Below are 144,179 nucleotides of genomic sequence, written 5' to 3' on the forward strand. Positions count from 1 at the left end.
TACAAAATTTGGATTCAAGATCATCCAAACAAAGTATGAACATGAATTAATCTATTTTAAGACAACAAACATGACGGATTAAACGATTAAAACAATATATTCCTTTAATACAACTAAATTCTTTAAACAAATAACAAGATCGACGAAGAAACAATTATGAACTTAAACTTGAACTTAACAATATTAACAATTTCTAACAATACATAAACACATGAAACAAATTGAAGAAACAATTAATTAAATTTCAATTTGAATCTAACAAACAACAAACTAACAAATATTCACTTAAACAATAATACAAACATGAAATAAACATGAAAACAACTAATTAATCGTTTATTTGAAATCTGAAAAATTAATTTAACAAAACATATGAACAAACTAAAAAAAATAATTCAAACGATAGACATGAACAAAACAAACATTTGCCGTTTTTAGATTCGAGAAATATCAAAACAAAATACGGATAAAATAAAACTCAAAATCTACCAACCGGATTGAAACGAAGGTGTACGGACTGTTTTGACAGACCTCGATCAAAGCTTGACCAAACGACGACGAACATGAACAAATGAAGCCGCGCCGAAGCAGCAACAGTAGTTGACGCGGCAGAAACAGATGAAGTAACATTGCTTCACAGTAGAGCTGTTCGACGCACCTGTGCGTGCTCGTCCATGGCGGAGAAGCAGCAGCTCGGAGGAGAAGAAACAGCAGCAAAACGAGCTGAAGAAGCATGGACGCCGCTGGTCGTTTGGACGTGACGACGACGAAGATAACAACGAAGCTATACGCGGCCAGCAGTTCACGTAGCTCGCGACTAGCTATATCGCGTGACAGCAACAGCTCGTGCCTGGGCGGTAACCTGGCGACTGGGTTCGTCTGGGATTCTGTCCGGCGATGAGGTCATCCAACAGATGGTCGTTCATGGGACGCAAGGGGGAGGAAGAAGAAGAAAAAAAAAACAGCAGCGATGGAGTTTTCTTGAAGTCGTTTATGGAGTTTGAGGTCGTTCATCAGTTCATGGGAGGTCAGCTTGGAGGTGTTTGGTGAGTGTGTGTGTGAGTGTGATGTGGGGATAAAGGGAATGGGAGAGGGGCAGCCATGGTTGGAATGGAGTTTTGAGGAAGAAGAAGGAGAAATGGGGGGGGGGGCGGATGCTTAGGCATTTTTAGGGTTTTTTTTTATTTTTTTATTTTTTTATTTTGTTTGTAAAATAATAGGGGTGTTGGGTTATGGACTGGGTCGACCCAGTTCGAAATGGACTGGGTCGTAGGGAAGATTGGGCCATTTTTTGGGCCTGTGGCTTGAAGTTGAAGAAGAGGCCTAATTCCGACTTTCTTTATATTTTCGCTCTCTTTTCTTCTTTTATTTTTCTAAAACTAAATTATAAAAATACTTAAACTATTATTAAGAACTAAATTAAGTTATAAAAGTGCAAATTAACTCCCAATAACAATTAACGCACAATTAAGTATTAATTAAGCATAAAATTGTATATTTGGACATTAAATGCTAAAAATGCAAACGATGCCTATTTTTGTAATTTTTAATTTTTGTAAAACAAATTTAATTATTATCAATTATAGAATTAAATCCTACATGCAAAATGCGATATATTTTTGTATTTTTTATTAATTTAGCAAATAAACATGCACAAACAAATACAAATAATTATTCAAAATGTCACAAAATATCACAAAAATGGCACACCAAGAAAAATTATTTTATTTTTGAATTTTTTGGGAGTAATTCTCATATAGGGCAAAAATCACGTGCTTACAGCTGCCCCTCTTTGCCCGAAGACACGAAGGGTTTTCGTGCAAAGATAAAGCGAGCGATTTTTGCCCATCCGAGTACTCCGTTGAAGCATTTTTTTGAAAAAGATTTGACCGAACCTTTGCTTCAAAGGTTTCCTACATATCCTGGGCTAAACAGGAATCAGGTCAATGTAGTTCGAGAAATTTTGGTAGCTGGGACTACCGTTGGACTGCAATGTTACTGTTGTTGCATGCTATTATTATTGCTTACCGATCTCCTTGTTACACCGTGCTTAAAAAAACAAGAAGCTAGGCTAGAGTACAATTTGTTTTTGTTGCCTTGCTTCCTTGTCTGCTTGCATTTCTTTCAGTGCTTTTCTTCCGATGCTTTTCTTCCTTTTGACACATGGACTTGAGTTTATGCTGGGACCTCTTGTTGCAACCTTCTGCTTCCCGGTGCTGGGGATTTTATTGTTTACTGCTGGGGATTCCTGTTGTAACCTTCCGCCTTCTGGTGGGGTTACTGATTCCAAACTCTGTAATACAAGACTAAAAAGTTGCTTCAATGCAAAATTATGAAATGTATGCCCGCATTATACTGGTGGACGACCTAGAACTGAAATGTATTCCCGCATTTTACTGGTGGGCGACCTAGAACAGAAAAGTATTCCCGCATTATACTGGTGGGTGACCTAGAACTTAAAAGTATTCCCGCATTATACTGGTGGGCGACCTAGAACCTAAATGTATTCCCACATTATACTGGTGGGCAGCCTAGAACTGAAATGTATTCCCGCATTATACTGGTGGGCGACCTAGAACATGAAATGAAAAGATAAATGCATACCCGCATTATACTGGTGGGCGACCTAGAACATGAAATGAAAACATAAATGTATACCCGCATTATACTGGTGGGTGACCTAGAACATGAAATGAAAACATAAATGTATACCCGCATTATACTGGTGGGTGACCTAGAGCATGAAATGAAAACATAAATGCATACCCGCATTATACTGGTGGGTGACCTAGAACATGAAATGAAAAGACAGAAATGTATTCCCGCATTATACTGGTGGGCGCCTAATTGGTAAAGAATAATTTGAATTTGTTTCCTCGATTCTCCGAGAAAATTTCCACTTGTGGCAGAAAATTTTATGCCCCAATTCTGGCGATCTTTCTTATGGCGTATCTTTAGGCCATCATCAACACTTTATTTTCCTGTTCAAATCAAAGAAAATTTAGTTAGTTTTTTTTTTTTTTTTTTTTTTTGAAATATGGCGAATGGTCATGTCACTCCTGATGGGGATGATTGTTCCCTTTCCCTTATTCTTGTTCGGCGTTCTCAAAACTTGTTGGGGATGATGTTATTTGCTGGGGATAACATTCTGCTGGGGATGGTTTTTCCATTTATCCCTTCACCATTTTGTATCTCAAAAATTTCTGGAGGTTATTTTGCCGAAGATGAATTTTCCTTTCTTCCCTTCCCCTTCTGTGTTGTCCGACCACCTCGTAGCTTGGTCGATATTCGGTCGGAGTACTCTGGGGATCGTCTTGGAACTTGGCTTACAATTTCCTCAACATGTTTTTTTTTTCCGGTTTCCGGCTCTTCCCCGTACTTTCCTTGCCATTTTAGGACAGTATTATTCGGCCTAGCAACCAACGTCTTTTGCCTTATTGCCTTGTCTCTTGCCTGCCCTTTTCACTTTTTATGTTGTACCATTTTGGCAACTGGTAGTAAGCTCTGAAAGACCTTCCTTAAAACATAAATTTCTAGAAAAATTCTTTTAAACAACAAAATGAAAAGATAGAAAAATGAGAAAATCTTTCTGAACAAAAAAAATGAACTTATCTGGGTGATACAACCGATTCCAATGATCATGTTGTGCATTCCGGATTAATCAACCCAGTCTATTTGTGTCGATCAAACTTTCTGATGTCTTCACTTGCTGGGGATAAATAGGTGCCCAATTCTTCGCAAAATACGGATCTTTTCCGTCAATCTATCTTGTCGCCTTATAGTGCCCTTCGCGGGGTTTTCACTAACAAGGCTCTCTCATTTCTCACAACTCCCGTCGCCTTATGGTGCCTGTGAAGGTTTTCACCGATAAGACTCTCTCATTTTGTATTTCTCAGCTTACGTCGCCTTATGGCGCCTGTGAAGGTTTTCGCCGATAAGACTCTCTCATCTTATTTTCTCAGCTTGGGATTGGAGTGTTGCCGATAAGATTTATCTCTGCCGGGAATTCTTTTGGCTATAAATTCTTTCAATTCATGATCCTCATTCAGTCAGGGACCGATGTTTTATTCTTGGTTTTCATTTGCCTATCTTAACACCTCTCGGATACTGATCGGGAGGTCTTTTTTGGATATCAATATAGGTTTTAGAAGAAAAGGATATAAAATTCAAAATAACTTTGATGGGTAAAGTATTACAACTCTTGGAATCAAACTCTCTTTTTTTTCTTTCTTTTTTTTTTCAAAATTTAGAAACATAATTTCTGCCCCAGTTTTCTTACTTGGGGATTTTTCTTTTGATTTTTTTTTTTATTTTATTACCTTATGACCGAGCCGTGAGGCGCCTACGTATCCTCTTTGAGGAATCAGGTCGAACGTAGTTCACTGACTCCTTTGTTTTCTTGCGACCTTCAAAAAGTTTTTTTTTCATACATTTTTTCATTAATGATTCCAAGAGAGGGGTATAAAAAGATAAGTATGGCTCAAAGGGGTAAAGCAAAGGTTAAAAGTGTTTGGATAGAAGAAAGAATTGCCTCCGTCATTTCATTATCCGATAAGCACTAAGTACAAACAAACAAATAAACAACAAAAGAAATTACACATAATATCTTTTGACTGCATCAGAATTGATAGCCATGTCGACGCATCTTCCTTCAACATCCGTCAGACGTAAAGCGCCATTGGATAATACTCTGGTCACAATATACGGCCCTTGCCAATTCGGGGCGAACTTGCCTTTTGCCTCAATCTGATGTGGGAGGATCCGTTTCAATACTTGTTGCCCTACTTCAAATTTTCTGGGGCGCACCTTCTTATTGTATGCTCTTGCCATTCTCTTTTGATACAACTGGCCATGACATACTGCTGCCAATCTTTTTTCATCCATTAAACTCAGCTGCTCTAGTCGGGTTTTGACCCATTCATCATCGTCAATCCCGGCCTCAGCGATAATTCGAAGGGAAGGAATTTCAACTTCTGCTGGTATTACTGCTTCGGTTCCGTATACCAACAAATAAGGAGTCGCACCTATTGAAGTACGAACAGTAGTGCGGTATCCTAACAACGCAAATGGTAGCTTTTCATGCCATTGTCTGGATCCTTCAATCATTTTCCTCAATATCTTCTTTATATTTTTGTTGGCTGCCTCAACTGCTCCATTCGCCTTGGGCCGATACGGGGTGGAATTACGGTGTGTAATCTTAAACTGTTCACATACTTCTCTCATCAAGTTGCTGTTAAGATTAGCACCATTGTCCGTGATTATTATATTTGGGATCCCAAATCTACAAATGATATGGGAATGGACGAAATCCACCACTGCCTTCTTGGTTACAGACTTAAAAGTTTTGGCTTCAACCCACTTAGTGAAATAATCGATGGCTACCAGAATGAACCTGTGACCGTTCGAAGCTGCCGGCTCGATAGGCCCAATGACATCCATGCCCCATGCTACAAATGGCCATGGTGCGGACATTGTGTGCAATTCCATTGGTGGAGAATGAATCAGATCTCCGTGTATCTGACACTGATGGCATTTTCGTACGAAACTGATACAATCATGCTCCATAGTGAGCCAATAATATCCCGCTCGCAGAATCTTCTTTGCCAACACATATCCGCTCATATGGGCCCCACAGACTCCAGCATGTACCTCTGTCATCACTATCGTGGCTTGACCTGCATCAATACATCTCAGCAATCCCAGATCTGGGGTTCTTTTGTACAACATTCCTCCACTGAGGAAAAATCCATTTGCCAGTCGTCGAATGGCTCTCTTTTGATCTCCGGTTGCCTGCTCCGGGTATATCCCCATCCTGAGGTATTCCTTGATATCATAAAACCATGGCTCGCCATCCATTTCTTCTTCTATTATGTTGCAGTAGGCATGCTGATCACGAACCTGAATATACAATGGGTCAACATGGATTTTGTCTGGATGGTGCAACATCGATGCTAAAGTGGCCAAAGCATCGGCAACCTCATTGTGAACTCTCGGGATGTGTCTGAACTCCACTGATCGAAATCGCTTGCTCAGATCGTGCAAACATTGTCGATATGGTATAAGCTTCAAATCCCGTGTTTCCCATTCACCCTGGATCTGATGTACTAGGAGGTCCGAGTCTCCCAAGACCAAGACGTCCTGAACATCCATGTCTGCAGCCAATCGTAGGCCCAAAATACATGCCTCATATTCAGCCATGTTGTTAGTACAATAGAAACGTAGCTGAGCTGTAACAGGATAGTGATGTCCTGTTTCTGAAATAAGTACTGCTCCTACTCCAACTCCTTTTGCATTAGCAGCCCCGTCAAAGAAAAGCTTCCACCCTGGCTCCTCATTCAGTTCTAACTCCTCTATATGTATCACTTCTTCATCAGGAAAATACGTCCTCAAAGGCTCGTATTCTTCATCAATAGGATTCTCAGCCAAGTGATCGGCCAATGCTTGAGCTTTCATGGCCGTCCTCGTCACATAGACAATGTCGAACTCTGTGAGTAATATCTGCCATTTTGCCAATCTTCCTGTGGGCATAGGCTTCTGGAAAATATACTTTAATGGATCCAGACGTGAAATAAGGTAAGTAGTATGTGACGACAGATAATGCTTAAACTTCTGTGCTACCCAAGTTAGAGCACAACATGTCTTCTCAAGTTGAGTGTACTTATTCTCATAGACTGTAAACTTCTTGCTGAGATAATAGATGGCTTGCTCTTTTCTTCCTGTGATGTCGTGTTGACCCAACACGCAACCAAACGAATGATCCAGGACCGTTAGATAAAGGATTAATGGCCTCCCCGACTCAGGTGGAACCAATACAGGTGGATTGGATAAATAACCTTTGATCTGGTCAAATGCCTCCTGACATTCTGCCGTCCATTCTATCGCGGCATCTTTCCTCAGCAATCGAAAGATGGGTTCACAAGTTGTTGTGAGCTGAGCGATGAATCTGCTGATATAGTTCAATCTTCCCAACAGACTCATTACTTCTGTTTTATTCCTTGGTGGCGGCAATTCCTGGATGGATTTGATCTTTGACGGATCCAACTCAATGCCTCGCCGACTGACGATAAATCCTAACAGCTTTCCAGATGGAACACCAAATGCACATTTGGCTGGGTTGAGCTTAATGTCGTACCTTCGAAGTCTTTGGAAAAACTTCCTAAGGTCTGCTACGTGGTCTTCCTGACGCTTGGATTTGATGATCACATCATCTACGTACACTTCGATCTCTTTGTGTATCATATCATGGAACACAGTAGTCATTGCTCTCATGTATGTTGCCCCAGCGTTCTTCAAACCGAATGGCATTACCCGATAACAATAAGTCCCCCATGGCGTAATGAAAGCTGTTTTCTCTGCATCTTCTTCATCCATCAAAATCTGATGATACCCAGCGTAGCAATCCACAAAGGAGCCGATTTCTCGCCCGGCGCAATTGTCGATCAAGATATGGATATTGGGCAATGGAAAGTTATCCTTTGGGCTTGCCCTGTTCAGATTACGGTAGTCGACGCATACCCTGATCTTCCCATCTTTCTTTGGTACTGGCACTACATTAGCCAACCAATCAGGATATCGAGAGACCCGAATAACCTTTGCTTGCAGTTGCTTGGTTACTTCTTCTTTAATCTTCACACTCATATCTGTCTTGAACTTCCTCAGTTTCTGCTTGACGGGGAGGCATGTCGGGTCAATGGGTAATTTGTGAACCACTAGCTTGGTGCTTAAACCCGGCATGTCGTCATACGACCATGCAAAAACATCTTTAAACTCAATGAGTGCTTTGATTAATTCTTCCCTGATGCTAGGCTCAATGTGGATGCTGATTTTGGTTTCTCGGACATTATCCGCATCCCCTAGATTTACAGCCTCGGTGTCATTCATATTAGGCTTGGGTTTCTCTTCAAATTGGCATAGTTCTCGGTTTATTTCTTCGAAGGCTTTATCCTCATCATATTCAGACTCATCGTCATAATCGATCTCTTGTATCATTAAATCAGAGTCAGATTGATTTATTAGACTAGGTCGAAGATCCGTCGTGCATGCCATGTCATTAGAACCAGTAAAAAGAGAACTGTTCAGAAAGAGAAAAGAATAAAACAAAATTAAAATGAGACAAGAAAAGAATTTTATTAAAATGCGGGATAACAGGGTTCACACTTTTACAAGATAAAATAAGATTTGGATTACACCCTGAATAATCCGAAAAATAAGAAAGCAAAAATCAAAGCCTACTACCAGGACTCTCCCCGAGTAGGAAGAGGAGTAACCGTCCAATTGTTGGTTTTGGCCTCAGGCCCCATAAACTGTATGTCTGTTCCGCTGGAACCCTCTCCGACTTCTACCATATTGACATCAGTGAACAATCTTTCGAAGCTCTGATTCAGATCCCCGTCAATCCCAATCAATGGCCCGAGAACTTTCGGGACTGGTGACCCCTTGGCGCTTGCTCTAACAAAAGATCTTGAGAGACGTGGCACAGGTTTGGGAAGAAACCAAACTTTCTTCTTCATTTTCCGCGCTCGTTTTACATCTGCCGCAGTCGGTTTGAACCCCAACCCAAAGGTCTCCAAATTCTTGGGCAAGGAAACAGGTTGAACAATTCCCTGAAGTTCAGCTCCCAAGCCTTTTCCTGGCATAAACCCATTACCCAGCATTTCTGAAACCATCATAACCGTTGCGGAAGCTATCCTAGGATGCTGAATGATTTCACCCTCGGGGATCTTGTTTGCCGACACTGCATCAAAAATCTGGTAGACCCAGGGACCTTTGTCATCATTGGTCTCTATGAAGGGTACAATGGCGCCTCCTACGGTGCACGCAGTGTCCTCGCCGTGCAACACGACCTCTTGTCTATCCCACTCGAACTTGACCATCTGATGCAAGGTGGATGGCACTGCTTTGGCTGCATGGATCCACGGTCGTCCCAACAGAAAGTTATAAGATACCGTAGCATCTAATACCTGGAATTCCATGGTAAACTGGACTGGACCGATGGTCAACTCAAGTATAATATCCCCCACGGTGGCTGTTCCATTTCCGTCAAATCCTCGGACGCAAATGCTATTCTTTTGGATTCTTCCGTGGTCGATCTTCAATTGGTTCAGGGTGGATAATGGACAAATATTGGCACTTGAGCCGTTATCCACTAATGCCCGAGTAACTGCCGAATCTTCACATTTGACAGTTAGGTAGAGAGCTTTATTATGCTCCGTGCCCTCCACTGGCAGATCATCATCTGAAAATGTTACCCTGTTCACCTCGAAAATTTTGTTGGCAATCGTTTCCAGGTGATTTACAGAAATCTCATTGGGCACATGAGCTTCATTCAGTATCTTCATCAGGGCCCGACGATGTTCATCCGAATGGATTAATAATGATAGCAGTGAGATCTGGGCCGGTGTTTTCTTCAATTGTTCGACCACGGAGTAATCCTGCACTTTCATCTTCTTTAAGAAATCCTCAGCTTCTTCTTCTGACACAGGTTTCTTTATTGCAGCTGGATTGGGTCTTCTCAACTCCGCCGGAGCAAAACACCGTCCTGATCGAGTCAGTCCCTGCGCCTCACAACTATTCTCCTCCACTTGTTGTCCCTTGTACATCACCACTGCCTTCTCATACTTCCAAGGCACAGCCTTGCTATCAATCATTGGTGTTTGGACTACTGGTTTTATGATGACCGGTTCCCTACAGACCCCTTTCACAACAACCACGGGTGCAGATGATGCTCCCGTTATTACCAACTTGGCTGGTTCTGGTTTCCTTGTAGCGGCAGATGGATTCTTCCCCAATATCACCACTGGCTTGACATCTTCCCCCTTCAACTGTACCCCTGCTTCCTCATTGATCGATTTTTCTTTTGGAGTGGCACGGATCATCATCACTGTCTGTGGGGGTTTCTTCGGCTCCCCTACTTCGTGCACAAGCTCGATCATGTGGGCTTCAGGGTGCTTTGGCAATGGGTTCTGGTTAATGTTAGGTGCCTCCGGTGCCTGTACCTCGATCTTGTTGGTATCAATAAGATCTTGTATTGCATGTTTCAGCCTCCAACATTTCTCGGTATCATGTCCGGGAGCTCCCGAACAATATTCACATCTTACCGAGTGATCCATATTTTGGGGTAAGGGATTTGGTAATCTAGGCTCAACAGGATTTAATAAACCCAACTGCCTCAATTTGTGGAACAAGGCAATATAAGTTTCCCCCAACTCAGTAAAAGTTCTTTGCCTCTGCAATCTTTCATTTCTGGCGGCCGGATTTCCCCTGAAACCCATCCCTGGAGGGTTCCTGTAGGCTCTTGGTGGTGGATAGGTGTTTTGTGGTGGTGGGTATGTGTTATGTGGAGGTGGGTATGTATTGTGGGGAACCGGCGCGCGCCATTGTGGGCGAACCGGAGGTTGGGTGTATGTCTGGGCTTGATGGACGGTGAAATGTTGTTCTTGTGGTTGGTAGTAGGGTTGTGGAGGGTAATTTGGAATGTGTGGGTAGTTTAGACGATGGGGTCTGGGTTGGTAATGAGGGGAAGGACCTCTAGATCTGGACCAATTGTCGGCCTCTAATGTCGTGACCTCCTCTCTCCTTTTCTTCCCTAGCGCACCTCCCGTGCCGCTCTGAATGGCCTGAGTTGTTGCCTTAATTGCCGAATAACTCAGGATCTTATTGGACTTAAGTCCCTCTTCTATCATACCTCCCATTTTCACAACTTCATTAAATGATTTGCCAACTGACGTCACCAAGTGACCAAAGTAAGTTGGCTCGAGAGTTTGTAAGAAGTAATCCACCATTTCTCCTTCTCTCATTGGGGGATCAACTCTGGCTGCCTGTTCTCTCCATCGGAACCCAAATTCCCGGAAGCTCTCTCCGGGTTTCTTCTCGAGCTTTAGCAATGTGAGACGGTCTGGGACTATCTCAAGGTTGTATTGGAAATGTCCTGCGAAAGCCTGTGCCAAGTCATCCCAGGTGTACCACCTGCTCGGATCTTGTCTTGTATACCACTCTAACGCCGACCCGCTCAAACTCTGGCCAAAGTAAGCTATTAATAGCTCATCTTTGCCCCCTGCTCCCCTCATTTTGCTACAAAAACCTCGTAGATGTGCCATAGGATCACCATGCCCTTCGTATAAATCGAACTTGGGCATTTTGAACCCTGCTGGTAATTGAACGTCAGGGAAAGGGCATAGATCCTTGTAAGCCACGCTGACTTGGTTACCTAACCCGTGTATGTTCCTGAAGGATTGCTCCAGGCTTTTAAATTTCCGCATCACCTCGTCCTGCTCTGGGCTCTTAGCCGGCTTTTCAATCTCCGCCGGGACCTCAAAGTGGGGATTATAGGTATGTGGCTCGGGTGCTTTGAATGTGAGTTCAGGGGGGTAGTATTGTGTATCGTGAGCCTGAAACAGTGGCTCACTAGATGATCTGTGCAATGGGGCTGGGGGAGGTGCCACAAAGACGGGAACATTTGGTGGAGGAGGGTTTTGAGTGGGTGGTGGAGCTTGGGAATCATAAGCCTCTCTTCCCTGATAATAGTGATGGCTTGGGAAACTTGTTGAAGGACCGGGAGAGGGGTATTCCGGCGTGTGTGTTGGTTGGAGGGTAGGAGTAACGGGTAGTTCTTGCCCCTTCTGGGCTCTAGCTAAGGCTATCTGCATTTCATTCATTTCTAGCCTCATTTTTTCCATTTTCTCCAGGGCTTCCTTCAGCATCTGATTGGCCGTTTTTTCTGACTCAACGCTGTTGTCTGACCCAGTCATGCTTTCTGGTATAGGACCTTTTGATCTTGTCTGATAATGGTACGGTGCCAGTACGCTCTAACAACTAACTGATATTGATTGGAAAAAACAACAAACTTGTCAGTGTTAGAGTCTTAACAGATATTGTAATTGCACGTTAGGGGGATGCAATGCTCCTAGGCAGTTAATCATTTCTAACATGCTTTTGCTCTGACCGCATGCATCATCCCGGCCTATTTTTGCTCTGACAAATATATATATATATATATATATATATTTTTTTTTTACGGTCGAATCTTATAGAGATTGCCTACGTATCGTGACCCCGCACGAATCAGACCAAGCGTAGTTCGTGCGATAAGACCAATTTTTTTTTTTTTTATTACTCAAAATAATGCTATTACAAGCCATCACAAAAAAAAACAAAATACAGCCATCACAAAAAAAATACAGAATATATATTTATTTATTTATTTATTTTGAGAATGTTTGAAGAAAAAAAACATATGGGTAGACAACAGACTCGAAAAACAAACAAGTGCAAGATTGAATTAGGGATACATTAAAGCTTTGAATTTTGGTGCCCGCGAGGCATCATTCGGCCTTTCCGCGGGCTTGGGGGGCCAGGCTTCTTTGCAAGCTTTTTAGTTCCTCCATGATCTGATGGACATAACCCATGACTGAGGCAAATAGGACATCACGAGGCATTTCTTCACATGTTAGGCACTTTGTGGTGATATAGCGCCCTATATCATTGATCCTACCCCTGATTCTATCCCTCTCTATGCACAGCTGTTCTATCCGTTGATTCTTTAGTCCCAGTATTCGAGTATTGTCAATGAGCTGCTCTTGGAACCTCTCCATTTGTTCTTCCATCCGGGCTATCGACTCATGGCAGTGTTCTCTATATGTTCTAGCATCCTGGGCTTGTTTGAGGACCCGATTATTGAGAATGGAGTTTATCTCTCTCAATGTCGCAACACTCATTTCGTAGTCCCTTTTTACTTGCCATAGGTGCTCTCTCCGTGATGTTGTAACTGTAGCCCACCTGACCCGCATTCTTGTTATACAAGCCTGGGATCTCTCCAAGTCTTCTCGGCTTTGGCTGACTTGATTTCTCAATTCCGCTATCAACCTTTCATCAGATCGACGTTTCTGTCGGTCACTATCACTCTTACTGACTTGGCAAATTCGGGCTTTTAGTGCCTGGTTTTCTTTGGCTAATTTGTTCTTCTCACCATGCTCTGAGGCTACTTGAACGTTGTTTTCAAACATAAGCCTTTCAATTTGTCGCTTCAGCTTACCGATTTCAACCCGGTAGCCTTCCTCTCTCACTAACCAGCCCCACTGTTCCTGCGAATCATCCGTAAATTGTTGGACGTGAGCTCTTTTGGCAGGCCTATAACGAATCTGGAACCTTTTCCCGAACCAAACATCATATTTTGGGTCTACCTCACCCTTAGCCAGCTCTCGAACCATAGTCTTGGGTTCAAGGAATCTACATTCGTGCCACATCTTTCTAATTTTTCCTTCGGGGAACACGACTCCTGGACTCAACTCAATGGCGTGCTTGCTTAGATCCTCATCAGTGGGAATTACCTGAAATCTTCCTAGTTGGCGCAGTACCCGATGAGGAGCATATGGTTGGATGCTACGAAGTCCCATCAAAAGAACATGACATTCCTCGGCCGCCATGTATATTACCTCAGTATCATTCAACCACCCAAATGCCCATTCAACTTGGTCGGCTGTTGTTGACCTCAATTGTGCAAGCCATGCTTCGACGCCTTCGGGAAATATGACGCCTGTCATTCGTTTCTCAAAGCCGCTAATGCAGTTTCTCTCAGTCAACCCGTGGTTCATGTATCCCACTCGGTGATGGAGGTGTTCTTGCATCCACAGCTGGAGTAACAGATTGCATCCCTGAAAGAACTTGCCTCCTTCTCGGCATATAGTTAAAGCTCGGTAGATTTCGGACAAAATCAAAGGAACCACAGTACTGTCGGTTCTTTTGATTGCAACATCGGCCATCCCTACAAGGCCTATCTCTATTTTTTTATCTTTGCGGGGACAGACCACAACTCCCAGAAATGCTGTGATAAATGCCAAAGTACGTCTTGCTTCCCACTTGATTCTGTTCCCAGTGTGAATTAATCCGAGGTTTGGTTCTTCCAAACCCTGAGGAATTCCGTACCGTTGATACAAGAATTGGAGAGTACAACATCCCTTCGACAAATCATCATTCTGTACCTTCCGACTAATGCTTAGCAAATCCAAGAACGCGTGCGGAGATACTGGTCTTGGTGAAAGTAAATACTGCCCTCTTAGTTTCCCATTCAACCCCGCATATCCGGCGACTTCCTCTAGTGTAGGTGAAAGTTCAAAGTCAGCAAAACGAAACACGTTGCGGGTTGGGTCCCAGAACGGTATTAGAGCCTCGATGATATCTGTCCTTGGCTTGATATTCAACAGATCGACAAAACCTCCCAAAACTCTTTCCACTATCTTTATACTATCCTTTCCCATATCATTCCACCACATGTGGAGTTGCGAAGGGACCTCGCTACACACTGAGAATGATTCATTTTGACTTGTGCTCATCCTGCACATTTATTATAGTGATTAAAGAAGGAAAAACTTTTATTTGACTTAAAAACTATCTATATTCTAAAGAAATATTTTTTGGACTTTAAATTTTTTTTTTTTTTTTTTGAAAAAACTTTTAAGGAGAAAGGAAATATTTTTGAACTAATATTCTGAATTTATGAAAGAAATACTACAGAAAAAAATATTTTTGAATTTTATTTTGAATATCTTTTAAACAAATAAATGGGATTTTGAAATTAAAAGGAAATATATATTTTTTTAAAAAAAAAATAATTTGAGGTCTAAAAAAAACTTTCTAAAGAAGTGAGTAATGTTAAATATTTTTGGATTTTTTTTTTTTGAATACAGTGAGCCGAAACCAAAGAGATTTGCCTCTGATCTCACATCCGGTGAGAATCAGACCCGCGTAGTTCAAGCTATAAACTAACTAATTTTTGAAAACAAACAAATTTTTCCTTTTTCTTTTATAGCAAAAAAAACTATTTTCCTTTTTTTTTTATCTTTTTTTTTTTTTTGAAAATAAAGCAAATTAAAATAAAAGACTTATTCCTACACACTTTCTGCTTTCTAAGCAAACAAACAAAAAAAATATATATGTTTTTTTTAAAAAAAAATTCGGCAGCATTTCGACAGTACTTGGACACTGATTTTTCTAAATTAATCATCTAACTTTCCACTTGCTATTTTTATTTTATTTTATTCTTTACACTCCCGAGACTCAGAAGCCGGTCAACATGCAAGACCGAGCAAATAAATGCACATAAAACAAATAAGATGCATCAGGATGGTCATTTTCATTTTTGGTGCACCTGTCCTAGACAGACCCAACCCCTGTGTTGAGCCTCCAAAGTCAGATGCACGTGATGCAAACAAACGTTCCTACTAGGGATCCGGCATGTGGCTTTGTTATACTAGGTTCAGAACCTGGGTGTTTGTTCTAGACCTGGCTTACCCGAGCAGACAACTCGAGCCGAGGGGGGGTAGCGTACCGGGAATACAGAAGCTTCACCGGCTTAGCAACTTGTCCGAACCTCGTTCTAAATTGGGTTTTTACACTATACAGAAAAGAAGTCGTACGAAGTACACCCTTCTTCATGATTTAGAAGACTCAGAGAGGAGATGGGTTTCGGCACAGTTTATACACAGTTCATGTAATATCAAAGCGGTAAAAGCAACATTTAGCATATTAGGCTCAAACATGTAAAAATGAGATAAAACCAAATATAACAATTTATATGAGCTCGAATTTCTAACCCTGAACCACTGGTTCTGGGTTAATTCCCCAGCGGAGTCGCCAGAGCTGTCACACCTCCTTTTTCCGGCACCGCGAGGTGCGTAGGGAGTTTTTCCAATTAAAGGACAGTCGAAACGGGATTGGTTTAATTATTTCAGAGTCGCCACTTGGGAGATTTAGGGTGTCCCAAGTCACCAATTTTAATCCCGAATCGAGGAAAAGAATGACTCTATATTACAGTCTGCGTACCAGAAATCCGGATAAGGAATTCTGTTAACCCGGGAGAAGGTGTTAGGCATTCCCGAGTTCCGTGGTTCTAGCACGGTCGCTCAACTGTTATATTCGGCTTATTTATCTGATTTTTAATACAATTATGAACCATGTGCAAATTTTATCTTTTACCGCTTTATTATTATAATTATTATTTTTTAGGAATGTGAACATCGCTTAAAACATATCTTTGGATTGTGTCACATGAAATGCACCCACAATACGAAACATATTTTATTTGATGTTTTAGGATTTAGATTTGGGTCGCATGAAATGCGCATCCGAGTTTAAGAAGGTAAAATTAATTAAATCGCGCCTAAAGAGTCTAACGCGTCATTATCTTTTGGGAAGGAAGTGAAATTCACTAAACAATCCATCCCAAATTCTAAGTAATTTTTTTTAAAATAATTAAATAAATAAATGAGATTGGAGAATCCTATACATTTGTATTATTTACATCTATTTATTTTTAGCGAAATCCTTTAAGAATATCCTTTAATGACAACCTTTTTATTATTACTAAGTTTTTTATAAATATAAAATCAATATCTACATTCTTGAAAATGAGATATTAAATAGAAGAGAAAAACAAATATTAACAGAAAGTAATAAAATTATAATCATAAATACAACATGGAATTATCGAAAAGTTAAAAAAAAAAACTAATTATCCCATAGTTGGATTAAAATTCAAATTATTAGTAAGACTTAAGCTTATTGAAACTAATTATTTACAAATACTGAAAATTGAAAGAAATAAAAATAAAAACTTGAGTACTAAATCATATTTCTAAAAATTTAAACAATTTAACATTAACTAACTTTGTTTTAATTCATCATGTCCTAATACTTGTTTGCAAACTAATTCATGTTATAACTGAAATTGACTACATGATTCGGATTAACTTATCGTTGACGAAAAACCTTATGAATAAGGAACTTAGTTAATTTTTGCCAAACTGATTCAATAACGCCATTTTTACGTTATTTCTTCTATTTTTTTTATTTAAACAATTTTAATTAATAATCAGGTTTAAATATATTTCCTAATAATCTGGTAAAGACGTTATTTAATATGTCGCTATAATATGCCTAGTTATGCCGATGACAGTGATTTACGGAATAATAATACATGAATAACCTAAATACAATACAAAAAATTAAATTAAACTAAATTAAAAATTTAACACTCCATTCTTCATTTCAGCTTACAAAATGCCAAAATTACAGTTGTGTACCTGATATTGTCAATATAAGAAGAAGAAAGTCAGCAACGTAATACGTAACACAGCAACAGCAACAATAACCAGCAATAACCAGTCAACGAAAATCCCAGTGACAGCTTTGAAAAATTCAAAATAAAATCCAGGAATGCCGAAAATAACGGACAGAAACCAAGGGAAATTTTCAGATTTTTGAAAGGCTAGTTAATCTTCAACCCTTAATTTCTACACCTGTATACCAGAATATTTATCAGGTGTGTACTACTTTCTCTTCTAATTTTCAATTTTTTTTTCTTTGTATGTTTTTCTTTTCTTGAGAGTTTCAATTTTTTTTTCGGAATAAATGTTCAGCTTTTTTTTTCAATCTTTTTTTTTTCTGTCTCTCTCCCTCTTCCTTTTGTGTTCAAGACTTCACATATATATATCCCATCCCATAAATCAATTAAAATCAATCCCTTTCTCTACCCAACCCATTATCTTTCCACTCATCCCCATTACATTAAATAAACATATCACACCACCCCATTATATTTTGTCCCCCATGCTTTATTTAAAATAATGCAAGATTCCCCTTTAATTTAAATCTTGTCCCCCCTTTATATTAAATAATCATATCACAACCCACCCCATTTCATTTTGTCCCCCATGCTTCAAATAAACAATTTCAAAATGTACAATTCCTAAACTACCCCTTCCGACCTTACTGAAATTACCAAACTACCCCTGAACGTATTACAAATTTACCAAACTACCCATCAGCTATAACACATCAATTAATCAAACTTAACCAAAATATAGACAATATGATCAATTTCTAACAATGTTCAAACAACAATATGAACACGGATGAACATCATAACAACAATATCACATGAACATGATTTTAACAACATTTCAACAACAAATCACATGAACACAAATTGAACAACCAAGAACAACTAAAATTTGATTGAACAATATTTTAGCAACAAACAATCCTATTTTCGGATTCAACACCAACAATAAACAAAGTATGAAGATTTCTAAACTCAGTCATATTGAACTTAAAATCAACTCTAACAACATTACAACAAACAATTCTTATATTAAACTTTAAACAAGATTATGAGAACAATTCAAGAAATAATCATAAATGGTAAACAAGAAATCAAACTATACAAAATTTGGATTCAAGATCATCCAAACAAAGTATGAACATGAATTAATCTATTTTAAGACAACAAACATGACGGATTAAACGATTAAAACAATATATTCCTTTAATACAACTAAATTCTTTAAACAAATAACAAGATCGACGAAGAAACAATTATGAACTTAAACTTGAACTTAACAATATTAACAATTTCTAACAATACATAAACACATGAAACAAATTGAAGAAACAATTAATTAAATTTCAATTTGAATCTAACAAACAACAAACTAACAAATATTCACTTAAACAATAATACAAACATGAAATAAACATGAAAACAACTAATTAATCGTTTATTTGAAATCTGAAAAATTAATTTAACAAAACATATGAACAAACTAAAAAAAATAATTCAAACGATAGACATGAACAAAACAAACATTTGCCGTTTTTAGATTCGAGAAATATCAAAACAAAATACGGATAAAATAAAACTCAAAATCTACCAACCGGATTGAAACGAAGGTGTACGGACTGTTTTGACAGACCTCGATCAAAGCTTGACCAAACGACGACGAACATGAACAAATGAAGCCGCGCCGAAGCAGCAACAGTAGTTGACGCGGCAGAAACAGATGAAGTAACATTGCTTCACAGTAGAGCTGTTCGACGCACCTGTGCGTGCTCGTCCATGGCGGAGAAGCAGCAGCTCGGAGGAGAAGAAACAGCAGCAAAACGAGCTGAAGAAGCATGGACGCCGCTGGTCGTTTGGACGTGACGACGACGAAGATAACAACGAAGCTATACGCGGCCAGCAGTTCACGTAGCTCGCGACTAGCTATATCGCGTGACAGCAACAGCTCATGCCTGGGAGGTAACCTGGCGACTGGGTTCGTCTGGCATTCTGTCCGGCGATGAGGTCATCCAACAGATGGTCGTTCATGGGACGCAAGGGGGAGGAAGAAGAAGAAAAAAAAACAGCAGCGATGGAGTTTTCTTGAGGTCGTTTATGGAGTTTGAGGTCGTTCATCAGTTCATGGGAGGTCAGCTTGGAGGTGTTTGGTGAGTGTGTGTGTGAGTGTGATGTGGGGATAAAGGGAATGGGAGAGGGGCAGCCATGGTTGGAATGGAGTTTTGAGGAAGAAGAAGGAGAAATGGGGGGGGGGGCGGATGCTTAGGCATTTTTAGGGTTTTTTTTTTTTTTTTTTATTTTGTTTGTAAAATAATAGGGGTGTTGGGTTATGGACTGGGTCGACCCAGTTCGAAATGGACTAGGTCGTAGGGAAGCTTGGGCCATTTTTTGGGCCTGTGGCTTGAAGTTGAAGAAGAGGCCTAATTCCGACTTTCTTTATATTTTCGCTCTCTTTTCTTCTTTTATTTTTCTAAAACTAAATTATAAAAATACTTAAACTATTATTAAGAACTAAATTAAGTTATAAAAGTGCAAATTAACTCCCAATAACAATTAACGCACAATTAAGTATTAATTAAGCATAAAATTGTATATTTGGACATTAAATGCTAAAAATGCAAACGATGCCTATTTTTGTAATTTTTAATTTTTGTAAAACAAATTTAATTATTATCAATTATAGAATTAAATCCTACATGCAAAATGCGATATATTTTTGTATTTTTTATTAATTTAGCAAATAAACATGCACAAACAAATACAAATAATTATTCAAAATGTCACAAAATATCACAAAAATGGCACACCAAGAAAAATTATTTTATTTTTGAATTTTTTGGGAGTAATTCTCATATAGGGCAAAAATCACGTGCTTACAACTTGATTTCTCTTGTACTTATTCCGCATATCGAAGCGTCTGTAAGGTATACAATCAAAGAGTGCATTACATCGGTCCACCAGGAATATGGCCATACCATTACGAAAAGAAAGGCATTTCTCGGGTGCAAACGAGCGTTTGAAATTGTCTACGGTAATTGGGATAAGTCATTTGCATCTCTGCCAAAGTACATGGCCGCTTTGCAGCACTTTAACCCCAGGACAGTTGTTGAATGGAAGCTTGAGCAGAGTCCGGGAACACCAGAATACATATTCAATTACGTGTTCTGGGCGTTTAAGCCAGCAATTGATGGTTTTTCGCATTGCCGACCAGTAATATCCATAGACGGAACTCATGTCTATGGAAAGTACGATATCAAGCTATTGATAGTTGTGGCAGTAGATGCTAATGGATAGATATTTCCTCTAGCTTTTGTTGTTTGTGCCAATGAAAGCACAGAGACGTGGACGCTGTTTTTGAACCACATGAAAGAGCACGTTGTCAAACAACGTTCAGGTATTTGTCTAATATCTGATCGGTACGGTGGTATATTAAGTTCTGCGGAGAACTTGCCTGCATGGCAAGAACCTTATGCATACCACCCTTACTGTGTGAGGCACTTTAAGGCCAATTTCCAGAAGGCGCATCCCAACAAGGATCTACATGATTTGATGTGGATGGCAGCAACAGACCACCAACAACATAAATTTCGGAGGCATATGGATTCTATCAGGCAAGAAGATGAGGCAGCCTATCGTTGGTTAATGCGACATGACCCTAAAAAGTGGACGTTGCATGCGGATGGTGGTAGACGATGGGGAATTCTTACTACAAACGTGTCAGAGTCCTTCAACAGGTTATTGAAGTCGGCAAGAGGATTGCCCGTCACAACCATGGTGCGGATGTCATTCAAGCAGATGGCGGAGAGGTTTGTTCAATGGTCTGCAGCTGCAACGAAATTGATGGAGAGGGATGTTGAATTTATGCCAGTGCCTATGAAGATATTTGAGAAATACAGACGGCGAGCACATTGACATTCATTTTTGCAGTATGATAACGAAAGAGGTGTTTTTGAAGTTCGCACCGCTATCCATAATAATCGGGGTAATAATGTACATACTGTAAATGAATCTGTAAGGTTATGCTCCTGTGGGAAATGGTCCATCTACCACATGCCTTGCTCACATGCCATCAAGTGTTTTCAACGTGTTGGTTATGCGGAGACCAACTATGTTGATCAACAATATAGTGTTTCCAAGTACCTAAACACATATAGTGGTCAGTTGCAGCCAGTGGGTGCTGAGCATTATTGGCCTCCGGAACCCTTTAAAATGGTATGTAACAAGTCATATTTGCGTAATAGACATGTGCAGAAGAGAACACGTATACGGAACCAAATGGATGTTAGAGACACCGTTTATACGTGCAAATGTGGTATATGCTCGCAAACAGGATACGACCGTCGTAAATGTCCTTCAGCTGGTTTTGGTGGCAAAACTAATCAAGCTCTGGTAGGTATTCTTCTAGTGTACCTAACTACCCATGAGTTGATGTTGTAATAATTAGTTGTTATATCTATGTTGCAAGATTTATGAAATAAAATTATGCTTGTTAACTATTATTTGTACTTTCCCATTTTACCTATTTAAATAATAATTTAATAAAATTATCTGTATATTTATTATGTGTGTGTTGTCTTGTCGAACTGAAAAAACTGATCAGCTGACATAAAGTTGTTTTGTCAACATCATGATATTTAACACGTAAAGTATAGCGCCATTAGATTGTCCGTTATGTGTGTGTTGTCTTGTCGAACTGAAAAAGCCGACCAGCTGACATAAAGTTGTCTTGTCAACATCATGATATTTAACATGCAAAGTATAGCGCCATTCGATAGAATTATTGCAGACTTGAGGGCGAACCTGAAGGAGATGGGAGAAGAAAAATGGAAAACACAATGGAATTGTGAAGCACAAAAGGATCGAAAAAAAAATATAAACTGGAACTTGTGGAGGTGAAGGCTAAACTGAAAGAGGTAGAAGAAGAAAAATAACAACTGGAAGAACGATTTAAGTGGTTGGAGCGGAGAATAAATAGCAATCGGGGCTAAACATTGGCATGTATGTGTTTAGTGTATTTTTCATATTTCATATATTTTTATTATGCTGGCCTGCGATATTTGTGTTTGTGATTGTGTTTGTACTGTAGTAATGTTTTCCTTGTGTGTTGTACTAAATTTTATTTTAATTGAAGTAGAAGTTAAGTTTAAGTGTTTGTGTTGTACTAAATTTTATTTTATGAAACTATCAAACGAATGGAGAACTAAAAAAAGTAATGTGCATATTCGATTAAATAATATTGTTAATGTATACAAAAATATTATTTACACCATGTCAATGTGTCCCGCATCCGGTGTGTCTCAATGCAGCCGCTGGCCTGAGACGCATCCCCTCCCGCCTGGGTACGCTATCAGGATCATCATCATCAAGTCGTCTCTATATAGCTGGATGCGGCGCAGGATGACATGTATCGGTGGTGCTGTCAGCTCCAGTAGAAGGCTGCATAATAATATGAAACTTAGTATAGAAAACTACATAACAATTCACAACAATTTATATTGTCTTACCATCATCGTCTCTAGATCCTGAATGCAGTCATCTGTCGCTGCATCGTATGAAGCCTTAAAAAGGAAATCAATAAAGTTAAAGAAAATAAATAAGTTATAGTTAACACAAATTCAAAGGCTGTAAGACGGCATGTCCGTCTCATGCATGCCACCTGCCATATCAGCAGCAACATCATCAGCAGGAGCCTCAACGCCCCCTTGCTGGGGACCACCTCCTCTCCGCCCACGACCACGTCATCCGGCACCACTAGCTCGTGGGATACCACAACCTCGCTGGTACGTTGTTGGGTCCATATAATCAGCCTCGTGTGCCAAACGCTGATCCGATCAAGCTCGCTGCAGTGTCTGCGCAGCCACATCCATGAATCGACGACTATACTCCTGCATGGCCACAGGATCGTGGACATAACTCTGCATCTACTGCCCCATATGATAGACGGTATGCAATCCAATCGCCTGCACAAAGTAAATAATATAAACTACATATTTGGCACTAAATTATAGCTATATAACTAATAATAACAGAAAACATACCAGGGCCTCGTGTCTCCCGGCGTATGGGACGTACCGACCGTGTGCCTGATGAATTGGGTTCCCGATAAAAAGTCCGAAAACAGTGCGGTACCATGCCATATAACGTGGAATAGGAAAGTGCTGCGGAGGTGGGGTCAAGTCCCTCGCCGGTCCCAGGTACCCAACTGCTCATTAAGCCATGCCATAAATGTGTCGTCTGCCCTGGACCGATCATCCCTCTCATAATGTAAAGCATGCCATGTAGGCGGAGTTGGTATAGGCTGCGGCAGGCCAAACTGACGAAATACCCACTCGGAGGCATGATGCTCGACAATATCGAGGCATATGAGCGGGACAAAGCCCTCCAAATATGTCAGCCAAACCTGCAATACGCTGGCAGGGTACCTATCACCTCATCGGTGTACGGCGTCCAGATGAACTATCAAATAAGAACACAAACCGTTAGTGTGCATCACTAAGTTAATCTATAACAGGTAAGTTTAGTTAGATATTCACATGTGCGTCTTCCAGCAGATCCAACACATCCCTGCAGAGGGGGAGATTATGATGGGCATCATACTCTCGTGCAAGAGTACGACGCATAACCCACCTACAGGCTAAAGGGAGTTGCGGAATTTCTACATTAGCCGGTAGCTGTGGTAGAGGTGGCTGAAACTACAGAAATCGCTCCCAGACCCAAACCTAACATACAAAGTTGACGTAAAGTATAAGATTAACTATAACTTGGTAGAATTGTAACTAATGGACATATTATTTGAATATGTTGTCACCTGTAGAAGCGGTAGAAAGCCACCAACGTCTCTCTGTGTGCCGATGCAAGCCCGACACATCTGCCTGTACAGATATGAGATGACAGCACCGCCCCAGCTGTACAAAGATGTATCCTCGAACCGGGCAATATGATGTAGAAAACAGAGGCTCACTAGGTTCCCTGAAGTGTTCGGGAACAAGACCCCCCCCCCCCAAATAGAAGGAGCAACAACATCCTCGTATATCGATGTACATCCACCTCCGCAGACTCATCGGTGATAGTATGGTGGATCTGCACCAGGTGGTCTCTAATGGGGACCAACTGTATACGACTGAACACAGACGCTACCGCCTCGTCCTCCGGCATGAAACCCGTGAGCATGTGCAGCATATCCCAATATGCCTGCCGCGAATAATATCTCATGGTCGCAGGCAGTAAAACTGGCATGCCATCAACGGACAGGCCATATAAAATCTCAGCGTCCTGGAGTGTGATGGTGGTCTCGCCGATGGGAAAATGGAAAGTGTGCGTCTCCGGTCGCCACCGCTCAATCAAGGCCGTGATCAAAGCATAGTCGAGCTGTATCCGGCCAATCCTAATAATCCTATAAAATCCCATCTCCTCCAAGTAATGGACCACGCGGGGATGTAGAACGCTGGGAGGACTCAAAATCTCCCACAATAGATCCACTCTCCTAGCCCGGAAAGTCTGCGTAAGCAACTGTCCGTCCCATATATACTCGGATCTATGCTGGGGCTATAGGGCTAATAGATCCAACGTCCGGGGGCTGGGATGTATAGTCGCGTCCATGTCGTCAACTGTAAACTATCATTAATAATTATGTGTTTTTTATTATAATTTAAATTCATATTTTTAATAACTTAATTGTACAAATTATATATATATATATATATATATATATATATATATATATATATATATATAATTATGTGTTTTTATTATAATTTAAATTCATATTTTATAATAACTTAATTGTACAAATTATATATATATATATATAATGTGTTTTTATTATAATTTAAATTCATATTTTTTAATAACTTAATTGTACAAATTACTAATTATGTGTGTTGATACAATTATTAACTTAATCGTACAAAATTTGCATTTTCAACTACCAATATAAGATACTTAAACAAAAGGAATTCTAAGCTAAAATACTACACATTACTACGCTACAAGGCTCTAAAGTTTACTACGCTATAAGGGTCTACGTTTTACTACGCTAAAAAGGTCTGGATTTTACTACGCTAAAAAATAATCTAAACTAAGCATAAACAACAAATAAATTTAATTACAAATAAAATACAAAACGGAATAAAAAACATATATATAAATCAAGATATTAACAGACAAATTTATTTTACTAATTTATATTTTATTAGAAAACACTAATATTAAATTCGGATAAATTTAACATGCTAGTTTCGGAAAAAAAACACAAACCGAAATAGAACATATACAAATCAAATAATATACATTATTATAAATGTTTCAACTTAAAATAAATTGAAATACCTCGATTTGGAATTTTGGCAAAGCAAAAAGATTAAAATTTTGACTCCGGAATTGTGAATCAACAATAGCACGAAACTCTACTCGAATGTGGGACCCTTTTTCTTCGAGTTTTATGTGTCGGGGGACCCAATTTTTTTTTTTTTTAAAGAAACGGGCAGAATCGGGGGGGACCAAGAAGTGGGGAAGAGTTTTAAAATAATGGTGGATGGATGGAATCGGAGAAGAAAACGGAGGGGAATAAAAAATCTATGTATAGCGCAACTATACCTGGCGCTATACATTAATGTTGTATATATAGCGCCAGGTATTGTGGCGCTATACCTGGCCATGTCAGCTTTTACAGTATAGCGCCACAATACCTGGCGCTATACCTTAACGGTTCCGTTACTGTTAGTATATAGTGCCAGGTATTATGGCACTATATATAAAAGGACATTTTTTTACCACCTATTTGTGTAGTTTGAGTAAAAAAAACCACATTTTGGTTCCGGACTCTAAAATTTTAGCTGGTTAAGGCTTGCTTTGCCTAGTCCTGACCCATTTATATCCCTATACGTAGGAGAAAGGTTCAAGGGGCATTTATATCTATACCCGTTTTTTGTGTCACGTTTTAACTTGTGCCCGCTTTGCAAAAAAAATTGTAAGCGTACCCACTTTTTCGCATAACGTCAGCATACGGGGCTGAAGTAGCAAAGGCAATCACGCAAAACTTCAGCATTCTAGTAGTTGGGCCTGAAGTTCAGCTCTAGAGCTGAAGTTTTTGTTTTTGTAACTGGTGAGCTTGTTTTTGTTTTGTAACTGTCGAACTTCAGTTCTAGAGCTGAAGTTATTTGGAAGCTAGCTTTAGAATAGGATTTGCTCAAATAAGCTGGGGATTCATCCATCAAACACCTTGCTAGTTTGTTAAAATCTTTGGGGTAGCAGCAATAATCTTTGTAGATTAGACAAACCAACTAGTGTTGTATATAGTGTTTGTTAAATAAAACTTTGAAACTTGTTATTAATGCTGGATAACGTATTTCCGATATCTCTATATTCAGCGGTCTAGACTGCTACTCTGTATATTACTGACGCAACAATTATAATTTGTTTTTAAATAATTTGCACCAACATCCGCAGAAGGAAGAAGAAGAAGAAAGGGGGTTGAAGTTATTTAAAAAATGGGTACAAGTTGAAAGTTTTTTAAAAAAATGGATATATGTTAAATGGGGGCGACCAAATAGGGCGCCCCGTGCAATTTTTACAAGATTCAAGGACGCAGTCGAGGCTTCTTTTCCTTTCGGAGAAATATTCAAGAATGTGTATTATTTGCTTCTATTGTCTTGTCTTATTACATTGTTGTTGCTATTTTTTCTTTATTGCTCCATTTTTAACATTCTTGAGCCGATGATCTTTCGGAAACATCTCTACCTTTATATATTATAAGTACGGGTAAGGTCTACGTACACACTATCTTCCCCATACCTCACTTGTGAGATTTCACTGAGTGGTGGTGGTTGTTGTAGAAATAATGAAATATTCAAGAATGTAGATGACACTCCTTTTTCCTTTCAGTCCTTTCTGTCTTCAAACTTTTTCTATATGACAAAATCTTTACTAACATATCAGAAATATCTAGTGAGAAGCAAATCAACAAGATGCCCTATTTTTGGAGAAAAAATTGTGCATAGAAAAGGTCATTATGTGAAAAGATATGGCATATCCAGCTTCTATTACACTTGAGATTGGCACCCCTATGGATAGATGCTGGTCCGTGAAAGCCTCTGCAACATCATGCAGAGCTCATAATGTGTACCCCAGTTTTATACTTTGCCTTAAATCTTGTTCTCCCAACGGACTACAGATATTTTCCAGTCGTTTAGTATTATAACTTGGATAATCAACCACACCTTTCAAAAATATAGGGGTGCCAGAAATTAATTACATCTAGTAATCAAAAAAGTATATAAAATTTGTACAATTTTTGTATATAACATACAGAATGTATATATAAATTTTATACATTTTTTCAGCTATTATTTTACAGCGGCTATACAATGTCATTTTTCCAAAAATATATGTACTACTTTTAGCAAATAACTCTAACCAAACACAGAATAAATTTAATCCCAAAATTACCAGGATAACCCACCCAACCCCTTCACCAAAGTGTCACAAGCATGAAAACAGCTACTCGAGTTTTGACAGGCATCTTCGTTTTGGTGATAAGATAATAAACTTTAGAGGGGAATTCTTAACACCAAGGACAAGCAAAGAAACTTTATAGTGTAATGCTCTAGACATCAGAATTAAACCATATATATGCGTGTAGGCGTGGCTACTCCCAGAAAACATCCACAACAAAGGTGCAGCTCAAGTCTCCTTTTCCTATGGCCAAAAGTAAGGTTCGTGGTTACAGGGGGCTTCGCAGTTCCAACAAAACAATATTAGCTTACGTCATAACTAACACAAACAGCATAACCCTTTGACATAAGCACTTCAACTTATAAGATATTTTGTTCAACCCCAAAATGTCAATATAGCTACCATTGTGAAATCAAATAGACCCCATTCTACCTGTTAACTGGGCAATGAACTGCAAGTACAACTGCTGCCATCGCATTCTCCTTGATGTAATTCATTATCAATGCACTGCCTACACTTACAAATTTGTAATACCCAATGCTAAGACCTTGCTACAAGCTCTCCAAACCTGAAATCTAGCTAGATTTGGTTAAAATGTGACAAATATTTTTTTCTAGCAGAGAGCTGAAAGATCTCTCTAACTGATACTCCATAGTACAGCACCTTCGTGGTGCTTTCACTAATGAATATAACTTACTCGCTTTCGAACAAGACGAGGTCTTTGTAAGCTCTAACTTAAGGGGCAGTAATGCTTTCAAATGTCAAATGCCACTCTGAAAACCAAAGCATAAAAGCAGAAACAAGCTGCATTTTCTTTCCTCCAAATATTCCCAGCACTTTTTCCTTCCTCCAAAGAGGTCAACTTCTGCAACATAGGTGTTAAACTCCTGAAAATTTTCAGATCAAACTACAGGTCTCATTCCAGTAGGCAACACATGAAACTCAAACATCTTCGGTACTTAACAGAAAAAAGGCAGCGCAGAAACTCTGTCGCAATATCTCCCAACAATAAAAGTAGCTGATAATTGGAGCTAAGTTACCATGTACAAGGAAGAGAGCGACAAGCAAAGATGTAAAAACTTGTATTGAGCTTACAACGCCTTATCACCAAGATGGTAATGCTTCGATGGAAGGAATCTGAAGAAAATGGGAAAGGGAGGAGAAAAATGGCAGCAATGGTTCCTTCTTTTTTTTTTTTTTTTGGTTTGGCCGGGTTGGGGTTTGGGGGGGGGGGGGATGTATGACAGTACTGACCTTTTTTTAAGAAAAAAACTAACATCCCTTATCTTTGTAAAATGCCACTCAACCTAATGTAACGCTTGCTCAAGATCTGAACTCCAAACCCTCATTGTTGTCTCCATGCTGAACTACTCAAACTCAGTTAAATATGGTAATGCTAAGAACCAAAACATTGCAAGACATAAACATGGTAAAAGATTAAAAAGGTAAAAGCACGAGAAAGAATATTGAATAGAAACTATGGAACATGAACAAATATCAAATCTTTACCAACTAATTGCAGAGGAAAGACGTAAAACAGCTTCTTCAGTTTCACAGATCAAATGGTGAAATGGTGAAAAAGAAGACGAGGACTAATCCAGTTATCTAATCAACCGAACTTTTTGATTGATCATACATTACACCTGACCAAATTACAGCATAATCTCATTTGTCAACCTCCATAGCTTGTGCAGCTTTAGCTTTGGCCAATGGTGTCAACTTCGTCTTCAATTTTTTCTTCCCCACTTGAAATCCACTTCCACCTTTCTTCTTCTTGTCCTTACCATCCACCTAAATCACATCATCATCCAAATTAGTTCTTATTCTCCTTTCCTTTCTTTCTTGTTTTTGTTGGTAAAAGTAAGCTTCTATCATCATCACCCAAGATAAGTAGCGGGGCACATGCAATGAAGGGGATTCATAGAAAATTTATATTGTGAAAATAGGGTAAAAATATTTTTATACATATATAAAACTTTGAATCACTCATAAGAGAAACACGAGTTCAAATCCTAGGTGCGGCATTTTTGGATATTATTGAATCCCCTAGTCAGAATTCCTGGCTCCGATACTGTCCAAAATAATTCCTTTTTTTTTTTGGATAAAGTAAAATTTTTTTTAATCATCAAAATGCTCCTGGCTTTTGAATGTGTAAAACTAGTATTGAAAAATCAAAGATTACCCAGTAAAGATCAAGACTTTTCTGATTCAAGTAGTGTATACATCAGAGAAATACTGACATAATCAGCAATTAAAGAGGTTAATTATGGATAAAATGCATGTTTTACATATGGTAAAGGCAGGATGATTAACCTTCATCTTGTTCTTTTTTGCTTGTAGCTTCTTCTCTAGCTTTTCTTTCTCTGCTTTTTCCTCTATATTTTCACCATCAATCAATAATTAGTATCACATCAAAATTATTATTTTTATAAAACGTAAATAAAAAGCAGAACTTCAAGAGGTCTAGCAAATAGCAAAATATATGAACGATTAAAAGGAAAAGAAGGGGCAAAGAATTGTACTTCGAAGATTGAATTCGTGCTGTCTTTTCCGTCGACCCAAATCGTTTTTCTTCGACATTTTGGCGACGGTGCTCGCTCTCTGGGATTTTTTGCTTCTTCTACCAATACCTTAAACCCTAAAATTTTCAAGTTTCAGCCGCATATTAATTTTCACAGATTGTTCCCTTAACTTTCATTTAAAAACTTCGGGTTTCCTCTTTGCTAATTTGTAAAATACCTCACTTATAACTCTTTTTCCTTTTCTATTTTTATTTCACGATGCTTAATGTTTGTTAGTTTTTCTTTTTAACTTTGATTTAAATTTATTGTATGTGGACTAACATGTTATAATAAATAATATGATTACTTTGACATTAGTGAATTATGTCTTGTAGTAAGCTTATTAAGAATTTTATTTTATTTAATGAAGTTAAAGCTAACTCATAAAGTAAAATAAAATTAACTTTCGATAATAGACAAAAACAACAACTAACAATCCGGTATAATTCCACAAGTGAGGTATGGAGAGAGCAGTATGTACGCAGACCTTACCTCTACCCCGATGGGATAGAGAGGCTGTTTACGATAAACCCTCGGCTCAAGAAGACGAAAAGAAGAATATAGACAATATATCAGTACCATTAATAAACACCATGGAAATAATAACGACATCACAAGAACCACTGAATAAATATAAAACAAAAATAATAACCAGTAAATAAGGCCCTAAAACTATGAAAACAGAATAGTAGCGAAAACATAACACTGACCACTAGCAGTCTAAGACTAAATCCTATCAGCCTAGCCTCATACTGGTAGACTAAATGAACTCAACTACCTCCTAACCTATAACCTTAATGCTCGACCTCCACAACTTCCTATCGAGTGCCATGTCTTCGGAGATCTGAAACCTCTTCATATCTCGCCTGATCACTTCTTCCCAATACTTCTTAGGCCGCCCCTAACTCTCCTCGTACCCACCAATGTCAACCGCTCGCACCTCCTTACCGGGGCAGCCAAGCTCCTCCTCTGGACGTGCCCGAATTATCTAAGTCTCGCTTCCCGCATCTTGTCATATCAATAGGAGTCACGCCCACCTTAACTTTCGATAATAGAAAATGTCAAAATATTTGGATGAAAGGAGTAATTGCTTCCTCTTTTTGAGATGTTTGATCAATCCCTTTTCCGATAATTTTTCCGAGCAGACCAAACTAATTAATAAGTCATAAATATTAAATAACTTCACAATAATAATTTTATGAACTATAATATAATAGTTTTGTTAGTCATATTTTCACATCATCTGCACAAATAAGTAAATCAATTTCCTTCAAACAATCTTTTCTTTTGTCCAGAAAAGGAGAGAGCAAAAAACATTCAAAATAAAAATTATCGGAGTTTACAAAAGATATATTCCCACGAATAGGGGTGGCAAAATGGTTTAAAAAAATAATTAATCATCCATATTATCTACTAAAAAGTTGGGTTGAATAGTGAACTTTTAGAAAACGTGTCAAATATGGATAAAAAACATATTATCCATTTAGAAAATGGATAACCAATGTGGCTAACTTTTACATTTATAAGTATCAAATTGGGAGTTCCTCAAGTTAGGGAGGCTAAAGACTCTCCAAAAGTGATCATATGCAAGAAGTCATGAATAATATAGTTACTCATATTATCCGGCGGTTAACCCATTTTTTATAGGTATTAAATATGGATCGGGTCAGATAATTTATCCGTTTTTTCATTACCCGCTTTCGACCCGAACCATATCCGACCGGACCCTCCCGTTTGCCACTCCTACCCACGAATGACATATTGAATGATCAAGTTGTTGATGCTCATTTTACGAAAATTCTAAATTCAAAAATGTATGATTAAGTGAGAGGTAATACTACTATATTTTTCTAACTCTTACACTATTTTGAGCAACAATTTTTTGGACACAATATTATGATAGACCATCAAAATTAATGAAACTCACGTTTCTGCATAATAAGTAGAGTGAAAATACATATTTATTAGATGATATTCCCCAATTTATTTTTTCTTAAATTTCAGCAACCAATCACAATAAGAAAGCGACGAAAAAAATATCTTGACAAGAGAATCAAATAAGCCAAAGAAGAGTAAGCTAATAGCCAAAAATGAACTTCCATTAGCGGAAAATTAAATTGAGCAAGAACATCATAACATTAATTAGCCTAATTACGTGGAAGGCAACAAAATCTGCGATAGTTTACATTAGTTAAAAAAAGCTAATCAATTTTGCAAATTTAAGTCATCGTAATGTGCTCCTAATAATTTCGCCCCACCACCAATGGTGCAGCCGATGGGGCTACTCTTCCCTAATCAAAGATTTCGTGTTCGAGTCATGTGTATAAAAAAAAATCATTGGCAGAAAACGCTTTTTCTCGAATAGGTCTTTACACTGCGCGAATACTAATATAGTCGGGCTACCGGGAAACAAAAAAAAAAAGTTTACTTGCCCCAAATTCAAGGGAATTATTGGTGCTAAAGTTAATACCTCTATTTTTATCGAGAAACTCTTTTATTTTACAAAAAAAGGGAAACATATTAACCCCACAAACAAGCTAAAGAAAAAAGAGAGAGAAAGGGTTAGTTATCTTGATTATGAATTTAAAATATACTACTTGTCATTATATATATATTATGGACGTTCATTTAGTACTCCGTTGTAAATAAGCTTCCTGAAGAAGCTTATCATTTTGGTACTTCGTTATGGATAAATATTACCTCCGGCAGAAGATTATCTATATCTGGTGCAATAGCAGTTTACAAGCAACTTACAAGAAGCTTACACAGCAGCTTACAAGCAACTTACAAGCAGCTTACACAACAGCTTACAGTAGCAGCTTACAGCTTCTTTTTTTCTATAAATAGAGGAGATTTAAGTTCATTATGTACATGAATTTGAAGTTGAATAATAAATCTCTCTCTCTTTCTCTCTCTCTCTCTCTCTCTCTCTCTCTCTCTCTCTCTCTACTTGTCTTCGATTTCTTTACTTTAAAGTCTTTATTTTATAACACGTTATCAGCACGAGACTCTGCCATTTTGAGCATTTACTTCGAATTTAATTTCTATTTCAGTGTTCATCTCTGATGTAAGGCGCTCTTACATCCGTGGTTAGATCTTGTTCATTCCGAGCATCATAAAGTAGATTATATTCTTGAAGTGGAGTACTTCTTCTCTCGTGAAGTAATTGGTTAGTCTTTGTTATAAATTCCATTTCCTGAACACCTGAGATGCAATCCTACTGGTATTCTTAAGATAATTACTACTATTAAATTATGTTATTTATGTCTTTCGAGCTTGAATAAATATATGTTTATCGTGTATGTTAATTAATGTCTTTCTAGCCAACTAATGATGCAGATGTCGTTTTACTTGGATGTGGTCTCGTGAAATTGAAAAGAACAATTGATTTTACTTAAGTTGTTATATAGTCGCGAGATACACCAGTTTTTATGTGCCAAACGAATGTGGTCTACATATATGTATACAATAACTATTTTGTGCTTATTGTCATTCTAGTTATTTTAACAAAGGGTTGCAAAGTGGATAACATTATTAGATTCACTTAAATTCCAGCAGAGTTTGTAAGATATATACAACCACCTGAATTGGTTATATTTCATATATCTCATTGTGAAATTTTGTTAAACACCAGAAGTGGTATATGTCTATGACCACCAGAAGTGATAATTTAGGCTTTCTATGGTTACAATTGAAGATAAGCTAGAGAAAATTTCTCTTTATTACTTGCATACCTCGATTTGCTCCTGAAGTAGCATTATCTTAAAAGAGGCTGAAGCATCACACGTTTTGGTTTGATTAATGCGCGTTCAGATAATTATGTTCCGTTCCCGGAAGGATGAGAACTTTTGATAAATATTAATCCATTTCCCGAAGTGAATGTGACAATATTAATAAAGCTCGTAAATATGAACGCGCTTTTGATGTAAATATATTACAATTCACCTCCAGAAGAGGTAATATTATTGAGAGAATATATACTCATTTTTCGTATTTTAAATTTACTCCTGAAGAAGTAACACAAATGAAATTTTCTCCTAAAGAAGGAAAATATTATGAAACTCTGTCTTTCTGTGCTTAAATAAAATAATAAGATATTCAAAGTTATTTTTGAAGCACATTTTCATTCCTTGAAGTGAATGAAGAAATACCACGACTCACCTCCTGAAGAAGTAGAATAACAAAGGATATAAATCTTATTTTTGTAACATAAAGATCATTGTCGCATGTATCCTTTGTACGTAAAATATCTTGAATAATTTTATTAAATATCATTCTAAGGCAAAAGCATTCTTGTAGAATGCTTTGTACTACAACCACATTAATATGTTATGGTTAGTTATCGAGTTCCCCGAAGGAAATAACAACTCATGTATCTTTCCCTTAAGGATGTAATGATTGTGTGGTTATCGCTTTGATATAAAATATTCAGTTGTTAATGGCGTTTCTCCCTGAATGAGACATTTGTCACAAAGTTGGTGGTAAAAATACTGAAATTCTTAATTTCTTACATTTATAAATTTAGAATTGTCTTTATAGTGTTCATTTTATTATGATTTTCTCTCATGATACCGGAAGTGTCTGAGTAATATTTGATAGTACAAATATATCAACAACTCCTGAAGAGTTAACTATTTGTCTAGAAGACACATGACACCAGTAGTGTCTGATAAATGTAAAATTGTGGATAATAAATGAAGGCTCTCGAAGAGTTTATGTACAAATATGTCATTCATATTATATGATTATTGTCAAAACATATGTTTGCAGTAAGCCTGAAGTTTACTAATACAAATGACTATCATATTGAGACTACAAATGATTGGAAGATTGAAAATCTTCATGTTTTCACAATCATAGGGGGTAAAATAATATGCATGTGATGAGTTACCCGCTTTATTCTTCAATTTTGTACTATATCATGTATCAGAGTAAACCAGATGTTTACTAATGCAAAAGCAGTCACAGTAAATCAGAAGTTTACTAATGCAAAAGTTTATGCCATAGTAAACCAGAAGTTTATTAAGAATAGCACATGACATGATAAACTTGAAGTTTTCATTTTCCATTTTTAAATGAGCTATTTGAGAATTCAGATAAGCATATACTGAAGAACTAGAAAGATTCTTCAAGAATTCTCTTGTGTTACTTGTTCTCATAATAAATTGGTTATATCGGCTAAAGTTGGGATTAAGACCTCTGAATTGTGGAATATATAAAAGGTGAATATGGGCCCATTCACCTATCATGTGAACCACTTATATATGCATATATAAGATGGTTACGTGTGTGTTTATTGTCAACCTGCAGTTTGACATTTGAAATTGCTTTTCTCAACTAAGAGCAAAACTTTCAGATTATGAAATCAAGACAATTCGTCTTGATGATGCTGGTTTATATCCAAGATGGTTTAACATTGAATACCTCATATTAATGGCTAAACCATTGCTTATGAGAACAAAGCTTCATGTATTGGTCTAAAATTTTCTAAATTGCATATAACAACACTTGTATGCATCAGACCAACAATATATGACAAGTCCTCCCCTCACAATTGGTTAAGGATCAGAAACCAAATATTTTTACTATCTTTTGATATGTGGTATGTGGTTAATTTCTCTACCACAATGCACAAAGATATGTTTTCCAAAAGAGATTGGGAATATATGTTAATTTTCTAACATTTGGGGGATGGAATAAACAGTTGAAAATATGCTATATGAATCGAATTATTATTAATATGATCCTCACTTGGAAAATAATTCAAGTCAAATGCCAGAAGCATTTGCTAATCCAAAATCAAATATCATATTCCAGCTGGAAATGCTCCTATTAAAATCTAAAGTCCCTGAAGGATAGAGTTTACTGTTCGCATGAAGCGTGGTAGACCAATCGGTTCCAAAGGTAACAATCCTTGAAAAATGATAAGGAACTAATGATCAAAATGATCATAATGAGGAGGAAATGAGCTCTAGAAGAGCCCACGACATAACATTTCATGAAACTCCAGAATAAGTTCAAGTACCTAAAAATAAAGAAAGTGATGAGATCTCAACAAGTTATGTCGCTTGCGAACCGCTACAAAATGATCGTCAACAATATATTTGATACAATATAGTGCACAATACTATGAAATATTGTGAGGATCAGACCAGTAGTCCAGACATCTGAAGATGTCGTGCCATTTAAATGCGAATCATAACCTATATGACTCATTTGATTAAGTCTATATGAAGATCCCTGAAGGATTTAAAATGCTTGAAACATATAATTCAAAGTCTCAGAAAATGTACTCGATCAAATTATAAAGATCTTTGTACGGTTTAAAGCAATCTGGGCGTATGTGGTATTATCGCCTCAGTGAATATTTGCTAAAAGAAAGATACATAAATGATGTTATTTGTCCATATATTTTTGTAAAGAAAATGGGTTCACAATTTGTTATACTTGCTGTTTATGTTGATGCCATAAATCTTGTTGGAACTCCAGAAGAGCTCCAAAAGGCAATTGAATGTCTTAAGAAAGAATTTGAGATGAAAGATCTTGGGAAGACAAAACTTCGTCTTGGTCTGCAAATTGAACATTGAGCAGACAAGATCTTTATCCATCAATCTGCCTATACAGCAAAGGTCTTAAAACGTTTTACATGGACTAAGCGCACCCATTGAGTACACCAGTGGTTGTTCGATCACTTGAAGTGGATAAGGATTTGTTCCGACCTCCAGAAGAGGATGAAGAACTCCTTGGTCCCGAAGTACCCTATCTCAGTGCAATTGGTGCACTAATGTATCTTGCTGATGCTACAAGGCCTGACATAGTGTTTTCTGTTAATTTACTAGCAAGATATAGTTCTTCTCCTACACGGATTAAGGATCCGTTCTTATTTCCAGAAGAGAATGATGAACTCCTTGGTCCAGATATACCCAAGTCTTTGCACTGTACTCTTTTTCCCTTGCTCGGGTTTTTTTCCACTGGGTTTTTCCCGGTAAGGTTTTTAATGAGGCAGCTTGCAATGTATATTATTAGTGTACTCTTTTTCCTTGACTAGAATTTTTTCCACGGGGTTTTCCTAGTAAGGTTTAACGAGGCACATAATAATGAACATCCAAGGAGGAATGTTTTGAAAATATTTTTGTGGATGTCCATTTATTACTCCACTATAGATAATCTTCCTGAAGAAGATTATCCATTTAGTACTCCATTGAAGTTTTCTACGAGCAGCTGATGCAGGCAGGTTGCAAGCAACTCAATGAAATGACTTGTAGTAGCTTCTTGGTTTGATGAGATTAATTTAAATCGATCTGAAATAGTGGTGGATAATATTCTCTACAAATTCAACTTTTGAGAAGATGCTATACAAGATTGGAATGCGGGGACTCGAATATTTGAAACAAGGTTTTCATCAGGGGGAGTAAAATATGCGATGCACTCTTTTTTCCTTACTAAGGTTTTTAATGAGGCACCTAGCAATGCGTATTACTAAATATGTGTACTCTTTTTCCTTTACTAGGGTTTTTCCCACGGGGTTTTTCCTAGTAAGGTTTTAATGAGGCACATTAGTACTCCGTTGTAAATAAGCTTTCTGAAGAAACTTATCATTTCAGTACTCCATTATGGATAAATATTATCCACGGCAGGAGATTATCTATATATGGTACACTAGCAGCTTACAAGCAACTTACAAGAAACTTACACAGCAGCTTGCAGTAGCAGCTTAGAAGCAGCTTACAAGTAATTTACAAGCAGCTTACACAACAGCTTGCGGTAGCAGTTTATACAAAAACTTCCTTTCTTTTATAAATAGAGAGAAAATCTCAGTTCATTACGTACATGAATTCTGAAGTTGAATAATAAATCTCTCTCTAATTCTCTTCAGTATTTTTTACTATTATTTATTTTATACCACTACTACTGTTTTTAGTAATTTTTTGCGGACATTATTTTGGTATTAGTATATGTTGGTTATTATATGCAAAGGAGGAGTATTATTTTGCTCCAGTTATTAGTCCTGTGAAACATTTACTGAAGTTCCAGAGGTTTTGGTTCCGAAGGAAAGAGCGCCCTATATCCCGGCCACCTTCTCCCGGCGGCACAGTACTCGTCCGGCGTCGGCAAGAAGAAGTAATAACTCGCTTACTCTCCCTGTAAAGAATGCCGGGGCCCACAACAATGGAATCAGAAGTTGCAGTGGAACCACAATCCATCAAGAAGCTCAGCTTCAAATCCCTTAAACGGTCTCTTGACCTCTTTTCCCCTCTCCATGGTCATTTTCCCCCTCCTGATCCTGAAAGGTACGGTACCGTTTAATTAAACCCCAATCCAATTGAAATAACAAAAAGGGAATTTTGTTTTATTGCCCTAATTTTTGTTTTCTCGAATATGATTGCGTTATCTAATTGTTTACCTTTTAAAAATCTTTTGTGCAGCAAGAAAATTCGAACGAGCTATAAGGTCAGTAATGCTGATTATTTTGAAATAGGTTATAACATTCCTGCTAATAAGATAAAAATAGGATCAAGTTTAGTAGTACTAGATTTTAGTGCATATGCTTTACATGTTGTGGGGAAGTTGGTGATATTCATCAAAATTGATGTGGATTTTACATGTAACAGCTAAATGTTGAGTACGGAGGGATAAAAAGCACAGCAGCCCAACCGGTTTCTAATGCCAAAGCGGCTGTGCAGAATCAAGCTCAAAATGCTCCTTCTAATGCCCTTGCTCTTCCAGGTACTCAATCTTCTTGTCAATCTAGAACCTGACATTACACTTTATTGCTACAGATTGAATAGCAGGGCCGAACCTAAAATACTAGTGTATTAGATGATGTGAGCCATTCAGTCTATAAAGCCCTCAATTCATACATTATATATTCATAGTGACCCACTTATGACGATTTTTTATAGCGACCTATTTTGCGTGTTTCATTTCCATCTCCTGAATGGTTTAATGAAATTCTTCTTGTTATGAAGCTGCTCGTATGCCTTGTAAGGCACCTTCTCTGAATGGAAAGATGATATCGTTGAGTAGAAGACAAACGAAAATCATATTGATAAAAGGAGTACAAAAGGAAATGCATAATTATAGCTTATATGTGCAGAACCTTGTCAGCTGTATCTTATTGTGAAATTTTTTCATGAATGCACATGGAGCATTGCACTCGTTACTATTATGAATCTGTTTGAGAAAAGGAAGATTACTAGAACTCTAAAAAGTATGCATTTGGAATGAGTTAAAGAGAAGGAGAAACATATTTTGAGAAATTGCAATAAGTTTTCTAAAAGACAAATATTGCTGGAATTTGGAACCTGCCGTCTTGAATTATATTTCTCATTTGTCCTGTTAATATTCTTTCTCTCATTTGTGATACATTTGGCTTTTCTTGTCAGGTCCTGAAAATACAAGGGACGAGGGAACCGGAAATGAATTGGCTCTTGGTCCATCCATACCAGCGAAGGGCCCGTAAGTACTTTATGTTCCTTCTTTAGACACCCGCATGCAACCCACACGGACACCCACATAAACCTTGGTTTATTTATTTATTTGGAGGATAGGATGTTGGTAGGGCTCGATACTCAAATTTATACTTATAGTGTTGTAAAATTATTTTGCAGCGCTGATGTCAGGTTCCCAGGGAAAAGCAATGCTGTTGTTCCTTCTCATGGTTCGTCAGAAAGGTTATTATGCATGCCTTTCTTTCCTATTATATTTCATTATATTAGATGAGATGTTGGTAATATTTTTTAAATTTTATCAAGAATTTTTTTAAATCTGGTGGAGTATCTTTATCTACTAACACCTTTTTCACCTCGTCTTCATACATAGGACTAGGGGTGTTTACAAATTTGGGGAATAAACTCGGTCTGGTTATGATAGCCCTTTTGAGATCTTATTGGGGCTTTGTAACTGGCGGTTGGAAAGTTTTTAGAAACCACTCAACTAGTTGTTTGATGTTTCCCATGCTAAAATAAGAGTATCGAGATGAGAGTGATTGTAGTAATCATGATATGAGTTTAGTTATTATTTTGCTCTGTTGTCCTTTTCTCGTTCAATGAAGTAGCACTCTTTACCAACTCATTCAAATATGGTGCATTTTAGACCCAATTTTCTGTGTAGTGAATAAAGTTTTGGCATGGGTATTTACAAGGCTTCAAGTTGTAAGCATGGACCCTCCCAAACAAAGACTTCAAAGTTTTAAGCAGTTTGATAATGTTTGTCCTTAAGCTTGAGGGGTTGGTTCCATGTGATGTCTGGATATCATTGATTGTCAGTGCTCATATTATGAGATCTCATTATAGACACTTAAATTGGCATCCCGTAACTGTCTGGTGTTGTGTTTATAGTATTTCAGGATTGCCATTTTCCCTCCCTATAAGGTGGGTGTGATTTCAGAAATTATTATGTATGAATATATGGTTATACCAGAATAATGTGTTTTTGCCAAATACTAGAGGAAGGGTACTGTACAAAACTAGATGGAGGGCTATGTCAAATCTGTATTTCAGCTTTCATGTTTCTTAACAGATAATTCAACATTGTTATGATGGCCCTTTTTTGTTGTATTTCCTTCTAGTGAGAGTTTAATCAAATGACACGAAGAACATAACGTGTAACTCAGAGTATATAAATATGTATTACTCGTATATGTATGACTAATGCAGTACCTTGACATAAAAATTTCTGCCCAAAACTCATGTTGATACCTAGTCTTGGCATTTACCATGTCAAGATTTCATCTTTAGTGCAAGAATTTGGATCCTTGAGTTGGTATTTGGAAGTTTCCGTTTTAACAGATCCATAATGATGTCTGTTATGTGTGTGTTTTGAATAACGGTGGTGTCCAGGACAACTCAGGTGTACCTCGACAATTCCACCGGGTACATGCTACCTCCCAAAAGCACAAGTACTTAATAACTCTGCCCACCAAGTCTTGGGCAAATATGAAGAAATCATCTACTAGTTTTTTTTGTTTCTCTTGGGATTTGACTCTGGCTTCCAAGGTTTGCACCCTACTAATTGACCAATAGGCCACACCCTTGGGTGCGTTTCTGTATGTGTTTTTTCTTCTTAACAAAATTGCGACTCTGATCAATCAACCAAGTCAACACTGCAAAAAAAAAAAAAAAAAAATCTTCTTTAAGCCAGGAATCATATCTTGTACCTATGCAATGAATTCTTTATTTTTATTCCCTTCAGAAATCTGTCAACTGCCGCAATCATGGAAAGAATACCAAGCAAATGGCCTCGCCCAGTATGGCATGCTCCCTGGAAAAACTACAGGGTAAGATAATTCTGTTGTTGTAGTGGCTGGGCGTTATGTACACTGGTTAAAGCCTGGCTGTGTTTCTCTGTTTTGTGTTCTAATATATTTCTTATCTTTCCAAGTTTTCATGTACTGGTTCAGAGTATTCTTTAGCACCTTACTCCAGCTTAATAACCTTCACGCTTGAGAAGAGCAGATTGCCTGAATCAATTTTACCTTCTTACTATTGTCATTTAGTTATTGTTTAGTCCTTAAATGTGGTTGTAACTATATCAATGATCTAGTGGAGGGGGTGAAGCTACACTTAATATCTTAAATTTTGCCTCCATCAGATATCACACGTATGGCCTGCTTTTAGATTACCAAAAAGTCATCGCATTTAAGAAGTTCAAATTTTACTTTGCAGCTAAATTTTGAATGTTTAAAACAGTAGAGCCATTTTACCTGATTAAATTATAAAGTTATGAAAAATTGACCTCTAAGAAGATTTGACTTCCAAATTCCTATATTCTGCAGTCTGATCAAAACAGTAAGATAGTGGCCTCATAACAATTATAAAGATTTGTTATTTTGAATAGCAAGAAGTCTTGTTATGTACTAGTCCCATAAAGGATAACTCCTCTATTAATGGGTCTAGTTCATTCAGAAGACTGAAAATAATCCATTTTTATCGTTTTATACTTTACACCTGCACTATTTATGCTGTTCAATCGTCAATGCGGCATGGTATATTATAGATCTAAGCTCTAATGCATGTTTCTTAATTGTATAGGTTATCAGTGGCCATTTGGGATGGGTGCGATCAGTCGCGGTGGATCCTAGTAACACATGGTTCTGTACTGGATCGGCAGATCGCACTATCAAGGTAAAATAATTGAGTTTGAAATCCTGACAATTCCAATAACCCACAAGGGAATAAACCTGTTAGTGTGGCTTTTGAAAATGACTTTCTTTGGGAGATGGAAGTGGTCAAGAATCACGGTTTTTCCGAGATGAGACATTTCTCTTTATTTTTTTGGGGTCAGTAGAGTTGAAACATTTATCATGTGTACCATAATTTTTAATTTAAAAGCTGCTGTAATATCAGATTTAAGGTGTAAAGGCTCTGGAATGTAACCTCTCTGTTTCAGCTTGTGCACCCTAGACCGGTTCTACTAGCTCCAAACTGTCAGATACGTGTTGCATCATTCCTCAACAGCCAGTATTATATTGAATAAGCTAGTTATGCTGAAAGAATTACCGAGATACATACTTTTCACCTTGGACTGAAAAATTGAAATAGCAACGATAAAGAAAGAAATTGAAATTGTAGTGCTGGTACCAAAATACGTTTCTGAGAGCATGATAACCGAACTGGTTGTTTTTTCCAAGTTCAGGCGAAACTTGATGCACTTTTATGCAGTTTTTATTTGAATGTGACCTTGATTTTGTCGCTTGGAATAAAAAAAATAGTATGCATGGCCAGCAATGAGGATGATTTAGTTGTGATAATAATATATCTACCTATAAGTATCACTTCTGAACATGAGTCCTGAAAATCTTGAAGTTTACTTGGAAATATTTTGTGTAACTTGATATAAACTCTAGAGTTGCTAGACAAAGTTACATCACTCAATCCTAAGTTATCAAATGTGTGCATGTGGAATGAAATGCCAATTGGTGAGGACACCTCTTTACCTGTGTCTTTGTTAGAGCGGTGGGAATTTGTTACTGGTTTTCAACTTTTCATTTTCATATACTGATGGCTACGCATATATTAGGCCTTTCTAATTGGTTTTCATCAGGAACTAAGTATATCTTCTTTTTCTGCCATGATACAAGATATGGGATTTAGCAAGTGGAAGATTGAAGCTCACTTTAACAGGGCACATTGAGCAAGTTCGGGGTTTGTTCTCTAGACTTTTGTTTGTTCTGAAATTCGATCAAATATTATAATGTGTATGAGGACATTGAGTGCTAACCTAAGATATAGACTGGTGACAATTGGAGTCTCCTTGCAGGCCTTGCTGTTAGCAACAAACACACATACATGTTCTCAGCTGGTGATGATAAGCAAGTAAAATGCTGGGACCTGGAACAAAATAAGGTAGTTAACAGTGCTGATAGCCATTCATAACTCATGGTTAATGGTTTTTGGTTACATATTTGCTTATATATATATTTTCAGGTGATCCGCTCCTATCATGGCCACCTCAGTGGTGTTTATTGCTTAGCTCTTCATCCAACCATTGACATCTTGTTCACTGGGGGTCGTGATTCTGTCTGTCGGGTATCATTACTGAAGCTCTTTATCTTGGGTGATAGCTGATCCTAGTACTGAAGCTTTTAGTAGTTACTACTTCTGTTCTTTCCAAATATGACATTGGTGCAGTTCTGACTTTTATCTTAATTCTATCATGATTTCAGGTTTGGGATATTCGTAGCAAAATGCAAATTCATGCTCTGTCTGGACATGATAACACTGTTTGTTCTGTTTTTACCAGGCCAATGGTAAGCATTCTTTTATAATTGGGTTTAATATTAAATCTCTGTCTTATTTTCTTAAGCATGAGACAGGAGACAATACGACAGCCCATGACTTTAGAGTTAGAATAGTGTCGAAATTAAGTCACGATGGCAGCTTCAAAATTCTAGATGCTGGAGCAAATTTGATCCTGATTTAAAATCCTAGTTTGGTAATAGCTGAAATCCTATATTTCTGGAGCCTTAATCTAGATTGGACTACCAGAGTAACTGATCAAAGAGGAAAATGTTGGACTACCAGAGTAACTGTGGAGAAAAAAACAGGACTAGCAGAATACTACTCTACTAACGCACTAACAAGTGGATCAGTTGACTGACTAGACCGAGAGAATACAAATAACTAAAGAAAGCAGCAAAATTCACGGGAAGAGCAAACGCCATACAACGTTGGAAAATAGTACTCCAGGCTCTACCACTGCAGGACCCAATCATACTCAAAGAAGAGCCTGATTCTGGCTCTTTTAGGGTATACTGCACCTGGAGCAGTGCAAATGAACATAATAAAACCTTATACCATGAAATAGTAGTTGCCTGTTATGACTTCCTCTACCTATTTCAAAACCCGAACTATCTTCTACTTTTTCAATTTCCATAGACTCTTTGTAATTTTCCTATTTACCAGAACTTTATCTTCGTCTGAAATTAAGAGTTTTCTTCACTGTGAGATTATTAGCAAATTCTTTTGTTTATTAAAGGCTAATTGTAGTCTACATCCAGATTACTGTCTGTTCGGAGCAAACTTAATTTAGATTTGGTTTGATCCTAGAAATGTCGGTTTCCTTCAATATGTGATGCTTTATACTTCACATAATATGTACTATTATTTTTGGTGCTCTATCCGTTTCAATTTTTGTGTCAGTCTTCCTATTTTAGAACATTCAAAAATGTTTGACACCATTTTATTTCTGTACAACTTTCCAACTTTCAAGAATTTAAATATATTAGACTAGGCTTAATTCCCAAATAGACATTCGTACTTGCACATATTTCTATTCCCGCCCCCTCGACTTCACGGGTGCTCATCCAGACTAGCTGATCTAATTCTTTTCGAGATTCTCAAATGGGTGAACCTAATACATTAAAAACCAACTTCACACCTTTGATGCTACCAAATCTATTTCAGATTAACTTTTTATTGAAGAAAAAATAGAAAGATTAAATCTGTACTGGCTAAGAAAGGGGAAAAAAGAGGGTAGTGGTGGGGGTGGGGTTGTAATTTATAATGTTGAAGGGAAGATATAGAATTAAAGATATACCTATCAAGAAAAAAAAGAAAAGGAAGAGAAGCTACAAACATAGGGGCTGATCTCTTGTGGAAACCGAAAACATGTCTTGGGTTGTCTTCTGTTTTTGGTGTTATTTAAAAAGTAACAAAATGGTTTTCTGAACCAAAATGTTTGGTTTGAAAACCAGATGGTGGTGGTCTAGCTAGTAATCAGATGGAATCTGCGAAATGTTTCATATAAAGATATAGTGTGATTTTATGCTATTTATTTTATGCTAAAATCTCTATGAGCGCAAGATTTGAATGGCCTTTTATGAATACTTTCTGGTTTAAGATGGGATGGCTGGATGTTTCTTGATAAGGAGGATTCACATAGTTGAAACATGTTATGGACTGCCCAATAAAACAGATGTATCTTCATGAGACAGTTAAATCTTAGCAACTATTAATGCTTCCACGTATGTATTCTTTTTAGAAGTGATTTCTGTATAATTAGCACAATTAGGGTGCTTTTGCTGGAAATTCTGTTATTTTAAGAAGCAAATTACTCCCGGGAGCTGGCTCTACTAAAAACATTATGCAAGGTGTTTCATTTTGTTGATGTCATAATCATATGCTAATGACTTTTTATTCTTGCTGTATGGCCTACGTATTACTATTACAATCAGATTTCATGATGGGAAGTTTCATTTCAGGATCCGCAGGTTATAACTGGCTCTCATGACAGTACCATTAAGTTCTGGGACCTTAGATATGGTAACTCAGATTTCCTTACTGGGATTTTAACATTATTTTATAATGGTTTCTGACTTCGTGTGATTACTAATTGGCCTTGTCTGGCAGGTAAAACAATGGCAACCCTCACACATCACAAGAAATCTGTTCGAGCTATGGCTCAGCATCCTACGGAGTATGTTTACATGGCACATGCTGCTATTTTTATGATTCCCTAACTTCTGCTTGGAGCACACTACTAATTTTTCTTAAAATTTATTCTGCGGCAGGGATTGTTTTGCTTCTGCATCAGCAGACAACATAAAAAAATTCAACCTTCCAAAAGGAGAATTTATGCATAACATGCTGTAAGTTAGATGACATGCCATAGAAACTTTACCTTTACATCTTTAATATATCTTACATCATATTCAGTATCCTTATTTCTTAAATTAGAAGCTAAGATCACGTCGACCTTTAAATTTCCAGCTCACAACAGAAAACCATAGTCAATGCGATGGCGGTGAATGATGACGGTGTAATGGCCACCGGAGGTGAGAAATAGTTAATGACCCCCCCCCCCCCCTGCTTTCTTCATTCTGTTTGTTAAGCTGGAGGGCAGTGATGTACTCTGCTGATGCATTGTGTATCTCCTTGTGAAGGTGACAATGGAAGCATGTGGTTTTGGGATTGGAGAAGTGGTCACAATTTCCAGCAATCTCAAACTATTGTTCAACCTGGTATGCGTGTGATAATTTGATGTTTACTTTTATTGTTGGTCACGAGGAGCATAAGGTTTATTCTAAGCCTTACCATGTTTCAGGATCACTGGACAGTGAAGCAGGCATCTACGCGCTCACCTACGATATGACTGGCTCAAGGCTGATCAGTTGTGAAGCTGATAAGACAATCAAGATGTGGAAAGAAGATGAAACTGCCACACCAGAAACTCATCCTCTTCATTTTAAGCCTCCAAAAGACATTAGGCGCTTCTAGTTACAATCGCAGTTCAGAAAGCATTACTGCTATTCCATGTCGGCTAATTATTCAGGTTGTAGTCGCACTAAGCGTACAAATCAAACTTTAGTCTTTGGGTCTTTCCGAGCAAGAGACCCAAGAAAGTCACCATTTTCGGAGTTGATGGTGTTGAACTGTTGATTTCCATTTGCTTCTTTGTATCCATCTTGTTACACATTTATATGCTGTCAAGTAGTTATCTTAATAGAGCGAGTTGAAAATAGCTTCCATTGATGTATAAATAGATAAAAATAGAAACAGAGAAAATTATTGGGTGTTTGTACGACTGAAGTTAATTTTTTTGTGCCATTTTCGATGTTTGTTATAATAAAATGGTTTTAAGGAAAACATTTCCCATTTAAAGAGGGAAAGTGATTTCCTTCACTTATGGAGATATTATTTTCCTAACAAGTATTTTGACTTTTAGCTAAATATCTCACTTGCTCTAGTTATTATTAGCCATTAACTTTTTACACATATTTTCATCAAAACTCTCTACAATGTGTCAATATTGTTTTTATCAATTTTTAACATATATATTTTTGAAAAATATTTTTAACGTACCAACCAACTATCAGAATACATTTTTCACGAAAAAATGACTTCCATCTTTAGCCAAAATGGCAGTATGATTGGTAAAACTTTTTTTCTGAGTCAAAATTAGATCATTTAACTTGGTCCAGAAGCATTAGTTAACCCTTGAAACTAATCTGGACATACCTCAATATTGTTATAAATCCTTCAAATGGATCCATCCACTTGCAACAATGACTGTCTTTCATAACAGGTTTTGGATTGGTTATGTAATAATGAAATGTTTCTATAAATAGGTTCACCATACTCTGAAACGAAGAAATAAATCCTCTCCTCTAATGTTGTCATTCTCTTCTATTATTAGTCCTAGTTAATTACATAGTTCTTGCTATATTGCTTTTATTTTATAATACGTTATCAACACGAGACTCTAATAATTCCCACTACCACCTTGGGGTATATTTTCATATCCTCTTTCAGGTATTGTTTTACATACCTTGTGCTAACTCGAAGTTATTTTAGCTGCTGTAAACCACTTAAATACGGGATGAGTTATACTATTATATCTAACTAGTTTTATTTAAGTATAACAAAATGGTTTAGTCTTAAAAAGGAAAAAACAGTTTCTGGAAACTTTACTATTTAATTTTATATGCACTCTTAATTTTTTTTTATTTGGCAAAGGAAAAAGCATTACTTATTAATATAAGTAATAGTTTGTTCAAGATCATTTGGTATGTCCTTATATAATCATTAATATAAGGAAAAAAACGTTACTTATTAATATATCTTTAAGAATATAAAATTTCACTTCTTTTTCTTACGTAGTAGAAGATCATATTTAGAAACATAAATTCTAAAGATAGCCCTTAATTTCGACTAGTAACCGTGTTACTATATTTGGTATGTCCTTATATAATTCTATAATATTTTGTTTGGATTTTTATTCCTTAAAGTTTTTTAATTTTATTTTATGTTTATTGTTATCTCTAACTATTGATTCTTATTGATAGTTTTACTATGTCGAATTTATCAAAACTTGAATTTGTGGCACTTGACATCTCCGGAAAGAATTATTTATCATGGGTCCTTGATGCTGAAATTCACCTTGCTGCAAAAGCTCTTGAAAATACTATTATACAAGGAAATGAAGCATCAGGCCAGGATAAGGCAAAGGCTATAGTTTTCCTTCGTCATCATCTTGATGAAGGGTTAAAAACTGAATACTTAACCCTGAAAGATCCATTCAAATTATGGAGCAGTTTGAAGGAACGATATGACCATCTAAAGGCAACGGTATTGCCAAGAACTCGATATGAATGGATTCACTTACACTTACAAGATTTTAAAACTGTAAGTGAATATAATTCTGTTGTATTCAGAATAACTTCCCAACTTAAATTATGGGGGGAAATTGTGAATGATGAGGATTTACTGGAAAAGACTCTTTCTACTTTTCATGCCTCAAATATGGTATTGCAGCAACAATACAGTGAAAAGGGTATAAAGAAATATTCTGAACTTATCTCATGCCTCATGGTGGATGAGCAACATAATACCCTTTTAATGAAAAATCATGAAGCCCGTCCTACTGGATCTGCACCATTTCTCGAAGTGAATATGGTAGCAGCGACTCAAAATTCTGAAAGAAGATAAAATAATTATCGTGGTCGTGGCCGTGGCCATAGTCGTGGACGTGGACGTGGACATGGAAGGGGACGAAATAATTATCGTCATCATGGTGAAAATAAACAGGAGAACAATAAGGATCCTCAAAATAATTCTTTAAAGGGCAGAGTTAATATCTGCCACAGATGTGGTATGAAAGGTCATTTGGTACGTGTTTGTCATACACTTGACTATTTTGTCAAACTTTATCAAGTATCTATTAAAAGAAAATATAACAATGTGGAGGCACACTTGACTTATCAAAATAATGATGATGAAGCAGGTCCCTCAAACAAATATGACGATGTTGAGGCAAATCTTGCATATAAAAATGATGATTTTGGAGGTCTTGCAAATATTACTCATTTAGAAGCTGGAGACTTCTTTGAGGATATTGACTGAAGAAGTGATTATCTTACTAGGGAATAAAACTTTAAGAAAAGTTGTTATTTCATGTTGTTATGTCTTTAAGTAGTTTGTTCTTCTTAGTGTACTTTCCTAAAGCACCATATATGCTAGTTTCTACATTCCTAGTGTAATTTCTAATGTTTCTTTTATTTATTGTCTTTCGTATTTCTTATGATGTACTTTTTGTTTCTTTATGAAGAATATGGAAATTCCCCAGTCTTCAGTTAGTTCCAAGATCAATAAAGATGATATATGTTTTTTGGATAGTGCTACAACACATCCAAGATGAAAGACGCCAATGTTAATATAATATCTGGTAGTACAAGATTAAGTGAAGGCTCTGGAAGAGCAAATTTATTACTACCCGGAGGAACAAATTTGGCTATTAATGAAGCATTATATTGTAGCAAGTGTCAAAGAAACTTACTAAGTTTCAAAGATATTCGCCAAAATGGATATCGCATTGAGACCACAAATAATGAAAAAATTGAATATTTTTATATTACTACAATAAAGTCGGGTAAGAAGTATGTGCTTGAAAAGTTGCCTGGTCTTTCCTCTGGCTTGTACTACACAAACATTGGCAGGGTTGAAACACATGCTATAGTAAACCAGAAGTTTACTAATTCAAATGATTTTATTATTTGGCATGACAGATTGGGCCATCCCGGTTCTAGCATGATGCGCAAAATAATTGAGAATTTACATGGACATGTATTGAAGAACCAAAAGATTCTTCAATTTAAAGAATTCTTTTGTGCTACATGTTCTCAAGGTAAATTTATACTAGGCCATCAGTAACTAAAGTTGGGATTGAATCCCCAGCTTTTCTGGAACGTATACATGGTGATATATGTGGGCCCATTTACCCACCATGTGGACCATTTCAATATTATATGGTTTTAATAGATGCATCTACAAGATGGTCTCATGTATGCTTATTATCAACACGCAATCTGGCATTTGCAAGGTTGTTGGCTCAAATAATAAGATTAAGAGCACAATTTCCAGATTATGCAATTAAGACAATTCGTCTTGATAATGCTGATGAATTTACATTCCAAGCCTTTAATGATTATTGTATGTCAACTAGGATAACAATTGAACATCCTGTTGCTCATGTTCATACTCAGAATGGTCTGACGGAATCATTTATCAAACGCCTCCAATTAATTGCTCGACCATTGCTTATAAGAACAAAACTTTCTATTTCTATATGGGGTCATGCTATTTTGCATGCAACAGCACTTGTGCGCGTCATGCCAATGAGTTATTATAAAATCTCCCCATTACAATTGACTTATGGTCAGGAGCCAAATATTTCTCATCTTAGAATATTTGGATGTGCGTTATATGTTCCAATTGCTCCACCACAATGCACAAAGATGAGTCTCCAAAGAAGGTTGGGGGATATATGTTGGATATGAATCTCCTTCTATTATTAAATATCTGGAACCCATGACTGGAGATTTATTTACGGCAAGATTTGCTGATTGCCATTTTGATGAATTAGTTTTTCCAACATTAGGGGGAGAGAATAAGCAGCTGAAAAAGGAGATAGACTGGAATGCATTACCATTATCTTATTTAGATCCTCATACAAATCAATGTGAACTGGAAGTTCAAAAGATAATTCATTTGAAAAGATAATTCATTTGCAAAGTATTGCAAATCAACTTCCAGATGCATTTACCAACCTACCAAGGATTACTAAATCTCATATTCCAGATGCAAATGCTCCAATCCGAGTTGATATCCCGGTAGGACAATCTGTTAAAGCATACGAGTCTAAGCCACACTTAAAACGTGGTAGACCAATCGGTTCTAGAGATAAAAATCCTCGAAAAAGGAAAAGGAAAAATGATCAAGATTGTCATAATATGGAGGTAATTGCTCAAGGAGAGCCCCGAGACATAACAATTGATAAAACCTCAAAAGAGGTCAAGGTACCTGGAAATAATGAAAATGAAGAGATCTCAATAAATTATGTCTCAACTGGAAAAAGATGGAATCGAAATGATATAGTTGTTGATAACAGTTTTGCTTATAATATTACTGCTGAAATAATACAACAAGATAAGGATCTTGAACCAAAATCTGTCGATGAATGTAGACAGAGAAATGATTGGCCAAAATAGAAAGAAGCTATCCAAGTAGAATTGACTTCACTTAAAAAACGTGAAGTTTTTAGACCTATAGCCCAAACACCTGAAGGTGTAAAGCAGTGGGTTACAAATGGATTTTTGTGTGAAAAAGAAATGAGAAATTTCGCAACGGCCTGTCATTGATTATATGGAGACATATTCTTCTGTGGTGGATGCAATTACGTTCAGGTATCTTATCAGTCTAGCAATTTATGAAAAACTTGATATGCGTCTTATGGATGTTGTCACTGCCTATTTATATGGCTCACTGGACAACGAAATTTTTATGAAAATTCCTGAAGGATTCAAAGTACTTGAAATATACAAAGATTCTCGGGAAACTTGTTTGATAAAGCTTCAAAAATCCTTGTATGGATTGAAGCAATCAGGGCGCATGTGGTAATCGCCTCTGCGAATATCTATTGAAAGAAGGGTACAAGAATGACCCAATTTGTCCTTGTGTCTCTATAAAAGGATCTGGATCTGAATTTGTCATAATAGCTGTGTATGTTGATGACTTGAATATCATTGGAACTCCTGAAGAGCTTCCAAAAGCAGTAGAATGCTTGAAGAAAGAATTTGAAATGAAAGATCTTGGAAAGACAAATTTTTGTCTTGGCTTACAAATTGAGCATTTGAAAAATGAAATATTTGTCCATCAATCAACGTACACCGAAAATATTTTGAAGTGCTTTTATATGGATAAAACACATCCATTGAGTACCCCGATTGTTGTGAGATCGTTTGATATAAATAAAGATCCATTTCGTCCTCATGAAAATAATGAAGAGCTTCTAGGTACTGAAATACCATATCTTAGTGCAATTGGGACATTAATGTACCTTGCTAATAATTCTATACCAGATATAGCTTTTTCTGTAAGCTTGTTAGCAAGATTTAATTCTTCCCCAACACAAAGACACTGAAATGGTATTAAGCATCTATTCATATATTTGCGAGGGAGCATTGATATGAGATTATTTTATTCAAATAAATCTAGGTCACAACTGATAGGTTATGCAGATGCAGGATATTTGTCTGACCCACATAAAGGTCGATCTCAAGCAGGCTATTTATTTACATGTGGAGGTACTGCCATATCATGGCGTTCAACAAAACAAACTATGGTTACTACTTCTTCAAATCATGCAGAGATAATAGCCATTCATGAAGCGAGTTGAGAATGTATTTGGTTGAGATCAATAACTCAACATATACATGAGCTATGTGGTATTTCACGAGGAAAGGATATCCCAATAACATTATATGAAGACAATGCTACATGTATAGCTCAACTAAAAGGGGGATATATTAAAGGAGACAGAATAAAGCATATTTCACCAAAATTCTTTTTCACGCATGATCTTCAAAAGAATGGTAAATTAAATGTTCAACAAATTCGTTCAAGTGATAATTTGGCAGATTTGTTCACTAAGGCATTGCCGACATCAACATTTGAGAAGTTAAGATAAAAGATTGGAATGCGTCGTCTCCGAGATATCAAATAAGGTTTTTTATCAGGGGGAGAAATACGCGTTGTACTCTTTTTTCCTTAACCAAGGTTTTGTCCCATATGGGTTTTCATGGTAAGGTTCTTAATGAGGCAATTCTTAATGCGTATTACAAGACATGTGTACTCTTTTTCCTTCACTAAGATTTTTTCCACCGGGTTTCTCTTAGTAAGGATTTGATGAGGCACATTATCTGCTAGTGAACATCCAAGGGGTAGTGTTATAAATCCTGCAAATGGATCCATCCACTTGAAATGATGGATGCCTTCCATAACAGGTTTTGGATTGGTTATGTATCCATAACAGGTTTTAGATTGGTTATGTATCCAAAACAGGTTTTAGATTGGTTATGTATTTATAACAGGTTTTGGATTGGTTTTGTAACAACGAAATATTTCTATAAATAGGTTCACTGATGAACCTATTCCATACTCTGAAACGAAGAATAAATCCTCTCTTCTAATGTTGTCATTCTCTTCTATTATTAGTCCTAGTTAATTACATAATTCTTGCTATATTGCTTTTATTTTATAATAAATATGTTCTTATTAGCAGGGAACTAAGGTGAAGACTTGATGGTGATGGTTGTTCTTTTCTTATTTGGTCAATATTTACCGGTACTCGGCGCTAGCCTTTGCAAAATCAGTGTCAAGGAAATAACTTGTCTACAAATACTTCCAAATTTTATTTCCCGCCGTCGAACCCTTAATTTGGTCGTTATCTATATATTATTAAATGGAAAGGAAAAAGCCCTCTCCTTAAGTCAAGTGGTAACCTAGAAAAAAGCCACATGGCATAAGTAGTTAATAATTAGTTATTTAGTTAATAATTAATTATTGATTTTATTTTTGAATTTAAATATTTATAAAATAATAAAATAAAATATTTTATAACAAAAAAAGAAAATTAAAAAAAATTTGTCCATTCATATCTATATATTATTAAAAAGAAGAGGAAAACTTCCATGCACTTATATTAAAAAAGAAAAAGAAATATATCTTCTATTATTGTATAAAAAGAAAACAACATACACAAATTTAAATAAAGTAATATGCTAATAAAAGTTTCTATTAACAATGCAATAATACTAAATATTGGATAAAATAATAAAGAAAAATACAGAACAAAAAATTATTCGATGCCTATATAAATCTCATTAATTTAATAGATATTTTATTCATTAAAATTCAGATATTATTATTGAGAACAATAAGATATAATTTAAAATAAAAAAAATTTCAATATTAATAATATATATATATATATATATATATATATATCTTCTATTATATTATAAAAAAAGTAGTAGATAAAAATATTAAACAAAGTCATATGCTAATAAAAGTTTCTATTAGCAATGCAATAATATTAAATAATGGATAATATAATAAAGAAAAATACAAAACAAAAAAGTTATTCAATGACTATATAACTCTCTTTAATTTAATAGAGATTTTATTCATTAAAATTCAGATAATATTATTAAGAAAAATAAGATAAAATTTAAAATAAAAAACTATTTCAAGAGTAATAAAATTTAGTTCTTCTATTATATTACAAAAAGAAACTAGTAGACAAAAATATTAAACAAAGTAATATGCTAATAAAAATATCTATTAACAATGTAAAATTACTAAATATTGGATAATGTTACAAATATATTATATTATGGATGTTCATTTAGTACTCCGTTGTAAATAAGCTTCCTGAAGAAGCTTATCCATATGGGACTCCACCGTAAATATGTTTATCTATTTAGTACTATATTGGAAATAAGCTTCCTGAAGAAGCTTATCACTTCGGTACCCAGTTTTGGATAAACATTACCCCCGGTAGAAGTTTATCCATACCGGGTATAATAAGCTTATCTTTTCAGTACCCGGTTATGGATAAACATTACCCCCGGTAGAAGATTATCCATACCGGATATAATAAGCTTATCCATTCAGTACTCCGTTATGGATAAATATTGCTCTCAGTAGAAGATTATCCATATCTGGTACAGCAGCAGCTTACACAGCAGCTTGTAGCAGCTTACACAACAACTTGTAGTAGCAGCTTACACAACAACTTATAGTAGCTTACACTGCAGCTTGTAGTAGCAGCTTGTAGTAGCAGCTTACAGAGCAGCTTCCTTTCTTCTATAAATAGAAGAGATTTCAGTTCATTATGTACATCAGTTTGAGTTCGAATAATATATCAGTTTCTCTCTATACTTGTCTTTACTTTACAGTCTTTGTTTTATAACACGTTATCAGCACGAAGCTCTACCATCTCGAGCAAATATTTTGAAAGTATCTGAGGTAAGAACTTTCTTTTCCTAAATAATGTCAAATCTTTCTAAACTTGAATTTGTAGCTCTGGATATATCGGGCAAAAGCTACATGTCTTGGGTGCTTGATGCTGAAATTCATCTTGATGCGATGGGTCTGGCAGACACCATCAAGGATAAAAATCAGGCATCAAACCAAGACCGTGCCAAAACAATGATATTCCTACGCCATCACCTTGATGAGGGCCTGAAAATGGAATATCTCACTATTAAAGATCCAGTCATACTGTGGAATAATTTGAAAGATAGATATGACCACCTGAAGATGGTCGTTCTTCCACAGGCACGTTATGATTGGACTCATCTAAGGCTACAAGATTTTAAATCTATCAGTGAGTATAATTCTGCTATGTTCAGAATTATTTCCCAATTAAAATTATGTGGTGATAATATTACTGATCATGATATGTTAGAGAAAACTTTCACCACTTTTCATGCCTCGAATATGCTCCTGCAGCAGCAATATCGAGATATGAGATTTAAAAAGTATTCTGAACTTATCTCACATCTTCTTATAGCAGAGCAACATAATGGGCTATTAATGAAAAATCATGAAAGCCGACCTTTTGGTTCTTGTCCATTCCCTGAAGTGAATGAGACGAACTTCCACCAAGCTAAACGTGGAAGAGGTCGTGGCCCCAGTCGTGGTCATGGACGTGGTCGGGGAAGAAGCCCCAATCATGGTAATAATAATGCACCAAAGAAGCCTCCTCACCACCAACAGTGGAAAAGGAAGGAACAAAAGCATGAAGCGGTGCAAGCGCCAAATATAGAAAATGCATGCTATAGATGTGGAGGAAAAGGGCACTGGTCACGTACTTGTCGTACGCCAAAGCGCCTGGTTGAGCTTTATCAAGCCTCCCTGAAGAAGACAGAGAAAAATGTTGAAGCAAATTTTATTTCTGAAGATAATTTAGACTTCATGCATTTGGATGTAGTTGATTACTTTGCACTCCCAGAAGGAGAAACAAGTCATGTAATCGGTGATGAATCTGTAGAAATGTAAATATTTTAATTTTTGTTATTTGTAATAGATAGTATGGTTATGTAATTGTTGTACATAAAGAAAAATTATGATTTGATGTTTACTATAATATATCTTATTTATGTCATTTTAAAGAATATGGAATAATATTATTAGATCAACTTAAACTCTAGCAGAGTTTGCAAGAAATATACAACCACCAGAAGTAGTTATATTTCATATATCTCATTGTAATTATATTTTGTTAACCACCAGAAGTGGTATATGTCTATGATCACCAGAAGTGATAATTTAGGCTTTCTATAGTTACAATTGAAGATAAGCTACATAAATATTCTCTATATTAAATGCACGCCTCGATTTGCTCCTGAAGTAGTAAATATTTTAAAAGAGGTTGAGGCATCACAATTTGATGTGATTAATGCGCATTCAGATAATTATGTTCGATTTCCTGAAGGATGAGAACTTTTGATAACATTAATCCATTCCCTGAAGTGTGTGACAATACTAATAAGTCGGGTAAATATGAACGCGCTCTTGATGTGAATACATTACAATTCACCTCCAGAAGAGTTAATATAATCGAGAGAATATATACTCAATATTTCGTATTTGAAATTTGCTACTGAAGAAGTAACATAGTTGAAATTGCCTCCTGAAGTGGAAAAATATTATGAAGAAGAGTTTTCGTGTGCTTAAACAATTGTTTTACATTGTTTATTTGATTGTGATTTTCTCTCATGACACCAGCAGTGTCTGAGCAATATTTGATAGTACAAAATGTATCAATAACTCCTGAAGAGCTAAATGTTTGCCTAAAGAATACATGACACCAGTAGTGCCAGATAAATATTAGATTGTGGATAATAAATTAAGGCTCTCGAAGAGCTTATATACAAATATGTCATTCATATTATATGATTATGGTCAAAACATATGTTGTAGTAAACCTGAAGTTTACTAATACAAATGGCTATCATATTGAGACTACAAATGATTGGAAGATTGATAATCTTCATGTTTCCACAATCATAGGGGGTAAAATAATATGTATGTGAGAAGTTACCCGCCTTATTCTTTAATTTGTACTATATCATGTATCACAGTAAACCAGAAGTTTACTAAAGCAAAAGTTTATGCCATAGTAAACCAGAAGTTTACTAAGAGATAGCACATGACATGATAAACTTGAAGTTTTCATTTGCCATTTTTAAATGAGCTATTTGAGAATTCAGATAAGCATATACTAAAGAACTAGAAGATTCTTCAGGAATTCTCATGTGTTGCTTGTTCTCATAATGAATTGATTATACCAGCTAAAGTTGGGACTAAGACCCCTGATTCTGAAATATATAAAAGGTGAATATGGGCCCGTTCACCTATCATGTGAACCACTTATAGGTGCATATATGAGATGGTTACATGTGTAATTATTGTCAACCTGCAGTTTGGCATTTGGAATTGCTTTTCTCGATTAAGAGCATAATTTTCAGATTATGAAATCAAGACAGTTCATCTTGATAATGCTAGTTTATATCCAAGCTGGTTTAGCATTGAATACCTCCTATTAATGTCTAAACCATTGCTTATGAGAACAAAGCTTCATGTGTTGGTCTAAGATTTTCTAAATTGCATATAGCAGCACTTGTATGCATCAGATCAACAATATATGATAAGTCCTCCCTTCACAATTGGTTTAGGATCAGAAACCAAATATTTTTACTATCTTTTGTTGCGTGGTATATGATTAATTTCTCTACCATAATACACAAAGATATGTTTCCCAAAGATGATTGGGGATATATGTTAGTTTTTCTAACATTTGGGGGATGAAATAAGCAGTTGAAAAATATGCTATATGAATCGAATTATCATGATCTTCACTTAGAAGATAATTCAAGTCGAATGTCAGAAGCATTTGCTGATCTAAAATTAAATATCATATTTCAGCTGCAAATGCTCCTATTAAAATTAAAGTCCCTGAAGGATAGAGTTTACTGTACGCATGAAGCGTGGTAGACCAATCGGTTCCAAAGGTAACAATCCTTGAAAAATAGTAGGAGCTAATGATCAAAATGATCATAATGAGGAGGAAATATGCTCTAGAAGAGCCCACGACATAACATTTCATGAAACTCCCGGAAAAGTTCAGGTACCTGAAAATAAAGAAAGTGATGAGATCTCCACAAGTTATGTCGCTTCGGAACTGACACAAAATGATCGTCGACGATACATTTAATACAATATAGTGCACAATATTGTAAACGATTGTGAGGATCGGACTAGCAGTCCAGACACTTGAAGATGTCGTACCATTTAGATACAAGTCTTAACCTATATGACTTATTTGGCTAAATCTATATGAAGATCCTTGAAGGATTGAAAATGCCCGAAGCATATAATTCAAAGTCTTGAGAAATGTACTCGATCAAATTATAAAGATCTTTGTACGGTTTAAAGCAATCTGGGCGCATGTGGTATAATCGCCTTAGTGAATATTTGCTGAAAGAAGGTTACATAAATGATGTTATTTGTCCATGTATTTTTATAAAGAAAATGACATCAAAATTTGTTATACTTGCTGTTTATGTTGATGACATAAATCTTGTTGGAACTCCAGAAGAGCTCCAAAAGGCAATTGAATATCTTAAGAAAGAATTTGAGATGAAAGATCTTGGAAAGACAAAACTTTGTCTTGGTCTGCAAATTGAACATTTAGCAGACGAGATCTTTATCCATCAATCTGCCTATACAGAAAGGGTCTTAAAACGCTTTTACATGGACAAAGCGCACCCATTGAGTACACCAATGGTTGTTCGATCACTTGAAGTGAATAAGGATTTGTTCCGACCTCCAGAAGAGGACGAGGAACTCCTTGGTCCCGAAGTACCCTATCTCAGTGCAATTGGTGCACTAATGTATCTTGCTAATGCTACAAGGCCTGACATAGCATTTTCTGTTAATTTACTAGCAAGATATAGTTCTTCTCCTACACGGAGACATTGGAACGGGATTAAGCATATATTGCGATATTTAAAGGGAACTCTTGATATGGGTTTGTTTTATGCTAACAAAGATAGTGCAGACCTTGTTGGTTATGCAGATGCAGGTTATTTATCTGATCCCCATAAAGCTCGATCTCAAACCGGCTACGTATTTACATATGGAGGTACTATCATATCATGGCGCTCCACAAAGCAATCTATTGTTGCTACTTCTTCAAATCACGCTGAGATAATAGCTATTCATGAAGCAAGTAGGGAATGCGTATGGTTGAGATCAATAATTCATTTTATTCGAGAAAAATGTGGTTTGGAATGTGAGAAAAGACCCACAATTTTATACGAAGACAATGCTGCATGCATAGCCCAATTGAAGGGAGGATTTATAAAAGGAGATAGAACGAAGCACATTTCACCAAAATTATTCTACACACACGATCTTCAGAAAAGTGGTGACATTGATGTGCAACAAATCCGTTCAAGTGATAATCCAGCAGATTTATTCACTAAATCTTTGCCAACTTCAACTTTTGAGAAGATGGTATACAAGATTGGAATGCGGAGAAAGGTCGTCATGAGATAACAGAAATAAAATATAAGGGAATACTAAATATTGGACGACCTGACATGACATGAAAACTTATACATGTGACATACGTGCCTATAAAACCAAAGTGATAACTCATACACTGAACATAGGCCGATAAGGCCATATGATTTTCATATACATAACATATGTCTACAAGCCTCTAAGAGTACATAAAATCATAAAGGTCGAGACAGGGCCCCACCATGTCAATCAATATATATCTAAAGCATACTGACCAAATAGGCAACTCCGAAGCAAATGGAGTGCACCAACACCTCCGCTGAGCTGATAGCCTACTAGGAGGAATGTCAACCTATCAATTGGGACCTGCAGGCATGAAACGCAGCGTCCCCAGGCAAAAGGGACGTCAGTACCAATAAAGTACCGAGTATGTAAAGCAAGAAAGCATAAACAAGAATAGTAATATAAAGAGAGATAGAGGAGATACAACCTGTAACATCTGCGTACCTCTGTGGGCTGCTGACATGAAATGCGTAATACATATATATACATAAACTTTTAAAAATATACGCGTCGTCTGTAGGCATCATCATCATCATCATCATATCGTACCCGGCCTCAAAGAGGACTCGGTAAAAATGTACCCGGCCATCATAAGGCTCGGTAGAATTGTACCCGACCACGTGGAGCTCGGTAAATCCAACTGATCAGTGGTTACACAATATATATCGTACCCAGCCTACTATAGTGCGGCTCGGTAGAGTAAAATAGATATTATATATAATGCATGCTAAACTCATGGAATCACGTTCTAAACCTTTTGGAGTGACTTAAGGTCGTTGCACCTTCGATTAACATTATGGACATCATACCATCAATATGAGCTTCTATAGGATTCAAGGATCATACATACTTGCTTAGAATAACTTTATAAGGAAAGAACAACATGGGCAACCTTAGTTTCTAGGAGTAGATCTGTTACGAAATAGTGTATTCATTTCACTTTAGATCATGCCAAAAGAAAGAGGGAAGTGCCTTAACATACCTTAACCATGGTGAGTCCTTAATACATCTTAAGCAACTCTTCAAACAACTCAACTCAATCTACCATTGCATAAGGAGATTCAAAATTAGTGTTGAATAAAGGCTAAGTTTGCAACTTAAACTTGTAGCTCATTTATATAAATTCGGGCAGCATCTCCCCAGTAACAAGAGCCTCCTCCAATACCATATACCAACAACAATTACCAGAGAAATCCATCAATACCAATTATCAATAACAAGACACCATAAAACTACAACAAGTCATAACTATTTTACGACGAGCGACAAGCTCCAATTGGAATTCGTATATCCCTTATCATCCCTTATAGACTTTTTACTTTAAATTAATAGTATCATTAATATGATAATGAAGTCATTCATCAATAATTCTAACCTTATACCATATTTCCATAACAAAGAAAATGATCCACAACTCCAGTTATTCTTAATTAGTAACTTTATTCACTAGTTCATGTCTAGTTCATCCATTTAACTCAACCGATGTCAATATAACCTTAAGCACTTGTTGGAACACAATATAATTACCTCCTACAGTAGATGCAAGTCGAAATCTATATTATATTTAGCTTATAACAGCCCAACACACCCCAATCAATTCATACAAAAAACAACGACTATAGTAGTGTCCAACACCCCGAAAATATTACAAAGAATGACTAATCCATTATTTCACAAATATGTGGTATTTCTTCAAACAATTTATCCTCCAAAAACTCCATTAAATATCAGCAAAAGATACAGCCCAAAAGCTACACGAAATAGCCCACAAAACAGTCCATTACAAATCAAATAACTCGAACTCACGACTTCCGATCACCTTCCCGTGAGTTCTAAATATTATGAAATGAATTAATCAACCTTAATTGATATTTAAGAGCTTAAAACCAGAAATTAAGAATTTTCTTAACTATTAAATACCTTCCAACACTCAAACTATAAAGAAAAAGAAAGGTTATATAGCAATACTTACGTCGTGGGGATCGTTCTTGTGTTATTGCTTCGTGATTTCGTGCCCGGGATGATGGTATTATTTGAAACCCTTGTAGAGAGCTTAAGGGTGATGTTAGGGGTATTATTTGGTCGTGCTCTCTGGAAATATGCAGAAAGAGACGAGATAAAGGAGATAATCTCCATTTTGTTGAAAAGTCAAAAGGTGCTACTTGGCACCCTATAATTGGCTCGTCTTCCAATGCTTATAACTTTTTATCCGGGTGTCGTATGAGAAAACGGTTAAGAACGTTGGAAACTACATTCCAAGACCTTCAATTTGATATATAATATGTCCCAAAAAGACCTCATATAGCACACGAAATTTATTACTCAAAAAGCTTCATTACAAGACAAATCCTTAGTCGGTTTTTTCGCAACTTAAATCCGATTTTTCTCAAACTTTATACTCCATATACAAACAACATATATAGTCATATCATGACTTTAAACTCATTTAAATCATGATTAACAAGTCTCATATTTATCTTAACTTGCATAACACTTCGGCAAACCTTTCTTGTCCTTGTAGAAGGATTTCATCCTTTTTGAGTTTGCATTAGATAATCCTATAATGATAGTAACATCTGAAGTACGGGGTGTAACAACATGTACCCTTGTAAACATTTATCCTTGAATATTAACTCTCAAAGGCTTGCAAGAAAAAAATGGGATGTAACACCATTAAATCACTTTATATACTTTCCAAGAGGATCTCATTTCTGAGGTTACATCAACGGACTTACGACGTACATTGATGTGCAACAAATCCGTTCAAGTGATAATCCAGCAGATTTATTCACTAAATCTTTGCCAACTTCAACTTTTGAGAAGATGGTATACAAGATTGGAATGCGGAGACTCAAATATTTGAAACAAGGTTTTCATCAGGGGGAGTAAAATACGCGATGCACTCTTTTTCCCTTACTAAGGTTTTTTCCCATGGGGTTTTCCTTATAAGGTTTTTAATGAGGCACCTAACAATGCGTATTACTAAATATGTGTACTCTTTTTCCTTCACTAGAATTTTTTTCCCACGTGATTTTTCCTAGTGAGGTTTTAATGAGACACATTATCTTTTAATGAACATCCAAGGGGGAGTGTTACAAATATATTATATTATGGATGTTCATTTAGTACTCCGTTGTAAATAAGCTTCCTGAAGAAGCTTATCCATATGGGACTCCACCGTAAATATGGTTATCTATTTAGTACTATATTGGAAATAAGCTTCCTGAAGAAGCTTATCACTTCGGTACCCAGTTTTGGATAAACATTACCCCCGGTAGAAGATTATCCATACCGGGTATAATGAGCTTATCTTTTCAGTACCCGGTTATGGATAAACATTACCCCCGGTAGAAGATTATCCATACCGAATATAATAAGCTTATCCATTCAGCACTCCGTTATGGATAAATATTGCTCTCAGTAGAAGATTATCCATATCTGGTACAACAGCAGCTTACACAGCAGCTTGTAGCAGCTTACACAACAGCTTGTAGTAGCAGCTTACACAACAGCTTATAGTAGCTTACACTGCAACTTGTAGTAGCAGCTTACACAGCAGCTTGTAGTAGCAGCTTACAGAGCAACTTCCTTTCTTCTATAAATAGAAGAGATTTCAGTTCATTATGTACATCAGTTTGAGTTCGAATAATATATCAGTTTCTCTCTATACTTGTCTTTACTTTACAGTCTTTATTTTATAACACGTTATCAGCACGAAGCTCTACCATCTCGAGCAAAAAAGTTATTCAATGACTATATAAATTTCTTTAATTTAATAAAGATTTTATTATTGAGTATATCATAATTACAAATAAATCTGCAATTAAAATTTATTAAAGCAATATGATCTAATATGTTCAAAGAAATCCGATCACAATTTACTTTAAATAATATTTTTTTTAATATTAACCACGCATCGCGCGTGTACGACTACTAATATATGTATATAGGAAGAGAATTCCTACATTTGATTTTTAGAAGGTTTCTTAATTGAAAAGAATAATATCTTAAACAACAACATTAATAACTTTCTTAGTCCTAGTCAAATTGAGGTCGAATATATGAATAATATCTTAAACAAAAATAAAAAAATCAACGTACCAAATTTACCCTTACACATTGCATTTTGGAAAAGTGGCATTCCTTAGTTCTAATTAGTCATTATATATATATATATATTCTAAATCCACTCTTGACAAATATAACACTATAAATCTAGTAGATTTACAAGATGTATTTCATGATGAATGATACCAATATATCTCCAAAATTCTTCATATTTTATATTTTGAATCACAATATAACAACGATAAAGAAAGAAACTATTTAATTAGGGTAACATAAGAATGTTCTACATCATATTAATATTGTTAGATTGGATAATTTGGTTTTTGCTTATCTCTAAATCATGCTAAATTAACGTAGATTTTACCTTTTTATTATAATTTTTATATAATGATAATCTAAATGGACGTCTTAACAACTTAAAATTGGTCGGGATTTAAACCATCTTGAAGTTTTATTATGTTTTTTTATTAGGGAAAAAGGTCAATTAAGGTTGAATTTTCTTTTATTGGAGTTGACTTGCCTTTTTTTTTTTAAAGTACTAGCAAAGGGGGAAAATGTGAACTGAGTGAGGAAGTTCGAAACTTGCACCTCTGAGTACAAAGGTTGGATTTCTAACGAGCTCCTGACAACTCATTACTGCATGTTACGTTGTTTTGTTATTATTATTAACTGTTTATATTGATACTTATAACTCATTAAATTAATAGGGTACGTAGAAAGCAATATGTTATCACTGTATAGGAGTTCTTCGTAATTGCAAAAGAAGAAGAAAAAAGGACGTCTTGGTTCCTAAAATAAACTTTAGGGTATGATAAAGAACACCATTATTATGCTTAGTAGTGTACTTTACCCTCAAAATTGGGTTCAATCAATACCTAACAACAAATATATATGGTGATTCATTTGTCAATATGTATAACAGGAAATCACATTAAACGAATATTCTTATTTCCTGCGCACTTCAATTATTTCCTAACAATAACTTCATGAATTTTAAAAATAAAAGTAAGTCTTCATTTTCTTACTTATGATTCTTTTAATTTTTTTGTTGGAAAAAAAAAATAGGAATGACAAATAATTTTGTTAGGGAAAATTTACAAAGTAGTCCAAAGAAGAGGAAATTTATGAACTTAAAATCTGATATTCAAAATACACATAGATTATCATTTATATAAAAATAAATACTACTATAAGATTAGGAAACAAAACTTGCTTACGTCTTAAGGAAATATTCCCTCGTTCACAAATCTTTTTGAAGCAGGAGCTAGACAATTATTCAAGAAAAGGAAACTTAAAGCCATATATCAAAAAATAGATGTAGAGAAACACTAAACATTCCAAAAGGAAGAAATTAATTAGTGGACGATCACAAATTAGATATAAATAAAGGAAACAAGCAAAGCTAGTATAATAATATGCTAACAGAAAAAATGGGAAAAATGAAATAAACGTATGGAAAGTATATAGTGATGCTATATCCTTCATGTATCCAATCAGCAGATAAAAATATAAGGAAACAAATCATGCATGAAAAATAAGCTATATATCCAACTCCACGCCCCCCAGATAGCTATAAATATAGAGTACCTCAAAACTCAACCATCAATTCATAGCTAGCTACTGTATCTTAGTAGGGTTTCCGCCATTCTACTATTTCTTCCCTAGTCATAATTTCTTCGCAGCAGTAGTATCGATCATTAATGGAGTATTCTCAGGCTAAGTGCTTTTCTCGCCCGATGGGTCATCGCTTTCATCCGACGGACAGGGAAGTGCTCAAGTATCTAATAGGGTTTGTGAGAGACGAGCCACTTCACTCTCAGAATGAACTCATGCAGGTGGCGGATCTCTACGCCGACAAGGAGCCATGGCAGATTTTCGAAGCTTATGATCAGGGAAACAACAACAACAACACTCGTTACTTCATAACGCCGCAGAAGAAAGAGAAGCCAACGTGGAAAAGAGTTTCAAGAACTGTCGGGAAGGGCACTTGGAAGCCTCAAGGCAAAGGCCGAGAGGTGTTTGATGATAAAGGAAGACTCATGGGATACGTGAAAAGTTTGAAGTACATCCCCGCTAACAAATCGTCAAACAATGTGAATGGCGAGTGGTTGATGACAGAGTACTCTTTGTTTGATCGTTATCTGGCTGCTAGGGAGATTAAGAACAAAGGTTTCGTAATTTGTAAGATCAAGAAGAAGGGCAAACCTGGTGACAAGAAAAAAGGAAACAATATTGATGAGGTAGTTAATGATGAGAATATGAGAGATATTGAAGAATTTATCAACACCGTGTTGCAAGAAGATGTTCAAGTTGAAGACAATGGTATAAGGTCGAATGGTACTATAGCAAAGCTGGATGATCAAGAGAATAATATTATCCAATATGTAGAGGGAGATCAAGTTAGAGACCATGTACTTGGTTTGTTGGATTCCACAGAGGATATTGTTGATGTGAATGATCATGAGGAGTATGTTGAAGATTGCGTAGATGAGGGGGATGAAGTTCAAGTCCATTTACTTGAAGAATACATTGATTCCGTTCTGCAATCAGAAGATGTTCAAGCTGAAGACAATCAACATGCTACATTCTGGGCTTCCGCGGAAGATGTCGATCTGGATACTATCAATTTCTGTTAGTCATAGGATATATTTGCTAGATATATAATGTAGTTTAATAATCCCAAGCTAGCTCTTAGATCAAGTTACAAATTACCTGTACTATAATACTATGATTTATCAAAATATTTTGAATTTTTCTTATGTTTCTGTTATAGTTTTTACTAGCTAGGGATATATGATCGACATATTAAAGATGGTTGTTGATAGTTTATGTAGTACTACTAAAACTTAATACTACTGAAAGTTCTGCCAATTTTTTTGCTGTTTCTGTTTTTCTCTCAGAGAGATAGTGCTCGCTTATTATATTTCGGCGTCGATTCCCTGTTTTAGCTGCCTAGTTGGAGTATTTAGTTTTCAAGATATGTGTGCTAGCTCATTTTGGGTAGTAGTACTAGTATTAATTAATTATGGTCTAGTTAGCAGAAAGAGTGTTTCTTCAAGGAGGAATATCGTTGTAGTGTTTCAGAAAGTTTTACATTGGTGAAATCATCTGAAGATCCACAGAAAGATTTGAAGGAGTCAATGATGTGGAGAATAATATAAGGGCATCAAAGGATTTGGAAGAACTTCTTGCTTTCTATCTTTCTTTGAATTCAGATGAGTGTCATGATCTCATCATTAAAGGCGATCAAGCAAATCTGGTTTGACATCACTGGCATTATATTCGGCTAATTTCCTTTTCTCATAGTTGTGTGGTATGTGTATAAGTAGAAAATTGACCACCAAACATTGTGGATGGATGTCATCCTTCTGCTCTTAACCAAAGGTCTTGGGCGTTTGAGCTTGAGAAACTTCTGGTAGGTTGAGCCCGTGGCGGAGCTAGGGTGGTGAAAGGGCAAACCCCCTTCAGTGGAATATATATATATATAAGGTTGAAATTTGATGTAAATAGTTTTTATGTTTTTCGCATCTATCAATGTACTACTCTTTGAAGATTCAAATACACGATTCGGATATCAGATTTTGCTACAGAGAAATGTAATTTCTTTTGGAAAGTTAATGATGTAAACATTTTAATTCAGAACTATTTGATGGTCATGTACCTGGGGGATGCTTATTTAAGAAAATGTAGTTCACCTACTTTTGTTGGATGCTGCAAACCACACACACACACACACACACACACATATATATATATATATATATATATATAGTACATACTTCAGACGATCGAAGAGAATTTGGATGTGGAAGATGAGTCAGAATCATTAGTCATGCTAATCAACTGATTCAAGCATGCATTTGGGGAATTTCACATGCTGGAAAGCTCCAGTTGGAAAGCCAAGAGAGTATGGCACTTCTTTGGCCAAGCTCTAGGCATTTCACATGCTGCAAATCAGAGACAATCTCTAATGAAATGGTGGTTGTTGAAGCCTAAGAATGAAGAACATGCTTTCATACTTCAGTGTGTACCATCCATCATCTGTTGGGAGTTATGGAAAGATAGGTGCAGTGCAAATATGCCTGCTGCGAATACCATAATATTCTAGGTTATGTCCTTTACACGCCTGCTACTCAGAATTCAGTTTAAGGGGTTGGAATGGGGTGGCTCATGGTCACAAATTTGTTCCGGAGTTAAAGCTTTCCATCATAACCTGCATATTCAGCCTGTTAAATGGGAATTTCCACCATCAAGCAGACTGAAAGTAAATACCGATGGGAGTAGCAATGACTTCATAAGACTGCTGGTATTGGTGGCATTGTTAGAAACGGATTGGAGATATGGTTATGGCTTTCACCAAACCAATCCGATTCTGCACTAACAATGTAACAGAATCCAAAGCAGCACTGTTTGGAATTTCCTGATGTCAATTTCATAATATCAGGAATATTACTCTTGAGATGGACTCGTTGCTCATTGTTAACATGTTAAAAGGAATCTTTAAACATGCTTGGGAGATTGCAGATGATATTATGGAGATGCAGTCTATCATTAAACATCTGCAAATTGAAGTAGTGCATTGTTTTAGGGAGGGGAATATGTTACTGATGCATTGGCTAAATTTGGAGGCACAATGTAGGATCAAGGATTGCTGAAATGTTCTTCTCAGTCCAAGAACTACCACAAGCTGCTAGAGGTTCTTTCTATATGGAGAAAGCTCAAGTGACTAACTTCAGAGTTAGACAAGCCAGAATGAGTAGTTAGTAACTGTATGGGCTACTAGCATTGTTCACTTTTTTTTGTTACCTTACTAAGGTCAATTGTAAATGAGGAGGAGTCCTCTAGCTAGAAAACAAGGTGTAATGTCGGATTTAAGGTGTAAGGGATCTGGAATGTAACCTCTCTGTTTCAGCTCTGGAATGGTTACATATTTGCTTATATATATATATTTGGTTACATATTTGCTTATATATATATTTTCAGGTGATCCGCTCCTATCATGGCCACCTCAGTGGTGTTTATTGCTTGGCTCTTCATCCAACTATTGACATCTTGTTCACTGGGGGTCGTGATTCTCTGTCGGGTATCATTACTGAGGCTCTTTATCTTGGGTGATAGCTGATCCTAGTACTGAAGCTTTTAGTAGTTACTACTTCTGTTCTTTCCAAATATAACATTGGTGCAGTTCTGACTTTTATCTTAATTCTATCATGATTTCAGGTGTGGGATATTCGTAGCAAAATGCAAATTCATGCTCTGTCTGGACATGATAACACTGTTTGTTCTGTTTTTACCAGGCCAATGGTAAGATTTCTTTTATAATTGGGTTTTGTACTGGTCAAAATCTGACCGCCTCGACTGGGGTGACCACGACCCTATTCTTACCATCATATAGAAGAAGTCGGTGAAAGCTAATCTCCTCCCGCCTTTAAGACACAACACAACGACGAAAACAATGCCTCTCCACGACCAGAGAGCCCCTCCGACCCAGTCGCGCCGAGTCGCAGCAAAAGTAGGAGGGTTTTCGACTATATATACAAGCCCAAGAAAATTCCGAAAGGGGGTCTACTTCTCCTCGAGCACTCTCACATATCAAAGAGATGAACAGAACTCCACCGGAAAAGAGAAGAAAAAAGGGCTTTTCACATGAGAAACAGGGAGCGAGCTCCATCCTTATATCCTGAAAAAGACAAAGCAATTGTAATTCTTCTTCCCTCTCTACGGAGAGGGAAGGCAGTGCTCAGTTCTAATAAAGATCTTTTGGTGTTTTATTCGTCTAATATGCATTTATTGCCATTCAATCTTTCGATCCGGTATTAATTAAGTTTGACTACATTTACCCCTTCATCATTGATTGATTTGCTTAAAAAGAGTAAAAAATCTTTTGAGTCAAATAATTTGGCGTTGTCTGTGAGGATTTCCTAGTGAAAACTCCTAGTTTTCCCGGATCGAAGCTAAGAAGCACAAGAAGAGAACCCAATTCACACCAGGTTTGGAGGCAGCACGCTGAAGGAAAAGAAATCAAACGGATTCGCAAGGTCGAGAATTCTCTGCTCTATCAGCTTCGAACATCTCGGACAAGGCGAAAGGTGCTGCAACCCAATCTCTCCCCTTCTCTCAAAACCGCCGGGCAGAGGCAAGGACCATCTCATCCTCATCCCCTATAGTTCACCAGATCGGATATACGAAACCCATGCAAGCGAACGAACACAGGGGCACCTAGATTAAGGAACCAGAGATCATTTCGGCATAACCGAAACCCTCCCGTTCGGCGGCGTCTTCGAGAAAAATAGCCAAAATCGAACGGGAAACTGCAACACAAGTGCAACGCGAGCCTATGCGAAATATTGACACCTCATGCCCATGACGTTGAACCATCTGATGCGAGCAATGCTGGCAAAACTGGGACTTCCACGAAAAGTATTCGCCATCACAGTAAAAACTGGATTCAACCTCGTTCGAGTCACGACGGGTTGTTATTTCGATAAGTTCGAAATAACACCCTTAAGGCTAAGGGCCTTCTCCATCAAAGTAAAAATTGGATTCGACCTCGTTCGAGTCACGACAGGTTGTTATTTCGATAAGTTCAAAATAACACCCTTAAGGCTAAGAGACTTCGCCATCAAAGTAAGAACTGGATTCGACCTCGTTCGAGTCACGACGGGTTGATATTGCGATAACTTCGAAATAACACCCTTAAGGCTAAGGGCCTTCTCCATCAAAGTAAAAACTAGATTCGACCTCGTTCGAGTCACGACGGTGTTATTTTGATAAGTTCGAAATAACACCCTTAAGGCTAAGGCCTTCGCCATCAAAGTAAAAACTGGATTCGACCTCGTTCAAATCACGACGGGTTGTTATTTCGATAAGTTCGAAATAACACCCTTAAGGCTAAGGGCCTTCGCCATCAAAGTAAAAACTGGATTCGGCCTCGTTCGAGTCACGACGGGTTATTATTTCGATAAGTTTGAAATAACACACTTAAGACTAAGGGCCTTCGCCATCAAAGTAAAAACTGGATTCGACCTCGTTCGAATCACGACAGGTTGTTATTTCGATAAGTTCGAAACAACACCCTTAGGGCTAAGGGCCTTCGCCATCAAAGTAAAAACTGGATTCGACCTCATTCGAATCACGACGGGTTGTTATTTCAATAAGTTCGAAACAACACCCTTAGGGATAAGGGCCTTCGCCATCAAAGTAAAAACTGGATTCGACCTCGTTCGAATCACAACGGGTTGTTATTTCGATAAGTTCGAAACAACACCCTTAAGGATAAGGGCCTTCGCCATCAATGTAAGAACTGGATTCGACCTCGTTCGAGTCACGACGGGTTGTTATTTAGATAAGTTCGAAATAACACCCTTAAGGCTAAGGGCCTTCGCCATCAAAGTAAGAACTAGATTCGACCTCGTTCGAGTCACGACGGTGTAGCACCTCAGAATATTTTTGAAGTACTTAAGCTATTAAGAAAGTTGATGTGCGCTAATTATATTATTTTGTGCGCAAAGACAGACTATTAATATGATGGATATCAATTGGATATGATAATAAGCGTACGAAGTATATTGTAAGTGATTTGGAGTCTAAGGAGAAGCCTAAGTCTAAGCCAAGTTGGAAAATTTCAAGATAGGCTAAAATTCTAAATGAACAAGCACAAGATCACACTTTGGACGAGCACATATACATATATATAAGGTGTTATGTGATGCACAACCTATCAAATTAAAGGTCTTTGAGTCTAGTTTCTAAAGCTTCAAACCGTTCATAATTTGGACATTTATACAAAAAGTTACGATGGATTTACTGAAGGCGGGTAATGCTGTGTTCTGGGGCAGAGGCAAATCGCAGTTACCCAATGTGATTTATAAATCGTATTCGACACCTGCGACTTACCTGGACAGATTACAAAACGCGAGTTTCAGCCATTTTTAACACATTTGGAGCTATGGAGCTCGGATTGAAGCGATTTTTGAGACGATTTTCACCATATGGATTGGGGTAAGTGATTCTAACTCGATTTTGGTTAAAATACATGAATCTATTATTGTTTTTATCATGAAATTAGTGAATTGGGTTGAAAATGGTAGAAATTCTGTATATCTTAGATTTAAGATTTTGAGGTCGATTTGTTGTTGGAATTTAGTAATTTTGGTATGGTTTGACTCGTGGTTGAATGGGCGTTCATATTTTGTAACTTTCGTCGGATTTCGAAACGTGGGCCCCACGAGCGATTTTTGATCTAATTCGGATTTTTTTGGAAAATTTGGTATTTTCACATGGGATTGATTCCAATAATCTGTGTTGATTGTATTGAATTATTTTTGGCTAGATTCGAACCATTCAGAGTTGGATAATCGAGGAAAAATGTCAATTATTGGATTGAGATAGCGTGATTTGAGGTAAGTAACTTGCCTAACCTTGTGTGGGGGGAATTTCCCCTTAGGCATTGAGTCTTATGTGGAAATTGTGTGATTAAAAACCATGTACACGAGGTGACGAGTACATACTTGGTTTATATGTGCAAACTATATCGATTAAAATTCGTAGACAATCTTATGTATTAAATCAGAAAATTGTTGGGACTCATTAAATCTCTTATTTGTCATGTCTCATTCCTTATTTGTCTAGATTATTTTTATATGATAATTTGGTGCGATTGCTACTTGACTTTTATGTGAATTCTGTGTTTGTTTGAGTTGCTATTTTTATGGAAATAATTTTCATTATTGATTTTATCTACATACAATTTAAATGAGAAATTTAGTTAATAAGATGAATAAATCTATTTATTTCATGAAGTTGTGAATAAAAAAAAGTGTTGTCCCTTGATGAATTTCTTTTCAATTCATATTGTTGAAATTGATATTGAGTTATAAATGCTGTAAATCATATTGAGGCGAAGTGTTAAATTGTGAAATATTATTTTGTTGAGTTTTCACTCCCAGATATTTTGTTAGAATTTTTGTGCGCATTATGACCGAGCCGTGGGCTTCATATTGTGGAAAAATAATGTATTGTTGATTCATGTGACAAGTTGTAATATTTGGGCACCTGATGTGCAATTTGTGATATATTGTAATATTTGAGCATTTGACGTGAAATTTGTGATATGTTGTAGGATTTGAGCACTGGATGTGAAATTTATGATATGTTGTAATATTTAAGCACTTGATGTGAAATTTGTGATATGCTGTAAGATTTGAGCACTGGATGTGAAATCTGTGATATGTTGTAATATTTGAGCACTTGATGTGCAATTTGTGATATGATTTGATATGTGATCACTTGAGGTGCAAGTTATATTATGCTGCGATAATTGGGCACTTGAGGTGCAAGTTGTATTATGCTGCGATAATTGGGCACTTGAGGTGCAAGTTGTATTATGTTGTGATATTTGGGCACTTGAGGTGCGATTTGTGAAATATTGTGATATTGATACGCACGCGGTGATATAAGGCCAGTGTGTTGAAACGCATGCGGTGAGATAAGGGTAACTTGAAACGCGTGGCTAGTAGGGGAACTACTAGAAGTCATGCGGTGTGATAAAGGTGGCTAAAACGCGGGATGCTATTTCGGGGAAAATTGTTTTATTTAAAATTATATGTGAAGGCTCCCGCGGTGATATAAGAAAATGAGATATTGTGAATTTATTTATGATTTAGGACTACGAGGCGGTACCTCGATAGTGCCATGTTGATATTTCTTTATTTATGTTCTTGTCTTTGGTGATTTTGTTTCATTAATATGTAAATTCTTATCTTCTTCCGTGATGTACTAGTTGACATTATTATTATTATTATTATTATTATTATTATTATTATTATTATTATTATTATTATTATTATTATGTGTTTTGTGCTCCTTGTTGCATTGTGTTCGCTTTGATTTTTTAGTACGAGACTTTGAAGATTTATATTTTTGGTTTTTAGCGATTTTCAATGATTGAGTTGTTTTAAATAAAAGAAATTACTATTATGTTTTAAATTAATAAGTTTTACATCCAAATCAATAGTTTATATGATGCTTTAATTTAAGTGCAATGTCATTTTCTTCACTCAAACTATTTGTAAAGTAAATTGGTCGTGCATATTTTTTTATATATTGATATTTTTGGCATGTGAGTTGTCCGTGCAGTTGTAATAGAAATATGGGCACGAGGTGCCGTAGAAATATGAAAGTAGGGTGAGGCCCGTATTACGAAAAATATGAAGGTGGGCTGAGACCCGTATTTTTATGATTGTGAAATAAGGTGTCACAATGTGACTTTCATTTGAAAGAATTATATTCAAAATATTATTTCAAAGAATTAGATTTGAAGGATATTTATTTGAAGGAAGTATATTCGAAATATATTTATTGGTAAGTATTATATTCTAAAGATTATTATTTGGAAAACTTTTAGATGAAAGATGTGTAATTGAAGGACTTGATTAAATGGTTGTACTTGTAATCATAGTTTGTTGAGCGATATTTATGGTGTTCCTGTTGTCCTGTTGTTTATGTCACTTGTTGATTATGAAAGATTTGTAATTGAAGGACTTGATTAAATGGTTGTACTTGTACTCATTATTTATTGAGCAATATTTTTGGTGTTCCTGTTGTCTTGTTGTTTATATCACTAGTTGATAATTGTTGGTATCATTGCTATTTGTTTCCTATTATTGTGGTATGCTATATTGCACAGGTTATTAGATGTGTCTTGACTGTACCTCGTCACTACTCCACCGAGGTTAGTCTTGATACTTACTGGGTACCGCTGTAGTGTACTCATACTACACTTCTGTACATTTTTTATGTACAGAGACATGTATTGGAGATATAGGACTCGGAAAGAGTTAGAGAGCGATCGCAAGGATTCAAGGTAGAGCTGCTTGGTCGTCGTAGTCCCTTGGAGTCTTTCCCTTTTATCGTACTATCATATATTATTCAAGCAGTATTGTATATTTAATTTCCTTCAGATCATTTCATGTATTCAGTTAGAGTTCGTGACTCAGTACTACCAGTCTTGGGAGGTTGTATCTTTATTTTTGTTGTTGGTTTCGATTATCTATTTTAAAAACAAAAATGGCTTGAATTGTTATTATAACCGACTTACTTAGTCTTAGATACTAAGTGCTATCACAACTAATATGGTGGGATTTTGGGTTGTGACAGACGGGTTATTATTTCGATAAGTTCGAAATAACACCCTTAAGGCTAAGGGCCTTCGCGATCAAAGTAAAAACTGGATTTGACCTCGTTCGAATCACGACGGGTTATTATTTCGATAAGTTCGAATAACACCCTTAGGGCTAAGGGCCTTCGCCATCAAAGTAAAAACTGGATTCGACCTCGTTCGAATCACGACGGGTTGTTATTTTGATAAGTTTGAAATAACACCCTTAAGGATAAGGGCCTTCGCCATCAAAGTAAGAACTGGATTCGACCTCGTTTGAATCATGACAAGATGTTATTTCGATAAGTTCGAAATACCTTTAAGGCTAAGGGCCTTCGCCATCAAAGCAAAAAAAGGATCCAACCTCGTTCGAATTATGACGAGCTATTATTTCGGTAAATTCGAAATAACCCCCTTCAGTGCCAGGAGCCTTCACAAAAAAAAAAAAGAAGAGAAAAGGACCGAGACTCATCAGACGAGCTCCCGTCTTGCGCCAAGGCTGCATAATTAACAACGAAAACTGATACAAAGCAAATCACAAAGAACTCTTTATTATTGAAAAGTCATGAGTGCGGACAATCGCCGCTTAAAATAGGCCAAGGCCAACGAAGAAATAAAAAAACGGAGCAAACAGATACCAGCCTACCAACGAAATGAAAACGAAAACAAGCTACAAATATTTTTCACTCGGCATCACCACCGCCGTCATCATCACCATCCCCACGAGGGTCATCATCATCACCATCTGTGCCCCCATTAGCTTCGGGCGTCTCCATGTCATACCCACAGTTGATGCGAGCCTCACGAGCTTTCGCTCATGCTTCCTTATATGCAGCCTCGGTCACGGTGCCCGCTAGGGTTGTGCACGGATCAGATCGGATCGGATCGGATTTAGCATATTTCAGATTCGAATTTCGAATTTCGGATTCTAGGAAATGTAATCCGAATCCGATCTGAATTATATCGGATCAGATCGAATTTTAAAGTTTGGATCGGATCGGATATCAGATCGTATTATTATGCCTCAAAGTTAAACTAATATGTATATTTTCTTTGTAAAAGAGGCAATACATTAAGAAAAATTCATGTTTATGCAATTATGAGAGTACTATGGTGCCAATATAGCTAAATCTAGCAATTGTAAAGGTAATAACTTGGAGGTTGATGTAAATTAAAGTGTAGTATTTATACATGTCCTAATAATTTCGGATTTCGGATTGGATTGGATTAAAATATACCAATCCGAAATCCGATCCGAAATCCGAAATTTTCATAAACATAATCCGAAATCCGATCCAATCCGAAATTCAAAATTGAATGGATCGGTTCGGATTTCGGATATCCGATCTGAATGAACAACCCCAGTGCCCGCTTCCAACAAATTCTTATAAATGTCATGCTTAGCTTCGGCATAGACCCAGAGCTCATGAATCTGGCGGGGAACGGCAGCGTGAGACGACTCATCTTGAGCCTTCAGTCACTTATTCTCTGCCTCCAGGGTCGTGACTCGATCTGCCAGAATCGAAGCCTCCTGATCAATCATGCTAATCCGCTTCTCGAGCCTCGCCTCCATAAGCGTTGCTGTCTCCCTCTCCGATTTCTGCTCAGACTGGAGCACACAAATGGTTTCTTCTAAAGCCGCCGCCCTCGCCAAAGCCTCAGGCCAGTCCCTCTCAATATGTTCCAAGCCAGCGGCCTTGCTCTCCAACGCGGTTAGCTTTCCTCTCCATTTTGAGCTAATCACCTCGACCCGAACCAAGTTCTGGTCCATCTCCGACTGCATGGACCTCAGCTTGCCCTGCAAATACTCACATTTTGCGGTGACACCCCTGCACAATTCGAGCTCCCCGTCCTTGGGGTGGAGTTGCTCCTCAAGCTCGCTCTTACTGCGGATCGTTTGCAGCAGCTCTTGATCCCTATTCTCCAACTCCTCGCCCAGGGTCCGGTTATGGGGGTCCGTCTTCAGTCGTTCATGCAATTCACGACACCTATCGCGGTAGCGACGATATTTCTCCAACATCTGCAAGAAAATCCTCGACCGAATGTTGGCCCTGCGGATGCTTTCCACCTCTACCATATACGTCTGAAAAACAGAAAGGCGATTAAACTAATACTGTCAAACAAAGGGAAAAAAGTCCAAAACAAGAGCCACAAATACCCTACCCTCAAGCCCATAACGACCACCTCATCCCGTAACTCGGTATCAGGGATACTCCGCAAGGACTCGGTCTCCGCTTCCAAGCACAGCAGGCTAAATTGCGGACCAAGTTATCCCCCTGCGCCAAAAGATTAACGTCGGAAGGAATTCTGAGAACTCGAGCCGACCCCCCAACGTGAACCACCGAATAAGTAAGGCCCTCCTCGAACATTCTGATGTCGTCAGGGTCCAGGTATGACTAGGACTCATACTCATCAATCACCATGCCTTTCTCCCTTTCTGCTGCGGAAAGAGTGCGACCTCCACGGACGAAGAGGGTACATCTGAATTCACTATGGTGGTACCGGGGGTCTGATTCTCTACTCCGATAGGGCGCTGATCAACAGTAACATCGGGAACTTCTGGCTGAGCCATTGCAGTGACCGGAGATTCTAGGCACTGGCCATCAGCGTCTGCTTCGACAACTCGCTCTGCCTCTACGGAAGATGCCATGAGAACACCTTCCCTGTGCCTGTCGGGGGAGACTCGTCCAGGTTGATCATTGTCGGAGGCACCATCTTGAACTCGACCCTCCGTCTATTCGACGGCCCTTACTCCTCCCCAGTTGATGGTGACTCATTCGTAGGACGAACTTCGTCCTGAGAGGCAGTCCTTACTGGAGTGACCAAGGCCGCAGATTCGACCGAAGCTGCCCTCGACGAAGGACGAGCGGTAAGTATCGCGACAATACGAGCTGACGCAGCCGGCTGGCGAAAGGATAATTGAGGGGCCCTGGCTCTCCGCACCCTCCCTGACAACGACAAACGAGGTATAAGAGGCGAGGCAAAAAATGAATAAAGAACAATAAATAAGGACGTCCTCTCACCTGTAAGGGGTCTACGTCCAAACCTCTCATGGAAGGTCGACCAGGTGCGAACCCCCACTATGTGTGGAAGAACGACCTCCACCCATTCACGAATCCCTTCAAGAGGCGACAGAGGCAACTTCTCGGCTACAGAATAACAAGGCAATTCAGTACCTGCAACAAAAAAGAGGATAGAGAAAAAGAGAAATTGAACATTCTGTTAATCAAAGACACAGACTTATGGGCAAAATTCCATCTCTCAAGGAACCCAGTCGGGTCTGCCACAATGTGCTCGGTCCACACGTAGAAAAAATTCTCGTAAAAGCCGACGATTGGTTTTATCATCCATCTTCACCACCAGACCCTTTGATCCCCGAGGAGGTGCATGAATCATCATACCTCGAATCAATTGGGGAGCAAAAAGGCTAAGCACATGGCCCAGGGTAACCTCACGACTGGCAATCTCTACGTATTTGAGTAACATGAGCAACATCTTGTATAAATACTGGAGAAAGTTGAGAAGGACACACCTCATAGTAGCGGCAGAAATCCACCACTAACATAGAAAGCAGGAGTGTATACCCTACAATGAAAGGGTAGGCGTAGAACATACAAAAACTGAGGCGGTCGTATTGAACTCGGACGTTACTCCCCGCAGGCTGCATTTTGACGAAGCTAGGGATGCCCCATCGCTCCCTCAAATCCACGATCCCTCTTTCTCTTATAACGAGAGCAATGTTCTCCGGTTCCGCTCCACCACCGATACTGAAGTCAATCACGTCCCTCCCAGGGCGAGGTAGGATCTCATCTACCGAGGGAACCTCTTCATCCTCTACCATGTCCAATTCCCCGGTGGCATGGACAGGGTTCTCAGTTACCGGAGGGGCAGCAGGAAGATGGTCACGAGAAAAAGCACCGGCCATTTTAAGCCGAAAGGGAAAAACTTTCAGGAAGAAGTGAAGAGATCGAGTATTGCAATAAGCAAGAATGTAAGCAAGAGCTCGAGATACCAGAAAAGGAGATATCAGGGGAATTTCCTTAAAATAAACGCTGAAGTGTGGGAAGCAAATAACAAGTTCCCCTATTTATAAAGGACACTGATCCCCCGAGCTCGAAACCCAAGAGCCGCCATTAAAACCTGATGGGACGTGAAACGTTTCAGTTCCTCGGAAACGTGTGTCATAATGATAGAACGCGCGAAGCGACGTTTCGTTTACCTACCGGTGTTTCGATTCTGAAACCATCGCAACGCTACGCGAGTGTAGGAAAAACACTCCCACGCCATCCAAAGTGAGACAGATGTCGTTATTTCGATAAGTTCGAAATAGTGCCCTTAAGGCCAAGAGCCTTCGCCATCAACAGAAATAGAAAAGTTTGACCTCGCTCGAACTCAGAGGCCATTATTTCGATAAGTTCGAAATAGCGCCCTTAAGGCCAAGAGCCTTCGCCATCAACAGAAATAGAAAAGTTTGACCTCGCTCGAACTTAGACGTCGTTATTTCGATAAGTTCGAAATAGCGCCCTTAAGGCCAAGAGCCTTCGCCATCAACAGAAATAGAAAAGTTCGACCTCACTCGAACTCAGACGCCGTTACTTCGATAAGTTCGAAATAGTGCCCTTAAGGCCAAGAGCCTTCGCCGATCAAGAAACAAAAAAGTTTGACCTCGCTCGAGCTCAGACGATGTTATTTCTATAAGTTCACACAACACGACTAAAGAACGAAATGAGGGGTCAGATTCCTCTCGACTGCGTTGCATACATGATCCGTCCGTCGAGCTCGATGAAGCACGACCCCGACGAACGGAGGGACTAACTGTACTGGTCAAAATCTGACCGCCTCGACTGGGGTGACCACGACCCTATTCTTACCATCATATAGAAGAAGTCGGTGAAAGCTAATCTCCTCCCGCCTTTAAGACACAACACAATGATGAAAACAATGCCTCTCCACGACCAGTGAGCCAGTCGCGCCAAGTCACGGCAAAAGTAGGAGGGATTTCGACTAAATATACAAGCCCAAGAAAATTCCGAAAGGGGGTCTGCTTCTCCTCGAGCACTCTCACATATCAAAGAGATGAACAGAACTCCACCGAAAAAGAGAAGAAAAGAGGACTTTTCACATGAGAAACAGGGAGCGAGCTCCATCCTTATATCCTGAAAAAGACAAAGCAATTGTAATTCTTCTTCCCTCTCTACGGAGAGGGAAGGCAGTGCTCAGTTCTAATAAAGATCTTTTGGTGTTCTATTCGTCTAATATGCATTTATTGCCATTCAATCTTTCGATTCGGTATTAATTAAGTTTGACTACGATTTACCCCTTCAGCTTTGATTGATTTGCTTAAAAAGAGTTAAAAATCTTTTGAGTCAAACAGGTTTAATATTAAATCTGTCTTATTTTTTTAAGCATGAGGGCATGAGACAATACGACAGTCGACAGCCTATGACTTGAGAGTTAGAGTAGTGTCGAAATTAAGTCACGATTGGCAGCTGCAAAATTCTAGATGCTAGAGCAAATTTGATCCTGATTTGAAATCCTAGTTTGTAATAGCTGAAATCCTAAATTAACTGCACCTGGAGCAGTGCAAGTGAACATAATATAACTTATACCATGAAATAGTAGTTGCCCGTTATGACTTCCTCTACCTATTTCAAAACCCCAACTATCTTCTACTTTTTCAATTTCCATACTTTGTAATTTTCCTATTTACCAAAACTTTTTAATATCTTCGTCTGAAATTAGGAATTCTCTTCACTGTGAGATTATTAGCAAATTCTTTTATTAAAGTTAATCATAGCCTACATCTAGATTATTGTCTGTTACGAGCAAATTTATTTTAGATTTGGTTTGATCCTAGAAATGTCGGTTTTCTTCAATATGTGATGCTTTATACTTCACATAATATGTACTATTATTGTTGTTACTCTATCCGTTTCAATTTTTGTGTCAGTCTTCCTATTTTAGAACATTCAACAATGTTTTCAAGAATTTGAATATATTAGACTAGGCTTAATTCCCAAATAGGCACTCGTGTTGGGAATAAACCCCTTTTGCAAAATAATATTCACAGTAATAAAAGCGGAATAATAATGTAGCACCGAGATACGGTAATTAACAAGAATAAAAGAGTAACAACGACACCAAGATTTTTACGTGGAAAACCCTTTTAATAAGGGAAAAAACCACGGCCCCGAGAGGAGCAACTGATATCACTATAGTAAGGAATTTTACACTTTGTAGGTCGGAGATAAATACTCCAAAGACCACTACAACACTCAAAAGAAATAACCCTCTTTTGATATTCCCACCTCACTACAATATCGCTCACTCTCTATTTTCCTCACAGACTATTTTCTTATACCTTGTCTGTGAAACCTCACTCTTTCTTTCTCTCTTTGTTGGTGTGTAGAAATGAGAGTTGAAGCTCTCCTTTTATAGCCAAAGCTTCACTCTCTAAAGCCTACCATATTTGACAATTTACACACACTTTTCACAATTCAACAAAGTTGGCTACCAAACCAAAGAAATTCAACAAAGTTGGCTACCAAACCAAACTAATTCAACAAGGTTGGCTACCAACCAAACCAAGTCAACAAGGTTGGCTACCAAACCAAAGAAAACTCTTATTAGGCACATGCCTAATACTTCTTCAATGAGATGGACATCATCAATCTCCCCCTCCAGTCTCATTCATCTAGAGGAGGTAGCACTGTCTTCTAGTTTGAGTGCATGCCGACAAGTTCTTTGCATAGCTCGAACTTGTTCCTTGGTACCACCTTGGTCAGCATATCTGCGGGATTCTCACTTGTAGAAATCTTCAAGACTTTTAGAGATTCATTATCTACCATTTCTCGAATCCAATGATATCTCACATCAATGTGTTTGGTCCTTGCATGGTACATAGAGTTCTTGCTAAGGTCTATTGCACTTTGACTGTCACAATAGACGACATACTCCTTCTGATGCAATCCAAGCTCTTGAAGGAACCGTTTGAGCCATACCATCTCCTTGCCAGTTTCTGTAGCGACAATGTACTCTGCTTCAGTTGTTGAAAGTGCAACACACTTCTGCAACTTAGACTGCCATGATATAGCTCCCCTGAAAATGTAAACAAATATCCAGTAGTAGATTTTCTGTTGTCAATGTCACCTGCCATATCAGCATCTGTATAGCCCTTCAAGATTGGATCAGATCCTCCAAAGCACAAACAATCTCCCGTGGTACCTCTCAGGTACCTGAGTATCCACTTGACTGCTTCCCAATGTTCCTTTCCAGGATTTTCAAGAAACCTGCTGACAACACCAACTGCGTGAGCAATATCAGGTCTAGTACATACCATTGCATACATCAAGCTTCCGACTGCTGAAGAATAAGGAACTTTAGCCATGTTCCCTTTCTCCTCCACTGTTGTAGGACACATCTTCTTACTCAACTTTAGATGACCAGCAAGAGGTGTGCTGACTGGCTTAGCATTCTTCATGTTGAAGCGTTCTAGTACACGTTCAATGTACTTCTCCTGAGATAGCCACAACTTTCTACTTGTTCTCTCTCGAACTATCTTCATCCCTAGAATTTGTTGTGCTGGGCCCAAGTCCTTCATATCAAATGACTTGGACAGATCTCCTTTCAACTTTGCTATCAACCCCTTGTCTTTTCCTACAATTAACATGTCATCCACATACAACAACAATATAATAAAGTTATTCTCAGAAAATCTTTTGAAGTATACACATGGATCAGAATAGGTCTTTAGGTATGTTTGACTTTTCATGAATGAGTCAAACTTCATGTACCACTGCCTTGGTGCCTGCTTCAATCCATAAAGACTCTTATTCAATTTGCACACCATGTGTTTCTTTCCAGCTACTTCAAATCCTTCTGGCTGCTCCATATAAATCTCCTCTTCCAAATCTCCATGAAGAAATGCAGTTTTCACATCCAACTGCTCCACTTCAAGATCTAGGCTAGCTGCTAAGCTCAAAATTGTTCGAATAGAAGTCATTTTGACAACAGGTGAGAAAATTTCGTCAAAATCAATACCTTTCTTTTGTTCGAAGCCTTTAACCACCAATCGAGCTTTGTATCTGACCAGCTTGCCATTTCCATCTTTCTTGAGTTTAAAGACCCATTTGCATTTGAGTGGTCTTTTACCCTTTGGAAGTTCAACCAGCTTGTATGTGCCATTTTTCTGTAGAGATTCCATCTCTTCTTGCATAGCTTTCATCCACTGGTTCTTTTCTGGATGGGACAACACCTCCTTAAGACTTTCTGGCTCCCCCTCATCACTGATGAGGACATACTCTGTGGAAGGGTACCTGCATGACTCTACCCTTGGCCTCTCTGATCTCCTCAGAGGTTGAGGTTGTTCTTCTCCCTGAGTGGGGTGCTCCACTTCCTCGACACCTTCATCAAGTTGCTCCCCCTGCTCAATAACCTCACCAGGTTGCTCCCCCTGCTCGGCAACCTCGTCGGTCGTACTTTCTGCACTTGTGGGATTGTTAGAAGTAGAAGGAATAGTAACAAAGTTAGGAATTATACCATTCTTCGCCTTTTCTGACATATCAGCAGCAGTTCCAACTTCACTTTCTCGGAAGACTACATCTCTGCTTCTGATGACCTTCTTCTTTACAGGATCCCACAGTCTGTACCCGAACTCTTCATCTCCATATCCGATAAATATGCAGGGAACAGATTTATCATCCAGCTTTGTTCTCTGCTCTTTTGGTACATGTGCAAAAGCTCTGCAACCGAACACCTTCAGATGCGAGTAGGACACCTCCTTGTTGGTCCAAACTCTCTCTGGGATTTCAAACGCCAACGGAACTGATGGACTCCTATTGATCAGGTAACAGGCTGTCTGAACTGCTTCACCCCAGAATGACTTAGGCAGTTTAGCCATTCTGAGCATGCTTCTCACCTTCTCCACAATGGTGCGGTTCATCCTCTCGGCTACGCCATTGTGCTGTGGGGTTCCAGGAACTGTCTTTTCATGTCTGATCCCATGACTTGAACAATACTCTTCAAATTCCCTTGAAGTGTACTCACCTCCATTGTCACTTCGGAGACGCTTTAGCTTTCGACCCGTCTCCCTTTCTACTAGAGCATGAAACTTCTGGAAAACTTGAAACACCTGATCTTTGGTTTTCAAAATATAAACCCATAATTTTCGTGAAGCATCATCAATAAAAGTAACAAAATATTTGTTACCGCCCATTGATTCAATTTCCATTGGGCCGCAAACATCAGAATATACTAAATCAAGTATATTCAATTTTCTTTCAGACGATGTCTGAAATGAGACTCTATGCTGCTTACCAAATAAACAGTAGTCACAAGGTTTTACCGTTGTACCTTTGGCATAAGAAATGAGTGATTTCTTGGCAAGAATCTGCAATCCCTTCTCGCTCATATGACCCATTCTTTTGTGCCACAAATCTACAGAAATCTCATCTTGTGCCGCGTTCAATTCACCTTGGCATATTTCTGCATTTGTCCTGTACAACGTGCCACGAGCAACTCCCTTTGCAATCACCAATGATCCCTTAGTGAGTCTCCACTTTTGATTTGCAAAATAGCTCTCGTATCCATCTCGGTCTAAAGCAATTCCCGAGATCAAGTTCATCCGTAAATCAGGTACATGCCGCACATCCTTTAGAACCAATGTGCATCCGACATTTGTCTTGATACAAATGTCACCAATCCCCGCAATCTTTGAGTAACTTGTGTTACCCATTTTCACTGTGCCGAAATCACCTGCTACATATCTGCAAAAAAGATCTCTTACCGGTGTGGCATGGTGAGATGCCGCTGTGTCAACCACCCATTCCGACTCTGGACCTGACAGGTGCATGCATTCCTCTTCCTCATTTATAAAGAGGACAACATTATCATTATTTTGCACCATGGCGGCTGTGTTGTCGTCATTCTTCTGGCCACTGGTTTCACCTTTGCCCTTCCTTGGATTTGGGCAATCTCTTTTGAAGTGACCTGGTTGATTACAGTTGTAGCAATTTCTGGCTCTTGATTTGGATCGGTTCTTTGACTTCCCACGAGCTCCGGATCTACCATAGTTGTTCGAACTCCTTTGATAACTCCTGCCTCTACCTTGTGTGATGAGAGCATGTCCTTGATTTTCAGGCTTCTTTCTCATCTTCTCATTGAGTAGAAGAGCCGATGTGACATCTTTCAACTCAATAGTAGTCTTACCGTGCAAGATGGTTGTTGCCAAATTATCGTACGAAGATGGCAACGAGTTCAATAGCAAGATGGCTTTATCTTCTTCCTCGATTTTCACTCCGAGGTTGGCAAGCTGTGTGATTAGTCCGTTAAACACATTTAAATGTGACAAAAAATTCGTACCTTCACTCATGTGTAGGGCGTATAACTGCTTCTTCAGGTACAATTTATTTGTCAGCGTTTTGGACATGTATAGGCTTTCCAACCTTGTCCAAATTCCACGTGCAGTGTCTTCATCAATGATGTTATTTACCACATCATCTGATAAGTGCAACCTGATTGCACTAGCAGCTCTTTCATCCAAGTCAGCCCAATCCTCAGCTTTCATGGTATCAGGCTTTTTGGAATCAACATCTAGAACCTTGTGTAATCCTTGTTGGATGAGCAGATCTCTCATCCTTCTTTGCCATGTTGAGAAACCGTTATCTCCGTTGAATTTTGCTACCTCGTACTTTACTCCGGACATTTATTTTTCACCGAGTATAGTACTACCGATAGTGAATAGTATTTCAGTGAACGAGCAGAACCTGTGCTCTGATACCAGTTGTTGGGAATAAACCCCTTTTCCAAAATAATATTCACGGTAATAAAAGCAGAATAATAATGTAGCACCGAGATACGGTAATTAACAAGAATAAAAGAGTAACAATGACACCAAGATTTTTACGTGGAAAACCCTTCTGAATAAGGGAAAAAACCACGACCCCGAGAGGAGCAACTGATATCACTATAGTAAGGAATTTTACACTTTGTAGGTCGGAGATAAATACTCCAAAGACCACTACAACACTCAAAAGAAATAACCCTCTTTTGATATTCCCACCTCACTACAATATCGCTCACTCTCTATTTTCCTCACAGACTATTTTCTTATACCTTGTCTGTGAAACCTCACTCTTTCTTTCTCTCTTTGTTGGTGTGTAGAAATGAGAGTTGAAGCTCTCCTTTTATAGCCAAAGCTTCACTCTCTAAAGCCTACCATATTTGACAATTTACACACACTTTTCACAATTCAACAAAGTTGGCTACCAAACCAAAGAAATTCAACAAAGTTGGCTACCAAACCAAACTAATTCAACAAGGTTGGCTACCAACCAAACCAAGTCAATAAGGTTGGCTACCAAACCAAAAAAAACTTTTATTAGGCACATGTGTAATACTTCTTCAATGAGACGGAGAATAAGTCAACTCGTACTTGCACATATTTCTATTCCCGGCCCCTCGACTTCACGGGTGCTCATCCAGACATCTCTAGCTGATCTAACTCTTTTTGAGATTCTCAAATGGGTGAACCTAATAATTAATAACCGACTTCACATCTTTGATGCTACCAAATCTATTTCACATTAACTTTTTATTGAAGGAAAAATAGAAAGATTAAATCTGTACTGGCTAAAAAAGGGGAAAAAAGAGGGTAGGGGTTGGTGCTGGGTTGTAATTTGTAATGTTGAAGGGAAGGTATAGAAGTTAAAGACATACCTATTAAAAAAAATGAAGAGAAGTTACAAAAATTAGGGGCTGACCTCTTGTGGAAACGAAAAACATGTCGTGGGTTGTCTTTTGTAACATGTCTTGGGTTGTCTTTTGTGTTTGGTGTTATTTAAAAAGTAACAAAATAGTTCTCTGAACCAAAATATTTGGTTTGAAAACCAGATGGTGGTGGTTTAGCTAGTAATCAGATGGAACCGGCGAAATATTTAATATAAAGATATATTGTGCTTTTATGCTATTTATTTTAAGCTAAAATCTCTATGAGCGCATTTGAATGGCCTTCTGTGGATACTTTCTGGTTTAAGATGGGATGGCTGGATGTTTCTTGATAAGGAGGATTCACACCAATAAAACAGATATACCTTCACGAGACAGTTAAACCTTAGCAACTACTAATGCTTCCACGTACGTATGTATTCTTTTTAGAAGTGATTTCCATATAATTAGCACAACTAGGGTGCTGTTGCTGGAAATTCTGTTATTTTAAGAAGCAAATTACTCGTGGGAGCCGGCTCTACTAAAAACATTATGCAAGGTGTCTCATTTTGTTGATGTCATAATCATATGCTAATGACTGTTTTATTCTTGCTGTATGGTCTACGTATTACAATCAGATTTCATGATGGGAAGTTTCATTTCAGGATCCACAGGTTATAACTGGCTCTCATGACAGTACCATTAAGTTCTGGGACCTTAGATATGGTAACTCAGATTTCCTTACTGGGATTTTATGCTCTGTTTATTTTATAATGGTTTCAGTTTCTGACTTCCTGTGATTACTAATTGTCCTTGTCTGGCAGGTAAGACAATGGCAACCCTCACACATCACAAGAAATCTGTTCGAGCTATGGCTCAACTTCCCACGGAGTATGTTTACATGGCACATGGCTATTTTTATGATTCCCTAACTTCTGCTCGGAGTACACCACTAATTTTTCTTAAAATTTATTCTGCGGCAGGGATTGTTTTGCTTCTGCATCAGCAGATAACATAAAAAAATTCAACCTTCCAAAAGGAGAATTTATGCATAACATGCTCTAAGTTACGATGACATGCCATAGAAATTTTACCTCTACATATTTAATGTATCTTACATCATATTGAATATCCTTATTTCTTAAATTAGAATCTAAGATCATGTCGACATTTCTTTTTTCCAGCTCCCAACCATAGTCAATGCGATGGCGGTCAATGATGATGGCGTAATGGCCACAGGAGGTGAGAAATAGTTAATGCCACTCCCCATCCGCCCATTCCTCTTATTTTTTGTTCCGCCCCTCCAACCCCTGCTTTCCTCATTCTGGTTTTTAAGCTGGAGGTTAGTGATGTACTCTGCTGATGCATTGTGTATCTCCTTGTGAAGGTGACAATGGAAGCATGTGGTTTTGGGATTGGAGAAGTGGTCACAATTTCCAGCAATCTCAAACTATTGTTCAACCTGGTATGCGTGTGATAATTTGATGTTTACTTTTATTGTTGGTCAAGAGGAGCATAAGGTTTATTCTAATCCTTACCATGTTTCAGGATCACTGGACAGTGAAGCAGGCATCTACGCGCTCACCTACGATATGACTGGCTCAAGGCTGATCAGTTGTGAAGCTGATAAGACAATCAAGATGTGGAAAGAAGATGAAACTGCCACACCAGAAACTCATCCTCTTCATTTTAAGCCTCCAAAAGACATTAGGCATTTCTAGTTACAATCGCAGTTCAGAAAGCGTTTTGCTATTCCATGTTGGCTTATTATTCAGGTTGTAGTCGCACTAAGCATACAAATCAAACATGCTCTTTGGGTCATGCAGAGCAAGACTGACCCAAGAAAGGCACCATGTTCAGAGTTGATGAGTTGATTTTCATTTGCATCTTTGTATCCCATCTTGTTATACATTTATATGCTGTCAAGCAGCTTATCTTAAAAGCGCGAGTTGAAAATAGCTTCCGTCAATGTATAAATAGATAAAAGTAAAAGCAGAGAAAATTATTGGGTGTTTGTACAAGTGGTGTCATTTTTATGAGTCATTTTCGATGTTTGTTATAATAAAATGGTTTTGAGGAAAAACATTTTCCATTTAAAGAGGGAAAGTGATTTCCTTCACTTGTGGACATGTTATTTTCTTAACAAGTATTTTAACTTTTCACTTCGAGCCCGTTTGGACATACAATTTTTTTTCCTTGTTTCCAAAAAAAATTTTACTTTTTTTTTTCGAAATCAGCGTTTGTTCGTAAAATTTCAAATTTTCACTTGAAGATGCATTTCGGAAATTTTCGAAATTTGAAAAATTCCAAAAAGTTGTTTTTCAAAATTTTCACTCAAATCACTCACAAAACTTCAAAAACATTCCAAACTGAAATTTATGTCCAAACACAACTCTAAATTTTAAATACCATTTTCACTTGAAATTTTTTTCCACCATTTTTGGAATTTTACAATTCTCATGTCCAAACGCCTACTTCATATATCAGTTGCTCTAGTTGATACTTAGCCATTAATTCTTTACACATATTTTCATCAGAACTCTCTACAATGTGCCAACATAACTTTGAATATGTATATTTTTGTAAAGTATATTAACTTACCAACAAACTATTAGAATATATTTTTCACGAAAAACGACTTCCTTAGCAAAAATGTCAGTATGACTGGTAAAACTTATTTTTGAGTCAAAAACCTTTGAAACTATCTGGACAAGGACAAACCGCAGTACGTTCTTATTTAGTAGGGAACTAAGGTGAACACTATCGATATGATTTTGCATTGCTTGGACCCAAGAAACCACCAAAAAAAGGGGAAGGAATGCAAAGGCAAGTATGGTGTTTTTATTTAATGCCACATTTGTAAAGTTTGTATAGAAGAAATTATTTATTGGCATAACCAGCTGTAGTTTAGTAAAAGGCTGGTTTACAAGTATGTATATACGGTTTGCCCCAGCTCCCCAAGTGGGAATATAATTTCGGAATCGACGCCCCTTTGAATGATGGTCACTGTGGTGGCATTATAGGATGACCACGTGTAGGCAGAAATTGGGGCTGTAGCAAGATGAAACCTAATAGGGTCAACTCCTTCGTTCACCTAGGGCCGTTTAAAACCGAATCATAATCGTTAATCGAATCGATGACTTATTGCTTATTGTTATTGGAGTAACAGATGGTGAACGGATTGAAATTTTATAATTAACGGCTTAACTGTTTGGGGATGGATTACTCAATTTTCTTATCGGATAAACCGTTAACTCGTTAAAATTTTTTATATTTACAGAAGTATTAAAAAAATTTGTTCCAGAGTAATAGATCCCACAGTATACTATGTACATGTTGGATATGAGAACAACATATACATTAGAACAGAGAAAGTGCAGCAAGATGCTATAATTAAAAAGAAAAGAAAAAGGCCAATGGAAAGTGATCACAGTTCTTTCTTCTCTGCTCCATTCCTGTGATTTGGCTTGATAATTAAGGCTGCTGTTTCATTTGGGTGCAGTGATTGAGATAGTCTCATATCCAACATGTACATAATATATTGTGGAATTTATTGTCATGTGCAAAGAAAGTGCCTCGAATATATATTAGAACAACATATGATCAAGTTGTGAAGCTAGAGCAGCAAGATGCTATGATAAACAAAATTCTATTCGATTTAGCCGAGTTGTCTTATTGGATGGCTAGCGGATTACTATATTTATAATCCGATAACCGATAAACCGAACCGTTAAACGTAATTATCGGCCCGATAAGCACCCTACATTGAAGTGCATGCTGCTTACGGTATCAGTAATGGTGATTGGTGATTAACTGATGATCTCTTTCATCAAATATGTCGAATGTGGCATACCTCCTATTCCTCTCCACGTAACACATAATACTAACTGCAATTAGAATAGCATATGTTTCAGCATAACCATAACCCAAAAGAAGTATAATTCAAAGTATCTTTACTGAAGGACTTACTAGGTCAAGAATGGTTGCCAAGTTTAGAAATTATGTCCCAATGCATTGTAGCTGGGAGATGAATGGACGTAGGGGAACCCAAATTAGCATGTATGTTTAGTTTTTGAGGGGCGTTCGACGTGCCGGCAAGGAATTTCAGCAATGAGAGTACTGTACTGTGCTGCAAGAAATAATAAAATATTCTCAATTACAATATTAAAGATAAATTAATTACTTTAAAGAAACAAAAATATAATTTACAAAGAAAAAGAAGCAGGTCTTTGGAGACTAGTGACGACTAATATCCTAAAATCAGCAACTAGTAATAATTGCCTATTGTAACTCTAAGTTCTAACATACGAGTCCAAAAGGATCTTTAAATCAAAATTACACGTTATACTAGTATTTCTTTTGAGCTTTAATAGACAGGTAAAACTGTCCACAAAGGCAGCGGCTCAATAAAATCGGATGCCTAAAACCAAAACTTAGGAAGATGTGAGGAAATAGCATTACTAATATGATAACAGTTGGACAAATAGACATGATTAATTTGGATAACCAAGAAAAAATTGTACTGCCTTAACAATTGTTCTTTCAAGGTTTTAAGTTTTCTTTTGCATATTCCACAATATAACATTGTCTAATATTTTAAAATTTTAAGTTAAATTATGCAAATATTCACATCAAGTAATAAAATATTTGATAACTATAACCAGTGTAGTGTATTAAAACAAATGTTAATGTTTTGTTAACTTAAAAAAAATCTTACTAATATAAATAATTATAACTAATGAAAAAAGTTTTAGGGACTTTTAACTCTTTAATAATTGTCATATTTTGGCAAAACTTCATCCTAAATTGAGTATTTTTCTTCAGTATAATTAAAAAAAAATAACCAAAATGAAAAGGAAAAAATCTTACACAACCAACTTTTGTAATTCTTGGTGTAACCTTTTCCACTATATCCATCAAAAAGTAAAAAGTCACGTCCACCACTCCTTATTTTATGTCGGACATATATTTTCAACATTTATACTTATGTTGTGCCACGTCCAAATGGGATATAAGATATAAGAAAGGTAGAAAATACATGCTAAACTTTGATGATGGAGCAAAGTAGATAAAAACTACCAAGGAATGTGGTGGAATAATTAGGATCCCTCTACCATTAACCGGAGGACTCGAGTTTGTGCCCCGAGAATAGAAAACTAGGGAGCGTTTTACCCCCTTATGTGGGCCTATCCAATGCGAATCTAGACTAGTTGGGAAGCCATCTGAAGCTCAAAGATATGCACCACCTACCTAGAGTAACGAATTTTAAAATCTCACTTGAAGTTGTGAATTCGCTTTGCTGATAACAAAGTATTAGAGAGAAGCATTGCTATAGTCATGGGTCCAACTCCCCCAGGAACAGGAGTGATAGCTGAAGCAACTTTGCTGGCCTCTTCATAACAAACATCTCCAACTAGCCGATAGCCACGAGGATTTGTAGCATCCTGTTTACATAAACATCGGCTGTCATCAAGGGGCAATGAGAAGGAAAACATGCATTACAGGAAGTAAGAAGCTGTGATCTCTTTCCTTTTTCACGTTTTGATTTTTTGTTAATTAGGGTGACAAGTTGTGATCTTTGAATTATCCACCATAAAATGGCTAATACATTCTTTAACTGGCCTTACGAACAAGCATATGCCCATGCACATTTTATATCTTTGTTTTAAGAGGATCACGAGGAGAGGCAATATCATACACAAGTATAATGCATAATGACAAGGGATGAGAATAAGGAGACAGTTCGTAGATTTCACACCTCAACAGGATTGATCCCGACATCAATAATCACAGCCCCAGGCTTGATCCAGCTGCCTCTAACCATGTTTGGTTGACCTACAGCTGAGATTATGATATCTGCTTGTCTCGTGATCTCCTCAGGTTTCTTGGTTCTGGAATGGACAATGCTGACAGTGGCATCTTCCCTCTAGGGTAAATACAGGAAGAACATAGAGAAGGACAAAAATAATTACATAGATATTATAAGAGTTCAATACCATGCTATTAGAAAGAAACTCATTGCACACTAGTATATTACCTGCAGAAGCAGAGCAGCCGGCGTTCCGACGATATTACTCCTGCCAACAACAACAGCTCTTTTCCCCTTGATCTCCACATTATACCGATGCAGCAGCTCAATGCATCCTTTAGGTGTACATGGAACAAATAATGGTTCTCTACCTCGCATCGCTAGCCGGCCAATATTTAGTGGGTGGAATCCATCCACATCCTTCTCAATGCAAACAGCATTTAAGATGTTCTGTTCATTCATATGCTGATCCAAAGTTGATAAATACATATTAATCAATAATTAGAAGACAACAGCCTAAAAAGACATTAATAACTATCTAAGTACTGTAGCTTTTTATTCTTTATCTATTAACTCATCTTTAACAACAAAGAGCTAGTCCAACAAAGCATTTTTTGCATCATACAGCAATATGATAGACATATGAATCAACCACACACGCGTGCAACAAAAGAAGAGATTTTTGTTCCATTCACACACCTGTTAAAGAGTTATAATTCAATTGAACCTTATATATCAACATGCTATGTTGCATGTGATGAGTACAGCAAGAAAGGATAAGATTATTGCATTGGCAGGAATTGCTTAAGTAGAAGCATGAGCATGCTAGAATGCACAATTACTCAAGTGTACATAAAATGCATCCACGAGTTACATCTATAATAATACACAAAATCCATTCAGAAAATAATAAACTAGTCAGTCAAAGTTAGATCAAACTTCAATTCAAGCAACTATATGTTTAATACCAATTACCGCTTCTAAAAGAAGTAAAATATGTTGAGACACTAGCTTGGTGAAACTACACAACAAAAATCTGATTGGGAACCACAAATAATGTCTTCGTGTACTATCTGACAAATTGAGCAGAGGCAAGCTTATGGTTTCTCACTCTAAAATCCAATATTTCAGACATAATTCTGGGAACATATTAATTCATCTATATCCATTTTGAATCTTATTCAGATCAAGCCATGCCTATAACATTCATAACTCTTAAGAATTCAGCAATAAAAGACAATGAATGAAGTATGGTAGCATACAGAGGGTAACGGTAGCTGAACAAGAATTCCATGAACCATAGGATCATCATTGAAGCCTGAGATATACTTGAGAACTTCTTCTTCTGTTGAGTCTTCAGGCAAACACACTTCATACGATTTGATCCCAACAGCTTCACAAGCTTTTTTCTTGTTGCGGACGTAAGTTGCAGAATCCTTCCTGTCCCCAACAAGTACAACTGCCAGGCCAGGAACAACACCTATCGAATCTTTCATCCTAGATATTTCAGCAGTTATTTCATCTCTGACATCTTTTGCAATTTTTTTCCCATCAATAACTTTTGCTGATGCCTCAGTAGTCATTGAGGCTGCACAATAACGAGAATAATGAAAAACGTTAAGAATAATAGGCAGAATGAATCCAACAAAGCCAAATAGCGAGCCAAACACCAACACTCTGAACACACGAAATTTTCAACTAGCTTACCTACAACTACTAAAGCTCAATGAAGTCATAACTCTTCAAATACTAAGTATTAAAACTATATATTCGTTGGTCAAAGTGAAGTCTTGCAGTGAAAGGTGAAGTTGCTAAATTGAGAAACTAAGTTTACAAGATATATCTATCCGAACAAATTCGGCAGTTAATTGACTAAAGGTCTGAACTTTGTATATCTATACCATAAAAAAATCCCATTAGATCTTTGAATCCTATAAAAGATCATTTTCTAGCTTAAGCTTTTTATTCATCCAACCTAAAGCAAAATTACCAATTCTTTTTTAACTTTTAAACTATAAGAAACTGTGATTTATAGTATTTGCAACTTTGATTCATCATATGAAAATTAAATGAATTGACTGTGCGATATTTTTAACAGAATTTACCAGTGATGACGGAGGAAGAGGAAAAAGATGAGCGAGATGCACGCGTGATGATGGTTCTGGGAAAACATGGGTTCTGAAGGGGACCCACAGAGGAACGGAAGTGAATTTGGTGGCGCCGAAAAAACGGTAGGAGCCGAGCTGCGGCGGTTGACGGCGGAGAGCAGTCGTGTACCTTTATCTTCATCATTGTTACCGGAGATGACGCCATGTTCCGACCAAGAAGGTGAACTTGAGGTCTCAATCTCAGCCCTATGCTTGCACCTTTTTGTGTGTTTTATGCGTGTTTGGGGTTTTAGATTTTTTGTTTTTTTATGATTTTGGGTAGGGTTTATGAGCATTAATCAGAAAAAGGAGCTCGTTTTATATTTCTTTTGGAACTGGAATAATCTGAGTGGCCAGAGGAGGAGGCGGAGGCGGAGGAAAAAACAAGCATGTCTTTTCAGATTTTTAGACGGCGTCGTTTTTAGCTAAACGAAAAAGCTAATAAATGAGTAAAAATCAGTGTTTTAATAGAAGGCAAGCCCCATTGGTATTTAATTTTTAATGTTTTATAAAATAATATAATTATAATACACAGATAAAATTATATAAAAATTAAAGAAAACTATAAATATGTGAATATATACACACACACACACACATATATATATATATGTATGTATATATATATGTATGTATGTATATATATATGTATGTATGTATACACACGTATGCGCTGTTATGGAGAGAGACATGTGCTCCATCCCCACAAAAAACTAGTTAAAATAATCTATTATACGCTACTTACAAACACGAATAACTTGAGTCGAAAAGAATAAAGTTTTCTACATGGAGGAATAAAAAAGAAGACTAACCTGCAATTTAAACTTTAAACTTGTTGCTATGAAGGAGAATGAAGTTCTCTTTGTATTTGTAAAAAAAAATATTGAATATTCGTTGCTTTCGAGAGATATTAACAGACTAGTGGACAAAATAAAGAATTGAGAAAGACCATAAATTAGGGCTTTAATCAATAAAAAAGGTGTTGACTTTTAAATTTAATACGTTTCAGTTCCTTTTTAAAACTTTTAAGTAATTACAAGCTGACTTTTGAGAATTTGGGTAACATATGAAGGACTTATTCAATAAATTTATTTTAATTTGAAAAAGTCTCTAGGGCTTACGCCTCACTACAAAAACGCGCTTCAAACGCCCCGGCGTACAAAACACTGGTAAAAATATTATTTGGATCCCTTAGATCTTTTTCTTCTACAACTTCTTTTATTACATTGGGAGGCAGAAGGAGAAGTGGAAGGGAACAATGAGGTATTGAATCCATACCTATTTCATGAGACTGTTCCCCTATACCACTAAATTATAGATGGTGATGGTGCACCCTTGAGTTCAGTTGAAAGAGAATATGATACGTTGTTAATTAAGGTAAAAATAATTGATATATAGTGAATTGTCTAAATATTAGAATTTGATTGGGATAGAATGAATTATTTACGATTTCAACTAACTTGAGACTAATATGCAAATAATTTGATTGAGTGTATGATTTATAGTTTTGGCACATGTCCTGATTTTTATTGTGTTATTTCACTCTAATCATCTTTTGACGTTATTAATGGACACTTGAACATTCGAAAATTAAAATTAAAATATAATGAAAAGTAGAGGATTTTAGAGGAGAAGAGGAGATAGGCGCAAAAATCATTTTTTAATCTACAATAAATAGATGAAAAGTTTTGACGGCAAACATGATAAAATAGAGCAGATAAGAAAATGAACAAGATGGGAATTTTAATAGTGCAAGCTCACACATTTATTTGCACAGCCATTGTATAGGCTTTTACCGAGATTTCATGACGGCGCATGAAACCACAAATCCACGACTAAACAAACATTAACTAGAACTCCTAACAGACTCCACTATGTTAACTAAAACCACTTGTCCACTTCCTAATAACTAGGAGCTGACTAATTCAACTAAATAAAAGACCATACAAACATTAAATAAATAATTCCTAAATAAAAGGATAATCCCAACAATGCCTCCCTTAAACTGATAAGTTACAGACGTTCAGTTTAATTGCCTTCACCAGCTGCAGCCTCCCTCAAAGTGCAAACTCCCAGTAGCTTTCTCAGCTTCACAAATGCTGCATAATTGAGAGGCTTGGTTAAAATATCAGCAACTTGGTCTTCACTTCTGCAGTAGACAACATCAATGATCTTCTCTTTCGTGAGATCACTCAGGAAGTGAAATTTCACATCAATGTGTTTGCTCCTCCCGTGTAAAACTGGATTTTTAGATAGCTGAATCGCTGAACCATTGTCACAATAAATTGGAGTTGATTTCTGCGGAAGAAGACGAAGTTCAGCAAGAATATTCTTTTAACCAATTTGCTTAAGTAGCAGACACAATTGCTGCCACAAACTCTGCTTCTGTGGCTGATAAAGTAACAATTGGTTGCTTCTTGGAACACCATGAAATAGCACCTGATCCAAACATAAAAACATAACCGGATGTGCTTTTTCTATCATCTTTATCTCCAGCAAAATCACTATCCGCAAAGCCGATTAAATCTGACTTTCCTTCTTTCTTGTACAGAATGCCAAAATCAATAGTTCCTTACAAATACCTGAGAATTCTCTTAGCAGCCAACAAGTGAATCTCTTTAGGATTTTCTGTGTATCTGCTTCTAAGACTTACAGAGTACATTATATCAGGTCTAGTGGCTGTTAAATACATCAAACTCCCCACAATTTGCTTGTAGAAGGTGCTGTCAATTTTCTTCCCTATGGGATCTTTCTCCAACTTCAGCCCCGCCTCTGCTGGTGTGGTGACAGAATTACACTTTGGCATTTCAAATCTCATCAAATTTCCTGGACATATTTCCTTTGTGAGATAAAAATTCCAGTAGAAGTCTGCTTCACTTCAATGCCTAGAAAATAATGCATCAACCCAAGATCCGACATATCAAACTCAGTCGTCATCGATTGCTTAAGATTTTTAAGCAGCACATGATCATTTCCAGTATAGATCAAGTCATCCACATATAAGCATACAAAGACAAGCTTCCCATCTTCAATTTTTGTATAAAGCGTATGCTCATATGGGCATTTTTTGAAACCTGCCATACTGAAATAAGCATTAATGCGACTATACCAAGCTCGTGGAGCTTGTTTTAGCCCATATAATGCTTTTTTCAATCTATAAACCTTATGTTCACTGCCATGCTTTACGTAACCAGAAGGTTTATCTATATATACCTGCTCTTGCAATTCTCCATGTAAGAAGGCTGATTTCACGTCTAGTTGATAAATCGCCAGTTGTTTTGGGCTGCCAATGCTACCACCAACCTAATGGTATCAAGTCTAACTACTAGAGCAAAGACATCCTTATAGTCCACACCATACTCTTGCTTATATCCTTTAGCCACCAAGCGCGCCTTGTACTTGTCAACTTCACCATTCTCATTGAGTTTGGTTTTATAAACCCATTTGGCTCTAATTGACTTTTTCCCTTTTGGAAGATCAGTAAGCTCCCAAGTGTCATTCTTTTCAATTGCTGAAATTTCAACATCCATTGCCTCCTTCCATTTTTGCTTCTTGAACAGCACTTTCAAAAGTTATTGGGTCACAATCTGCAAACAATGCAAAATGAGCAATTGTCTCCTCATTGATATTAATACCGGTTACCTCATAATCCATCATCCAAGCAGGCCTTTTGCGAGCACGACGAAGAGACTCATCCGCTGCATCAGTTTCTTCCAAAGCTGATGGTAAAATTTCAGCAGCTGCTGGGGTAGAACTTTCAGAATTTTGGGGTATTGCAGCTGCTTCTTCGACCTCATTATCAATGAAGATTGGAGTAGACTGCTGCATAATCCAATCCCAAGTATTTTCTTCATCAAAAATAACATCTCTGCTGGTCACAACCTTTTTTGTCAAAGGATTGAACTTCTTGTATGCCTTGGATGCTTCGCTAACACCAAGAAAAACACATTTTTCACCTCTATCATCAAGCTTCTTTCTTTTTGCATCAGGGAAATGTGCATAAGCAATGCACCCAAAAATTCTGAAATGGTCTACAGCCGGTTTCCTTCCGGTCCAAGCTTCCTCTGGAGTCATATTTTTAACAGAAAATGTTGGACTTCTATTCAAAACATGAGTGCTCCAATTTACTGCTTCTGGCCAAAACGCCTTTGGAACTCTTCCTCGAGCCAGTAAGCTTCGAACCGTGTTGAGAATGGTTCTATTCTTCCTCTCCGATACTGTTGTGGTGTATATGCCGTTGTGAGCTCTTTTCGAATGCCATGAGTCCCACAAAATTCTGCAAATGACTTAGAGAAATATTCGCCTCCACGATCCGTTCGGAGGCTCTTAATTGTCCTTCCTGTCTCATTCTCCACATGAGCTTTGAAGATTCTAAATACATTAAAAGCTTCTGATTTTTCTTGCAAAAAGTATATCCAGGTCTTTCGAGAATAATCGTCAATAAAGGTAATAAAATACCTTTTGCCTCCATTAGAGATTGGTCTTATTGATCCACAAATGTCAGAGTGAACCAACTCCAAAACATGATTTGGTCACCATGATTTTCCTTTCGGGAACTGAGATCGGTGTTTTTTTCCAACAACACATTCTTCACAAATTTGTGAAGGAGCAGTAATTTGAGGAAGACCTGTGACCATATTCTTCTGCTGAAGTGTCTTCAATCCTCCAAAACTCAAATGACCATAACGAAAATGCCACAGCCATGAGGGATCCTTCACTTCTGTCATCAAACAAGATTGAATACTATCAATCTTTATGGGAAATAATCTGTTGGAACTCAACTGAATTATTGCAATAGCTCCTCTCATAGGATCATAAATTTCACACTCATCCTTCTTAATAGCGATGACATAACCTTTCTCTTGCAACTGACCAACACTCAGTAAGTTGCTTTTCAAGTCGGGAACATATAACACATTAGAGATTGTTTCCACAAAACCATTCTTGGTTTTAATCTTGATGTCACCTTTTCCCGTTGCATCCACAGTAGAACAATCACCAAAACTAACTATAGAACGGAAGCCTTCATTTAAGTAAGAAAAGCAAGACTTACTTCCAGTCATATGATTAGTGCAGCCTGTGTCTAAATACCAAACATCTTGCTCGGGTTCCTTCTCTACTTGAATTGCCATCAACAAGGTCTCCCCTTCCTTGTTCTCCACGTAATTAGACTTCTCTTCCTTTTCTTTATCATTAGGCAGCCTAGTATAACATTCAGATGCATAATGGCCAAATTTATGACATCTGTAGCATTCAACCTTGGATTTGTCAGTATCTCGACCTCTGCCTTTGCCTTTAGATTGGTCATTATTTGCTTTGAAATTCCTGCTGGAATATCTACCTCCGTGATCGCCTTTGCCTCTGCCTCGACCTCTATCTCTATCCCTTCCTCTAGAACTAGAAGAAGAAATAAAAGTAGAAGCCTTCAAAGCCTGTTCATCGGAAGTTGAACTACCGTTCATCTTCTGCTCATGCACCAATAAGGAACTCTGCAATTCGTCAAGCGATAGTGCATCTATGTCTTTTGACTCCTCAATGGAGCAAACAACATAATCATACTTTGGCATCAGATAGCGCAATATCTTTTTCACTATTATGACGTCGCCCATGTTTTCACCATGGAATTGCATCTTGTTGCATATCTCCATGGTTCTAGCATAGTAGTTGGGGACAGATTCTCTTTCCTTCAACTGCAAGGTTTTGAAGTCCCTCCTCAAGGCTTGAAGTTGTGCTTGCTTCACTCTTGTAGAGCCTTGATACTTTTTCTTCATAGAATCCCATATATCCTTGGAAGTTTCTTTGTAAAGAATGGTTTTCAAGATGGGACGCTCAATAGCCTGAAAGAGATAACTTTTTGCCTTTAAATCTTTCAGCTTTCTTGCTTCGAACTCAGTCTTTTGAGCATCCGTCAAAGTTTCGCCTACTGCTGGCGCTTTAATGCCGTCTTCAACAATTGGCCAATATTCTTTTGACCGTAAGAAACTCTCCATCAGCATACTCCAATGGTCATAGTGGCCATCAAAAAACAGGGAATAGCTGCCTGCACAAAATTGCTCTCTGAAGCTATAGATGAGGAACAATTTTTTTGTTTTGTTTTTGGGTAAACTCTCTTTCTTACAGAGTTTTTCTTTCTGGATCTAACCTTGCTCTGATACCACTGATAAAATAGAGCAGATAAGAAAATGGACAAGATGAGATTTTTAATAGTGCAAGCTTACACATTTATTTGCAACAGAAGAAGCCATTATGCAGGCTTTTACAGAGACTTCATGACTGCGCATGAAACCCACAAACCCACGACTAAACAAATATTAACTAGGACTCTTAACAGACTCCACTATGTCAACTAAAACCACTCGTCCACTTCTTAATAACTAGGAGCTGACCAATTCAACTAAATAAAAGACCAACAAATATTAAATAAATAATTCCTAAATAAAAGGATAATCCCAACAAAACATATGCAATCTTTTGCTAATGAGCACGATGAATCAATGGGGTCCGATAGGATGTGAGTTCAAAGCACAAGGATTTTAAGTCCTATTGGATCACACAAGAATTTGATCAACAAACTTACTTTTCTAACTCATATGAATCAATGGCTACTTTACTAACTGGTTAAACTCTAATAGCCATGTAGTTACTTTTCTAACACATGGACCAATGGCTACTTTGCTAAGCATTTGAAAAACTGATTAAACTCTAATAGCCGCCCAAATAGTGGCCAGTGAATTTTTACACTGAAACCACTTCTTTATCATGAAGAATAAGAGATAGTATTCTACATATTATTCTCTAGTAGTTTTTTTTTAAAGCTAAGCAAAATAAATTGGAAAGACATAGATCATTAGAAAAAGAGGGCAAAGAGTAAGGATTCTAATATTATTACTATCCAGATCATCTCACTTAAAGAAAGCAAGGGATCATTTGCAACTTGGCAATATCGTTCGGCTCCGATTGGAGGGTTTGAGCGCATTCTTGAATTTGGAAGTAAGCTTTGGGGCAAGGTAAGTCTCCTTTCTAACCTTGTAAGAGGGAATTAACCCCATAGGTGAATTAAATAAATGTATGTAACTATCTGTGGGGGCTACGTACGTACGTGGTGACGAGAGTCCGTATGTAGCTACTATTATGCTAATGGTCCGGGTAGTTTAGGACCCGTATCATGCTATACTTGCAAATACTTGCATCCTTACTTGCTACTAGGATCACTTAAGTCATGCTGGAAATTGGTAAACAAATATAGACGGCTAAACTCACTTACTTGAGAATTTGTATGAATTACTTGGCTATAAATGGACAATGTGTGCTTCTTAATAATAAATTATTATTTGTGGATCGGGTCGAGCGCCTCGGTAGTAAATAGATGCATTTATGGTTCGCACTATTCGACTCTCTAGCAGTGCACAGTTTAATATTATGTTGGACTGGACCGTATGACCTCGGCATAATGTGCGCATGTTATTTATTTGAAATTTCCCATGATTTACACTGCTTAAATACTGGAAATGTAAGTGTTACATGATATGACTGAAACTTGATATGTTATTTATGAAAGAATATATTACTTTTCCATGATCTTAACTGTCATTATTATTCATGATATCTATGCTTAGTGTAACACCTAAATTATATTATTATTGACCCTAGTAAGTGTCAAGTCGACCCCTCGTCACTACTTCTTCGAGGTTAGACTGGATACTTACTGGGTACATATTGTTTATGTACTCATACTACGCTTCAGTACTTAATTGTACAGAATCTGAGGCAGATACATCTAGCTACCCAGCCAACGCGCATCCCTGATACTTGATCGAGATTGACGGTGAGCTACCCCTCTGAGCCGTTCAGCAGCATGCCAGAGTCTCTCCTTTTGTTATTACTGTCTATTCTATTTCAGGCAGTAGGATAGTTGTATTCTTTTGTATATTCTACTAGTTGCCCTCGTACTTGTGACACTAGATCCTGGCACACACATTAGTAGACTATTATTTGGGTTGTATTCCTAAAATCGTGAATTCCTTTAGTCATTTCCGTTTCTATTGCTTTACAATTCGCTATTTATCGATTGTTTTAAATTTAAGTAAATGTTGGGATTGTTTAATAAAATAAATGAGAACTCACTAGTTGATTGGGGTTGGCTTGCCTAACAATGGTGTTGGGTGCCATCACGACCTATAATGGAATTTGGGTCGTGACACTTTCCATCGCTAGAGGTAGTATACTTTTTATATTTTATATATTTTAAATGAATATTTTTATTAGGCCCACGGGCCGGCCCAGCTCAGCCTCAGTCAAGCCTCACGGGTCACGGACTTACTCAGGCCGGGCTTAAAAGCCTCCCTTTTAAATGGGCTCCAAAATTTTTAGCCCAACCCTGCTAAATCACGGGTTGGACTGGCCCAACGGTCCAAGCCCGTATTAACGGCTCTACTACTATTACTATGATAGTCAAACAATAATTTTAGTTATTAAAGTTCCAAAATTAAGTAAAATCTTAAATAGTACTACATTTTAATTCAACATAGAATAGTAGTTTTTAAGAAATAGCCCTTAGCTTGGAAGTAGGAAATTCAAAGTCCCCAAAGCCGTAAACTTCCTTTTAAATATAGTTACTACTTGTAGTTATTATGTGTTCTCTTTCTCTTCTTATTAATGCAACGAATTTCAACATATATTCCCATTTTCTTCTATTACTCGGTCAAGGGTTTTCAATTTTCAAGTACTACTATTAAGATTAAAGGAATAATTTAACTTTGTATAAGTTGCACAAATATTTTGAGAAATATTATGTCACGACCTAAATTTTTCACCCTCGAGAGTCGTGATGGCGCCTACTCGTGGAAGCTAGACAAGCCAAGTATTATAGATTCACTAACTCTTTTACTTAGCCCCTTTTAACAGTTTAAAGCAACATACGATCAACAGTGAAATATTGACAATAAATAAAGACATGCGGATAACTTAGCCAAAACAAGTACGACAATACCAAGTACATCTCTATCCGTAACCGGTGTCACAATATCACGGACCGTCTACGAATACTACAACAATTGTCTGGAAAGAAAGATACAATATGTCTCTGAAGTAAATGAAAACAGAATATAAAGATAGAAGAGAACGACGGGGCCTGCGGACGCCTGCAGGACTACCTCGGGATCTCTGACTGGACTGAAGGCAGCCACCCAAAGCTATGGTCCAAAAGCTGCTGCTCCGGGATCTGCACACAGTGCAGAGTATAGTATCAGCACAACCGATCCCATATGCTGGTAAGTGCCTGGCCTAACCCCGACGAAGTAGTGATGAGGCTAGGATCAGACTACCAAATAAACCTGTGCAGTTATATCATATACAACGGAAAATAAACAGAAATAGACAATTGAAGATAAGAGGGGGACATGTTGCGGGAAATATCATTTACCAACAGTAATTTAAGAGAAAAGCATAAAGAACTATCTAAAATTCACAGCAAAAGAATAAGGAAATCGTTATCAGTCAATAAACACTTTTATTATCTATTGTTGCAGCGCGCAACCCGATCCAAATCTTAAAAACACTGTTGCGGCGTGCAACCCGATCCAATTATATTATTGTTGCGGTGTGCAACCCGACCCCAACATAATATTGTTGCGGCGTGCAACCCGATCCAAATATAATATTGTTGCGGCGTGCAACCCGATCCAAATATAATATTGTTACAGCGTGCAACCCGACCCTAACATAATATTGTTGCGGCGTACAACCCGATCCAAATATAATATTGTTGCGGCGTGCAACCCGATCCAAATATAATATTATTGCGGCGTGCAACCCGACACATATACAGTTCAACACCAATCACTAAGAGAGAGTCCCGGCAAGGGAACAATAAGGAAAACAACACTATCCCGGCAAGGAAATCGACGGTATAAGTAAATATGTCCCGACAAGGGTAAATCAGCTATAACCAAACTTGTTCCAACATCTAACTTCACAATGAAACCTCAACTAGCACCAATACCCAAGCATAAGCAATTTCCACGAGAACAATCATAATCCTTGCTCAACACAGAGAATCAACAACTTAGGCATTCGTAGTACTTATTAAGAACACAACAATTTCAATTTAAGACTCACAGTCATGCTTGACACCAACGTATAGATACTCGTCACCATGCCTATACATCGTACTCAACAAGTGACTAGCAAATATGACACAACTCTTAATCCCTCAAGCTAAGGTTAGACCAAACACTTACCTCGAACTTTCACAGGCAACTGAAGCCTCAAACATCGTTTTTCCTTTAGAATTCGCCTCCAAACAACTCGTATCTAGTCCAAATTGATTTAACAACATCAATAAATGCTAAAGAATTCATACCCAATGCTTAATTATAGGTTTTCTATCATTTTTTCCAAAAAGTCAAAAATTGACCCCGAGCCCATTCGGTCAAAACTCGAGGTTCGGACCAAAACCCGATCACCCATTCACCCATGTAATTAGTTTCGAAATCCAACCCCAAAAGGAGGTCTAAATTCCAATTATTCAAAAAGCCCTAACTCTATCCAAATCCCCAATTTTCTACCATTAAAACCCTAGGATTTTAGATAAAAGTTGATAAAAAACATTAGAGAGATGAAAGTAATCAGTTAATGAACACTTACTTATGAATTGGGAAGAAAATCTCTTGTGAAAATCATCCTAGGCCTTCTATCTTTATGAAATTTTGTAAGAGAAAACGCTGAAGTTTTGTTTTAAAAGACTCCACTGCCCGACTCTCGCACCTGTGGTCCTTGGGTCGCACCTGCGAAATCGCACGTATGGAAAACAAACCGCTTTTACGGAAATGATTAGACCCGCTGGGGCCGCATCTGCAAGGGGAACCCGCTCATGCGGAACTGCTTATTCGGGAGCTTGTCCGCATCTGCGAGAGGCTGGACCGCACCTGCGACCCACTATTTGCACCTGCGAGCTTGCACCTGCGGTGCTTGACTCGCAGGTGCGGTTACACCAAAACTGATGCAACATCAGTGATTTCCTATGCCTAAACACCCCGGAACCTACCCGAAACTCACCCGAGCCCTCGGAGGTCCAAACCAAACACGCATAAAAAATCATATGAACTTACTCATACGATCAAATCGCCAAAAGAACATCAACAACTACGAATTTAGCATCAAAATCATGAAATCACTTAAGAACCTCAAATTTTTCAATTTTCTGAAATACGGTCCGATTCACGTCAAATGACTTCCGCTTCTTACCAAATTTTACAGGCTCGACTTAAACCACATATAAGAACTGTATCGGGCTCCGAAACCAAAATACGGGCCCGATACCATCAAATTTTAAACACATTTCATTTTCAAAAACTCATAAATATTCTAGAAAATAATTTTCTTTAAAAATTCATTTCTCGAGCTTGGGATCTCAGAATTCGATTTCGGGCATACGCCCAAGTCCCATATCACGGGTCCGGGTCTGTTTACCCAAAATATTGACCGAAGTAAACTTAAATTTATTTTAAAGGCAAAATTTATTATTTTTCACAGATTTTCACATAATGGCTTTTCGGCTACGCGCCCGAACTGCGCACGCAAATCAAGGTGTGCTGAAAGAGGTTTTTAAGGCCTCAGAATGTAGAATTTATTTCTAAAACAAGTGATGACCTTTTGGATCATCACATTCTCCACCTCTAAAACAATTGTTCGTCCTCGAACGGACATAAGAAGGAAGTACCTGAGTCGGGGAAAAGACGGGGATAACGGCTCCGTATGTCGGATTCGGACCCCCAAGTCGATGCCTCAACAGGCTAACCTCTCCACTGAACACGAACAGAAGGAAAACTCTTTGATCTCAACTGACGAACCTGTCGGTCTAGAATAGCTACCGACTCATCCTCATAAGACAAGTCCTTGTCCAACTGGACAGTGCTGAAATCTAACACGTGGGATGGATCGCCGTGATACTTCCAAAGCATGGACATATGAAATACTGGATGCAAGACTGATAAGCTCGGCGACAACGCAAGTCTGTAAGCCACCTCTCCCACTCGATCAAGAATCTCAAACAGGCCAATGAACCTGGGGTTAAGCTTGCCCTTCTTCCCAAATCTCATCACACCCTTCATAGGCGACACTAGAAGCAATACCCGCTCATCGACCATGAATGCCAAATCATGAACCTTACGGTCGGCATAACTCTTTTGCCTGGACTGAGTTGTACGAAGCCTATCCAGAATAATCCTGACCTTGTCCAAGGCATCATGTACTAGATCCGTACCCAATAACCGAGCCTCTCCCGGCTCAAATCATCCAACCGGCGACCGACACCGCCTATCATACAAAGCCTCATAAGGAGCCATCTGGATACTCGATTGGTAGCTGCTGTTGTAGGCAAACTCTGCTAAAGGCAAAAACTGATCCCACGAGCCTCCAAAGTCAATGACGCAAGCTCGGAGCATATCCTCCAAAATCTGAATGGTCCGCTCGGACTGCCCGTCCGTCTGAGAATGAAACGCTATGCTCAACTCAACCCGTGTGCCCAACTCTCGCTGAACTGCTCTCCAGAAATGTGAGGTAAACTGTGTACCTCGATCCGAAATGATAGACATGGACACACCGTGAAGACGAACAATCTCCCGGATATAAATCTCAGCTAACCTCTCGGAGGAATAGGAGACTACCACAGGAATGAAATATGCTGACTTGGTCATCCTATCAACAATAACCCACACTGCATCGAACTTCCTCTGAGTCCGTGGGAGTCCAACAACGAAGTCCATAGTGATACGCTCTCACTTCCACTCAGGAATCTCAATCTTCTAGAACAAACCACCGGGCCTCTAATGCTCGTACTTAACGTGTTGACAGTTCAAACACCGAGCCACATATGCAACAATGTCCTTCCTCATTCTCCGACACTAATAATGCTTCCGCAAATCCTGATACATCTTAGTGGTGCCCGAATGAATAGAGTACCGGGAACTATGGGCCTCATTTAATATCAACTCTTAGAGTCCATCCACATTAGGCACACAAACTCGACCCTGCAATCTCAAAACTCCATCATATCCTAAGGTAACCTGCTTGACACCTCCTTGCTGCACCATGTCTCTAAGGACACACAAATGAGGATCATCATACTGCCGATCACGGATACGCTCCAATAACGAAGAACGAGCGACTATGCAAGCTAACACACGGCTGGGCTCAGAAACGCCCAACCTCTCAAACTGATTGGCCAAAGCCTGAACATCCAAAGCAAGCGGCCTCTTACCAACCGGAATATAAGCAAGACTGCCCATACTGGATGACTTCCTACTCAAAGCATCGACCACCACATTGGCCTTTCTCGGATAATATAAGATGGTGATATCATAGTCTTTCAATAGCTCCAACCACCTTCTCTGCCTCAAATTTAGCTCCTTCTGCTTGAACAAGTACTGCAGACTCTTGTGATCCGTGAACATCTCACATGTCACGCCATACAGATAATGCCTCCAAATTTTCAACGCATGAACAATGGCTGCTAACTCCAAATCATGAACCAGATAGTTCTTCTCATGAATCTTCAACTGTCGTGAAGCATAGGTAGTGACCTTGATATCCTGCATCAACACCGCATCAAGTCCAATACAAGATGCATCACAATAAAATGTGTAAGGCCCTGAACCTGTGGGCAAAACCAACACTGGTGCCGTAGTCAAAGCTGTCTTGAGCTTCTGAAATCTCATCTCACACTCGTCCGACCACCTGAACTAGGCACCCTTCTGGGTCAACCTGGTCATCGGGGCTGCAATAGACGAAAACCCCTCTACAAACTGATGATAGTAGCCTTCCAGACCCAAGAAACTTCAGATCTCTGTAGCTGATGCGGGTCTAGGCCAGTTCTTGACTGCCTCTATCTTCTTCGGATCAACCTGGATACCCTCTGCTGATACAACATGACCCATGAATGCAACTGAACTCAACCAGAACTCGCACTTCAAAAATTTGGCATACAATTGACTGTCTCTCAAAGCTGAAAAACCACCCTCAGATGCTGCTCATGCTCTTCCCGGCTGCGGGAATAGATCAAAATATCATCAATGAAGACTATCACGAATGAATCCAAGTAAGGCTTGAACACTCGGTTCATCAAATCCATAAAAGTTGTTGGGCATTTGTCAACCCGAATGACATCACCAAGAACTCATAATGCCCCTACCGAGTGACATCGAATGCCCTAATCCTCAATTGATGGTAGCCAGATCTCAAGTCAATCTTCGAAAATACCTTGGCACCCTGAAGCTGATCAAACAAATCATCAATCCTCGGCAATGGATACTTATTCTTGATTGTAACCTTGTTCAACTGCCGGTAATCTATACATTCTCATCGATCCGTCCTTCTTCTTAACAAACAACACCGACACACCCCAAAGCGAGACACTAGGTCTAATGAAGCCTTTCTCAAGCAAGTCTCACAACTTCTCATTCAATTCTTTCAACTCAGACGGGGCCATACGATACGGCGGAATAGAAATGGGCTGAGTGTCTAGAGCAAATCAATGCAGAAGTCAATATCCCTATCGGGTGGCATACCCGACAGGTTTAAAGGAAATACCTCGGGGAACTCACGAACAACAGGCACCGAGTCAATAGAAGGAATCTCGACACTAGAATCACGAACATATGCCAAATAAGCCAAACACCCCTTCTCGACCATACGCCGAGCCTTCACATAAGAGATAACACTACGGGTAGACTGACCAGGAGTCCCTCTCCACTCTAAACAAGGTAAACCCGGCAAGGCTAAGGTCACAGTCTTGGCATGATAGTCCAAGATAGTGTGGTAAGGTGATAACCAGTCCATCCCCAATATGACATCATAATCAACCATGTCTAGAAGTAATAAATCTACACGGGTCTCGAGACCCCCAATCACAACTATGCACTAACGATGGACTTGAGCTACCACAATAGAATCGCCTACCGGTGTAGACACATATACAAGAGCACTCAAAGAATCACTAGGCATGACCAGATATGGTGCAAAATAAGATGACACATAGGAGTATGTAGACCCTGGATCAAATAGAACTGAAGCATCTCTACTACAAACCAGAACAGTACTTGTGATAACTTCATCGGAAGCCTCAGCCTCAGGCTTGGCTGGAAGAGCATAACATCAGGGCTGGGCCCCACTACCCTGAACTACATCTCTGGGATGGCTTGTTGCTGGCTGGCCTCCACCTCTAGTTGCTTGACCTCCACCTCTAATACCTCTACCTCCACCTCTAGCATCTCTACCCCCACCCCTAGCTGGCGGAGCGGTTGGTGGAACACTTGGTGGCTGAACCATAGCATGGGAACCATGCTGCTGTGACTGAATACCCACCAATCTCGGACAAGCCCTCCAGGTATGACCATACTCACAACACTTAAAGCATCCACCTGAATATTGCGGCTGAGGAAACTGAGACTGACCCTGGCGACCTGAATGACTACCCCAAAAACTCTAGAGAGGCGGTGCACTGATAAGAGTTGGTGGTGCACTGTAGGTCTGCTGATCAGAATACTGCATATGAGAACCACAACCACCTGAAGCGTCGTGAGAAACCTGAAGTGCTGACTAAAAAAGCCTAGGAGGATGGCCCCTACCATATGAATCCCCGCCTCCAGACGAGGCACCACTGAATCTACCTGAATGACGAGGCCTCTTGTCAGACCCTTGACCACCCCCCTACGATAGAACCATCTCAACTCTCCTGGCCATATTCGCCGCCTCCTGAAAAGAAATCTCATTCCCCGTCTCCTTAGCCATCTGAAGTCGAATTGGCTGAATAAGTCCCTCAATGAACCTCCTCACCCTCGGTGGGAAGTATGATAAGAACATGACGGGCCAAGTCGATGAATCTAGTCTCATACTGAGTAACGGTCATAGAACCCTACTGGAGACGCTCAAACTGCCTCCGATAGATCTCTCTCTGAGTGATAGGGAGAAACTTCTCCAGAAATAGCTGAGTAAACTACTCCCAGGTCAAAGCTGGTGATCTGGCTGGTCTAGCCAAATAATAATCTCTCCACCAAGTCTTGGCGGATCCAGACAAGCGGAAAGTAGCAAAGTCGACCCCATTAGTCTCCACTATCCCCATGTTCCTGAGAACCTCATGACAGCTGTCTAGATAATCTTGGGGGTCCTTAGAAGATGCACCGCTGTAAGTGGTAGTGAAGAGCTTAGTAAAACCTATCCAACCTCCACAAAGCCTCCGAAGACATAGCTGATCTATCACCGATCTCTGCTATTCTTTGGCTGAAGAAGCGGTACGTGACCTCGCCATTCGCGAAGGAACAAGAATAGAAGTTCAACTAGCATTGAGAAACCAAATTGCACGATAGGAAGCAACATATATGAAGTTTTTCCTAACTCTGTAGTCTCTGGGGGGTAAATACAGACGTCTCCGTATCGATCCCTCAGACTCTACTATGCTTGTCCGTGAATTGTGAGACCTATGTAACCTAGAGCTCTGATACCAACTTATCACGACCCGGATTTCCCACCCTCGGGAGTAGTGATGGAGCCTACTCGTGAAAGCTAGGCAAGCCGAGTATTATAGATTCACTAACTCTTTTACTTAGCCCCTTTTAACAGTTTAAAGCAACATACGATCAACAGTGAAATATTGACAATAAATAAAGACATGCGGATAACTTAGCCAAAACAAGTACGACAATACCAAGTACATCTCTATCCGTAACCGGTGTCACAATATCACGGACCGTCTACGAATACTACAACAATTGTCTGGAAAGAAAGATACAATATGTCTCTGAAGTAAATGAAAACAGAATATAAAGATAGAAGAGAACGACGGGGCCTGCGGACGCCTGCAGGACTACCTCGGGATCTCTGACTGGACTGAAGGCAGCCACCCAAAGCTATGGTCCAAAAGCTGCTGCTCCGGGATCTGCACACAGTGCAGAGTATAGTATCAGCACAACCGATCCCATATGCTGGTAAGTGCCTGGCCTAACCCCGACGAAGTAGTGATGAGGCTAGGATCAGACTACCAAATAAACCTGTGCAGTTATATCATATACAACGGAAAATAAACAGAAATAGACAATTGAAGATAAGAGGGGGACATGTTGCGGGAAATATCATTTACCAACAGTAATTTAAGAGAAAAGCATAAAGAACTATCTAAAATTCACAGCAAAAGAATAAGGAAATCGTTATCAGTCAATAAACACTTTTATTATCTATTGTTGCAGCGCGCAACCCGATCCAAATCTTAAAAACACTGTTGCGGCGTGCAACCCGATCCAATTATATTATTGTTGCGGTGTGCAACCCGACCCCAACATAATATTGTTGCGGCGTGCAACCCGATCCAAATATAATATTGTTGCGGCGTGCAACCCGATCCAAATATAATATTGTTACAGCGTGCAACCCGATCCAAATATAATATTGTTGCGGCATGCAACGACCCCAACATAATATTGTTGCGGTGTGCAACCCGATCCAAATATAATATTGTTGCGGCGTGCAACCCGATCCAAATATAATATTGTTGTGGCGTGCAACCCGATCCACATATACAGTTCAACACCAATCACAAAGAGAGAGTCCCGACAAGGGAACAATAAAGAAAACAACACTATCCCGGTAAGGGAATCAACGGTATAAGTAAATACGTCCCGACAAGGATAAATCAGCTATAACCAAACTTGTTCCAACATCTAACTTCACAACGAAACCTCAACTAGAACCAATACCCAACCATAAGCAATTTCCACGAGAACAATCATAATCCTTGCTCAACATAGAGAATCAACAACTTCGTAGTACTTATTAAGAACACAACAATTTCAATTTAAGACTCACGGTCATGCTTGACACCAACGTATAGATACTCGTCACCATGCCTATACGTCGTACTCAACAAGTGACACGTAGCAAATAGGACACAACTCCTAATCCCTCAAGCTAAGGTTAGACCAAACACTTACCTCGAACTTCCACGGCCAACTCAAGCCTCAAACACCGTTTTTCCTTTAGAATTCGCCTCCAAACAACTCGTATATAGTCCAAATTGATTTAACAACATTAATAAATGCTAAAGAATTCATACACAACGCTTAATTATAAGTTTTCTATCATTTTTCCCAAAGAGTCAAAAATTGACCCCGGGCCCGCTTGGTCAAAACTCGAGGTTTGAACCAAAACTCGATCACCCATTCAACCACGAGCCCGAATATGTAATTAGTTTCGAAAACCCAAAAGGAGGTCTAAATTCCCATTATTCAAAAAGCCCTAACTCTATCCAAATTCTCAATTTTCTACCTTTAAAACCCTAGGATTTTAGTTAAAAGTTGATGAAAAACATTATAGAGTTGAAAGTAATCAGTTAATCAACACTTACTTATGAATTGGGAAGAAAATCTCTTGTGAAAATCGCCCTAGGCGACCTTCTATCTTTATGAAATTTTGAAAGAGAAAACGCTGAAGTTTTTTTTTAAAAGACTCCACTACCCGACTCTCGCACCTGCGGTACTTGGGTCGCAACTGCGAAATCGCACGTGCGGAAAACATACCGCTTCTGCGGAAATAATTAGGCCCGCTCGGGCCGCATCTGCGATAGGAGACCCGCTCCTGCGAAACTATTTCTGTGGGAGCTTGTCCGCATCTACGAGAGGCTGGACCGCACCTGCGACCCACTATTTGCACCTGCGAGCTCGCACCTACGGTGCTTGACTCGCAGGTGCGGTTACACCAGAACTGATGCAACAACAGTGATTTCCTAAGCCTTAACACCCCGGAACCTACCCGAAACTCACCCGAGCCCTCGGGGCTCCAAACCAAACACGCATACTAACTCAAAAGCTTCATACGAACTTACTCATGCGATCAAATCGCCAAAAAAAACATCAACAACTACGAATTTAGCATCAAAATCATGAAATCACTTAAGAACCTCAAATTTCCAATTTTCTGAAATACGGTCCGATTCACGTCAAACGACTTCCGCTTCTTACCAAATTTTACAGGCTCGACTTAAACCACATATAAGACCTGTACTGGGCTCCGGAACCAAAATACGGGCTCGATACCATCAAATTTTAGACACATTTCATTTCCAAAAACTCATAAATATTCTAGAAAATAATTTTCTTTAAAAATTCATTTCTCGGGTGGGACCTCGGAATTCGATTCCGGGCATATGCCCAAGTCCCATATTTTCCTACGGACCCTCCGGGACCGTCAAATCACGGGTCCGGGTCCGTTTTACCCAAAATATTGACCGAAGTCAACTTAAATTTATTTTAAAGGAAAAATTCATTATTTTTCACAGATTTTCACATAATGGGTTTTCGGCTACGCACCCGGACTGCGCACGCAAATCAAGGTGATGTTGAAAGCGGTTTTTAAGGCTTCAGAAGGTAGAATTTATTTCTAAAACAAGTGATGACCGTCATCACACATTATCTCCTTGTTTGAAAATATTTATTTAGTTAATTGTATATAATTTATATATAACTTAAAGTTGTTTAGTCCACAAAAAATTTAATGCCCGTTAAATATTTTGAAAAAGTTTGAAAATATTAGTTGACTGATTGTATTTAATCGATATATAATTTAAAGCTATTAGTTTATTTTTTATTTTTTTGTGATAATGATGATAATTTGTATTGAGATTCAAGAAAAAAATGAGGATTCATATCACCGATCCCAATTGTATATGGACTAAGGTATATTTAATGTTGTTATCTATACTATATTAAAAGCACGAAGGCGCAGCGAAATATGTTCGCCTTTTTTATCCTTTTAAAATAGAATTCATATTAGACAAAATAGTCATTTGATTGTTTTTCAAATATTTAAATTTTTTTAAATTATTTTTCTAATATTTAGGAATAATCATTTAATTATTTTTTAAGATTTAGGACTTTGATTTAAAATTATATTATTTAATTCGAGTCCTTTTAATTAGATACTTTTAATTCACATTAGGAAAGTTTTGCCCACGTTGTACTCCTTTAGGTTTCGGAGCGTTTCTTTTATTGTTAATAAAATATTCACTTTCAACTACATTTAAATTGAGGAATTAGTACTATTAAATTTCAACACAAGAAAAGTTTCGATCGCTTAACTCCTTTAAGGTTTAGGAGGTTTTTATTTTGTAAATAAAATTGTCAAACTTTCGACTCCATTTAGATTTAGGAGTACTATTAACTCCTTTATTATTTCTTGCCACGAGTATTATTTTTTATCCTACGAACACTAAATATTATCAATTCTTTTGTTAGATTGACATTGGACCGATGTCTTTTGAGTTGTTTTACTTTAATCCTTCTAATGCAAACATCGTACAAGTATGCGAAACTAAGAAGCTTTTAGACCGTTTCAATATCAAGCATCAAAGAAATCAATTAAAATTATCAATTTTGATACCAACTAAAATTTTGTTTTTATTTACCTTTTTTGAATTATTAGAAATTCCTAATATTTTCCACTTTAGAATTAATTATGTTTTTTTCCTCTATGTATATATTTAGAACTTTCAAAAGGATTAAAATTTTCTTTATTAAGTTTTCTTATTTTAGAATACAAATTTAATATCTAAATTATACTTTAAGATGTTATAGAATGTAAAGAACGGATAATCAAGTTGTAAGCACGCACATAACATTCTATTTATGCATATGAAGTGAAGGAAATAAATCATAGAAATGAGTTCGAATGGAGAAAATGTCTCATCTATCAACATATTTATTTGTTCCTCCATAATCAACTTAAAGCAACACACAAAAAAAGGTCTTGCTCCAAAGCATAGACCAGCACAGATCCCTACTACATGTTTGGTAAAGCTTTAAAAACGATTGATTTTAAAAAGTATATTTGGCAAAATAATAGGAAAATACTTTTAAAGAATAACTGTTTGTTTTTGTTTAATTCATTTGAGAAGTGATTGTTTCATTATATGATAAATATGTTATTTTATTTGGCCAATCTTTTCAAGAAATATTTTTAAGTGTCATAAACGAAAATATGGAGTGATGATTAAGGATTTCTATAAGACAATTTTTTTATTGACTTAGCTATATAATTAATATTTATTAATTTTATGATTTTAAAATTTTATTTTATAACTCTATATGTTTATGTGCTTGGATAGAGAAAGAAAGCTCTCTCCAAAATGGGAAAAAGTACAATAATAACCATTAAGCCTCAATTCCAAACGAGTTGGGGATACCGTATTTATTAAAACATAGTATTTGAATTTTACTTTTGCAGTAGTGTTTTGTTTTTTTCTAGAAACAATTCTTATCACATTTCTTATTGATTAGAGAAATACAAAAATTAGTATTTTCCTTATGATTAAAAAATAGATGCCTTCTGTTAGTTGGCTAACTATAATTGTGTCGTCTAAAAGAAACTTCAGAATATGTAGCTTTTCAAAATCCTTCTCAGAAAATACTCTTAATTTTTCAAGAATTGTGTGTTATTGTTGGAATTAAAAAGGAAGCATAATAACTTATGAAATTGGAGTAAAATAATTATAAAACTGAAATAAAATCTTATGTTTGCCACATTGACAGAGATGATTGAGAATTAATATAGGATAAAGTTTATTTTTTATTGAGTTAGCTAAAAAGAATGACCAATCATCATTCTAGGAATTTATATTTTTTTTTAACTTTTATTTTAAGCACAATTTTTGATATAATATTTATATATATATTTTTAAAAAAGTTATGCTCATAGAGATGGAGTACACGCGCAAAACGCGTACCCTAAGACTAGTTGTATTAAACATACTTTATCACTCTTATTGATCGCAAGAATTAAAATAATCATTTCAAATCAAGAATACGGAATTTTTCCTTCCGAAGAATTAGATAAACTGGGCAGTCTTTAACTCCAATGGAACTTCCTATTATAAGAAAATAGATCTTATTTTTCTGAATTTATAGTAGACTTTAGAATGACTATTAGTTCATCAAAATGTTTATAATGGTGATTATAATTTTAGTTTGCATACATTGTAGCAAAATATAACTTTCTCCAATACGGAATTATCTTTTGAAGAAAAAAAAGCAATCGAAGGGTATTTTATCGTGTGTTGATTTAAAAATCTCTTAAGCATAATTCCAATGCTGGACGGGAGGACTTCAGAGTGGACAATAAATATTTATTGTCTCTATATAGTTTTGGATGAAAGCGAATGTTTAAAATATTCATTTGATAGTATAATTTTACTCAATATAGAATGTAACAGACCTGAACTAAAGGAATATTAGCGAAATAAGGAAAGACTTTATAAACATGATTTTAATTGATTTTAAAATTCTAAATATTAGAAAATCATGACATGACTATTTTGTCTAATATGAAATTTATTTTTAAGGCTACTTTTGTAACACCCCATGTTTTCGTATGTAAAAGTAAATCACAAGTCAATTGATATAAACTCAGAAATGAGATCATCTTTGAAAGTACATAAATTAAGTTAATCATGTTAACTTGAACGTTACAAATACTTAAGCTCATGAACTGCAAGTACTCAGAGGGTTGAAAGGCTTAGAAGCTAAACGAATTAAAGAAAATTAGTTTCGAAAGTGGATAAGTTGGGAATGTTATAAAATATACTTTTGGGGTGAGACTAGGATGACCAACATGATAAGGAGGTTATGTTATTGAGTTATTTTAGTCTTATAATAGTCATGTATTATGTTTTGAAGTCAAGCGAGTTGTGGAACAAAAATTGGCAAAGACCATCACAAGTTACATTCATAAATATGCTGAAAAGTAGGTCAAATATAGTCGAGCTTTTCTCCCAGTATACTTAGAGTTACAGGGTGATCCACCTATCAAATTATATATCTATAAGTCTAGTTCCTAACACATTAAATCGCTTGTGAATACCACACCGGAGTAGAGAGATATATGTATTTTGGCGAGACTGTGCAGATTGCATAGGTGACAAGTAGGTGTGTCATCTACTTGCTTAAATGAGAGGACTAAATATGTCAAAAAGGGGCTATTTCGGGTCAGCCAAAGAGCCCTTTTAAGGGCTTATTTCTTTCATATTTCACACTCATTATAGAGCTCAAAACTCAGAGATAAGTCACTGCAAAATTCTACCAAAAATTCAACAAAAATCCTAATTGATTTTCTCTTCTATTCAAGTTCTAGTTGGAGAAAAAACCTAAGTGTTGAAGAACCAAGATAGGAGCTGAGATATTCACAAAATAAGGTAAGTATATTGCTCTCCTTCATCCAATTTGTTGCTGGAAAAGTATAGAAATTCGTTCTATAATTGTAAGAACTTACAGGACGGTGATCGGAAACCGCGAGTTCGAGTTATTCATTGTGTAGTAAACTGTTTTGTGGGCTATTTTGTGTTGTTGTTGGATTATGTATTTTTCTATTTTTTTGGAGTTTTGAAGGAAAAATGGTGTTGAGAAATACCATATAAAGGTGGAGTGGTTGGCTGGCCGTTCGTAGTAATATTTTCGAATTGTTTGATATTACTATGGTGGTCGTTTTGCATATGAAGAGATTAGGGTGTGTTAGGCTGTTTTGTGGTATTTTGTTATGGATAAAAGGTTGGAAAATGATGTGTATATATGTTATTGGTGTGTTCTTGTATTGTTGGTGTTGTCTCGAATTGGGAGGAAGTAAAGATTATAGGGGAAATACTACTCGTTTTAATGTAAAATAAGCTTGTTGTTTGTTGTGCGATAGTTGTACCATCTGTAACTTGATGATAGTATTGTTATCGTTGTTGTAGATTAAGGTAAAACGAGACGAGTTCAACATGGTTATTGGACAAATTGAGATAATGTATGATAAGGCTAAACCCTTCCATCATTTTGGCATGATCTCGTAACTACATGTGTTTGATAACAAGACATAATGAGAAGTTTGTATTCCTAAATTTATGTACATTATCCTAGTCTCATAAGTTATAGTATTCTCCCTTACCGGGATATTATATTCAATTAAGTATTGTCTTCTTCAAGTCAAGGGAGCAGAGGGTCTCTCTCTCTCTCTCTCTCTATATATATATATATATATATATATATATATATATATATATATATATATAGTATTACAGTATTTTCACCACCATCGAGCTGTAATCGGTGAGCGACCCCTATTTGGGCAACCTCTGATTAGATGGTAAGTTACATACTGAGCCTAATATGGCCGAGTGCCTATGAGTGAGCCCAGAATGATCGAGATACAGAGCCTAGTATAGTCGGGTGCCTATGAACGAGCCAACTATAGGAGAGCAGTTACACGTACCGAGCCTTATAGGTCGGACAACTATTTTAATTACTATATTGAGAGAGTTGAGTCAATATCAGTAGGTAAGCATATCTTTGGATTATCTTTGATAATTAGTTACTTTCAGTTATTATATTATCAGTTCAGTTTCAACTTTTAGTTATTCTATTGCCGTGCATACTCAGTACAATATTTCGTACTGACATCCCTTTTGTCGGGGACACTGAATTTCATGCTTGCAGGTCCTGATAGAGAAATGGATAGACCTTCCCAATAGACAGAGCCAAACATCAGCTTGGTTGGTAAGCTCCACTTACTCGGAGTTACTAGGTCTAGATCTTGGAGTCCTTTTATATATACAGGTTTGATGGGTAGGTCGAGGCCCTGTCCCGACCATGATACTATTCAGTTATCTATAGAGCCTTGTAGATAAGTCTTGTATATTTTATATATCAGTGTTGTGGCCTTGCCAGCCTTGTGTACATTTTAGTTTGGTATTGTTGGCTGTAGACATTCATGGTGGCCACGTCGGCCTTGATTGGTGTTCCGCTTGCAGGTAGGCCTCGTTGGCCTAAGTTGAGGCTACCCCTCCAGAGTTCACAGTTACAGAGTGGTATGATCGGGCCAAATATGGCACCGGATGCCGGTCACGCCTCCCCAGATTTAGGGCATGACAAACTTGGTATCAAAGCAGTTCTATTCTAGAGAGTCTACAAGCCGTGTCTAGTAGAGCCTTTTTTATAGATGTTTTGTGCACCACATTATATAAACAAGAAGCTACAAGGCATTGAGGAGACTGTTACCCTTCTTTCAAATCCAATCGTGCTATATAGCTGAGTCATAAGAGTTTAAGCCAGGACTTATATTTGCTAATGATATAGAGATGCTTATAATTGGAAAAATTACAGCTAGCTAGTGGGCTAATACAACAGCATGCAAGGGCACTAGTAGAGAGAGAATTCTTGACAACGTGGCCCAGATTGAGGCCCTATCAGATCATGCACACTGGATGTGCAAATTTCCAGATTAAGATCCTAAGATGGGAATATCAAACACACCCCGTGAATAGCATGCCATAGGAGTACTAGAACGTAAAAATATAAGTTTCAATAGGTAATAGAAGCAAGGTGAAGGAGGGTACGAGGTGCCCAATTAGTGAAGATTATCACTGTTTACAATTCAAGTAGAGAAATATAAGCATTTTGATTTACCTTCAAAAGTAATAGAGGTATGTACAATTGGCCACACCCATCTTAGTTATGCCATGCGGAAGCTAATAGATATAGTTTAAGTTAAGGATAGGATATCAAGATCCAGCTAGGGTTAAAGTAACCCAAAATATTGGGTAGATTGTTAGCATTAACTGACACTTCTGAATGATATTTCAAACATGGTAATAGTTCTCCTTGTGAGACACCCAGATGGTGCACTCTAGAATAGTACAATTAGATATTAATACTAGAAGGTTCAGAAAAATTGAGAAGGTAGGCACTGGCATCCTAGAATGGATAAATATTTACTTTAGTATGACTCTCTTCCCTAGTAAAGAGAGAATATTAGGCGACCCGATGAGCCAGTGAGATGGATCAAGAGGAGCTAAAGTGAAAGAATGTTTCGTTGAAGTTTTTTGAATAACGTAATAGTCAAAATATTAGCCGAAGAATAAGAAGAGAGTCATTGAAGCATTATGAGTAATATGTGATAAATGGGTGATAATGGTAAATCAAAATACGACAAGATGATAGAGTCCATAGCCAAGTGAAGGAAAAGGCAAAAGGAGATAGGCCTTGAGACTATAAAAGAGTATAAGCCATAAAGTCATATCCTCATTTTGAGAAAGGAGTTAGTGACTCCAATGTGATTACCAGAAGGAAAAGTCAGACCCCCGGAGTAATAGAAATTAGTATGGGCTAATGAACAAGATAAAACTGAACATGAATTAGGGATTGGAAGATTTGATAATAGTCTACATTGTGAGAGTTTTAAAGATCGCGTTCCGACAATAATAGAATGGACAACAGAAGAATATACTTTAAAGGTCATTCAGGAATATGCATCCCTAAAGAAAGCACTGTGAGCAGAGTTAAGCTTAAGGGATTAAGTATGCCTGTTACACTAGGTGTCACCCTCGTGCATAAGAAATTCAGTTATCCTTGGTACAGAAGAGTTACCGTAAGGCGAGTAAGAGTTAGTGAAGATATGAAAAGACACCAAAAATGAATGGGTAAAACATATATTGATAGATCTTCACATCATTAAATGTTAGTACTCCCCTAAAGAGGGAAAGATGGTGTGATATGGAATAATGTCAGAGTTAAGTGGTTCAAATAACTATAGAATAGTAAAGGAAGAATGCGGTAAAAAGGCAAAAGGAATAAGATAGCATTTATCCAGATCCTATAGATATGTTACAATTCCAGAACATTATGCAAGCACGATACCGTGGAGGGGTAGTAAGTGTTCCTGCATAGGATTTTAGTGATAAATAAGTGCGAATGAACACTTGATACATAAGGAGCCAGTGCGAGAGGTAAGCTAAGACAAAGGAAACAACCTAAGAGAAATTACGCGAAATATAGAAATGAGAATGGACCAACGAGTAGTTAGTAGTTGATTCAGGAAGAGCCTAGTTATGGCTACAAGAGGATACAAACAAATCATTAGACCGTGCAAGATAAATATAGTACACCCAGCATAGTGAATTTTGTCACAGATATGACATCATAATCCTTGAAAAATATTCAGATAGAAGTTGGGGTAGTTGAAGGTACCATGTAAGTGTTACGGAAATAAAAGAGAATGCCACTGTGGAGACAATCAAAATTTTCAGTTCAGAAGTAACCCTATGTGCACAAAGGCGCAGAGGTAAGTAACTAAGGATAATTATGGGCGAGTAAGAACATAATTTTTTTTATGGGGTATACAATGTAATAAGCTCGCAGCTGTACGAGAGTCATAGGGTCTTCCCTAAGTACTACAGTGAAAGACTTGCTGGGAAAATAAGGAAGAAGTCTTCAACCTAAGAATAGTAACTTGAAGAGTAAATGGTCTTGTAACAATATTCTCACTACAACATTCTATGCACTGCATAAGGAAGTGGCACCTATCGTGGCTAATGAGCGAGAAGTAAAATCGAAAGTAATATTCCAGATCATATGAGTTGCAAAAAAATTCCAGCATGTGTGGGAACTAGGATAAGTCAAGTATTCATGAAACAAGTGGCAACAAGACCAGGAAAAATAATTGCTTATATTTAAAGAAAGGAACGAAAGGAATTATTCGGTCAATGACCCAAAGTTAGTTACATTATGAACATACTTAAAATTTTAGTGTATTATCTATACAGTATATATGTTGACATTCATACAACCGTAGAAGACTCCAGTATAAGTTAAAAGAAAGAATTAAGTCCAGGTCACAAACAAGCTTGAAATGTTAGAAGATTATATCATGAATGTTCTATAGCGTCCATGGAAGGCTAAAGTAATAACTAATATCCTGAGCCTGAGATCGAAAGATAGCTTAAGCCTACATAAAGGCTGAGAGAGAAGAGGAAACTAAAGAGTTACATTATCTAAGTAAATCAGAAGTCTTATTATTAGACCCAGATAATTAAAGAAATCGTGATTGAGAATATTGCATAATCACTTTTAATATCAAAGGTACAAGAGAGATAGTAAAGAAGCCATATTCTATAATGGCTCTACGATAAAGCCAGTTAGAAGAGTACCAGCCTCATAAGAAATCAGTATGAAGCTCCCACCGGATTGTGTATGCAGTAAAGGTGCAAGTTTATCGTAGGGTGAATGTTCCATAGCATCCATGAAAGGCTAAAGTAATAACTAATACCTTAAGCCACAGATCGGAAGATAGCTCAAGCCTACATAAAGGCTGAGAGAGAAGAGGAAACTAAAGAATTATATCATCTAAGTAAATCAGGAGTCTGATTTTTAGACCCAAATAATTATAGAAATCGTGATTGAGAACATTGCAGAATCACTCTTAATATCAGAGGTACAAGAGAGGTAGTAAAGCATCCATATTCTATAACGACTCTACGACAAAGCTAGTTAAAAGAGTACCAACCTCATAAGAAATTAGTATGAAGCTCTCGTTGAATTGTGTATGCACTAGAGGTACAAGTTTATAGTAGAGCTTCAAGTTGTAGATATGAATTCTACCTGTATGGAAGACAAGTTATGAAAGAGACAGAATATACAATAAGGGAACCTGATAGGGAACCTGACTCACTTGGACTACACTGTATTTAACGGATTCCAACTAAAGGTGAACTGCTACAACTTTGGGAGCTAGGAAACTAAATAAGAACCTGATACCCTTGTGGTTCCCTCATAGCAGTACAAAGTCAATTGGACACAGCTAGAAATGAAGTGACTGCCTGCACTGTTTCTGCTGCACTGCACTATTTCCAGCGCCCACTCATTCCTTGACCAACTAAAGTGCTCACATCATTTCAAGTGATGTGATCAAGGTGTACCAACGATGAGTTTATATTAAAACATCACTTGAATGTTTCAGTTTCTCATTCAAGCATTTGGCAAAAATAGAGAAATCAATCATCACGAGCTTGAAGAACAAAGTTGAACGCAACTACGGACCAACTTTATAAAGTTAGCATATTGGTGTCCTTAGTTGAGTTGTAACTTTGTGATTGTACTTATTGTATCTCCTAAATTTCTTAGCTAGAAGCGTTGATTAGGAATCTTCTTGTAAAATCCGTAAACTCCTTGAGTTTATGTTGTGACTAGGTTTAGTCATAAGCAAAAGCCTTTGTAACTGTAGAGTGACAAAGTGACTTGTGGTGAGAGCATCATAAGTTAGTAAAATTCTTTGTAACTAGGGAGTCACAAAGTGCCTTATGGTAAGAGTACCACAAGTTAGTTGAGTTAAATTCTTTGTAATGGAGTCATTACAAAGTGACTTGTAATAGGTTTTTACAAGTTAGTGAAATTGAAAGCCTACTGGTGTAGGTCGTGGTTTTTGGTCCCCTTATGTAGGATTTTTCCACGTAAAAATCCTGTGTTTCATTTACTTACAGTTTATTAGCATTCTCAGCAGAATATCATATAGGAGTAGGTACTCTACCATTTGGTGGACTCATACAAACTAACACTCCCCATGCTCACTATCTTTCTACTCAAGACATTCGCTACTACATTCACCTTACTCAAATAATACAAGATAGTCATATTATAATCTTTAAGCAGCTCAAGCCACCTACGCTATCTCAAATTCAAATCTTTTTGCTTGAACAAGTGCGGAAGACTCGGATGATCAGTGTAAACCTTACATGACACAACATACGAGTAATTCCTCCATATCTTAAGTGCATGTACCACCGCTGCCAACTCAAGTCATGTATTGGGTAATTCTTCTCATGAGGCTTTAACTGCCACGGTGCGTAAGCAATACTCTACTCTCCTGCATCAACACCACACCAAGACAAATGTGTGAAACATCATAATTCCTATGGCCCTAAACCTGTGGGCAATATCAACATTGGGGTTATGGTCAAAGCAATTTTGAGCTACTAAAAATGCTTCTCACATTCTTCAAACCATCTAAAAAATATCATTCTAAGTCAACTTAGTCAATAGGCCTGCAATGGATGAAACTCTCTCCACAAAATGACGACACTAGCCCGCCAAACCTAAGAAACTCCTAATTTATGTAGCTGTAGAAGGTCTAGGACAACCCTGAAATGCCTCAATCTTCTTCAGATCCACCTTGATACCATCACTAGACACCACGTGACCTAAGAAGGCTACTAAATCCAACCAAAACTCACATTTTGAAAGCTTAGCATAAAGCTTTCTATCCTTCAAATTCTGAAGTACCAATCTCAAGTGTTGCTCATGCTCCTCCCTACCATGTTCATCAAATTATTGAATGCCCCTGGAGTGTTAGCCAATCCAAATTATTTTACCAAGACTCATAATGACTGTATTGAGTCCTAGGAGCCATCTTAGAGATATCTGAAGCCCTAATTTTTAACTGATGATAACTCAGTCTCAAGTCTATCTTAGAGACACCTTAGCACCCTGAAGCTGATCAAACAAATTATCCATACGAGGCAATAGATACTTGTTCTTGATAGTAATCTTGTTCAACTGCCTTACTAGATACAGATCCTCATAGAACCATCCTTATTTTTCGCAAATAATAACGGTTAGCCCCAATGATACACTTGGTCTAATGAATTCCTTATCAGGAAAATCTTGCAACTGCTCCTTCAATGTCTTCAACTCTACTGGAGCCATGTGATATGGTAGAATAAATATGGAATGAGTGCTAAGAACCAAGTCAATACCAAAATCAATATCTCTATCTAATGGAATGCCTGACAAATTCGTAGGTAACACCTGTGAAAACTCCCTCACAATCGGTACCGAATCCGTGGAAGGAACTTCTGTACTAGGATGTCGAACAAAAGCTAAATATTCCAAATATCCCTTCTCAATCATCCGTTAAGTCTTCAGAAACGAGATCACCCTACTAGGGATATAACCAAGAGGGCCCTTTTATTCCAACCTTGGTAATCTCGCCATAGCCAACATCACAGTCTTGGCATGATAATTCCGATAGCATGATACAAGGACAACTAATCCATACCAAGAATTACATTGAAGTTAACCATGTCTAATAACAAAAGATCAACTATCGTATCAAAGCTTTGAATGGTAACCACACAAGATTGGTATAAATTTCAACTACAATAGAACCACACGCCGGTGAGACACAAAAACAAGAATATCAAGAGAATCGCAAGACATACTCAAGTGTGATGCAAAATATGAGGACACATACGAATCAGTGAAACCCAGATCAAATAACACCAAAGCATCTCTACGACAGACCGAGATAATACTGAAGTATCTCTATCACCATCTGGAGCTATATGTGGCTCAATTGATGTCACTCTAGCACGAGCATGAGTAGTTGACGGTACTACTGCACGTGCTCCAGTTGGGCTCTAGCTCTGCGTTGCCATGGTCTCTACCCCTAGTAGGGGCCACAACCTAAGGCTTTAGATCCTGCTCAGCTACGGCTGAGGCACGTGTCCTCACCATCTGTTATTGAATAAGAGAGTAAAAATTCAAACCTTAGGATAAAACAAAATTGCATGATAGAGAAAGAAAGAAAGTGAAGTTTCCTAAGTGTCACGTAACCTCTCGAAGTTAAGTATCGACGTTTCCATATCGATCCACAAGACTACTAAACATGCTCATGACTTGTGAGATCTATGCAACCTAGGGCTCTAATATAAAGCTATCACGAGCCAAAATCCCACCAATGGTCGTGATGGCACCTAACACGCCAGCTATGCAAACCAATCATGCAATACTTGAACAAATGATAGAAGTGAAGCAATATATATCACATCCGACTGAGATCTATAGCATAAATAAGTCTAAAACTGGCAAATATGCAAAAATAGTAATACAATCCCTAAAAACTAGCGTTAATGAGTACATGAGCTCTAAGAATTTCATAATACAGCAGTCCAAAATAAGTACAACACTATCTTAAGCAAATAAGATTCTAAAACATGATAAGGAGATGATTTCGAGGTTTGCGGATGAATGGACTGCACCACCACAAGTCTCCTGAGTACAACAACGAGCTACTCCTCAACCTTGCTAGTGCCAACATCTAGATTTGCACAAAAAAATATACAGAGGTGTAGTATGAGTATAACTGACCCAATGTACTCAATAAGTACCAAGAGTAACCTCAGCGAAGTAGTGGCAAGATTGATCAACTACACTTACTATCATAACTTGAATAGTCCATGAATAAATACAATACAAACATCTAGAAGAAACAACGGATAAGGTGATCAAATACAATTAATAGAGATAAATAGCATATTTTTAGTTAAAGAATGATTAAAAAAACTCATACTGGCACGCCAAATCAGCATATAAAGATGATATGCTTCACAAAGCATTATTATAAATGCCGAGTACATGAGTATATAATGTCTATGCATGAATAAGACTCGAAGCCATCAACTGACACTCCCCATACGTCCAATAAACCTGCGCACATATGGCTCAAGGTACAATGGGTGATTATCTGACTCTGAAGGGATGGATCCAAATTCATGTGCTACATGAACAACTCACGTGCTCATAATAATATCACTCTCATGGACAACTCATGTGCCATAATACTTATGTTATACGGACAACTCACATACCTCAACCTCACTCCATATGTGAGTTTTCATATACATAGTGCATGCATAAACGCCATAAATAACGTAAATGATGTATATGGACATAAGAGATTTACATGCAAAGACACGTGCATGTGAACAGTATGACTACAACTAGAACAAGTAGGACATGAAGTCGCAATTATCCATTTACGCTCAACAAGGTATCAAACGCCTAAAACATGGTTTTTAGCATAAGTAAGGAAGCTAACGTAGTCACACCAGAATAACAACAAGTCATAAATAGCATGTTATCTTATTTCAAAGCATTAGAGTAGTCGAAAATCTATCCCGAGCATGAATAGCCCATGGTACTCGCATATATGCTAGCCAACATGCATATACGACGCCCCCAATACATAGCAAACAATCAAACAATGTCAATTTCCTAAGTTAGATTCCCTCAAGCTAAGTCTAGGCAAGATACTTACCTTTGGAAGCCTAATCAACCCTCCAAACTGTCTTTCCTTTAGAAATCATCTCCAACCGGCTCAAATCTAACCAAATAATACTCAATAAGGTTAAATAAAATCATATGACTTGATTTTCAAACAATAAAGCTTCCGTCTTTAATCAATTCTAAAAAAAGTCAATAAAAGTCAACTCGGGCCCACATGGTCAAAACCTAAGTCTAGGGGTAGATCATGTTTACTCATAACCCTAAGAGTCCAAATATGTATTTTGTTTTCAAATTCAAGTCCAAATTGATGCTCAAAACCTCAATTTTTACTCTCTTAATTTGTAGACAAATAACCCAAATTCACTTGCTCAAATTCATGTTTTGATGTTTAATCTTGTGATAAATTCATATATAATACATAGATTTAGGTTAGAATCATTTACCCCAAGGTCCTCAAAATGAGCTCCAAAAGTTGGAAAATGGCTCACAAATGCTTTCAGTTAATTTGGTCTAAAAATACTTTTAACAATTTTTTAAGCTCAAATATACCCCTGAAACTAACGGATGGATAAATTTGAATCTTTAGAATAGCCACGTGGCATTCCCTAAGCCTGTCACGTGTTGTATTTATAATTAAAATTAAACGCACCCATATCTCAAAAAATCCAATCGGCTTAGCCTGGTAACCCGCTTCTTTAAACATAAACCTAGGACCTCATTCTTCAGTTTTTTCAGGCCTTGTATTCAGTTCATGTCAATGATATTTTGAAGCAGTTGCTTCAGTTTGCAGCAGTCTTTCTATCAGTTGTTTATTTAAATTGAAGTTCATGTCAATCGTATTGCATTGCAGCAGTTTCTTTAGGCCTTGACATTGTATTGTTTTGCAGTAGAGACTTCAGGCCTTGGTGAAGTTCATGTCAATGTGTTGGTATTTTAACTGCTTCAGTTTTGAAATGGTGTTGTGAGGGTGTTCAAGAGTCTTTGAAATGGTTAATGTTCTAAGCTTTAGGTTCTTGAAAAGTTTTGAGTCCTTAGGCTCTTGTCTTTGTTTAATGGATCCATGTAGTTCCATCTTCTTACATCTCATTTTGTCATTGCAAATTTCAATTCTCTTGCAAAAGACATGAAAAGAATGGATCTATGTGTTTAACCAAAAATCTGAGTCTTTGGTCAAAGCTAAAAAGAAATTCGGGTTACTGATAATCAGGAGACAAAAATAAAATACTTTTGAGAACGATGGTAAAAAAGCAATAGATGTGTATTTCAATGAATTCTCAATAGTATTCCGTGTCCTTACAAATGATGATACTTCTTCCTTTTATAGATAATTCTAGGTAAAGGAATGAAGTCTCAGCTTTAATGATATAATCATGAGTAATAAATGACATTAAATAAGCCGTTATGCAATCATTCCTATTAAATACCAATTTTGTAACGTATCAAGTATTTAATAATGAATTTGGACTCCTTTCTGTCATCAGATCTTTGCCTTCAATGCCTTCTAATCCGTTGGCTGTAAATAATTTAAAGTGGTACGAGACTCGTATCTATACGTCGTCTCGTGCCTATTTAAATTCTTCTTCCCGTGGCTGTCTCCATCCGTGCCTCTTTAGTCAATTGCTGTGCTTTGACCATTTAACTAATCCACGTGTCATGCCACATCATCTTTAATATAAACTCAATTTTTTCCCAATACATATAGTCCCCCCACTTTCCATTTTTTTTATCAATTAAATAATTAGGAAGTGGATCTTCATGTAAAATGAATTTTTGCCACAATTAATGCTCATGACAGTATTAAAGTCTCAATAGTCTTTTCCATTTAATGTTTTGCCCATGTGTCATTTTCTAATTGATTCTGCTATTCATACCCTTTTTCGAGACTTCTTCATTCTCACTATTTACGAAGTGATAGCTGCCTTTATTATAGGCTTTTCATCATTACACTTCTAAAGTTGACGGTTCCCATTTTACACATAACTTTGTCTTCCTTTGTCTTCTTCACAAATCTTCAGCACATACTTCCTTCTTAACAATGTCTTCTTCAAACCCTAACCGTAAAAAAGTTCCAATTCTAGATCAATTCCCCAACGCCCCTGTTAGACACAGAAGAGGCGGAGGAGGTAGGCTTCGAACAGGGTTAGAATCTACGCGAGGCGGCTCCTCTGGTTCTTCTTCAAGGAGTTCTATCCCAAAAGCCCCTTCTTCTAAAAGTAGGGAAATTCTTGATTCTTCTCAAGAACCCTCAGTTGATGATATAGTTCCCAGCGATTTGTCTTTTGAAAGTGACAAAACGTCTCTTCAAAAACAAATTAAAAATTTAGAAAGAGCCGATACTTACCCAACAATAGTAACCGAGCTTACAATCCCCACCATAAGAAGAGATTGTAACTGGAAGGATAGTCTCCGAATGTCAATTCCTTCCCCAAATCAAAGAATTTCCTCTTTTAGAAGTGGGTATTCTTCTGTTTACACTTACCCCTTCACTTTAGGTTTTAATCCTCCGATTGACCCAGTTATTCTCGATTTTTGTCGTTTCTTTACAATTTGTTTGGCCCAAATCGGTCCATTGGTGTGGAGAACAGTGGCTTGTTTGAGATATTTATCCTCCAAGGCCAATGTCAATTTCACCTTTTCTCACCTCATTCATCTATACCATCCTAACTTAATACGCCATGGGGTTTTTACCTTAACTGCAAGGAGCAAAAAAGTTTTGGTAAATCCTGAGGATGACAAAGATCGTGGATGGTATATCCGTTACGTTGCTGTCCGTACAGTGGACTTGATTGGCGAAACAAATATTCCCTTCCCTGAGAAGTGGAATTTTGAACGTAGGTTTCCTTTTATTGACCGTACCTACTTTTGAGAATTTCAAAAGAATAGTTGTTTTTAACCTCGTTCCTTCTTGGTTTTTTGTAGCAACCATGGGATATGTGGAACCTATCCCAACTTTCGTGGTTGGGTAGACTCACTTTTGAAGATTGCTTCTAGGGAGCAGAGAACTTGGAAATCAATTTCTTCCTTACATGGCTGGAAGGTCAAAACACATGGTATCCCCCTTTTTATATGATTTTTTTTACATGTTAAGCACTTTTTCCTCAACTTTAATCATGTATATCCATCCTTTAATCAGGATTTGGCATTAGAGGAATGACGGCTGAAGTAGCTATGGCCATTCGCATGTCTGCGAATGCTGCTCTTGATTTGGATAAGGCTCGAGCCTTGCTGCCTAAAAGAAAAGCTACAAAGGAAAGTTCTGAAGAAGAAAAGGAGGGTACCTCCCTAATTACCAGGCCAAGGGTCAGGAGATGAATAATCATTGATGATGAAATTGAAAACACTCCTACTCGAACCTCCACCACCGAGCCTGTTTTGATTCAATCTGACGAGGACGCCGAACCAAGAGATAATAATGAGTCAATTTAGCATCTTTTTGACAGTGGTTTCGGGAGTGGCGGGCTCGACCCTGTTTTTGATGAAGCTCCTCTTTCCTCATTTGTTCCTATTTCCTCCATTCCTCTGCCAACCGTAAGTATTTCTTTACCAGTTTTGACGACTTCCAGTATTTGTCCATGTCTACTCCTTTTATTACAGGTGGAACTCCAGGGATTTGTTCAATACGCTCATTTTGTTCCTTAAGCTGTTTCTGCAAGGTTAGTACTAAATTTTGCAAATACGAATTATTTAAATTACCTGGTCCCCCTTCTTGTGGTTCACTGGGGGTTGCTCCGTTTCCAGAATTATCAAGACCAGAACGGGGGTTCTCCAATGTATTATTATTAGGAGTTGGTGTAGGTGGCGCAGCAGGCAATCGACTAACAAGTGCCTGAAGAGCTTTGCCGACCTGTGCATCAATTAGCTTTTGCAAAGCTTCAGTTGTAACTCCTTCAAAATGTTCAGATTGCTCTTGTTGATCAGCACGGGATTCAGTAACAGGAGTGCCTTCACGAGATTGACGTGGTGAATTTAGAGGAGAGGGAACCACGTTATCTTGATTTTGATGTATTTGATTCTCATGGTTTCCCAATGTGTTATTACTATTGTTGTCGGCGTTGTTGTTTGACATGGTGACGACAATAGATAAGATATAGCTTAAAAGGAAAGATTATCAGATTTCCGGTAACGGAACCAATTTGTTTAACCAAAAATCTGAGTCTTTGGTCAAAGCTAAAAAGAAATTCGGGTTACTGATAATCAGGAGACAAAAATAAAATAATTTTGAGAACGATGGTAAAAAAGCAAATAGATGTGTATTTCAATGAATTCTCAATAGTATTCCGTGTCCTTACAAATGATGATACTTCTTCCTTTTATAGATAATTCTAGGTAAAGGAATGAAGCTTCAGCTTTAATGATATAATCATGAGTAATAAATGACATTAAATAAGCCGTTATGCAATCATTCCTATTAAATACCAATTTTGTAACGTATCAAGTATTTAATAATGAATTTGGACTCCTTTCTGTTATCAGATCTTTGCCTTCAATGCCTTCTAATCCGTTGGCTGTAAATAATTTAAAGTGGTACGAGACTCGTATCTATACGTCGTCTCGTGCCTATTTAAATTCTTCTTCCCGTGGCTGTCTCCATCCGTGCCTCTTTAGTCAATTGCTGCGCTTTGACCATTTAACTAATCCACGTGTCATGCCACATCATCTTTAATATAAACTCAATTTTTTCCCAATACACCATGTAATTAGTTATCGGGACAAGGCATATTTCTGCTTAATTGTTACTTGTGTTACGTAAGAAATTTGAGTCAAAATAGCTGCATTTCGTTATGCTCCCACTTGCGTCAAAACTTCACCACCATCTGTATTTTTTGACTCTTTACCACAATGTAACCAATGAAATTCCTTATCTAGTCCATATTAAATATTGCTAACAGAGATCGTGGGTTTATGTTTTAAAGAAACAGGTTACAGTGTCAAAGCGGGTTGGGTTTTTAAGTTATGGCTGGGTGTAATTTTTATTATAAATAATACACGTGACAATCTTAGGGAATGCCACATCTCTATTTTAAATATTTAATTTTATCCATCCATGGTCCGGGGATGTATTTGAGCCCAAAAAATGTTAAAAGTATTTTTAGAGCAAAAAGTTAAACGGAGAGCATTTGTGAGCCATCTTCAATACATTAGTGCCATTTTTGGCCCTTTTCCTTTTTTAGAAAGCAAAATCAGTTTCACACTTCCAAATCCTCTTAAAAGGATGTTTTCTTTGGTAACGGAATAAAAGCAAAAAGATCTGCCTTTGTATGTGCGACAAGAACAAATAAACCACACTTTTGGCAGAAGCACAAACACTAACAGGTCGTTTGGTAGGATATATTAGATAAAATACTGCATGTATTAGTTTTGTGTATTAATAATATCTTGTTTGCTAGATATTTTGAACCTATGCATTAGTTATGCAAGCATTAGTTGTACATCTTATTTGGTACTATCATATATATAACTAATACATAGAAAATCATGGGTATTAACAATGCAATGAGTTTTAATGCATGCATTAACTTAGTTAAAGACAAAATTGTCCTTCAAAATTTATGCTTGATTAAAATATGCTAATTATTATATTAATGCAAATTTAAAATAATCTAAATAGTGAGAAATAAAATTATATCTCTAGTAAATAAATAAATACTTAGCATATTTCTTTTTTTATAAATAAATATATTTAGTTCTATATTACAATATAGGTAGACACATCAAATAATTTTTTTAAAACTTTTTCATATAAAAACATTTATCAACATATGTTTTTCTGAAAAAGTTAGAGTGATGGACCGATTTTGAGGGCATTTTCGTAAACAAACAATTCTTTTAGAAATTTTGCAATGCTTTAATACATCAAACCAAACAATGGATAAGAAATATGTCAGCATAACTAATACACCTTATTTAACATTATTCTTATGCACCCTACCAAACTACCCGTAACTTTCCGAACAGGATGTAAAACAGCTTCTCTTCATACGCAAAGCAGCACAAGTAACAACTATCATCGGTTATACATAACCACAAGTATAATTCCGACGGTAGAACTTTACGAACAAATTGTCCAAAATCGCAGAAGCCAGCTCAGCTGCAGTAGAACTTTACCTAACTCAAGTATGAGAGAAAATTGTCCAACTACAATCCTAAAACCCAGCTCAGGTCCCAGCCTTCCGCCGGCCAACACGAGCAACAAAACCAGCCTTGATGGGAGCAACCGATCTTCCAGATCCACGCTACAAAAAGTTGAACAGGTATTAAAAGCTTGCAACAAAATGAGCAGCAATATCCAAATTTTCTACTTCATAATTCCATCTTTTCTTCCCTCTCAGATGTAGGAAAGAAAAGAAAAAAGGAAGGGGGATGATGTTACAAACAACATAAATAAGAAAGCAATTGTTTTGGTCTTATATTTTTTTTTAAATAATTTGAGGTTCGAACCAAAACCCGATTACTTATTCTCCACGAACCCAAATATATAATTTATTTTGAAATCTGATCTCAAACCGAGGTCCAAATCCCCAAAATTTGAAAAACCTAGGTTCTACCCAAAACACACAATTTCTCCCATGAAAACCTTTGATTTTGAGTTGAAATCATGAGAAAAGATGTTAAAGATTGATCAAAACCAAGTTAGAAATGACTTACAGTCCATTTAGAAGAGTACTTATTTTTGAAAAATCGCCCAAGAATGTTTTGGTTTTGAAAGGGTTTGAAAAATAGTTGAAATGCGTCTAAGTTATGATTTTGCAGGTTGCAGGTGTCATAATTGCGAACCCCTCAGACTGCTACTCTCGCATTTGCGACTGATGTTCACATTCGCGAACTCGCTTTTGCGATGGAATTGTCGCATTTGCGACATCGAAGGATTCCAGGCCACTTCGCAAATGCGAATGACCTTTCGCATTTGCGACATCGCTTTTACGATGACTACGTCACATTTACGACCCAAGGCAGACCAGATCTTTTCGCATTTGCAAGCTCGCATTTCCGAAGCCTGCAGACCTGCAACATACCAGCTAAAAACCTACAACATCCTAAGTTAAATTCCACTCCGTGGCCTATCCAAAACTCACCCGAGCCCTCGGGGCTCCAAACCAAACATGTACACCAACCTAAAAACATCATACGGACTTGCTCGTGCAACCAAATCATGAAAAATAACATGTAAAACTATGAATTAATCTCAAAACTCATCATTTTCATCAAGAACACTTTAAAGTTCATAACTCTTTGACCGGAGGTCCAAATCATGTCAAATAAACTTCATTTTTTTTACCAAATTTCACAGTTATCATTTAAATACTTTAACAAGTTTGTACCGGACTCCAGAACCAAAATACGGGCCCGATACCAATGGTTTCAAACATTAATTCTTTTCTTTATTTCATAAATAATTCAACAATAATTTCTTTCAAAAATTGATTTCTAAGGCTTGGAACCTCGGAATTCATTTTCGGGCATACGACCAAGTCCCATATTTTACTGCGGACCTCCTGGGATCTTCGGAACATAGATCCGGGTCCGTTTGCTTAAAATATTGACCAAAGTCAACCACAATTAGATTTTAACTGTAAAAATTTCTATTTCTCATATTTTCACATAAAAGGATTTCCGGATATAGGTCCGAGCCACGCTCGCAAATCAAGGTAAGGTAAAAAGGAGGTTTTAAGGTATCGGAACGCAGGATTTGTTTCTAAAACAAGTGATGACCTTTCAGGTCATCACACCTAATACAATTTCATAAAGATGGTAGATTTTTAAAAATCTAATTTCTTACATACTTTTTATTATTCAAGATGGTTAAATTTATATAAATTCTTTTTTCGCTAATAATATGGTTATGCACAAATTAATTTCTTAATCCGAAAAAGGGCCAAAACTGTACCTAAACTATCGGATTTAATCTATAAATACCCTCTGTTCAACTATTTTGTAAAATTTGCCCCTGACGTTAACTTTCTGGCTTGCTTGTGCCCTCAAAACTAACGGTCCTTTCTCAAATAAAAAAAGATAATTATTTATTACGTGGCAATTTCTCATTGGCTCTTCTTAAAACCCAACCCAGATCTATTTAATAACCTACCCACGACCCAAAAGTTCTGCCCCAATCCAAAAATATATCTTCTTCTCGGTTCTCATTCACTACCAAAAACGATGGAAGCATTAAGAGTTGGGGTAAAAATCTAGATTTCTTCTTCTTTTTTAAGTTCTTCGTATAAATCTCACTGTTATTATTATATTATAAGTCACAAAATTTTGTTGCTGCCATTAGTGGATCTGAGGTTGCTAAGGTATCATTTCTGGCGACTTAAGCTACCGAAAAATCTCTCACCATCGTGTGACAGAATTTCATCTCTCACACTCTAATTTATACACACTACACCCATAAAAACCTCAGTGAAGAGGACCCAGATAAAATTATAGTAGCAAATTGCTCCAAAAGAAGTACACAAACAAGAATAAGTACACTATCATTCTCGATTCGCAGACACACAATTATACAATCTCCGTCTCCAGATAATACCTTCAAAAACCACCATTAAACATGTCCGATAGACCCCAAAACATACAAATTTAACTTTGCCAAAATTCACCAAAGTAATTCACCAGAGAATATCCATTTTTCCAAACACGAGGGACTAATTTGTTATTTACTCTTTCATTAGAAAAACAATATCTCATTAGAGTTCAAACTAACATATAATTTCCGATTTTTTATTTGTATCTTGAAATATATATATAAAAAAAAGAAACAAAAAAGAAGGAAAATCACGTTTTGTTTCATTGCTTGAAGCGACGGATGTGGGAGCATGTTTCCCCATTATAGAGAAGTACAACAATTTCAAAGTTTTGAGTCGGGGCAAATATTTTGGGTTGTGGGTAGGTTATTAAATGGATTTGGGTTGGGTTTTAAGAAGAGCCAATAAGAAATTGCCATGTAATAAATAATTATCTTTTTTTTGTTTGAGAAAGTATCGCTAATTTTGAGGGCACAAGCGAGCCAGAAAGTTAAAGGGTAAATTTTTCAAAATAGGTGAACAAAGGGTATTTATAGAACAAATCTGATAGTCTAGGTGCAGTTTTAGCCCTTTTCCGTTCTTAATATTAGACTAATTCTCTAAACCTAGAATATTTTTATTACACTGCATGTTCTCTTATTATTTTTAACAGCTAACACATTGTTTGTGCATTCTTTAACCTTGCCTTGTTTATCGTAAGTCATTCTTTCCTAAATTGTATAGTTTAGTCAAATACATACATTATTCATCAATTCATTTGAAAATTAAAATAGCATTCTTTATATTTTGGTCCATTAATTTCAAACATGAACCTCTCATGTGTTGTTGACTTACTTCAGCGCATATACTACTTATGACAATTTATAATCGATTATTTATTTTCTTAAATTCTTTACATAATTTCTTGTAAATATTAAGTTAACTCTTTTATCTTATCCATTATATAGAAAATATTCAAAGATAACTCTTTTTTCCTATCACGACCAAAAATCTCACTTTAAGTCGTGATGGCACCTAGTTGTACTTGTGTCATGACCTGAATTTCCCACTGTCGGGATCGTGATGGTGCCTACTCGTGAAAGCTACGCAAGTCAACAGATACATTCTAACACATTAGTTATTAACCCAAACAATAATAAATTGTAAATAAAGCTAAGCAGATATAAAATGCGGAAGTTTCATAATAGTTCAAAGTTCTAAAAACAAGACTACCCCAATGATCTGGTGTCATAATTTCACGAACATCTACGAATTTCTACAAATATTGGTTTAAAAAAAATACAATTGTTCTCGAAATGAAATGAGACAGGAAATCTAAAACAGAAGGAAGGGGACTTCGGGGTCTGCGAACGCCGGGAGATCTACCTCGGGTCTCTTGTGGACTGACGGCAGCAACCCACGATCTACTCACGAGGTCCATCACCGAAATCTGCACTGAAAGTGCAGAGTGCAGTATTAGTACAACTGACCCCATGTACTGGTAAGTATCGAGCCTAACCTCGGTGAAGTAGTGACGAGGCTAGGACACAATAACCATATAAACTTGTGTAGTTAAATCATATACGAGAAACAATAATAACAGAATTGAATAGATAAAGATGGGGAAGGGAAACATGTTGAGGGGAATATCAAATTCTAACAGTAATAAAGTAAAGAAGCAAGGTAAATATGAAACTTGAACCAACAGAAATGATAACATAGTAACAAGTGCACGACATCAACCTTCGTGCTTTTACTCTCGTCCTCACCATAGAAATCAATAGAAATTGCACGACATCACCCTTCATGCTTTTACTCTCTCATAATTATGGCACGACATCAACCTTCGTGCATTAACGCTCACAGAAATATGGCAAGGCATCACACTTCGTGCATTAACACTCACAGCAATATGGCATGACATCACTCTTCGTGCTTTAACACTCTCTTACGATATTGTGCACGTCATCACCCTTCATGCTTTACACTCTTCCTTACCCAAACACTAGGAACAATAACATCCCGGCAAGGGAATCAACAATAAAAACAATAACATTCCGGCAAGGGAATCAATAATAGAAATAATAACATCCCGACAAGGGAATTAGCTATAATCAACCTCGTTTCAACAGTTAACTTCACAAATTAAGTCTCAACTTGAGTCAATACACAACAATGGTCAATTACCAAGAAAATATCATAAGTCTTGTTCAATATGGATAATCATCAATTTAAACATGAACAATACATAATAAGAGTCACAACAGTCGCAATATAAGACTAACATGCATGCTCGACACCAACGTATATATACTCGTCACCACACCTACACGTCATACTCAACACTAACACATAGCAATTAAGACACAATACCTATTCCCTCAAGTTAAGATTAGACCAAACACTTACCTCGATTCCACGGCCAAAAATCAAGTCTCAATTACTACTTTTCCTTTGTTTTCCACTTCCAAACCGCCCGAATCTATGCATAATTAACTAATTAATATCAATTAACGCTAAATAAACCAATTCTAATGCATGAGTAGAGATTTCCCAATATTTTTCCCAAAAAGTCAAAAATCGACCCCGCACCCGCTTGGTCAAAACTCGAGGTTCGAACCAAACCCCACTACCCATTCACCCCGAGTTCGGATATACAATTGGTTTTGGAATTCGACCTCAATTTGAGGTCTAATTCCCCAACTTTTGAAATTCCTAAATTCTACCCAAAACACCCAATTCCCCATGAAAATCCCTAGATTTTGTGATGAAATCTTGTAAAAAGATGAGATATATTGAAAGAAATGAGTTAGAAATCACTTACCTATAATTTGGAGAAGTTTGGATCTTTGAAAAATTGTATATGGAGCTTTAGGGTTTGAGAGATTAGAAAAATGGGTGAAAATCCCGTCTAAGTCCCAACTTAACAGCTGTAGATGTCGCAACTGGGACTGGAGCTTCGCAATTGCGAAGCTCATGAATGCGAAGAAAGTATCGCAAATGCGAACCCCTCAAATCTCTGCTGCCTTCGCAAATGTGAAGGAAAGTTCAAATATGCGAACATGATCTTTCGCAAATGCGACTAGATGATCGCATTTGCGACCAATACCCCTCCCAGCTTTACTTCGCTATTGCGAAGACTGTTGGCCCAACTACTCTTTGCAATTTCGAAGAGTGGATCGCAATTGCAACCCTGTCAGACATCACAAATGTGAACTCTGGTCTCGCAATTGCGAGATCAGAGGCCAACACCAGAACTGAACCTGCAACATTTTCTTTCCAAGTCCAAAACACTCCGAAGCCTATCCAAGACTCACCCGAGCCCTCAGGGCTTCAAACCAAACATGCACACAAGTCTAAAAATAGTATACGGACTTGATCGTGCAATCAAATCACCAAAATAACATCTTAAACAACGAATTTAACACCAAAACTCATGAAATTCATAAGATAGTTCAAAATTCATATTTTCTCAACATAGGGTCCGAATTGTATCAAATCTCTTCTGTGTTTACCAAATTTCACAAATACGACTTAAATACTATATCAAACCTGTACCAGGCTCCGGAACCAAAATGCAGGTCCGATATCAACGAGATTATATACTATTTCATTTCTATTTTTTTTTATATTTTCCAGCAAACAATTTTCTTCAAAAATTCATTTCTCGGTCAAGGGACCTCGAAATTTGATTCCAGGCATACCCCTAAGTTCCATATTTTACTACGGACCCTACGGAACCGTCAAATCATGGGTCTGGGTCCGTTTACCAAAAATGTTGACCAAAGTCAACTTTAAATAATTTTAAAGGCAAAATTCAATATTCTTCTTAAATTTCACACAAAGGTTTCCCAGAAACACGCCCGGACTACACACACAAATTGAGGAAAAGGAAAATAAGGTTTTTAAGGCCTCGGAACCTGAATTTGGATTCTAAAACAAAAGATGACCTTTGGGGTCATCACATTCTCCACCTCTAAAACAACCGTTCGTACTCGTACAGACATAGAAAAGTACCTGAGTCGGAGAAAAGATAGGGATATTGGCTCCGCATATCGGACTCGGACTCCCAGGTAGCTACCTCAACATGCTGACCTCTCCACTACACACGAGCCGAAGGATAGCTCCTCGATCTCAACTGTGGAACTTGTCGGACTAGAATAGCTACCGGCTCCTCCTCGTAGGTCAAATCCTTGTCCAACTGGACAGTGCTAAAGTCTAACACGTGGGATGGATCACCGTGATACCTCCGAAGCATGGACACATGAAAAACTGGATGCGCTGCTGATAAACCCGGTGGCAACGCAAGCTCGTGAGCCACCTCTCCCACTCTCCGAAGAATATCAAAAGGCCCAATAAACCTAGGGCTTAACTTGTCCTTCTTCCCAAATCTCATCACGCCCTTCATGGGTGACACCCGAAGCAACACTCGCTCTCCAACCATGAATGCCACATCACGATTCGACATAACTCTTTTGCCTGGACTGAGATATACGAAGTCTATCCTGAATGATCTTAACCTTATCCAAGACATTCTGTACTAAGTCTGTACCTAACAACTGAGCCTCTCTCGGCTTAAACCATCCAACCCGCGATCGGCACCTTGTACCATATAATGCCTCATAGGGAGCCATATAGATGCTCGACTGATAACTATTGTTGTAGGCAAACTCCGCTAATGGCAAAAACTGATCCCAAGAACCTCCAAAGTCAATAACACATGCGTGGAGCATATCCTCCAAAATCTGAATAGTACGCTCGGATGGTCCGTCCGTTTGAGGATGAAATGTTGTGCTCAACTCGACCCGCATACCTAACTCAAGCTGAACTGCCCTCCAAAAATGCGAGGTAAACTGTGTACCCCGATCAGAAATGATAGACACGAGCACACCATAAAGACGAACAATCTCCCAAATGTAGATCTCAGCTAATCACTCTAAAGAATAGGAAACTGCCACAGGAATGAAATGCGTTAACTTGGTCAGCCTATCCACAATAACACATACCGCATCAAACTTCCTCTGAGTCCGTCAAAGTCCTACAACGAAATCCATAGTGATACGCTCCCACTTCCACTCAGGAATCTCAATCTTCTGAAGCAAACCACTAGGTCTCTGATGCTCGTACTTAACCTGCTGACAATTCAAACATCAAGCTACATATGCAACGATATCCTTCTTCATCCTCCTCCACCAATAATGCTGCCGCAAGTCTTGATACATCTTAGTGACGCCTGGGTGAATAGAGTACTGGGAACTATGGGCCTCCCCTAGAATCAATTCACGAAGTCCATCCACATTAGACACACAAATACGACCCTACATCCTCAAAACTCCATCATCTCCCACTGTAACTTTCTTGGCACCTCTATGTCGCACTGTGTCTCTAAGGATAAGCAAATGAGGATCATCATAATTTCGATCTCTGATACGCTCAAATAATGAAGAACGAACGACTGTGCAAGCTAGAACACGATTGGGATAAGAAACATCCAACCTCATGAACTGATTGGCTAAATCCTGAACATCCAAAGCAAGCGGCCTCTCACCGACTGGAATAAATGCAAGGCTGTCCATACTGGCTGACTTCCGACTCAAAGCACTGGCCACTACATTGGCCTTCCTAGGATGATACAAGATGGTGATATCAGTCTTTCAATAGCACCAACCACCTCCTCTACCTCAAATTTAGCTCCTTCTGCTTGAACAAGTATTGCAAACTCTTGTGATACGTGAACACCTCACACGACATGCCATATAAATAATGCCTCCAAATCTTCAGCGCGTTTACAATGGCTGCTAGCTCCAAGTCATGAACTGGATAATTTTTCTCGTGAATCTTCAATTATCGCGAAGCATATGTAATAACCTTGCCATTCTGCATCAACATGCATTGCCATTCTGCATCAACATGCATTGCCATTCTGCATCAACATGCATTGCCATTCTGCATCAACATGCATTGCCATTCTGCATCAACATGCATTGCCATTCTGCATCAACACAGCACCAAGTCCAATACAAGATGTATCACAATATACTGTATATGGCCCTGAACCTATGGGCAAAACTAACACCGACGTTGTAGTCAAAGCTATCTTGAGCTTCTGAAAGATCGCCTCACACTTGTCTGACCACCTGAACTGGGCACCCTTCTAGGTCAACCTGGTCATCGGGGCTGCTATCGATGAAAACCCCTCCACAAATCGATAGTAATAACCCATCAAACCCAAGAAACTCTGGATCTCTATAGCTGATATGGGCCTAGGCTAGTCCTTGACTGCCTCATTCTACTTAGGATCCACCTGAATACCCTCTGTTGGTACAACGTGACCCAAGAATGCAACTGAACTCAACTAAAACTCACATTTCGAAAACTTAGCATATAACTGGCTGTCTCTCAGAGTCTGGAGAACGACTCAAAGATGTTGCTCATGCTCCAATCGGCTGCGAGAGTAGATCAAGATATCATCAAAGAAAACAATCACAAAGGAATCCAGATAGGGCTTGAACACTCAATTCATCAAATCCATAAATGTTGTTAGGGCATTTGTCAACCCAAATGACATCACTAGGAACTCATAATGCCCATATCGAGTCCGAAAAGCTGTTTTAGGGACATCAGATGCCCTAATCCTCAACTGATGGTAGCTAGATCTCAAATCAATCTTCAAAAACACTTTGGCACCCTGAAGTTGATCAAATGAATCATCAATCCTCGGCAATGGATACTTGTTCTTGATGGCGACTTTGTTCAACTACCGATAATCTATACACATCCTCATCGATCCATCCTTCTTCTTAACAAACAACATCGACGCACCCTAGGGCAAGACACTACCTCTAATAAAGCCCTTATCAAGCAAATCTTGCAATTGCTCCTTCAATTCCTTCAACTCTGGCAGGGCCATGCGATACGGCGAGATAGAAATGGGCCGAGTGTCCGGATCCAAATAAATGCAAAAGTCAATATCCCTGCCGGGTGGCATCCCTGACAGGTCTGTAGGAAAGACCTCTGGAAACTCCCGAACAACTGGTACAGAATCCATAGAAGGAACATCATCACTAGAATCACGAACATAAGCCAAATAAGTCAAACACCTGTTCTCGACCATGCGCCGAGCCTTCATATAAGAGATAACCATGCTGGTAGAATGACCAGGAGTCCCTCTCTACTCCAATCGAGGCAAACCCGACAAGGCTAAGGTCACGGTCTTGGCGTAACAGTCCAATATGACATGATAAGGTGACTACTAATCCATCCCCAAAATGACATCAAAATTGACCATATCAAGATGTAGGAGATCTACACGAGTCTCAAGACCCCAAATAATAACCACAGACGAGCGATAGATATGATCTACGATAATAGAATCACCAACCAGTGTGGACACATATATAGGAGCACTCAAAGAATCACGAGGCAAAACCAAATCTGTAGCAAAATAAGATGACACATTGGAGTATGTAGACCCTGGATCAAATAGGACTAAAGCATCTCTACTGCAAACTAAAATCGTACATGTGATAATTGCATCGGATGCCTCAGCCTCAGGCCTGGCTGGAAAAGCATAACATTGAAGTTGGGCCCCACCACTCTGAACTACCTCCCTAGGATGGCCTCCTGCTGGCTGACCTCCACCTTTAGCGGCCTGACCTCTACCTGTAACACCTCGACCTCCACCTCTAGCTATCTGAACCCTACCTCTAGCTGGCCGAGCAGCAGTGGAACACCCGATGCCGGAACCATGGCACGAGAACCCTGATGCTAAGAACTGCTCGATGCTCGAGGGCAAAATCTAGCAATGTGCCTCGGATCACCACATGTATAG

The 144,179-nt window shown here is 37.6% G+C and overlaps 5 protein-coding genes, 2 long non-coding RNA genes and 1 pseudogene across 8 annotated transcripts; 4 read left to right on the forward strand and 4 right to left on the reverse strand.

Annotated features, from left to right (window-relative positions):
• Nucleotides 1-27,475: 27,475 nt before the first annotated feature.
• On the reverse strand, nucleotides 27,476-28,757 carry LOC138880509 (uncharacterized). Its single transcript, XR_011403224.1, has 3 exons — nucleotides 28,260-28,757; nucleotides 27,995-28,137; nucleotides 27,476-27,805 (listed from the first exon to the last, which is right to left on the reverse strand). It is a non-coding gene; the product is annotated as an uncharacterized lncRNA (long non-coding RNA).
• A 271-nt stretch (nucleotides 28,758-29,028) lies between these two features.
• On the reverse strand, nucleotides 29,029-30,235 carry LOC104215048 (uncharacterized). The gene is made up of 3 exons (XM_009764787.2): nucleotides 30,085-30,235; nucleotides 29,876-29,937; nucleotides 29,029-29,353 (listed from the first exon to the last, which is right to left on the reverse strand). The coding sequence occupies exons 1-3, from the start codon at nucleotides 30,140-30,142 to the stop codon at nucleotides 29,228-29,230; spliced, it is 246 nt and encodes an 81-aa protein (XP_009763089.1). The 5' UTR covers nucleotides 30,143-30,235; the 3' UTR covers nucleotides 29,029-29,227.
• Nucleotides 30,236-38,109: 7,874 nt separating this feature from the next.
• LOC104215047 (protein pleiotropic regulatory locus 1) lies at nucleotides 38,110-47,171 on the forward strand. The gene is made up of 17 exons (XM_070170274.1): nucleotides 38,110-38,414; nucleotides 38,550-38,574; nucleotides 38,736-38,850; nucleotides 39,510-39,582; nucleotides 39,735-39,797; nucleotides 41,317-41,401; nucleotides 42,156-42,248; nucleotides 43,205-43,268; nucleotides 43,384-43,469; nucleotides 43,551-43,652; nucleotides 43,790-43,873; nucleotides 45,827-45,887; nucleotides 45,975-46,041; nucleotides 46,136-46,213; nucleotides 46,335-46,399; nucleotides 46,508-46,585; nucleotides 46,669-47,171. Exons 1-17 carry the CDS (start codon nucleotides 38,275-38,277, stop codon nucleotides 46,839-46,841), a joined length of 1,452 nt encoding a protein of 483 aa, XP_070026375.1. The 5' UTR covers nucleotides 38,110-38,274; the 3' UTR covers nucleotides 46,842-47,171.
• Nucleotides 47,172-48,416: 1,245 nt separating this feature from the next.
• Nucleotides 48,417-49,466, forward strand: LOC104215050 (uncharacterized). Its single transcript, XM_009764789.2, has 2 exons — nucleotides 48,417-49,019; nucleotides 49,152-49,466. Exons 1-2 carry the CDS (start codon nucleotides 48,417-48,419, stop codon nucleotides 49,464-49,466), a joined length of 918 nt encoding a protein of 305 aa, XP_009763091.2.
• A 10,569-nt stretch (nucleotides 49,467-60,035) lies between these two features.
• On the reverse strand, nucleotides 60,036-62,169 carry LOC104221493 (uncharacterized). Its single transcript, XR_709741.2, has 3 exons — nucleotides 62,032-62,169; nucleotides 61,042-61,100; nucleotides 60,036-60,362 (listed from the first exon to the last, which is right to left on the reverse strand). It is a non-coding gene; the product is annotated as an uncharacterized lncRNA (long non-coding RNA).
• A 3,658-nt stretch (nucleotides 62,170-65,827) lies between these two features.
• LOC138876561 (NAC domain-containing protein 30-like) lies at nucleotides 65,828-66,763 on the forward strand. Its single transcript, XM_070155706.1, has one exon. It carries the CDS (start codon nucleotides 65,828-65,830, stop codon nucleotides 66,761-66,763), a length of 936 nt encoding a protein of 311 aa, XP_070011807.1.
• Nucleotides 66,764-68,360: 1,597 nt separating this feature from the next.
• On the forward strand, nucleotides 68,361-88,957 carry LOC104241859 (protein pleiotropic regulatory locus 1-like; annotated as a pseudogene).
• A 1,561-nt stretch (nucleotides 88,958-90,518) lies between these two features.
• LOC104241860 (bifunctional protein FolD 4, chloroplastic-like) lies at nucleotides 90,519-95,343 on the reverse strand. Of its 2 annotated transcripts, none has more exons than XM_070170285.1 (7): nucleotides 94,903-95,343; nucleotides 94,060-94,385; nucleotides 93,026-93,262; nucleotides 92,747-92,914; nucleotides 92,239-92,432; nucleotides 90,958-91,117; nucleotides 90,519-90,875 (listed from the first exon to the last, which is right to left on the reverse strand). In XM_070170285.1, exons 1-5 carry the CDS (start codon nucleotides 95,108-95,110, stop codon nucleotides 92,262-92,264), a joined length of 1,110 nt encoding a protein of 369 aa, XP_070026386.1. In that variant the 5' UTR covers nucleotides 95,111-95,343; the 3' UTR covers nucleotides 90,519-90,875; nucleotides 90,958-91,117; nucleotides 92,239-92,261. The 2 variants fall into 2 exon arrangements, with proteins under 2 accessions (XP_070026386.1, XP_070026379.1); XM_070170278.1 differs by having other exon boundaries at nucleotides 92,266-92,432; nucleotides 94,903-95,335.
• Nucleotides 95,344-144,179: the final 48,836 nt, after the last annotated feature.

This window comes from Nicotiana sylvestris, chromosome 1 (assembly GCF_000393655.2).
Source record: "Nicotiana sylvestris chromosome 1, ASM39365v2, whole genome shotgun sequence".
Classification (NCBI taxonomy): domain Eukaryota; kingdom Viridiplantae; phylum Streptophyta; class Magnoliopsida; order Solanales; family Solanaceae; genus Nicotiana; species Nicotiana sylvestris.

Excerpts from the sequence above, each read along its gene's own strand:
- LOC104215047 (XM_070170274.1), top strand. The coding sequence starts at position 38,275 with ATGCCGGGGCCCACAACAATGGAATCAGAAGTTGCAGTGGAACCACAA. Across the intron at positions 45,888-45,974 it reads GTTCTGGGACCTTAGATATG|GTAAAACAATGGCAACCCTC; the intron begins GTAACTCAGATT and ends CTTGTCTGGCAG. Across the intron at positions 46,214-46,334 it reads GAATTTATGCATAACATGCT|CTCACAACAGAAAACCATAG; the intron begins GTAAGTTAGATG and ends TTAAATTTCCAG.
- LOC104215048 (XM_009764787.2), bottom strand. The coding sequence starts at position 30,142 with ATGTCGAAGAAAAACGATTTGGGTCGACGGAAAAGACAGCACGAATTC. Across the intron at positions 29,938-30,084 it reads GCACGAATTCAATCTTCGAA|AGGAAAAAGCAGAGAAAGAA; the intron begins GTACAATTCTTT and ends GTGAAAATATAG. Across the intron at positions 29,354-29,875 it reads CAAAAAAGAACAAGATGAAG|GTGGATGGTAAGGACAAGAA; the intron begins GTTAATCATCCT and ends GATGTGATTTAG.
- LOC104241860 (XM_070170278.1), bottom strand. The coding sequence starts at position 95,110 with ATGGCGTCATCTCCGGTAACAATGATGAAGATAAAGGTACACGACTGC. Across the intron at positions 93,263-94,059 it reads TTCAGCTACCGTTACCCTCT|CATATGAATGAACAGAACAT; the intron begins GTATGCTACCAT and ends ACTTTGGATCAG. Across the intron at positions 92,433-92,746 it reads TCGGGATCAATCCTGTTGAG|GATGCTACAAATCCTCGTGG; the intron begins GTGTGAAATCTA and ends TTATGTAAACAG.
- LOC138876561 (XM_070155706.1), top strand. The coding sequence starts at position 65,828 with ATGGAGTATTCTCAGGCTAAGTGCTTTTCTCGCCCGATGGGTCATCGC.
- LOC104215050 (XM_009764789.2), top strand. The coding sequence starts at position 48,417 with ATGTCGAATTTATCAAAACTTGAATTTGTGGCACTTGACATCTCCGGA. Across the intron at positions 49,020-49,151 it reads CATTTCTCGAAGTGAATATG|GAGAACAATAAGGATCCTCA; the intron begins GTAGCAGCGACT and ends GAAAATAAACAG.